The sequence below is a fragment of the Mercenaria mercenaria genome, chromosome 17 (genome assembly GCF_021730395.1).
Source record: "Mercenaria mercenaria strain notata chromosome 17, MADL_Memer_1, whole genome shotgun sequence".
In the NCBI taxonomy this organism is placed as follows: Eukaryota; Metazoa; Mollusca; class Bivalvia; order Venerida; family Veneridae; genus Mercenaria; species Mercenaria mercenaria.
The window spans coordinates 40,088,183-40,232,361 of NC_069377.1; the positions used below are offsets into that span (position 1 = coordinate 40,088,183).

The 144,179-nt window shown below is 35.1% G+C and overlaps 2 protein-coding genes across 5 annotated transcripts; both read right to left on the reverse strand.

Moving 5' to 3' along the window:
• Positions 1-15,861: 15,861 nt before the first annotated feature.
• On the reverse strand, positions 15,862-81,087 carry LOC123536267 (uncharacterized). Of its 4 annotated transcripts, XM_045319276.2 has the most exons (8): positions 80,899-81,087; positions 69,219-69,284; positions 59,120-59,306; positions 43,547-43,726; positions 23,041-23,367; positions 21,962-22,357; positions 21,273-21,471; positions 15,862-18,041 (listed from the first exon to the last, which is right to left on the reverse strand). In XM_045319276.2, exons 2-8 carry the CDS (start codon positions 69,240-69,242, stop codon positions 17,888-17,890), a joined length of 1,467 nt encoding a protein of 488 aa, XP_045175211.1. In that variant the 5' UTR covers positions 69,243-69,284; positions 80,899-81,087; the 3' UTR covers positions 15,862-17,887. The 4 variants fall into 4 exon arrangements, with proteins under 4 accessions (XP_045175211.1, XP_045175216.1, XP_045175215.1 ...); XM_045319281.2 differs by lacking the exons at positions 69,219-69,284; positions 80,899-81,087 and adding an exon at positions 55,126-55,334 and having other exon boundaries at positions 59,120-59,232; XM_045319280.2 differs by lacking the exons at positions 59,120-59,306; positions 69,219-69,284; positions 80,899-81,087 and adding exons at positions 55,126-55,334; positions 55,540-55,913.
• Positions 81,088-87,643: 6,556 nt separating this feature from the next.
• On the reverse strand, positions 87,644-123,547 carry LOC123535779 (uncharacterized). Its single transcript, XM_053527795.1, has 36 exons — positions 123,399-123,547; positions 120,687-120,829; positions 119,393-119,562; positions 118,803-118,963; positions 117,315-117,394; positions 113,101-113,183; positions 112,794-112,992; positions 112,438-112,517; positions 111,872-112,012; positions 111,180-111,282; positions 109,388-109,527; positions 108,891-109,001; positions 108,133-108,199; positions 107,363-107,463; positions 106,553-106,717; positions 106,080-106,202; positions 105,793-105,879; positions 105,092-105,149; positions 104,677-104,826; positions 103,968-104,047; positions 103,327-103,436; positions 102,786-102,890; positions 101,933-102,011; positions 98,944-99,058; positions 97,971-98,051; positions 93,945-94,030; positions 93,128-93,244; positions 92,625-92,786; positions 92,048-92,176; positions 91,697-91,830; positions 91,077-91,097; positions 90,639-90,773; positions 89,855-89,978; positions 88,973-89,069; positions 87,998-88,098; positions 87,644-87,661 (listed from the first exon to the last, which is right to left on the reverse strand). The coding sequence occupies exons 1-36, from the start codon at positions 123,437-123,439 to the stop codon at positions 87,644-87,646; spliced, it is 3,897 nt and encodes a 1,298-aa protein (XP_053383770.1). The 5' UTR covers positions 123,440-123,547.
• Between the last annotated feature and the right edge of the window lie 20,632 nt (positions 123,548-144,179).

A 144,179-nucleotide genomic window follows, 5' to 3' on the forward strand; every position in this document is an offset into this window, starting at 1 on the left:
AAAGTGGTATCAACACTTCAAAGACTTTAGGAATGGATACGTAAGACTAGATCATAAGGGTCGTTACATAGTGGGTAGCGGTGCTCATCTTAGAAAAATGGCCGAATTAAAAGAGGAACAAGAAAGGGAAGCAATCGCATCGAGATCTAAAATCTGTTTACAGATCACTACCCGATCACCTCGAACACTACCCAACCGCTTCCAGATCATCGCGATCCTTGTTCGTCCAGATTGCTCCCCGACCGCACTCGATCACTTCCAGATCGATATTTGACCGCTAAGCGACCATACTCGACTGCGACCGGAACACGATAAAAAGGGCACGCAGATCTCTCTTAGACTGGTAAGAACGCGAATGAATCGCATATACATATCTACAAATACAAGGATGCCGTGAAAAGGCAGAAAGACCTGCCCTGCTGCTGCATTTGTTTATGATAAAGCCGGAACATCATCGCCTCCAGTCCAAGCTCAGAAGGAAAGGAATGAAAACCAGCAGTCAGCTTCACCTCCATCTACTGACTCCTCTAACAAGCACACAAGGGATCAGGAGCAGCCTTGGTCCGCTGAGAAAGAGGTAAAATTTATTAATACATTTATTTAGTGATGTTTTTGTTTTACATTTAGCTGTGGGTCGAGGTTCCTGCAGATCAAAGTGGTTTCTGAGTTCAAAGTTGCCCAAGAGCTCAACGTCGGACGCACTTCCATTCACGCCAACATTGACCCAGATGTACTTTTTTGTACTCCGCGTTACATCGTATAGCGGAGTACCTTTGTCCGATCGTTATTACCTTTCAAAACCTGTTTTGACTGCTCGAGTGATACGAGATCAGATAAAAATAAGAAATTTGGCGGTAATAAATTAGTTCTAGCGATTCACTCTGTGCGGTGACATCGTTAAATTAAACTCAATGTTTAAAATAAAAGGAACGTTACTGTAACACGTACTTCGTTTACATAATAATTAGTAACCTCAGTGTTGAGAAAATGTAGCTTATCAAGAGTTAAAAGAGTTATTCTGACATATTGTTCATAAAAGATCTTTCAAAGATGAAGCCCAACATTCAGTGGTAAAAGACGTGATAAAGGGGCACAGGTTTCCAGACACTGGTTTTTCCTGGGCGAGTCGACCACGTTTTGGAAATCTTTTTTGAATATCATTTGAACTTGTAAAACATATTCGAAGAGTGTTTAGTATGTTTGATTAATTCGCATGTATCTACGGCTTGTCTGTTTAAATATGTCATCGCAAAATAAATGTGTCTCGCAAATCGCACAACAGTATCTGTTGTTGATTGTGTATAGTATATAGATAGGACATGGCCTGCGTCCACGAGTACCAAGGACCTGTATGGATGAAAAGAATCCTTTGTAATTATAAAACATTGAACTAGAGTCTTTCGGGTTCTTTATCCTCAGATGCTTGCCATCAAGTACCCCACAGTTATGAGGGAAGTTCCGCCTGTTTTGGAAATCATCAGCAATCTGCTGCCACTGCTCAGGGAACAGTGCAACAGGGATGACGACGGCTGGCAGCTCCTCTTCAGAGTTCTCTTGCAGTTTGAAACGAACTTGCTTATGGTGTTTTCACATACCAGGCACCAGTTGCGAGATGGCGAAGGCTGACAGCCAACTGCAATCCAGGACCTAGGGTTTCTCTAAAATAGGAAAAAGTAAAATACTCATAAATAACAGTCCCGCAGTCATTATGATACATGTATAACTATTTCATTAGGATGAAGTGGTTGTGAAAAAAATGTATTGGTAAAACATTTGGGCGGTGCCATGGGAAAACCAACATAGTGGCTTTGCATCCGCGCAGTCTGGTCAGGATCCATGCTGTTCGCTTTCAAAGCCTATTGTTAGAGAAACCGTTAGCGAACAGCATGGATCCTGACCAGACTGCGCGGATGCGCAGGCTGGTCTGGATCCATGCTGGTCGCAAAGCCACTATGTTGGTTTCCCATGGCACGGCTCATTTTACTATTTTTCTGTCAGTTGTGAGATAAGCTTGAAGAATGTCAGATAACTACATTCCGTTTTTCAATTTGATTTTTTTTTTTGGTTTTTTTTTTGCCTGAAATCCAACGACAAAGTACAATCGTTTGAAATAGAAAAGTCTTCAAATGACATCCTCTCTTAAACTGCTAGTATAATTTTGAAATAATTTCACAAAAATGGTCCTTACGTAACCCTCTACAAAGATTGTTCAGATTATTACATTTTGTCAAAATAATTGGCCACCACGAGGCGTGGTCACGTTTACAAATATGTATATAGTAGAAAATTTAAACAGATTCTCGCATGAAACTGCTGGCCCTATTTATCAATAATTTTACACAAATGTTCCTAGTGTTACCTTCAGGTAAGTTTGTTCATAATATTTTGATTGGTCAAAAACATGGTCGCAAGGGGTCATGGTCATTTTTCTCTATATGTATATATTGGAAACTTTGAAAGTCTTCTTGCTAGAAATAGCAGGCCTAATTTTAAATAATTTTACAAAAATGTTTCTTGGGTGACCCTTTACAAAGATTTTACAATTGATTCTGTTTCGTCAAGAAAACATGGCCACCAGGGTATGTGGTATTTTTCCTATATGTGTGTAGCGGAAACTGATTGATATTGTCTCTCAATATCCTATGACATCATTCCCCAACGTCTGATATTCTCAACTTTACAGTTTCAATCTAGTTGAAATGAAACTTAGTATATACCTCGTCAACATGAAGCGGACATGCGCATAATATCAATTAAGACTTCCATGTTATTTGAGTTATCTATCTTTTTTGGGCTTAACTATATTCCAACTACATCTAAATATCTGTACTGTAATCAGCCTGCCGTACAGTTTCCGTTTAACAGAAACTAATTTTGGTTCCTTTATTTTCATATTGATATATCATTTATTTTGTGGCTTTCCCCCCACAAACACAGGTTATGAATAAGCTTATACTTATAGCTGTGTTACAACCACATTTGTAATAAAAACCAGATTTGTAATAATTATAACATTTCTCGTTTTTATTACAAAGTGGTTGCAAAGGTTCAACCACATTTGTAATAACCAGATTTGTAATAAAAATCGCAAACTTTTTTTTTCGGGAGATGTGTTTTCCCATGTGATATTCAAGCTTATGCATGCGTTATTAAGCACGTGCAGATCGAATTAAACTGTCCTGGGTCATTTAAGAACTCCGAATGTTTTACCTGAAATCCTTGTTCATAGACCTATTTTACTTAAAAAAAAATATTACATTTCTCGTTTTTATTACAAAAGTGATTGCAAAGGGTCAACCAGATTTGTAATAACCAGATTTCTAATAAAAATGTTTTTTTCGGGATATATGTTTTACCACGCGTGATATTCAAGCTTATGCATGCGTTATTAAGCACGTGCAGGTTGAATAGAACTCTCCTGGGTCATTTAAGAACTCCAAATGTTTTACGTTAAATCCTTGTTCATGGACATAATTATGTTACTTTAAAAAATTATTACATTTCTCGTTTTTATTACAAAAGTGGTTGCAAAGGTTCAACCACATTTGTAATAACCAGATTTGTAATAAAAATCGCAAAGTTTTTTTCTCGAGATATGTTTTCCAGCTTATGCATGCGTTTTAAGCACGTGCAGGTCGAATTAAACTGTCCTGGGTCATTTAAGACTCCAAATGTTTTACCTGAAATTCTTGTTCATGGACCTATTTTACTTTAAAAAAATTATTACATTTTTCGTTTTTATTACAAAAGTGGTTGCAAAGGGTCAGCCACATTTGTAATAACCAGATTTGTAATTAAAATCGCAAACTTTTTTTTGGGGGGAGATGTGTTTTCCCACGTGATATTCAAGCTTATGCATGCGTTATTAAGCTCGTGCAGGTCGAATTAAACTGTCCTTTGTCATTTAAGAACTCCGATTGTTTTACCTGAAATCCTTGTTCATGGACCTATTTTACTTTAAGAAAATTATTACATTTCTCGTTTTTATTACAAAAGTGGTTGCAAAGGGTCAGCCACATTTGTAATAACCAGATTTGTAATAAAACTCGCAAACGGTTTTTTCGGGATATATGTTTTACCACGTGATATTCAAGCTTATGCATGAGTTATTAAGCACGTGCAGGTCGAATAGAACTCTCCTGGGTCATTTAAGAACTCCGAATGTTTTACCTGAAATCCTTGTTCATGGACCTATTTTACTTTAAAAAAAAATTATTACATTTCTCGTTTTTATTACAAAAGTGGTTGCAAAGGGTCAGCCACATTTCTAATAACCAGATTTGTAATAAAAATCGCAAACCTTTTTTTTCGGGAGATGTGTTTTCCCACGTGATATTCAAGCTTATGCATGCGTTATTAAGCACGTGCAGGTCGAATTAAACTGTCCTGGGTCATTTAAGACTTCAAACGTTTTACCTGAAATCCTTGTTCATTGACCTATTTTACTTTAAAAAATTATAACAATTTTCGTTTTTATTACAAAAGTGGTTGCAAAGGTTCAACAAGATTTGTAATAACTAGATTTGCAATAAAAATCGCAAACTTTTATTTTCGGGAGATGTGTTTTCCAACGTGATATTCAAACTTATGCATGCGTTATTAAGCACGTGCAGGTCGAATCGAACTCTCCTGGGTCATTTAAGAACTCCAAATGTTTTACGTTAAATCCTTGTTCATGGACATATGTTACTTTATTAAGCACGTGCAGGTCGAATTGAATTCTACTGGGTCATTTTAGAACTCCAAATGTTTTACCTGAAGTCCTTGTTCATCGTTTTTATTACAAAAGTGGTTGCAAAGGTTCAGCCACATTTGTAATAACCAGATTTGTAATAAAAATTGCAAACTTTTCTTTTCCGGAGATGTGTTTTCCCACTTGATAATCAAGCTTATGCATGCGTTATTAAGCACGTGCAGGTTTAATTGAACTCTCTTGGGTCATTTAAGAATTCCAAATGTATTACTTGAAATCGCTGTATAAATATTTGTCCTAAGACACTGAACTGGCATTTTTAAAGGTTTTAGCTTGATAGAAGATGTCGGAAAATAGTTATGAATCTATTCCAGAAATTCTTACGTATATTTATCTTTTCAAACAAATTTTACTTGCCAAAAGGCCTGTAAACAAAAGCCATTTCATATCAGCAGATTTTAGTAAATTCTTTATGTAAGCTAATTCGTAGCTATATATCACACATGCGAAAAATAATTTATGTATGGATTAATTCCTCAAAATTTCATAAATACCATCTACTTTTAATTCTAAATGACCCTAATCCCGTTGTAAACAGTTGTCGTCTTGGGGTATTCGAGATCATCTTTAGAACACGAACGCGCACACGCACACGCACAACCTGGCAGGCAGAAATATACATAAGAGCTTAACAATACTTTTATATGTAACAAAATCTAACTTGAAATGTGGCATTAATATGTAAAAAGAAAAAAAAAACTCATAACAGAGTTGTGGGGGATTTCATTTCTAGTGTAAAGTGTTATAGTAGAGATCCATTTTCAGTTATAACACTTTACACTAGTAATGATTTCCCCCACAACTCTGTTATGAGTTTTTTTTTCTTTTTACATATTTATGCCACATTTTAAGTTAGATTTTGTTACATATAAAAGTATTGTTAAGCTCTTATGTATATTTCTGTCTGCCAGGCTGTGCGTGTGCGTGTGCGCGTTCGTGTGCGTGTGTGTTAATGTTCGTGTGTATGTGTGTCTGTAACTATTTGTATCTGTCGCCTGCTTTGACTCAGCATGTGAATCGTGGAAGACGTTAGGTGTTGGGGGTCATTAGAGTCAAAGACACTGACATGACTGGTAGTAAAAGCTATGTTGTAACCCTGATTTTTTAGCATTGTGCCTTATTTCATGCCTGCTTACGGTACTACGATACTTGTTGTGTAATTTTGCGTTATTTGTGATGATGTGTCTTTAAAGGGTCTAAAAGATATAGACCTAATAAATTTAGCTAAATCTTAATAAGCTTGTTATTTGATTATTTCCTATATCAAATGATTCTGCTGAAATCCAATATTTGCCATTGGTGTTCGTGTCTATGTCCATGTTTCAGGTAAGCTGTAAGAGTATAGACTTAATGCAAAAACGACCTTTCACTAAAGATGATCTCGAATACCCCAAGACGACAACTGTTTACAACGGGATTAGGGTCATTTAGAATTAAAAGTAGATGGTATTTATGAAATTTTGAGGAATTAATCCCTACAGAAATTATTTTGCGCATGTGTGATATATAGCTACGAATTAGCTTACATAAAGAATTTACTAAAATCTGCTGATATGAAATGGCTTTTGTTTACAGGCCTTTTGGCAAGTAAAATTTGTTTGAAAAGGCAAATATACGTAAGAATTTCTGGAATAGATTCATAACTATTTTCCGATATCTTCTATCAAGCTAGAACCTTTAAAAATGCCAGTTCAGTGTCTTAGGACAAATATTTATACAGAGATTTCAAGTAATACATTTGGAATTCTTAAATGACCCAAGAGAGTTCAATTAAACCTACACGTGCTTAATAACGCATACATAAGCTTGAATATCACGTGGGAAAACACATCTCCGGAAACGAAAAGTTTGCGATTTTTATTACAAATCTGGTGATTACAAATGTGGCTGAACCTTTGCAACCACTTTTGTAATAAAAACGAGAAATGTAATAATTTTTAAAGTAACATAATAATGTCCATGAACAAGGATTTCAGGTAAAACATTTGGAGTTCTAAAATGACCCAGCAGAATTCAATTTGACCTGCACGTGCTTAATAACGCGTGCATAAGCTTGAATATCACGTGGGAAAACACATCTCCCGAAAAAAATGTTTGCGATTTTTATTACAAATCTGGTTATTACAAATGTGGTTAAACCTTTGCAACCACTTTTGTAATAAAAACGAGAAATGTAATATTTTTTTTAAAGTAAAATAGGTCCATGAACAAGGATTTCACGTAAAACATTCGGAGTTCTTAAATGACACAGGACAGTTGTATTCGACCTGCACGTGCTTAATAACGCATGCATAAGCTTGAATATCACGTGGGAAAACACATCTCCCGAAAAAAAAAAGTTTGCGATTTTTATAACAAATCTAGTTATTACAAATGTGGTTGAACCATTGCAACCACCTTTGTAATAAAAACGAAAAATGTTATAATTTTTAAAAGTAAAATATGTCGATGAACAAGGATTTCAGGTAAAACATTTGGAGTCTTAGATGACCCAGGACAGTTTAATTCGACCTGCACGTGCTTAATAACGCATGCATAAGCTTGAATATTACGTGGGAAAACACATCTCCCGAAAAAAAAAATGTTTGCGATTTTTATTACAAATCTGGTTATTACAAATGTGGCTGACCCTTTGCAACCACTTTTGTAACAAAAACGAGAAATGTAATAATTTTTTTAAAGTAAAATAGGTCCATGAACAAGGATTTCAGGTAAAACATTCGGAGTTCTTAAATGACTCAGGACAGTTTAATTCGACCTGCACGTGCTTAATAACGCATGCATCAGCTTGATTATCACGTGGGAAAACACATCTCCCGAAAAAAAAAGTTTGCAATTTTTATTACAAATCTTGTTATTACAAATGTGGTGGAACCTTTGCAACCACTTTTGTAATAAAAACGAGAAATGTAATATTTTTTAAAGTAACATATGTCCATGAACAAGGATGTAACGTAAAACATTTGGAGTTCTTAAATGACCCAGGAGAGTTCTATTCGACCTGCACGTGCATAATAACTCATGCATAAGCTTGAATATCACGCGAGAAAACATATATCCCGAAAAAAACGTTTGCGATTTTTATTACAAATCTAGTTATTACAAATGTGGCTGACCCTTTGCAACCACTTTTGTAATAAAAACGAGAAATGTAATCATTTTCTTAAAGTAAAATAGGTCGATGAACAAGGATTTAACGTAAAACATTCGGAGTTCTTAAATGACACAGGACAGTTTAATTCGACCTGCACGTGCTTAATAACGCATGTATAAGCTTGAATATCACGCGGGAAAACATATATCCCGAAAAAACCGTTTGCGATTTTTATTACAAATCTGGTTATTACAAATGTGGTTAAACCTTTGCAACCACTTTTGTAATAGAAACGAGAAATGTAATATTCTTTTAAAGTAACATATGTCCATGAACAAGGATTTAACGTAAAACATTTGGAGTTCTTAAATGACCCAGGAGAGTTCTATTCGACCTGCACGTGCTTAATAACTCATGCATAAGCTTGAATATCACGTGGGAAAACATATATCCCGAAAAAAAAGTTTGCGATTTTTATTACAAATCTAGTTATTACAAATGTGGCTGACCCTTTGCAACCACTTTTGTAATAAAAACGAGAAATGTAATAATTTTCTTTAAGTAAAATAGGTCCATGAACAAGGATTTCAGGTAAAACATTCGGAGTTCTTAAATGACACAGGACAGTTTAATTCGACCTGCACGTGCTTAATAACGCATGCATAAGCTTGAATATCACGTGGGAAAACACATCTCCCGAAAAAAAAAGTTTGCGATTTTTATTACAAATCTGGTTATTACAAATGTGGTTGAACCTTTGCAACCACTTTTGTAATAAAAACGAGAAATGTTATAATTATTACAAATCTGGTTTTTATTACAAATGTGGTTGTAGCTGTTTTTTTTCTTCTCCATGGAACTGGCCCCTGTAAGCATTTTTGACAAGCTGTAAGTAAAAGTATAGTATAGAAACTATGGAATAGTAAAGCTATGATGAAAGGCAAGGAAAAACTAACAAGAGCAAGAGTATATATGTATCTTATCCAAAAAACAAAAACAAACGAGTCTTGTGTATTTCAGTTACGCATAGTATAGAGATACTAACTGAACATCATCGTCATGATGAAATTATTCTAGCATTTTCTGCGTATGACAAACCTATTTGTTATTATTCAACAACTGGAGGCAAGGCTGAACAAGGGAATTCACCCTATTACTATTTTATAATACTTTGTATGATTTACTTCCCCTCAAGCACTATCCAACCCGACCCAACATCCGTAATAGCGTCTGCGCGGGCATCCGTTCCGTTTCCACACCTTGGTAAAAGTTTTTATGCATTTCGCTTTATCTTGAAATTGCATCAGACGTAAAATAGTTATTCCACCAGTATTAAATGAATTACCCCCTCTTTCAGGCTTGGAGTTTGGTGCACTTTCACTCTATATCTCTTTTATTACTTTTAATACTAAATGGATTTATTCAAACTTAAAATTGTTGTTCCACATCATCAACAACATTATATGACACAAGCCTAACTCTGGTATCAAAAGATCATGAATTATGCCCATTTTCACCTAGAATTTTAGTTTAATTTTAATGTATTTTCACTATATCTAATTTGTTTAATTTAAACTATAACTAATTGTTTCACATCATCACACACATCATATGACACAAGGGCCATAACTCTTGCACAAATATTATATGAATTATCCCCCCTTTTTACTTAAAAGGTCCGATTAAAGTTTTGATGCACTTTCGCTCTATCTCTGTTATTACTAAATTGATCTGATTCAAACTTGAAATAGATGTTCTCTATCATCACTCACATCGTAGAACACAAGGGCGCAAATCTTGTGCCAACTTTTTAAGAATTACGCCCCCTTTTATTTGATTTTAGGTTAATTTTTATAAATACCACTGTGTGTTTGTTTCTAAAGAAGGGATTTGATTTAATCTTAAAATAATTGTTCCACATTATCACCCACATCATATGACACAAGAACCATAACTCTTGCACCAATACTTCAGGAATTATGACCCCTTTTTCCTTAGACTTTTACTTAATTTTGATGATTTTTCACCATGTATCTGTATTTGGTGTTACTAAATGGATTTTATTCAAACTTAAAACTGTTGTTCCACATTATCACCCACATAATATGACACAATGCCCATAACGTTTGTACCAATATTTCATTAATTATGTCCCCTTTTACGTAGAATTTCAGGTTGTAAAGTTGTAGTGCATTTTTGCCCTATCTAAGTTATTACTGTATCTTAAAATAGTTGTTCCACATTATTAGTCACATATTACTCTTGCAAAAATATTCCACGAATTATGTCCCTTTGTTGTAGTTAGTAAATAGCTTGATATACTTTCACTCTTACATTGTAATTACTCAATCCATTTGACGCGAACTTAAACCATTGTCCGATATTGTCATCGACATTTGATCCATTAAACACTCCCGTGACAGCTCCAGCTTCCTCAGATGTGCCGTGTAGCAATATCCAGCATCGAAATAGTCGAGCGCGCTGTTTTCTGAGACAGCTTTTGTTTACCACCGGACCCATCGACCTTCTGTAAGCCGGCTGCAGATGTCATCTAGACATTATTTTATTGGCAACAGAACCACGGACCTTCTGCAAACCGGTTGCAAATGCCTTTCTAGATTTTTATTATTAGTTACAGGCAAAAATACGGACCTTCTGCAAGCCGGCCGCAGACGACTCCCTAGACACTACTTTACTGACCAAACAACCGACCTTTTGTAAACCGGCCACAGATGTCTCTCTAGATATTATAATAAAGGCAGAACCACCGACTTGCAAGCCTGCAGCAGAGGTCTCTTTGGATAATATTATACAGACAGCAGAACCGCCGACCTTCTTCAAGCTGGCCGTAGATGTTTCTTTTGACATGCCGCAGAAAAACTGACCCTCTGTAAGCCGGCCGCAAATGTCTCTCTTGACATTATTTTACAGCCAGCTGAACCACCGATCTTCTGAAAGCCTGTTGCAGATGACTCTCTTGACATTATTTTTAAGGCAACAGAACCATTGACCTTCTAAAAGCCAGTCGCAGATGTCTCTTTTGACATTATTTTACAGTCAGTCGAACCACCGACATTCTGAAAGCCTGCTGCAGATGTCTCTTTTGACATTATTTTAAAGGCAACAGAACCACCAACCTTATGAAAGCCGACCGCAGATATCTCTCTTTACATTATTTTAAAGGCAGACGAACCAATTACCTTCTGAAAGCCGACTGTAGATGTCTCCCCGGACATTATTTTACAAGCAGTCGAACCACCGACCGTCTGAAAGCCTGCTGCAGGTGTCTCCCTTGACATTTTTTACAGGCAGCAGAACTAACAACCTTCTGAAAGCCGGCTGCAGATGTCTCCCTTGACATTATTTTACAAGCAGTCGAACCACCGACCGTCTGAAAGCCTGCTGCAGATGTCTCCTTTGACATTTTTTTACAGGCAGCAGAACTAACAACCTTCTGAATGCCGGCTGCAGATGTCTCCCTTGACATTATTTTACAGGCAGCAGAACCAACAACCTTCTGAAAGCCGGCTGCAGATGTCTCCCTTGACATTATTTTACAGGCAGCAGAACCAGCAACCTTCTGAATGCCGGCTGCAGATGTCTCCGTTGACATTATTTTACAGGCAGCAGAACAACAGAACTTCAAGCCGGCTGCAGATGCTTCCCTTGACATGTTTTTACATACAGCAGAACAACAGACCTTCTTCAAGCCGGTGTAATAAAGTATTTCGACCCCCATAGAATAATGACCCCCGGTCATTATTCTATAGAAAAATTGACCCCCCCCCCCCCCGGTCATAGTATTATGACCTCCAGATCATAGTACTATGACTCCCCCACGTGAAGTAAACTGAACCTCACGAAGAATATTGACTCCCATAAAAAAACGACCCCCGGTCATTTGGTCAAATTTAGTGATAACTCATGTATCAAAGGCCTAATTGCATTTTATGCCCCCACTCGGGGGAGGGGGGCATATAGATTTGCCCTTGTCCGTCCGTCCGTCCTTCCGTTTCACCATTAGCCCCAGATACCATCACTTGACACAGAAATCAGAGCATTCCGCAACGGGAAAAGGGATTCTATTTCTAGACGCTGTATCTTGGTGTATACATTATTTTTTTTTCAGGAAAATAACAATTCACAATACGTTCACAAAACACACCAGTTCATGTCAATAATCCCTGCAAACTTCGGTATGAAGTAATTCTTCAGAAGAAAACTGCACAAGAAACTGCTAACATAGAACTTAGTATTAATAGAAGTTGCAATACTTAGCAGTGGCAGTAAAGTACGGTAGCGGCAACAATAAAAAGTAGTAGTAGCAGTAGTAGTAGTAGTAGTAGTAGTAGTAGTAGTAGTGGCAATGGTAGTGGCAGTTGCAGTAGTAGTAGCAGCAGCAGCAGCAGCAGAGGAATAAGTGACAGCAACAACAGAAGCAGGAGAAGAAGAGGTAGATGTACAAGACGTATTGGTGGAAGCAGGTATAGTAGTATCAGTAGTAGCAGTTGTAGTAGTAGTAGTAGAAGTAGTAGTAGTAGTAGTAGTAGAAGAAGAAGAAGTACATGTAGTAATAGCAATAGAAGTAGCGGCACCAGTAGTAGTACTAAATTCAAAATGTTAACTATTGACAATGGAGGGTATTAGAGTTGTAGATCTAGTAAAATTGTCCGTTAGGTTTGGTGGGGATCACTTTTTAATAGATATTATCGTCGAAAGTCTTTTTAGGAGCCGGTGTTTTACACGGAAGAGTAACTTTTTTAAATAGAATAATGTCCGGGAATCGATATTGTATGAGAGTTCGAATGTAGTAATTTCGGCAGTGAGTATTTTACATGGAAGGAGTCACTTTTTCTATAGAATAATAACAGGGGTCGTTATTCTATGAGATTCGAAGGGAGTCATCTTTAGGGAGCCAGTATTTTACTTGGAGGGGTCAGTTTTTCTATAGAATAATGACCGGGGGGTCGTTATTCTATAGAGTTTTCAAAGGGAGTCAGTTTTTTATAAGGGGAGTCAATATTTTACAGGAAAGGAGTCACATTTTCTATAGAATAATGACCGGGGGGTCGTTATTCTATGGGGGTCGAAATACTTCATTACATCGGCTGCAGATGTCTCCCTTGACATTTTATTCTACATACAGCAGAACCACAGACTTTTTTCGAGCCGGCTGCAGATGTCTCTCTTGACATTATTTACAGGCAGCAGAACCAACAACCTTCTGAAAGCCGGCTGCAAATGTCTCCCTTAACATTATTTTACAGACAGCAGAACCAGGTACTTTCTCAAAGCCCCCTTGACATTATTTTACAAGCAGCAGAACCACCACCCTTCTCAAAGCCGGCTGTAGATGTCTCCCTTGACATTATTTTACAGACAGCAGAACAACAGACCTTCTTCAAGCCGGCTGCAGATGTCCCCATTGACATTATTTTACAGGCAGTAAAAGCACAGACACCCTGCAAGCCGGGTTCTGATGTCTCTCTTGACGTTATTTAAAGGCAGCAAAACCACCAACCTTCTGAAAACCGGCTGCAGATGTCTCTCTTGACAGTATTCAAAAGGCAACAGAACCACAGACGTTATGACATCCGGTTGCAGATGTCTCTCTTGACATTATTTTACAGGCAGCAGAACAACATACCTTTTTCAAGCCGGCTGCATGTGTCTGTTTGGATTATTTTTATACTGGCAGCAGAACCACCGAACTTCTGAAAGCCAGCCGCAAATAACATTCTTGATGTTGTTGTATGTAGGCAACAGAACTATCATCCTTCTGAAAATCGGTCGAAGATGTCTCTCTTGACATTAATTTACAAGCAGACGAACTAAAGACCTTCTGAAAGCCGGTTGCAGATGTCTTGCAAGACATTATTTTACAGGCAGTCGAACCACTGACCTTCTGAAAGTCGGCCACAGATCTCTCTCCACTTGATAGTATTTTAAAGGCAAAAGAACCACCGACCTTCTGAAAGCCGGCTGCAGATGTCTCTCTTTACATTATTTTACAGACAGTCGAACAACCGACCTTCTGAAAGCCGGTGTAATGAAGTATATTTCGACCCCCATAGAATAACGACCCCCGGTCATTATTCTATAGAAAATGTGACTCCTTTCCTGTAAAATATTGACTCCCTTTATAAAAAGCTGACTCCCTTTGAAATCTCTATAGAATAACGACCCCCCTCCCCGGTCATTATTCTATAGAAAAACTAACCCCTCTAAGTAAAATACTGACTCCCTAAAGATGACTCCCTTCGAATCTCATAGAATAATGACCTTGGTTATTATTCTATAGAAAAAGTGACTCCTTCCATGTAAAATACTCACTGCCGAAATTACTACATTCGAACTCTCATGCAATATCGATTCCCGGCCATTATTCTATTCAAAAACGTTACTCTTTCCGTGTAAAAAACCGGCTTCTAAAAAGACTTTCGACGATAATATCTATTAAAAAGTGATCCCCACCAAACCTAACGGACAATTTTACTAGATCTACAACTCTAATACCCTCCATTACCAATAGTTAACATTTTGATTGTACTACTACTACTGGTGCCGCTACTTCTATTGCTATTACTACATGTACTTTTTCTTCTTCTACTACTACTACTTCTACTACTACTACTACTACTACTACAACTGCTACTACTGATACTACTATACCTGCTTCCACTACTACGTCTTGTACATCTACCTCTTCTTCTCCTGCTGCTGTTGTTGCTGTTACTTATTCCTCTGCTGCTGCTGCTGCTGCTGCTGCTGCTGTTGCTACTGCCACTTCCACTACCACTGCCACTGCTACTACTACTAATACTACTACTACTTCTACTTTCTATTGTTGCCGCTACCGTACTTTACTGCCACCGCTAAGTATTGCAACTTCTATTAATACTAAGTTCTGTGCTAGCAGTTTCTTGTGCAGTTTTCTTCTGAAGAATTACTTCATACCGAACTTTGCAGGGATTATTGACACTGGTGTGTTTTGTGAACGTATTGTGAATTGTTATTTTCCTGAAAGAAAAATGTATACACCAAGATACAGCGTCTTGAAATAGAATCCCTTTTCTCTGATTTTTTTGTCAAGTGGTGGTATCTGGGGCTAATAGTCAAACGGAAGGACGGACGGACGGACAAGGGCAAATCTATATGCCCACCTCCCCCGAGTGGGGTCATAAAATGCAGCAATTAGGCCTTTAGAGTTATCACTAAATTTGACCAAATGACCGGGGGTCGTTTTTTTATGGGAGTCAATATTCTTCGTGAGGTTCAGTTTACTTCACGTGGGGGAGTCATAGTACTATGATCTGGAGGTCATAATACTATGACTGGGGGTCACTTTTTCTATAGAATAATGACCGGGGGGTCATTATTCTATGGGGGTCGAAATACTTCATTACACCGGCTGCAAATAACATTCTTGATGTTATTGTATGTAGGCAACAGAACATCGACATCTGAAAATCGACCGCAGATGTCTCTCTTGACATTATTTTACAGGCAGTCGAACCATCGAACTTGTTTAGGCACACGCCACATATTATTGTTCAGGCAGAACTACCGATCTTCTGCCGCAGGATTTCTTCACATGAAATTGTTTTATACCTGGTGGGACTCGAACCTACAGTAGAGAGGTCACTAACTGACAGCACTAAAAGATGTAAACCTGAATAACTGTTTTATGTAAAACAATCCCCTAGAGGACGCAGTATAATGTGTGGTGTTGAATGGAAATACCTATTGTAACTGAAGGTTGTTTTATCATCAAATAAACAAACTACTTGAAAAATATCAGGAATGTGTTTGTATCCGTTTTCGGACAGAAAGATTAATTATGATTCACTTTATTTACGGATGTATACCCGGTTATATGAAACATACACTGTACATCGATAAATTGTTTACGTGCACCTGCATACATAATAAAATTGTGTTGTAAACAAAAACAAGTTTTTAAATATTTATTCATAACCAAATACTTCCCTGCCAACAAAAATTCAAAACAGAGTATCTTTAAAATAGTTTATTATCATAAATATGGTATTCAAACAATTCGATATAATTTTTATTCAGACAGTTAGGAAAATAGACATTTTGTTAAAACATACAAAAAACAAAAATTCATTTCAGTCAGTATTTCATTTTCTTTGAAGTTTCACTTTAAGACTTTCTTATTTTCATTATAATTACAAATTCAGTCATTTTTTATACTTCAAAATACAAGCCTTTGAAATTTCATTATGCCTTTCTTTCGGGACATTGTTAATCTTCATTCTGACCTTTAAAAGCAAGCCAATAAATGTACACTCTGAATACATAAAATGAAGTCTAGTTCAAGAACAATATCACTGCACTAACTTGTAAGTTGTCAGAGATCTTCGAAGTACTATTGATTTTATAGTGCATTTTCTATGATGTCCACATAGCTTCTGGGTTATAAAACTATTACGTTTTATATGGAGAGCTTCACAGAGTTTTAAGGGTAATACAGAACTTGTAAGTTTTCTTAACTGAGAAGTACAGACAAAATGTGTGTGTTTCTAAAGGTCCATAGAGCCTCTGAGGTATTCTGAAGCTGTAAGTTTTTTTCTCAGGAATGTGTAAGTTTTAAAAAGAGATCCAAACCGTTTCAATGCTACACAGAAAATGTAAGCTTTTTTGAAGTCCAGAAAGCTTCAAAGTTATACTGAACTTGGTTTTCTAGTAAGGTTCAATTTTACATTCATGTTTTCCACATTTGGACATAGTCAGTACATGAAGTTTGTAGTTTAAATACCAGAATTATTAAATATAACCCATACAGTAATGATGTATGTAACAAAATATTTACATATTTTGATCCTGCTGCTGTGTGTTGTTTGCCTATACTATATTGAAATCCCATCCATTTATCAAGAATCTGAATGGAACAGACCTAAACAAAAACAAATACATTTTTTACAAATAATTCATACGTCAACATTAAGGCGCTCTGCTTAATCTTTTAACGTTTTAAACCAACGTGGTAAATTTCATCAAGAAATTGATATTCCATGTGCACGATTTCTTATGTTTTTGCAGAAACGAATATAAATGCACTATAAAAGAACTGTGCCTCTTTAACCTTTAGCCTGCTGGCGGCGAGTGATTCTGCCTTTGCGACCAGCACAGACCAAGATCAGCCTGCAGGATGATCATGGTCTGCACTGTTCGCTATTCAGTCAGTAAATTTTCAGTGAACACACCTTTGAATAATAAGTGGTATGGCCCAAATTGAATGCTGGACCAGTCCATTTTAGAAATTTTGCAGGCTAAGGGTTAAAATGTATCAAAACATTATCAGACAACTTTTATGATGTTTGCATATTATAAACGTTGCATAAATGAATAAATTAAAACATTACAGCAGAGAACACGAGTCACCACATAATGTTCACAGCAGAAAATACGGAACATTGCATTTTATGACATTCCAGTTTCTAAACATTGGAAATCGCTGAAAAATGTTGCATAAAAATCTATAAACATATCACATATCAAAGTAAAAAGTGGTCATTGTATTCATGTAAAAATAAATCCGTCCGTATACTTCAATCTAATGTACATATGTATACAAATATGTAATTAAACACACAGAAAAAATGTTAGGTAACTCTGGAGGAGTCCTTATTTCAATGTGTATGGTAAATGTGTATGGTCTATCTAAATTCATTACAGTTTGATGATGGATGTGATGTAGGAGATGATGGAATGTACAAAGAATGTCTCTTCTTTACAAACCGTCACCGGCAAAAGCTCGCACTGAACAGTCCTGTCCAAATGAGCAACCCTATCTCCAATAGTTCATCTTGAGATCGTTTTCACTTTCTCTGCTAGTCACTGTCCAACACGCAGAATGCTTACAGTTTCATCAAATTCAGTACTATCTCACTCAAATAATATACAATCTGTCATTTTTCCAAAAATTTGTTGCATATTACACAAAACGGTAAATCCATTCCAACATAGCAAGCATCACAAATAAAACATCTCGTAGTTTTGAACATAATTATTCTCTAAACTGTTGGAGGGACACAGTTACTCTGTGTTAGGACAGGTTTTCTGGTGGTATTCCAGCCATGAGCTTTCTTTCCAAACTTAAAACACAGTTTCTTTGGATAGCCTTTGTCCTTTGGCAGATCATCAAAGTAACCCTCTTTTCTGGAATATCTGAAAGGTGTAAGATATATACAATTTATAAGCGTTGAAATTTATTCCAGGTACTACTTTCAGTGTGGGCTATATCTTTGAATTATTCAACATCAATACAAGATTTGGAGTGTGATATTATGTTCAAAGATACAGCACTGACTTATATACATACATGTGTGTCGTTTTTTGTTTCATCTAATAACACTTTATGTAGTGTGCTATACTAGGTTTTATCGAGTGTGGTTAGCTGGCTTTAATTATAACATTATAATTGGTGTAATGCAGAGTGGCCTTGCTTGGTGTTGTGTTATTTACATTATAATATACAGAATTTTGTGTCACTTTCATTTTGTAACATTTAAGACACTGGATGACTGCGTTACATGAATGTGTAGAGCGGCGTTACTTACAAACATTACACTAAAATATTTTGGAGTGCGATATTTCGTTTCGTGATGTAAAAGTATGGCGTTGCGGATCAACACATATTTGAAGGGTGGCAATACTTTAAACACTGTATACCCTCACAGGGTACGAAATTACAGAGCTCATTGTCAAAATTAATTTCCTTAAGGAGGTAGGTTACCTTCATATTTGTATGTGCGCATGTCCAACCGGAAGCTAACGTGACGATTTACGACGACGTTTACGACAAACTAAATGTGTTTGTATATTCATTCTTCTGAAAACAAATCATGAACCTGCCTCCGATCTGATGCTTTATGGTTTAATAATGCAGAAATAATGAATAAATTGCCGCAGAAACGCTTCAAAACAATGTTGCCTTAAAATGACGTCACTGACGTCATGACGTTACGTGTCAGTTACCGCGCAAAATTAGTAGCTTTTATTTTGAAAGTACGTAATTCTGTGCATTTTCTTTATTTGAACTATTTTCAAACAGCTATTATTTGCTGAAACATTTTTTATGAGTCTTTTGCTCTGAATAACAATCAATATTTTGCTTCTTTTATGTAGTTATATTGAAATGTTGTGCGGAATGTAAGAAAATGGATGATGGTAACCGATGTTATTTGGAATATAGTTGGATGAAAGGTTACTTGTTACGGCCATTTTCAAATAAAAAACTTGCAGTTTGATTTGTAATACCTATTTTTCAGTTTTCATTGATAATTTTTTAGTTATATACTAAAACTAAGCTCTAAAATTGTTCAAATTTCAGAAGAAAATTGTGATTTCTTGAATTGAATTGATGTTACCATGGAAACGAAGCCCGTGACCTATATATCTAAATGTAAAATTCAAAAGCGTTGACACTGGTCTATTTAAGGAACACAGCTTCGGCTTTTTATTTTCATTACAACAACATCCATGAGAATAATAGCACATGCTGAATGATTTTTCCATGAAAAATGCAAGACGAAGGGTACTGCTGTAAGTATTTTAAGCTGTGAAATTTGTTTGAATAAATACAAATAACACGAAAATATAACTTACGTTTGAAATAATATGTTTTGAAGCTACATTAACAAGAAATATAATTTTATTCAATATTTTTTATAAGAAATTGCGACAAAAAGCAAGATATAAGCTATTTTAAACATCTCTGTTGCCATGGTTACTTTAAGCTTTAAGAAAAATAGGGTACCATGTAAAGTGCTTGGTATTTTGCTAATAATATTACCCAAATATTCCATGTTGGTCATTAACAGAATGGCACTGAAGCCGTCGAAAACCCCGTTTTTATACATAGCTGTTTAAAAATGAGAGAAAATGCGTTACCATGGAAACACGAGCCCCGCGACATATACATTTTAAGCTTATATTAGAAAGCTAACGCGCATACTAGTAAAATTATCAATTATGCAGACTTCTACGGATATCAGTGAAACTAAAATACACTGAAAAGTGTTAAATATCCGTATTTTCCTTCTTCTTTCAATATAATATACCTTTGGAGGGTCATGTTCTTTAAACCTGGATAAAAACTGAACTTGAAGGGCCAGAGAAAAACGAAATTGAGATTGTAGCTGTTAAAACATCATATTACACAAATTACAAAAAATTGCTGCGGTTCAACTAATTTGAATTTACCCTGGTAACAAGGTAACCTACCTCCTTAATCGGCTAAAAGATTACCTCTTGATATGAACTATTAAAAATAAGTGTGTGTTAAAGGGAATGCCCCGTCAGTGAAGTTAAAGTGTTTTAATGACACTTAATAAGGTCAAGTGTGTAGAACTGATAAACATCCGGATAAATGTATTTACTGAGCCCTAAAGTAGGGAAGTGGTACGCTTAAAGACATTAGTAAGACCTAACAGTTTTGTTAGTTAAAAGCATGCCAAGTGTCCAACTTAAATGAGAGATTTTTACACCGGGTAAATAACGGAGACCATTACTGTAACCTAAAAAGCAGAATAAAATCAGATATATTAAGTATTGTTTATAGTTATTTAACCAAAGCTGCGTGTGTAATAACTGCAGTCGGACATCTTAGTGTAGGCCTTTAAATAGCAAACCTATCGAGTTACGCGTTTGTAAACAGATTGATGATTAAATCTTACGATAAAGTTACAGTTCACAAAACTATGCAGAAGGAAGTTTTATAGATCGGCGAATCAAATATCACATTACACAGGTTTCAATCTTGAACATTAAGATATAACTCTGAACTTTAGATAGACGACAACGGTCCTGTGTTTTAAAGCTCTTAATTTGAATAATACTAATCCGCGTCCTAAAAATGTATGGTCTGTTCCAATATGCTGCCAGGAAGTTTGTTTTATAAAGAATTCTAATATATGTAGGACAGACTAGTTGTTTTTTGTTGTTGTTTTTTTTGTGTTAATTTTTACTTTTGGTCTAAGGAGACTGTCTTCAAGTATAGTTACATAAGGGACCTAATGTTGCCTGGATCCGATAATAAACACATTCCTATCTTATTCGTTCAAGTGCTATTCAACTGTTGTATGTTACATATATACACTATTATATTAGGTACTTAAGTTTAAAAAAAATTTACAATGGACGTATTGTATCTATTACAAACCAGACAGCCATATAAAGTAATAAAGGAAGTATTTTCTCAAATATCTAAGGGGAACCAAAATACACACTGATCTGTCTCAAGTAATTTTATTGCATGTATACGTTCACGCGTGTTTAGATGTAAACTTTGTATTTATGGCTGTTTAGAGCCAAATTTGAGTAAAAAATTCAACAACAAATGAATGCAACCCATAACATAACGGTTACATTTAACTCATACAGTTATTAGTCCCATACCTTATAGATCGGCTCATTTTTTCGTAAGTCATTTTTGTCCGGTTGTTCTTCTTTTGACCCCACATAGACGCTGCAGTTTCTGATTGGACGACCCGGAAGATCCCTTCTTCCTCATTCTCCCATTTTATAACCTTACCGCAATATCTAGGATCGTTCAAAACATCTCTGATAAATTCCCACAAATGATAAACTTTGGACACTGAAAATAAAAAATAAAATGGTATAATATGTATACATTCAATATCAAGAATAAAAACTTATTGTCGAAATACACAATTTCTTCTTCTTTTTTTATAAAAGACAATTGTCTATAGATACGTTATTGACATACTTCTGTGTTACAAAAACTGTCTTGTAACACATGGAACGAAGTAATAATATTGACTAGAACATTCAAACTGGGTACTAAATTTATTAACTCCCTTTATTTGGTTTTATTAATTCCTTAAAAGTTGGGGGTGTTACGAAATTGTCATTCATAGAGCAGACAACCTTTCATTGTATGTTTCAGCTGCACGAACATTTCGTGTGTTGTCGTGGAAAAGTCAGAATATAACGATACTCTACATGTATACTGATCTTTGATTAACTTTTCAAAACAGAAGTGTAAGTTTCACAAACGCTCACCAGCAATACTTTTATCTTTGAATATTTCTCTAAATTTACTTGAAATGAAAAAAATAACACACCTTGACCCTTCTTTCTACCAGGGCGTTTTCTATCTGTTTTCTGCCCTGTTCCATTTTCATTGATATTTAGATTACTGCAGGCATCCGAATCTTTTGAATCTATACTCTCTGTACCACTGTCGTTTTCGTCATCTTGTGACATCACAGTCAACGGAATACAGTTTGCATTTATTGTTTCCACCGTGACACGTGGTTCAGACGACATATCACGTGCCGCGTCCCGAGACACTTGCTCACAACCAGTGTTCATTTCTTCTTCTTCGTTTTTTATTCTGTCATTAATATTTTGTTCATAAGATAAGTCATAGGCTGTACGGGAAGGCACTGGTATTGCTGGTGACGTCATATGTTCATTATGATTATAATCCATTTCCGGTTTGTATGTAATGGTTGGATCTGAAAGTCGAAACAAAACGAACATCTATCAATATGATTTTTTACAAAGGCAGAGAAATCAACAGTATATTTGAATTAATTTTATTTTGGTAAAAAATAAATAGCAATACAACAAATTCTCATATCACCTCAGTGTACAAAGTGGTTACCTGCATTGACACAATGAAGCAGTTAATTACTTTTTGCGCTGTTCAAAGTGCTAAAATGTCAATTATTGGTGTACTTTAAAGTCAAATGGCGAAAAGTAAAAATCGATTATTATAGAAAAGATAAGTCTTTTCGTAAGAATGACATAAATGTTTTACTAAAACGGTATGTGCGAGCAAGTTTTGGTATCTCCTTCCTTGACCTATATTAATTACACCAAGTAAATTCAATTTTGATATGCATGATGTTACTGGATTTTCGAAGCTTCCACAAATCTCATTATGGCATTTCATTGCACTATTTCATTCACTGATTTCTTAGCACCGTGTATCTATTTTGTAATTTTTTTTTTTATTGTATTTAATGTCATACCAACACAATTATAGGTCAATCTGTACCCCATTTAAAAGGTAGTTAGTGGCATGCAGAAGGCATTAACTAGGTACTCAAGTGCATCTGATGATATCGCATTCAACAGTGTGCCATTTTGTTCTGCCATAATCTGTTACTCACGATGCTAAATGTAAGGCTCTTACCTATTCCCAAACCTGGTTCCAATTTAATTCTTGGTAGCTGATAATATTGGGATTGCTCCTGTGTGATTCCTTGGCTAAGATTGATCGAGGTTCCTCCACTGTAATGCATATAGGTGTTTGGTGTTGAGTTGGCACTGCGGCTTAAGTCTAAACACCCGTTCTGTTGACCGTTCGGTACAGGTGAAATTGGGGATTGATTTTGTACCGGACGCATGGTGAGCGGTGGAGGTTGTGGGATGGGAGGGCTTTTGTAATAAGGCCCTGTACGTGAGAGGTCCAGAGATCCTTGACTGAGATCCATGTCTGAGGTATGATCGGTTCCTGATTCTGGAAATACACAGAATGTGAGCACGTTTAATAACAAAATTATTAACGGCGTTTAAGAACAGAAATAGACAGAATGAGCATGTTAAAAAACGCAAACAGACAGAATGCACACGTTAAAGAACGGAAACAGGAAAAATGTACATGCTAGACAGAATACACAGACTTTATACTGAAATAGACAGTATTAATATGCACGTTAAATGGGCAGAAACAGGCAGGAACAGTCAGACTTAAGTCTATGTAATTACAGTAACAGATATACTTAGTCTATGTAATTACAGTAATAGACAGACTTAGTCTATGTAATTACAGTAACAGACAGACTTAGTCTATGTAATTACAGTAATAGACAGACCTAGTCTATATACCAGTAATTACAGTAATAGACAGACTTAGTCTATGTAATTACAGTAATAGACAGACTTAGTCTAAGTAATTACAGTAACAGTCAGACTTAGTCTATGTAATTACAGTAATAGACAGACTTAATCTATGGAATTACAGTAACAGACAGACTTAGTCTATGTAATTACAGTAATAGACAGACTTAGTCTATGTAATTACAGTAATAGACAGACTTAGTCTATGTAATTACAGTAACAGACAGACTTAGTCTGTGTAATTACAGTAATAGACAGACTTAGTCTATATACCAGTAATTACAGTAATAGACAGACTTAGTCTAAGTAATTACAGTAATAGACAGACTTAGTCTATGTAATTACAGTAACAGACAGACTTAGTCTGTGTAATTACAGTAATAGACAGACTTAGTCTATATACCAGTAATTACAGTAATAGACAGACTTAGTCTAAGTAATTGCAGTAATAGACAGACTTAATCTGTGTAAAATGAAAGAAATAGATATACAATAATTATGCATTTCTTTTAATGTAAGTCTGTCAAGACCGTAATTTGCATTTTTAAAGTATAAATTATTATCAGTTTTGTTGGACTGCTCAGTTTATGAGTCCTATAGATTTGAGTCATGACTTGTTACATGTAGCCATTTAAAAAAGGAAGTATCTAAAACATATCATATAGAATTGCAATTAAACAGCAATAAAATTACTAAAATGAAAGCAATAAAATATGACCACATCCTTGTTTAGAAACTTATTCAAGTATACGGGAAACACAAATATTAAAGTGCAAAGTTTATCTGTAAACACGCGTCAGAAGCAAGTCATGCTGTAATTTACGTCCATAGGAAGAAAAATAATATGTAAATATAGAAATCAATGTGCACAAATGCTATACATTCCCCAACACATTTAACATGATGGTATTTTATTACACGTAATACAAACACAATTTGAAATAGTTTGCGCTACCGCAAAACACGTACAAATTTTCCAGTTTGGTCGTTATTATATTTTGTAGAAGTGTAAAAAAAAGTGAATACACTTACACGCTGTTGCAGTTATAACAGATTAGCCACCAAAAAAAAAAACAACAAAAACGTGTGTCCAGAGAAAACACTTGCTGTATGTTTTGCAAGTATCTGACAAAACCAGAAAAGATCCAACTATGTCTACTGGTCCTTATCCCTAATCAAATGGCCAAACCAGGAAGAGTTTTAATTTATACCGACCAAGAAATACCAATTTGAAAATAACGTTATCTGATTTGTTTGAAATTTGAAAAAAAAATCTCATACTTCCTGGTGTGAATTAATAACTACTTGAAAAATTGATACTGGTGTCTACGTTAATATTGCTATGAGATAAGGTTAGCAGAGTCTAAAGGACTGCGTATGCACCACCACACTATCGTCTGCATTATTCCTTAACAGACCAACACCGTCCGACCAACCGACTGACAGACAGACAAGAAAGGTTTGAAGGTCTATAATGATCACTGGCGTTCGATGCTTTCTAACTCTCAGGGGTTATGATTATAACGTATGGCAAAGAGATACACATGTTGTAGTTCGCGTAATATCATTTCATTTCTTGAAACTGAACAATTTGCTTTTAAAACAAAACAATACAGCTATATTTGTATTCGCTGAAATATGCACGCATAAAACGGTTTCATGAAATTGTTCATATTTAACATTACATATTGCATGTACTGCGCAAACCCTAAAAATCTTAATGGCTTCCTGGTCAGAGCTCATTATAACTGAAAACAATAAAATAGTGTGGTCGTTTCCTTACTGATGACTTCATATAATTCTTTGTAAAGTTTTCATCGTAGTTGAACTAAAACCAAAGAAACTTTATACGTTTTGTTAAAACTGTTCGATATTTCGGTAGCTTATCAATTACAAGAAAAAATGCTCACGTGAAAATACATTTAGGCAATTTTAAGGGTTTCTTAAAAAAGAACTTTAGCAATACAGGTTAACTACTTTTAGCAAATTATATGCGAAGAAAAGGGCGGTGGCTGAGTTTTCTCTTAAGATTCTTTTTTTTTTTCTTATTTCTTTTTTTTTGTTATTAATTTTCGTAATGCAGTATCTTTTCTTTTAAAGGAAATATGTATTTTCAACATTTAAGATACGTAAGTGCACCATAAAGGAATCATGCCGTCATTATGTTTATGAATTTTTCGTTACACTTGACGAAATCCCGTACTTCTTATTACGGTTTCTTTGTTAATAATGGGTCTGCCATTCTATTATGACCAAAATATTAAGTTTTTGTTAAATCCAGTTTTATATAATAAGTTTCTCTAATATTTGTCAAAAGATTTTATTTTAATGTAGAAAGTTTTATTGAATCCATTAATTTTGATTATTTCCCTTTATGACCCTGACTATATGGTAGTATGTACAGTATGGAAAGTAGTAATTTTCTAACCTTATATTTATGCATAACATATACTGGAACATCCATTTGAGCCGTGCCATGGGAAAACCAACATAGTGGCTTTGCGACCAGCATGGATCCAGACCAGCCTGCGCATCCGCGCAGTCTGGTCAGGATCCATGCTGTTCGCTTTTAAAGCCTATTGAAATTGGAGAAACTGTTAGCGAACAGCATGGATCCTGACCAGACTGCGCGGATGCACAGGCTGGTCTGGATCCATGCTGGTCGCAAAGCCACTATGTTGGTTTTCTCATGGCGCGGCTCATTTCATTATTTTAACATAAAATTCAAATCTGCAAAAAACTTAAAGTAACAGTTCCTAATGATCAAGTTTCTATATAATTAAAGTTAAAGGCCAGATTTTTTTTTCTCGATGACTGGTAATAAAATGGTGCATGAATTTAAACTTTGACAGTTATTAATAGTTAAGTAAAGTAACATCAGTGCAAATATTCTATAAAACTGTAAAATGACTTATTTGCCATCTTTAAACGCGGATGAATTCGAACCAAGGTCATTTTGTTTAATCATCTGAGAAACCATTACCATAATTTTTGTTAATGAAAATTTCAAGTCATTCATATTAAAACATCGGCTTCTATATGCATTGTATTTCGAAATAGTGCGTTACCTGCAAACGTGGTGGGTAGCCTGTTCTTTGCACAATAGGATTGTTCGGATATGAATAATTATATTCTTCAATAAATAAAACACAGATACGGAGATAAAGAAAAAATATTATGCGTTTGCACTGAATAAGATTGGCCATTATTATCATGTAAAGAAAATAAATAACCATAACAGTTTGCAATGCACGGTATTCAAACAAAAGCTTTCTGAAGAGTTTACTTCCTTGTTTAAGGGCGTATAAACCAAATACGTTCACACACGGTGAGTCATTACATATTAAATAAATTGTTGAACGAAAAAACAACTTGTTCAAAAGGGATTGGTTACATCACAATTATCGTGAATTAATTGATTTCTAACTTGTTTACATAAACAATAAAATTACAATTTTTGACAATCTATATAATACTTCCTCCCTTTCAGTCATTCTTGACTCTGCTTAATGAAACAATTTACATATTTATGCTGGTATAACAGGGGGATATGCGAATGAGACTCGAACCCATCACTTCTAGATTTAGCACCCGATTCCTTAATCACTAGACCACCAAAGAGTGGTGTATTACCTCCATAGCCTATGTCTGATATTTCTATCAAGGGAGCGTCTTCAGCAAAATGTAGAATTATGTCATCCTTTACAAAATACTTGCATTTATTAGTAATTATAGATAAACTTGGTGTATTTTTTTGTTGTTTATGTGAATATGTAAAAGGACCCTGAAAAAAAACTGAAGTCATGCATTAAAAACATGTAAAACAACAAGAATTTTGCTGTACTGTATGCCATACTCGTGAAAAATCGACTTAAATTTGATCGATGATTATAAACAAACTAAATATTTTTTAACCTTTACCCTGCAAAATTTATAAAATGGATTGGTTTATCATTCAATTTGGGCAGCACCACTTGTTTATCAAAGAGGTGTTCACTGAAAATTTACTGACTGAATAACGAACAGTGCATGCGTGCAGGCTGATCATGGTCTGCACTGGTCGCAAAGGCAGAATCACCTGCCGCTAGTAGGCTCAAGGTTTTAACTATGTTTTGAAAATAACAATTTTCTGACGCTTATTGATACTTTAAAAACAATCCAAAGAACGATACAGTTCTAATCTCCTTTATTCTATACTTATATCTATCATTATTTAACTTACAATTCCTTAAACAAATTTTAAAAGTGTCTGACCAGTTCAGTTATCGGCCATTCTGTTTGTTTGTTTAATGTATTTGATATCATGGTCCCCAAGCGATTTACTGTAATGTGATATGGTAATGTAGGTCAATGATCTAATTTTCAAATTTACTTCCGGTGTCATTTTTCAAATGAGTTGACTGAAATGTTGTTAAACTTGATAATTTGCCATTGACAGAAACAGACACTTTGATTGCCTTCCATCCATTAAAGGTTCGACGACATTAGTAGTAACTTTGCAGATTGTGCATTTTTGATAGCTCCTCTATATTTTTCATTTGATTATTTTTGCTGAATCAACATCCGTTTAAAAACTACACGTTTTATACCTAAAAGGCGTTGCATAGTTAAAATGTTTCATCGAGCCTTAGCAATCTGAGGTAAAATTAGCATGACTAAACCATTTTAATACATCTTCAAACAACACTTCAAAAACTCGCTCTCCGCACAACAGGGGTATTTAAAAACTACACCCACGCCGCCGGAATGCTGAATGCTCGAATGCATATCAGCAAAAACTCGGGTAACATCCGAGATTTAATTCTCCCTCACACACGTTTTAGTATAGCTCTGACGTCATCAACTGGCATTGGGCAGACGCCGTGGAATGTCTCGATTGTATTTATAAAAACACAGTATCAAGGTGTGACATTTGGAAAAACTAGTGTTAGCAAAGTAAGGAGATAAAAGACATCTTCTATGACTGTCCTAACGTGTTACCAGATTGCTGCAACGAATTAAAAAGGGGTTCGTCAGAAGTCAGAATCGAGGACCGAGGAAGAGGGCCGACTTCTAGCTTGCCGTATTTATATTATGCCTGTTTTTCAGCTTTGTGTAAAAATAGTGAGAAATTGAAGGCATTTTGAATATTTGAGTATTTAGTTATTCGCTAATGGAAGCATAGGTACCTTGAAAGAGTTTAAGTTTAATTAAGAGTTTAAATTCAACGCCAACGTTCTGCACCAATGTAATAGCGAAATATTTTGTTCGAAAAAACACAAACTCATTGTATAAAAACTGTTTTGTCTACAGATACGAAAATTTTAATGAGACTTTATCCATTTTGCATTTTTATTAAACATACTGACTAGACAAAATGTACATACTCTTTATACGCTGTCTCAAGTATCAGTTAGCAGAACTATACAGTGATAATTCCTAGATAAATTTAAAATGAAGTTAAATACGATTAGGACGTATTTGAAATTTAGTGCTATAAAAGATTAAGGTTGGTCTTCATACTTCTTACATAATATTCAAACTGAAATGATCATTTACTGGTTCTACACCTTGAGACACTTTCTCTCTGTGTATGATCAATTGTTGACAATGCAATATAAATAAACGCAATAGCTTGAAATGGGGGTGTCGCAGGTGGGAACGGGGAGGGGGGAGTTGTAAGGATGCTACAGAACAGCATCAAAAACACAAGGAAACTGAAAGAAGAAACATATATTCTTTCGTTTGCATGTGAGTAAGGGGTGGTGGGATGGGGAGCAGGAGGGTGTATTGCAAATTAAACCTATAGTGCAAACTTAATAATATTTCTTTTTCATGATATAGGCGACACAATCTTTTAAGCCCTTTAAGCCCCAACTCTGGTTTTTCTGAGTGGAACCCTAAACAAAATCTTAAGTGCATAACTTTACATGTAGACTAACATTCATATAAAGTATCATGACTCAAGATTAAGTACTTCTGAGATACGTACGGACAAACTGTTGGCGTTGGCTCCTGGCCAGGTCAAGGGCCCAAACTATTGTATTACTACGTGAAATCCCAAACAAAACCAAAATTTCACACAGAGCACTAGTATAATGTTTGACCACTCTTAAACAAAGTCCCTCTCATCCCCACCCTCACCCCCACAACCACACACCCCTACCCGCAAAAGAAGATCTGGAGACACAAAGATATAAGCCTCGTATAACATGAATAGAGGCCATACTGCTATTTTCTGAACGTTAAATCTTGACTTCTTTCAAATCAAAATTGCAAAGTTAACGACATTTGTATTGTTAATTGTACACTTCGAGGGTTCAACGCAATAAGGGCGTATCTACATATGATTATTATATGTAGATACGCCCTTATTGCGTTGAACCCTCGACTTGTCAACTAATCTGATCGACAAGACAGCGCTAATTAGAGAATACTAACGCCATAACATTTTGTTGTGGATTTTTTACACTTATCATATTTCAAGATTATTTTAAACGAGCGTAAAGTGACCCCAACTTTTATTTCATTTTTAGCAAATAAAGGCACGAAACTATTCAAATTATACCTTGATTCGAGGTTATAGGCTTTTTAAAAATAGAATCGAAGATAAAAAATACACATGATTCACAACAAAAAAAAAATCTGTATGTATTCTTTGTTTATTTTTTAGGTTTTGCCTATATCAATAGAACTGCATACTCATTTCCTTTTAAAAACCGCACATGCTATAAGTAAATACGATGCTTGATGCTTATGACGACACACCTGTATAATTATCATAAAATTGCAATATATGAAGATGTACGTGTAATACAACTCCGAGATTCAAATAAATTGCACACTAATTTAGCATCAAACAGTAAATAACAGCCGACTATTCGAATTTATTATCAAAGCTGTTTGAAGATTTTAAATTTATCAAAAATCATATAGATTAACCAAATTGAAAATATTCTTATTTTAGCACAAATATCAGCAGTATTATTAAGAACTAAAACTAAGAAATTTTCTGATGTTGCTTCAACGCCATTTTTCAACACTATTCCATGTAAGTAACGACGGTTCTTATTTTCCACAAGAATGTGCAGCGATAGAAAGTTTATAGGCCACTTCCATGCACGAGCCTTGCTTTTGAGTTAATCCATTAGCGATATTGTTAGACTATACGCCTACAAATCTTGAGGTCCGGGCGATCGACCCCCGAATAGAACCTTGGTATTTTCTCGTCTAGATTTACTTTAATGGCGGAAATGATGTTTGACTAACTGATTCAATGGACATAAGAGTCATTTTGAAGAGCTGGAGAGATATGAAGTAATATAAAGGGTAGTAAGTTAAAAGGCCACTAACAACAGCCTTGCTGTTAAGTGAGCACTAAGGCGCGGCTAGTATACATATATATCCGCCTACGGATCATGAGGTTCGGGGACAGGGGTTCGATCCCCGGTAAGGACTTCGGTATTTTCCTCCCAAGGTTTAGTTTATAATTAAGAAACCAAGGAATCAGCCCAGTCGGGTCCAATGGTTTGGAGATGACAGCTCGCCTGGAGATCAAACTCTCTATCGTTTTGTTTATAGTATTGGGTCTACTAAGCTGATATCATGGTCAATACAGAACTAAACAACCAACTTAAAGTTGAACACATGTACTAGAAACGTATTTCTTAAGAAAAAAAAAACCATTCAACTGCGTACAAACTATACATACTCATATTCACTTTTAACGGAAGAGTTAGTGTTTTGTTCTCAACAGGATATGATACAGCAAGACAAGCTATTTATTTACAAACTATATTTGAAACAATATAAATGATAAAACGGACTTCCAAGAATGATTGCTAGATCCTTGATATACCCACATTTCCCGGTAATCTCAGGCCAAAATGGGGTTTGAAGAAGGAGGCTCGCCTAAGGATCAAACCTTTGATCACTCATTTATAGTATTGTGGTATATCTACCGAGCAGCCAATATGACTAAGCAACCAACTTAACATATGTATTAGAAACGTGTGTACAAAATACACATACACATATTTATTTTTAAACTGAAGTGTTCGTTTTTTTACAACAGGACATGTCATACTGCATGTATGCAGCTATATATTTTAAAAACTATTTTTGGAGCCATGATGATAAAAACAGTTTTCCAAGAATGGCTGTTAGATCCTGGACATATCCACATTTCTTGGTAATCTCTAAAAGTACTTTATTCAGAAATCGCCTTTATTTTAAAATGAATCTATTTTATAAGATCACGATTAATTTTTTTTCTCACGGTACACTTAAGAATATTATCTTCATAAACAGATATTGTATAGTAACAAAGCAAACAAATAATATGATACGTTTAGTAACGGAGACTGACATATATATATATATATCTCTGGCAGAGAGAGGCCGTGACTATTTTCACTGACCGGTCTAAAAGTTTCTCATGTCATATTTTGTTTGATTAACTTTTCATTAGATAATATATCGTTGTCGATGTTGTGATACAAACTGCAGGCAGGCAGTTCGTGAACTTGTAACAGCAATCGGAAATAATAAAATTCCCCGTATGCAATTTCGGCGGTCTCCGGGGTGTGCGACGAGCAACATTGTCGAAAACACGTAATTACATGTAGAAATTATGACACCATCCTGTAACCTGTGCTGCAGAATTAGTACCCTTATAACTTACTCTGTTATACAGAAGTATAGAAATAGAAGATACAAGAGCTATTACATCGAAAACAAAAACACTGCCACATTAATGTGTATTTACAAGGAACATGATTGGATAAATCATATATTATTACGCTCATACTGTCTCGGTTGACAAGAAAAAGAGTATGAATTAAATTACCTCCTCCATGAGCCGGTGATATAGGTATAAGACTCAATACATAGTGATATTGGCTGGAGTAACTTCTCGGGTACGACTCTTTTGGACAGCTCGTTTCGGCACAACCGTGTGGATTGTCGTTTGTGCTTAATAGTCTTTCTTTTCTCCATTTGTTCAGATGGGCTTTCTTCATTCCTAATTATTTTTTTTACAATGTGCGCTTTGTTTCTTGTACCGCCGTGTCTTAATATTAAAATATGGTTTTCAGTTATTCAGCGCTTTGATTCTATGGATCAATGACTTTAATATCCTTCCTGTTATAAAATATAATCGTCTTAACAGATTTTAGAAAAGCTTACGTCTGTATAGCCGTTTATTTACAAAATTAAAAAAATACACTTTCACAAATATTTATGTCTATGTAAAACATGAAACATTGTCATTATTTAATGTCTATATTTAGATATCAAGCTATAAATAATACTTTGAAACGCTTTACAATAAAACGATAATCTCCACTTTTTCAGTATAAATGTCACACATTTTTAAACAACTTCCTCTTGGGCTTCTCAAATTAAAAACTGCTGACTTCTCTTCAGTCCTCCGGAGAAAAAACTATGTACATTACACTGTCTTCCGGTGTACTTAAAATAACTTTGTCGTTACGTACAGACGAAAAACTTCAGTGTTTGAAATATCCAACGAAATCCAACCCCGATTTGTGTTTATATATATAAATCTTTATTTTCACTAGTTATTTGATCACCAAACGTACAGCTGTTACCACTAGTTATCCGTATAACCTTCATTCAAAAACATGTATCCTATAAACGCGTAACAATATTCACATTTTCACGTCTATTAACCTTCCTTGTTTTGCCAATTTAACTACGATTTAATGGCGTCCCGGTGACATATAAGGCGATATTCACGATATAGTAACTGGGAGGTGTATATTTTTATCTGTCCTAACATGTACAAATTCAATGTTTATTCAGAGTGAGGGTTTAACCGTACAATCGGTTTTTAACTGTGGTCGATTTAATTTGTGTTGGGTATGGTATTGATTCAAATGTTTAAGACATAAACTTCTTATAAGATACTAGTAATTAAAACAAACTGTGTAACAAAACAAGTAACGTTCGCATTTATATTCAGTATATTTGTAACTTAACTGCCTTAAACCAAATTTATACCTAAGGCAGAAGTAAAATATCGGGTTTTCAACATATTAATTGAATTTAGTTCCGCCTAGTGATTTTACATTTAATAAATAGTTAAGATAAGTCGGGTGTGCGTATATATGTTGGCAACGTGACTGCTGTGATTATTTACAAGACAAAACAGGTCGATAAATCGGGCATTGGTTTAATAATATAGTCACCTGTATGACAGGAATCCCATTGTAATATTTCAATATACTTTAATTCTTTTTTTAGGCAGAATAATCTAGAACAAATGACGTCTGTAACATTAGTTACGCATTGATATGTGTTATATACATGAAACGAACCAACATTTATCATAAACTTAGTTTATTTGACAGTTTTCATTTCCTGTAACGTTTTCTGTCAATTTTAGTGTTTGAAATTATTTTTTGTCCAATGGCATTGCAGTACTTTTCAAATTTTCAGGAAATTTATTTTAGTAAATCAGCATTAACTTGCAGTCGTTTATTTATCAGGTTAGTCATGTGTAAAGAAGGGACAAGAAGTGTGTTATTGATTTTATTTGCTCTGACGTCATCCGAAAACAAAAATAATTTCAAACACTAAATAGGTTAGTGTTTATTAATGTGCATTTACAAAACTTAATCAGACTCGCGGCTGCGCCGCTCGTAGCTGATTAAACTTTGTAAATACACATTAATAAACACTAACCTATACTAAGTGCTTATTTTTCACTGATTTACATAAAAAAGTAGCTTTAAAGATACAGATTTGTGCAGACACTACTCGTTTTTAGCATGTTTGGACAGTACAAGCTTAAGACGATGCTCCATTTTCAGAAGCTTATCCTGGTTCTTCCTAAATTTTAGATAAAAAGAGTTCATCCTCTGCTAAGACTTGAATCCATGACCTTTCGTTTCGTGCCACTGAACTATAGAACATTCTTGGGTTTATTCGCGTGTATGAATGTTAAGCTCACATACAAGTGACTCTTATCTCAATGTTAGTATTTTTAGCTGGAGGAGCGGGAGCTCAAACTCATGACCCCTGGTTTCGAAGTCAGACAGCGTTACCACTGGACCACTTCGTCCGCTCTCTGGGTTGTGTGCACTTCCTAACTTTGTATCATAAGTCGGGGACCTCCGTGGCCGAGTGGTTAAGGTCGCTGCCTTCAAATTACTTGCCCCTCATCAATGTTGGTTCGAGCCTCACTCGGGACGTTGAATTCTTCATGTGAGGAAGCCATCCAGCTGGCTAACGGAAGGTCAGTGGTTCTACCCAGGTGCCCGCTCGTGATGAAATAATGCACGGAGGGGCACCTGGGGTCTTCCTCCACCATCAAAGCTGGAAAGTCGCCATATGACCTATGATTGTACCGGTGCGGCGTTAAACCCAACAAAATTAATTGTATCATAAGTCATGCACTAGTTATCCTCTATACAGATCGACAATATAGCCCGTGTATTAAACATTTTACACAGTAAAGAAGTATATCACCCGCATGATTATACAACTACACATTAAAGTTCAATGAAAACTGGGACCGACATGGCTAAAAACGGTTTGTTATCAGCTACATAAAATACTGCCCGATGAAAAAAGTTATGCTACATATGAAACAATAGATATTGTGTTTCGTGAAAATATATCAAGTCAACAATGTGTTTTAGTAATGTCTAAAATGGTGTAGACATCAATATTTTAAGGCTAGAGAAACACAGTCGAGCAGATGTAACGATGTTTTACTGACTTTGTTGGATCATTTTACATAAATTCCGTTTCATTACCGGAGTCTTAATTTAAATAAACATATTTCATATACCACGTGTATATTTTTATGAACCAAACATATTACATACATTCTTACAAACTATTAAATTTATTGGCTTGAAAACAAGCTTTAAAGGAAACATCTTTCAGCTTGAATTAACTATGATTGATGACTGCCTCCTGAATTCTGACTGGTATACACACTTGCAGTGTAAAATATGGACAATTTCGTGTTTCAACTATTTTATTTTTGTTTGTACTTTGTAAATACCATGTTTCATTTATATATGAACGTCATGTATTGTAAAAGGAACAGCTCTTCGTATACTGCGGAAGACGTAAAGGTGAATACTTTGATCTATTTCCACACGGGTTACGAGTCGGAAGCTCTCCCGCTGCAGCACTGTACTCCCGCAATAATATGCATGTAGTGAAAACAGTATAGAATCTTCATTTAATTCGTATTTGAAGGGCCTTAAGTTGAAACTACCTCGGGGGCAGACTTCAATTTTCAGCTTAATGTCTGACAAGCCATTGCTGATTACTCTAGAACTGCAGTTCGTGAAAAATGTAAAACTGATTTTCAAAAAAATGCATTTCATAGAAAATTCCGCACTCAAACGCGATGAAAAGAACAGCAAAAGCAAAGAAAAGGTAAAAATAATGTGTCACTGTTCATATGTCTATAGATTTACAAAAATAAATGATTAATGACAAGTTTTTATTAGATTACTGTTTTGCTAAAATAAAGATTATTTAGATAGCTTGGATTTATTTGAACCGATGATTATATCATTTGATAATACAAAATCCTGCTTATCTCATAATCCATAAATAGGTTGAATTGATACATTCTTATGTCTGGGGTAACCACTGTGAACTTCAACTCTTTTTATGGTACTTACTTTATCAAATTTATCACATTTATCTTTACCAAATTTGCCCATAAAAAAATATTAGTTTTACTTATACTAGCAAATGATGCAAGCTGCCAACGGCGACTAAAAACGTCATTTTAACGTTAAAATACTCAGGGTAAGTTACGCTTTACTATTTTAGATTTTGTTTAAATCTAATGTCATTTATTATGTCAACATTACATTAGGCCAGAGAACGCATCTTTACATATGATTAATATATATATATATATATATATATATATATATATATATATATATATATATGATAATGAATAAGTTCAAATTTGTATGGTCTGATGAAATCATCGTTTGCTGTAAAATTTGCTTGATATTACATATTTGATAAGAAACATGTATATATCTTATCCCATCAAGTCGTACAAGACCCATCCGGTTAGTGTTCAGCAGGTAGAGAGCAACATACTGTCAATTTTTTCCTAGACGAGGTGAATGTTCTATAATTTAAATTTTATAGAAGATTTTAACGGCGTTTTGATGTTGTTCAGGAGTGCCGCAAGGGATCTTCAGCTTACAAGTTGCCAGTTATTATAAGTTGCCAGTTATCTAGAAACACTGGTTACATTAAATAACATTATTTTACATTTAAGGAATACCTAAAGTCATATCAAATGATTTCTTAATTTAAAATATACACACATTTACCATTTAAAGTTGAATGGGGTACATTGTGAGTCATTTAATTTATGATATGATAAAACTGTTGAATGGGTCGATAGAATTGCATTGATAAAACTGTTTTTTTGGTATGACGTAAGCAGTGTTATCTTGTACCTTAAAAAACACTATTTCTAGAACATTTGAACATGTTTACAAATAATATTATTTACAAAATACATGTACCTGATTTAATATACACTTTGTAAGTAATATGTTTAAGCTTCCAACACAAGTAGACTTAACAAGATTCAGGAAAAAAACACATTTAATGAAAGATGAAAAAAAACACACATGAATACAGAAATGTTTGAATATTGCCATATTCTATATAAAACCACATCCTTAGATATGATAATTCTGGGATGGGTGCTGGACTAGGATGGGTGCCTCAAATGTGTAATATGAACCATTTAAAGGCACACGTGTAATATTATATATCAAAATTAAACGCTGAAGGGCTTCAATTTAAGCAGCATTCTGTTTTCGAATGTAATTAATTTACTTTTTCTTTGAGAAACAACAGAGTAACTGCTAAATAAAAATGAAATCACTTGTCTACCTTCGATAAGACTACTAAATTTACAAAAGTACATGAAAAATGACACCCAAAGCGGCACATAAGTTTAAATGACTAATGAAAATTTCGATCAAGATGTAAAGTATAGACCTGCTATTATTATATGTGTGTGTTTTCAAAAAAAAAAACAACCTTTTAATCCGCAATAATACTGACGTGCTTTAGCTATTTAGTATTTGTCTGTACCTGTAAATATCTAAGTTAGAGGTACTAAAACTTGAAATTCTAATGTAAAATTTCGAACAGGCTAAACGTTCTTTTCTCATCTTGGCAGAATAATATAAAAGTTATGAAAATAATGAAATTAATTAGGTGTAACAAATGTATCTGTATTTAGTTCTCTCAATCAACTGCTGGCCTTTGAATTGTTGAGGAATAACCTATGCTTTGAGAAGGGGTAAAATGGTATCATCCCTATTTACGGCTCATCCTACAATCTATCGACTGGTCGCCCAATTCGCCTTATCATATTCCTCTACTGACATTGTGAAAATTTAAAAGAGCAAGTTCATATTTGGTTAAGTTATACAATGCTGTGATATCAGAAGCAAAGTTAAAGATAATTGAGCCGTGCCACGAGAAAACCAACATAGTGGGTTTGCGACCAGCATGGATCCAGACCAGCCTGCGCATCCGCGCAGTCTGGTCTGGATCCATGCTGTTCGCTTTCAGAGCCTATAGTAATTAGAGAAACTGTTAGCGAACAGCATGGATCCTGACCAGACTGCGCGGATGCGCAGGCTGGTCTGGATCCATGCTGGTCGCAAACCCACTATGTTGGGTTTCTCATGACATGGCTCAATTAGTAAATTAAGATATATAAGTCATCTAATTCATTTATTATATATCATTAATTAGATAAAAAAAAATGTTATCTTAAATGCAACGCAATAGTTTTGTGGTTAACTGTACATATCTTATATATAGAGGCGGAAGTGAAATTATATTGATATATTTGACTACACTCGATTTCGAACCTGTGACAACCTTGTATTTCCTGGTTTGTTAAAATATCAACTGATAAGACACTTTGTGAAGCTATTAATAAAAGTAGCTTCCGGGACATGCCTTAACAATGACTTATCGGCGTATGATAAAACAGCTTTAGAGCTGGAGAAAAAAACATGATTTACACACATTGTTTAAAATGTTGACAAAATGTTAAGATCTTTTAGAAGCATTGAACAAAATAATAACACAATAAGAAACTAGACTAGAATGTGTCTGAAGGACACAGGGTGTGCCCTCCTCTGGTACATGTCACAAATACGGGGCAATAATTCAAAAGTTTGCAGTCTTTAAGGGGGTATAGCCTCAACAAACATTTTATACAAAGGATTCATTAGTCTAGGCCATATTCTTTTTTTTAGCTATTAGCATCATAAACAAAAGTCCACTATTTTGGCTATTTCAAGAGCCTTAACTCTGTAATTAGCGCTAAAATCTCAAGAAGAATGCTTAAGTCACATCATGATAAAGACTCATGCATCATGAATTTACATCAAATACCTTTTGAGCTAGGCACGTCATTAGGTGAAAATGTGCATTTTTTACTATTTCAGGGGCCATAACTTTGGAAATAGGGGGCGGAGGCAGACGAAAAATAGGAGATGCGCAAGTTCATATCATGATAAGGCCTCATGCAAGGTTTCATCAATTTATATGATAAAATTTAGAGCTAGGCGCTTTACAAGGTGAAAATGCGCATTTTTGACTATTTCAGGGGCCATAACTCTGGCACATCTTGAGCGGAACTCTATTAACTTTATTACTGAAAGGACGCCATGCCCCAAAGGACAAAGAATATTAACAACCCTGACTTCGAAACATGTTCATGGGCTTACTCCTAATCATGTTAGATTGCAACCAAATTAATAGGTAAGGGAAATGTGTAGACAAAATCCTCAAAAAGATCACGAGGACAAAATGTGTAACTGCACATGCAACAGGCCGTCAAACTTGTACATTTGCCTGTATTGATTATAGATCATTGATGCGTTTTTAATCTATTGGAAATCAAGTCTCGTGAGCTTCGGTTGTTCATTTAATTTCATTAGATGGCGCACGTGCAACATCCTTTTTTTTGTTACAAAGATACTCTATGGTCATTTCATTTATGGACATTGCCGAACACTTGCTTTGTTCAGTTGCTAGGTGTTTCAGCCAATGGCATTACATCTGTGCCTCTTCGGCAAAAGCGGCAACATATTGTGGATTTCACCTGGGCACTGCAGTAAGGGGTGTTTCAGTCCATTTTGTGTCATTGTGAAATATTGGAAATACGGATTAATACGATTGCTTCTTATATTTTTGTTTTGTAAATACTTGGATTTAGTAATACAATTTTAGCACTGTTGCTAATCATCAATTTAATTTTTTTCCGTTAGTCACATTCCTAGTCAATTCTAGGGACGTCTGGCACGAGCCTAAATCAATCCGTTACAGTAACATAGAGTTGCTTTTGGACTTGTTTTTCCTCCAGAAATCCACCAAGACTGCTCATATGTAGTGAAAACATCGATTGCCCTTACCGACTGACTGAGCTATCCATTTCAAAACACAGAAAAATTATAAGGAAACGCTGTAGGGGAGCGATACCCACGAAACCAGCTCGAAGCTATGCCCGAATACTTCGTTTTCAGATCAGACCATACTTCATTCAATATATACACCCTTTTTGCCTCTGCTGGGCTGATCATGATCTGCACTGTCCGCTTTTCAGTCAGTATATTTTCAGTGAACACCCCTTCGAATAATAAATGGTATTGCCCAAATTGAATCATGGACCAGTCAATTTTAGAAATTTAGCAGGTTAAGGGTTAAAAATAAAGGTTGTTGAACTTAACAAAAGTATTTCATTCGAAACATAACAATATCATACGTATAGAACTTTTATACTTATTCAAATTAACGTTCAATTTTTTTTATACATATTCAAATTTACGTTAACTGCGTTGCAGGTCATGCCTAATTTTACGTAAATAAACTAGAGGTAGTCGTTAGCATTTTATGCCGTATCTTCTAATATGACAACAAAATGTAAGTAAAACCTGCATAATTTATACAAGAAATAGCACAGCCTAGCTCATGGACATAAATTAGCTGTACAATTATTCTAGTCATGTATAAAACATATGATATTATCTGTGATATTCAGACATAAAACAGTACTGAAATGATGATATAGGATGCGATATCTTGGTGTAAGAAGCATATGCTGTTTAAACAGCATTTCAGATCTAGTATTTTCAACACGTCTTCAGTAATACTAATACCCTGTTTATAGAATTTAAATGTGCCAATTTTTAAAATAAAACGACTCGCATTTTAGCGAATATTTTGTTAGAATGCATGATATTAGTTACATCAAACGTGTCGAAATGAAAGATTTTGATTAGTATAAATAACTTGTAAATTCCAAGACAATATAATATGAGCCATGCCATGAGAAAACCAACATAGTGGCTTCCCCATGGCACGGCTCATATATTGAGTGTACGTTTAAAGTGCAGATAATGAATCCATTTATACATATAACTTTATGCTTTAGCACACTCTATATCTTATCGGCTGTTTCTTGTACATAAATAGCTATGAATCCATGATTGAACATATTATGATGTTTACGCAGTTACGTGACAGGTGCGAAACTGTCGACTTCATTCTAAAGGATAAAAATGATACTCGAATGATTTTATTTTAAAAAGCTGATCATAGTGTTCCACTGATCTCCGCATTCAAAACGAAAAACCAATATACCACAAGAATAAAATGTTTACGACATATAGCGTGAACAACATTTATTTTGCACGCGACCGCATGGTTCCCAAGATCCAATCAAATAATCCGTTTCAAAAATTTAGAACCGCCCACTACATTTTACCCCATATATAAACAGCCCACGCTTCAGGAGCGGTCTTTTTTCCTGCAAATTCCAAGAACGAGAGGTAGACAGTTAAATTTTTAAAAGTATACATTTAGAAAATAAAATGTACATGTTTAAAACTTGTATCAAGATCGACTGTTATTTTATTGTTACTTTCGGAAGATGTTCATTGTAGTATCTATCCGAAAAATAAATTTATTGAACGCTCTAGATCTAGCTCATTTAAACTAAGTCTTGCTTTACAGTATATATTTGAATACGCGTCATCAAGGTGACGTCATATAAATGAGCCGCGCCGTGAGAAGGGTTCTTTTGCGGCTGGATCGGGTCCGGGCCGGCCTTCGCGTCCGGGCGGTCTGGTCGGGCTCTATGCTGTTCAATTTCAAAGCCTGTAACAATTAGAGAAACCGTCAGCGAATAGAATGGGTCGTTGCGGGCCGCGGGGCCACTGTGTTGGTTTTTTCTTGGCGCGGCTCAAATAATAACTATAATAAAAACAAAAACATCAACAGAAAACATGGTAGCTTTACGATCTGAATTCCTCTAAACTGAATATTAATTTTTTGTTTTGCTTTTTTCCATAACTTAAACAAACTGAGCATGCCTCCACGAAAACGGGCCCGGACATCACAAAGAGCTCCACATACATCATCATCGGATGGAAACAAGGGTCCATCGGATCAAGCAACACCGAAATCTGGCCAGCCAAAGAGTCAACAAACACCACCGTCACCGCCGAATAGGAAACGTCAGCAGACACAGCCGGCACCGCCGAATAGGAGCGAAGGTCACGTGGACAGCCCGGACAATCAGGTGAACATATCCCATTATATACTTGTTCTAACGGCATATTAGATGCTCACGTCAGTAATATTGTCAAGGAAAAAATCTGGTTAGGCCAGTATGTTGACTTACAAACTCTCCTTCATAGCCAGAACAATCAGACCTCTCAAAAACAAACATTTCAATTATTAGACGGAGAATTAGTATTAGCTAAGAAAGAACAATCTGCTAAAATTTTGGAAAAAATCGAAATCTGGTCAGATGCCTTTCTAGTATATATGTATATTTACGGCTTAAAGCACCCCGGGGAAACCCTACAAATGCTCCAATATTTTTATAACATCCGTTTAGCTGCAAGTAAATACACAGGTTGGTGGGTGTACGACAAACAGTTCCGGCTCAAAAAGTCGCACAAGAATCACTGTTATATAGTTGTACGCTAATTTATTATAAACCTATATGAATTCTGTCAAAAATTCGGCTTGTATTTCACAATATGAACATGCAGAAAAAAATTCCGTATTGTACCTTTTGTAATGTACGAGTATGTTGCTGCACTACTTTCATTTAATATGCATGACCTGACACAGTTATATAAAAAGCGCACAAAAAAACTTCACTCACTATTTTAACATCGATAAACATTGAAGACTTCGTTCGATAACAAAAACTCAAACAAGAAGGTGGAGGTATACAATAAAAGGGTCATTACAACAGTAGCTAGATCTGGGATTTTGTATTCGGCTCTCGTGGATTTTGAAAGGACGGATCACACTAGGGCTCTTGCGCGCCTCGTGAGATGAGTTCTGATCTAGCAAAATCTACTCGAGCCGAATACAGCATCCCAGATCAAGCTAATATTATAATAACCATATTATACACCGTAGCTCTTTTTTTTAAAGCGCTTGTAACATTATTTGATAACTGTTCTGGTTCTAGAACCAAACTGCACAGTATTGTACAACGATGGAGACAGTAGCAGTGTTTCAAGTAAAACACGTTTTACAATGTAAGTAAAAGGAAGTAATGGTATATTAACCTTCTTTCTTGTATGCACTTTGACCCCTGTAATTGAAATACTGCTTTAGGAAACAATAACGTATCACTTAACTGACGACGCTTATGTACTCAGTGCCTTCTCTATACTTAATGTTTTTTTCTTTGTACTAACAGCGTCATATTGCCAACTGCAAAATCTACAGTCACTTACCGGAACCGTAATCTGACTCTGGACTGTGTGTTGCATTGTCAAGGTCAACGATTGTCCTGTCATTTTTCTCATCTTCCCATGTAGAAATTACTTCAATTTCTAGCATTACTTCCTCGGGACAATTTTCATCATGCGACGGCCACATGAAGTCGCCCTCTGGTAATACGTATACATCATTGCCTGAAAACACACCAAAAATAACATTATTATATCGTTACTAGATACGAAATAATATTGATGTAGTAAGTTTATTAAAGGTATAAGTCTCTCGTTTTCGTAAATTACCACAGGTCATTGCTGCAGGTGTTTGGCAGTAATTAGTGATCACATACTCTATAATCTAAAGTAAGCCAAAGACCTGTGAAAGAGTTTCCCAGACTTGTAATATTTTTGTCAACCCATTTTAAGCCAAATTGCTTTGGTTGTATCAATCTATAGTCTTCCTTCATGAATTTACGTCTGGATGTATCGAAGAAGAAAAAAACTTGATGCCTACATATAAACGCGTAATCTTGCGTTGTAAATATAAAATAAACAGAAACTATGAAAAAGGTTTCAAACGGCTGAAATACATTCAAAATGTTCGTACATGGTATTCTGTGATGATGACAGGCATACGGCAACATATTTATTGAATACACCTGCACCTAGTATCTTCTTTTAGTCGAATTTCGGTTATCACGGAATATAAATATTCAGTCTTTTGAATGTGAGTACCAAATTGCAGCTGAATATAGAATGCGCAGGCAACGTTTTTGTATTGCACTAATGATATATCGACGTACCAAAAATATAAGGTCGTAACTGTTACTTACGACCTTTTATGACCAATACTTTTCGGAATTTGCATTGAAAGGGTCATAACTTAAACATAAAATCATAATTGTGTGACCCTGTTTAAAACCCTGTTTGTTACTAATATAAGGTCCTATCTGTTATTTACCATTTAGGTGTCGGTAGGTTTTAGAAAACTGCACTGAAGAAAAAGGTCGTATCTGCTACTTTTAAGATTGCATATTATGTGATTTTGGATTCAACAATAATTTATTATACAGTAAATAGGTCGTTAGTAGCAGATAGACGGCTGTAAAAAAGCGTATATACAATTTCTGGAATAACATCAGCTTCTTAAGTCTATGTCAAATGGTACGTTTGAAGTATTTAAAAGCTTTCGCTGACATATCTGTTAAAGATGGGTTTTTTTTTTCAGTTTTCTCAAAAGTACTGTTTTTCACATACGACCTTTTATTTCTGGGACGCCTGTCTGTCACGAACATAAATAGTTTTGACAGTTAACTAATGTCTACTTTCAAACGAAGTTGCCGGGAACAAACATCTTTAACAATATTTGATATCAACATGAAGTTCAAAATGCATAAAAATAATCATTTTAAACAAAAAATGTTATGATCTACATTTATTTTTGATGTATAGATGAAACTTTAGCCTAACAGAAGAAAAACATTTCTTTAACATGCATCATATTTTGTCAGGAAGTCCCTAATACATACGATGATAAACTATGACCGTGCAAGGACTATGAAATTTTAAACGAAACGTTATGAATACTGAACATTTTCTCTCGCCTTATGTAATGTATAAAGAATGTCACCTGTTCGTACATGTGAACAAGGAAATGATAAATAAAATATAATCAGCAGATCAATATTCATTGCGGCTTTGGGATCCCATGTTCATTCAGCTTATCAAAAGCTGCTATCTAGGACAGTGTACACAAAATCATGGCCATATGCTACCTAATTATAATAGATTTATTAAAATTTCTTCCGCATTGACTACTTCCTTGTCTCAAATAGACCGAAGGGAAGTAACTGTTAGGTATACTTGGTAAAAATAGACGGTAATGAGTTGCCGGCTCTTGACAAAAAAATAAGGGAAATAACTGAATCAGTTTAACTGAGGATTGCCATATTCCTTGCCCTTTGAAATATTAAGGGAGCGAACCGCAATCTATTTGATCAGACCGGGTTTTCGAGTTTTTGCCCTTCGCCTACAATAAAATTTTGCAGCAAAGACATAAATCGGTCACCTACGCTTTTTGGATGTTAAGGTTCTTGTAAAGCCTTTTGAAACCACCCATCGGGTGAATTTTTGTTTTAGTTTTTTTACACCACATATACCTTGGTTTATCATAAAGAATATACCAAACTGTTTATAATAATAAGAAGAAACTTTCAATACAGGTTTAGTGCCCTATATCACATGTACTTCGAATGTTCACGTTCTATTTTGTAGAAGATATCAAACTTCTTTTCCATAAGTATTTTGTCAATACTTTTATGATTATGTGTGTCTAACATATTTCTCCAGGTACTTCGAGAGTTGAAAGTGTTGCAAACCATGTACATTTCAACGAAATGCAAATTGCAAAATGAAAGTGAAAGTAGATCTGTCGAAATGACAAAATCTGCAATATTTAAAAAAAAAATAAACAAGTTAACCAGTTTTCATTTCCCTGAGTGCCCAGGTAAGTATGTTAGGCACGCAATAAAAGCAAAATAAGAGAACTTGAAAAAGAAGTTTGAAAAAAGAAGTTGGATATTTTCTACAAAATAGAATGTGGACAGTCGAAGTACATGTGTTGTAAGACAAAATACATGACATTGTTACCGAAAGGTGACCCTTATAGAAAGTATTTTCTACCCCTTCTGAACAATTCCGTATATATATGATATGAATATTACGGGTCTGTCAGGTATAATTTCCAAAATGAAAATTTACCCGAGAGGTGGTCTCAAACGTTTTACATGATCATTAAATAAAACATATATACAAATGTATTGGCATTATACTCAACTATTGGATATCTTTGATTGATGACGACCGTTCGAAAATAACGTATTGTCTCTAGCTTTAACATACTTCAGTAAAACAAACACCATAGTACGCCATTTTTTCAACTAACTTCACATCTTTGATAAAAAATATTCTTTCTTTTCTCTTTAATAATGGCAAACGTTTAGTAATGAAACATTTTGGTCATGCGCGGGGGCTAAAAAGTAATAGAACCACCAGCTTTCCCGGGCTACTCAATCCACACAGTACTCATTGCCACACTGTCAGAAGTTATGTTCACTCGAAAAACAATCGCTAACATAAACCCGGCGCACTGTTATCGGCGCCGTGACCTCAGCAGAACAAGTACATTAATTTTGCATGGATTCATAATTGGGAATTTCTTTCAGAAATGTTGATAAATATTACGTTTTAAGTCATAATCCGTTGCCGTCCGTTTAGTGCAAACAGTATCACAATTTATGTCTAACATTTCAGACAGGAAACACAGTAATAAAGTGACTTTTGTTGAAATATGCTGTTTGGGAATGAAATGAAAATTTTACAAATTGACGTAAAATACTGTGGCTGGCTGAAATGGGTGCTTTTGTGCAGACACATTTTGGTAATGTAAGAAATAAACTAATGGTAAAGTTGTTCTGTATGTATTTGTATAATGTTTAACGCCTAGGTGAGCGAAGATATAAAGCACCTAGAAGTAATTTGAGTTAAAACGTAAGTGTCAGTAACATCTACCGTCATTTCCAAATTGACATTTTTTTCTCGATCAAACTGAAAATATTTTAGCCATAAGGTTATTATTTCTTATTCGTAAACAACACAAATTGTAAATTATTTAGTTCTGTAATGCAATGACTTTGGTTTTGTTTAAGCATTTAATGTCTGTTAAGTGTTCACTAGATTAGAACTTGTGCTTATGACGACATTATGATTATTTAAAGTTTGCAAGGCCGGATTTCTCAAACTTTGCTATTTTCTCCATAGACAGTTATCTACATGATGCTTTAGTTGTGGGCATTTTTTCTGGAGGATGATCCTTTGTTTTTATTCTCCTAGTAACCGAAATGCGTATAAGTCTTATTTGAATTTTTCATTTCGAATGTTTACTATAGTATTTCTCTTCCGAGCCTTTTCTCACAGATGTACCTTTGATAAAATAAAACTGTTAAACATTTCACTTTAGTAAACAATGAACACAAAATGATTTTTGGGGACCTCCGTGGACGGAAAGTTAAGGTCCCTGATTTGGAATCACTTGTCCCTTCTTCGGTGTTGTTTGGGGTGTAGGACTGCCATCCGATGGCTTCCGGATGGTTGATGGTTTTACCTACGTGTCCGCCCACGCTTAACTGGTTCATTAGACAGAAACAACAAGATTACTCAACAAAAAATAAAGTAAATCTATGTTCTTTAGATTTCAAAAAAAAGTAGATGGATTTTGTTATTATGGGGTAGTGAATAACATCCTTGTGTACATTTCATCTTTTTCTTCTCTCAAGTACGAAAGTACCACCTGTAAGATGTCACTTTGATAGGCATTTTGTAGAGAAGGTCGCAGTCAAGTTTAAAGGTAATTACTAAATAATTCCTACCTAGATTTATACTTTTTAATTTATTTCTAGGAATCCTTTACTTGGATGACAAGGTACTCTCTGTAAATAAAACTGGAAAGAAAGTACATCTAGCCTTACATATACGAGACACATGAAATATACGATACACTTAGGGGCGGGGGAAGGAGGGGCGGGGTATTGGGGTGGGGGTAATGTTAAATGATGGCTTTATGCACTTTTTTCATTTAATATGAAATTAATATTTAGATTTCAAGAATCAGATGCTGTATCAAAGGTTCCCGCTGGTAAATAAATTCAAAAGAGTAAAGTGTAAGCTTACAGTCCGTTTTCAAGACTTTGAAAAGAGCACATACTGAAATTTCTTTTGTCATTTAGGCCATACCAAATTGATATGTCGTTCGTCGGAACTACCGCATCAATAATTTCATTCCCGAGAAAAAAAAATAAAAATTACCCGCCCGCACGTACATAAAAATCTCCGAAAAAAAAATTTTTTTTTTCGATTACGCGGTCCGGAATAATAATGACAAAACAGGTTTTATCGTTGTTTTAATGCGTCAAAGTGATATTGATCGGATTTTATGCGTCCGTAATACATGTAGCTGATGATCCAAACTCAAAAAGTAAGGAATTATGGTGTTGTTCATCATTTGTTTTAAATCTGGAGTAGTCTGTGCTAGTGCCACACATGGCCTTCGATGTGCCGGTAGGTAATGAAATAGGCACATTCTACTTTTGTTCAATACAGTGAAAAGAACGAAGCCCGACTTGTAAGACGTGCACGGGGATGCAGTTAAAAATATTTGGAAATATTGTTCAGATATAAAGTTTTCAAACCATTTGTTATCAGTTGTTTATTTCAGCATGTTAGATCTAGAGCCCAAAGCTGAGGCCAACTACTATCTTAAAAAAATATTTGTTCACAGATCCTGACCGACCTATCACATTGTCTCGGCCCAAATCTTTTTGAACGTAACTTCTTTAGTACAGCAGTCACATATTCTGCCAAAACGCATTTAGTCAATTTAAAAATTGTTTAGCTTTTCAAATAAGTAGTGTTGATATGAAAATAATTTCTAACAAAATCTGTCCTTTTGTAACCCCAGTTTTGCCTGTTTGTACACATGACGCCAGGATATATTCAAAATTGGCTGTAAATTGATTGAACGAAATAAACTGAAAAGAAAACAGACTTCCCCAACTCTAAATTTCTAGTTCAGTCAAAGCACACAAACAACACTTTTAAGGATGGCGATATTGGGATCATTCTTAGTCCGTCTGTTATTATTTTTGCTTGAAATGAATTTCTACCACAAAAGCTTAAGCTAGCCTGATCATGATCTGTTAAGAAATTATTCCAAAGGGATTCGAGCAATGTCGAAGCATCTGTTTGCCCAACTCCGTTTGGTCTCACTGGTCAAGTGGTTTATTACTTCCCCTCACCTCTATGGGTTTGAGTTCCACTATGGGGCACACATTTGTTCATGTGTCAAAGCCATCTTACTGTGTTTCAGAAGAAATGTTATTCAACACAATCATGTGCCTGTTTTGTCTTAAATATTCCTCATCCTGTGCCATTAAATAGGCACGTCTTCAGATTAATGTAGAAAAATCAAAATTAAAAATAAGACACTCATTCCTTAGTAATTAAAATTACAAAATAAAAAAAGTAAAGTGATTCAGTGAGTTTTGGCAAGAATTTATTTGCAAAATCATTCATGTAGTCTTTAAAACATATAGAAAAGCTATATACTGTGTTACCCACACTGTAAATGTTTGATTTCTGTGTTATTTCTAAAGAAATGATAACTTTATATATAATCATAACTGCCTCCTCAAGGGTTCAAGCTGGGAAAAAAAATAAAAAAAGCCCGCTCGCTCCATGTAAAATCTACCCGCCTCTGAAAAGATGAAAATTGAGAAAAAAAAAATAAAATAAAAATTTCGCTCGCCCGCTCCTATTTTTTTGGAAAATTTTCCGAAGAACTATTAATCAATTTGGTATGGCCTTAGTATTAAAATTCAAAATCCAAGACTAGTCAAGAGTCTTAAACTCGTAAAAATCTGGATGAAAGAGTGAATACCAAAACCATATCAAAAATTAACCTTAAAGAAGTTATTCAAGATGATTTCAAAATATAAACAAACCTCTACAGTATTTTACCATCAATATATATTGTCCTCTCGAGAATGTACCCAAAGCCTGTGACATTATAGAAAAGAGGCCACAAAAGAAAAAAAATAAAGTTAAGTAAACAGTTATGAGATTTACTAGTATTTAAGCTGTTCGTTTGTGTCCGGGATTTCGAATGTTACTCGCATTTTTTTAAACAATAAAAGGAATCTTAATATTTGTTTACCTTCCGATCTACAAACAGATAACATTTCGACGCCCGGTGACTCCATTTTTTTATATCATTTGAAAGAGTTGTGTCTGTTGAACAAGAATTAGTAAATGAGATGACCATGATAATATGCACGAATCACTACAGTCATGTTTTGTGACTGCGAAATGATAAATCTTACACTGTAATAAATGGATTTCTGTTGAAGTATCATTGAAAACAATAAAGTAAAAAATAAAATTTCTATAACATTATTTTGTCATGTGATTTTTTTTTCAGTACACAATACACTTTCAAATGATACCAAAATTATATGAGCTTACCAGGCATCAATATTTGATATATTTCAATAGCACTGTTCTATAGAACCAGCTTATTTGTGGACCGGATACTTGATAAAAGGGACTCTGTTTGCAGCGAAGTGCCTCTGAATAGTTGAGAAATGTTTCACTGGCACACTTTTGAAACCTTGAAATGAAATTATCAATGTACCAACATTCTACATAGGCTGTTACAAACATGGGATACCAGTTTCAATTAAAAACAAAACTGTAGGGGTTTACTTACTGGGAGCAGCGAGTACAAGCTAAAACGCCAACACTTCAGTATTTACTCTAACGATCTTTACAAGGCCTAAGAGATTTCTTGAATGAAATTAATGCATTTTTAAATTTTGATGCAACTGAACTTTTGTCATTGCCTCACTTATGGACCATGGACCACTTATAAAATAACTATTTAATGTAAGTCATGAGAAAAGTGAGCCTGTTTCATATTGGTGAGCTTTTTAAAAATCGTATGTTTGTTGACAAAGTGCATAATTTGCTGGATAAGTAAGTGCCTGGTCTCCACTTTTTCCAAATATTTTACCCGGGATCATGTTTGTTTTTTTCGGTTCAAATAACTGTTTTTTTTTTTCAGAAACAGATCCTTTAATTAATCTTTCAGAATGTGAACTTTTACACAATTAACTTCACATATATCTACAATATGTAATGCCTACGTAACGATTGTATTTTTAGTTCCATTGCCTAAATTATTTAGTTTTTCTTTCACTTCTGATCACTGCTTTTATGTCGGTTTCAGTTTACTGAGTTGTTCGTTCTATATTAAGAGATAATGAATAATTTGGTATGGGATAATGGTTTATTTAAGCAACATAAAATGAGTTGCCTCAGCAGCCGTGACAGTAAAGGTACAGGTACAATTGTGGTATTTCTACTTTGTGCGTGTAGGTTCGATGCCAAAATATTTCAACCGCCTCGATAGCCTAGTGGTAGAGCGTCCGCTTCGAGTGCGGGAGGTCGTGGGTTCGATCCCCGGCCGCGTCATACCAAAAACGTGAAAAATGGTACCAGTAGCTCCCTTGCTTGGCGCTCAGCATTAAAAGGGAAACTGGCCTCTTCTCTCATACCCTCGTGGCGATGGATACCATCAGGAATGAGGTGTCGAGAGCGATTAATATAAGTTGTAGAACTTCCTTCACAATCGACCTAAAATAAATTATGTATAAACTAAAATATTTCAGTATTCTAAATCTATAACGTAGCGTTAAATGAACTGGAGAAGACCTTGTAGCCTATTGTCGTATTTTTTTCAAATAAGTATAAATTGTTTTATACAATGCACAATGTGTTGTAAACATGTGTAAATAAGATATGTCATAATTGTATCTAACGCTTGGCTAGAAAAATGTGCTTATTATTATAATAACTGTGGACTCTGACTCCAGGTATCCACTGATACAACTGTCGAAAACTACAGTCATCGCTGCATGATGAAAGATTATGAATTGTATTTGCACTGAAATGACACTTACTTGGCAAGAAAACGGAAGAAAACTAAAATTACAATATGACAGATTAAACAAATAGCATCGACCCCGCCGACCACATGTTTGACAGGTAACTATGCAACCAATACGCCATTCAAAGCAGTTAAAACAACGTACTTTCGTTTCAGTTGAACACACGAATGCCTATTTCATTTTTCTATAAATATAAATGACATTAAAAGACGTAGGACCACTTTCAGGTGATTGATTGTTTTATATTCAAATAAATTTCACCTTGTTTGAGCAGTTTCTAAAAGGGGAGCTTTTTATATACCTATACATTCACTGAAAACTTCAAAAATGACCCATGTCAGATGGAACAATTCCGATGACTAAACAAACAGGCTTGATTTTCAATGAATGTAGTATTAAAAATTTGACAATAGATATACAATGAGCAAATCCATTACAATTTTACAAGAAAGAACAAATATACAGATAAAATCAACACTCATGTAACCAGATGAAGTTATCACGGATATATTTATTCGCATAATTTATTCAACTATATTTTAAAAGACCTGTACACAAATAATCACTATTTTATCCAGGCATCTTTGAAAATAAAGTAGGCAAATTTATCAAGAAGCATTCATAACATTCTCAGTTACTAAAATTCAGAATGACCAATATAATTATGTTTAATGATTTTTGTCTGTTATTTTGTTTTGCTAGATTAAAGCTAAAGACTTTAATGACGAAGGAAGACCTAAGATGCCCCGAACATTACTGCACCTAAGTAAATCATCAGCCTTCTGGATAGCTTCCTCGCGTGACCAGTCTACATCTCGTGCGAGATTTTAAACCCTCGGCGCTGAAGGGCAAGAGATTCAAAATTAGCGACCTTAACCACTCCGCCATGGAGACCCTATAATGATTTGTGGAAAGAGGTTACTAAAAACGTTCGTCGGACATTAAATTTATAAATACGATAATATATTTGCGCTCTAAATATGAGACATCGATCAAAACGTTCGTCGGACATTTAATTTATAAATACGATCATACATTTGCGCTGTAAATATGAGACATCGATCAATAACTGAGATAAAGTGTTTGTCAAAGTATTTAACCTTTACTCTGCTAAATTTCTAAAATGGACTGGTCCATCATTCAATTTGGGCAATACCATTTATTATTCAAAGGGGTTTTTACTGAAAATTTACTTACTGAATAGCGAACAGTGCAGATCAAGGTCAGCTGAACTTGGTCTGCGCGTGTCGCAAAGGCAAAATCACTTGCTGCCAGCAAGCTAAAGGTTTAAAATCGGCCCTTTTATGACATAGGAATGGCCTTGTGTGCTGGGTTGGTCAGTAATATCGTCAGTTCTCATTTTCGACGTATTCTAGTGAATTCGATTATGTCATGAAATCCCGACACGTTATAGACAGAGTTTATGAAGTGAATTCTTCGTGAAAAAGAAACCGAAAGGGTGGGAAACAGAGCGTAGCGGTTTCTTTTTCTCGAAGAATTCTCTTCATGGACTCTATCTGACATAGCGTGAAATCTACGTTTGACCAATCAGAATTGCTGGGTCAGATAGTGTGTAGAGCTGTTCTTCGAAAATTATTGCTACAGTCACATTGGTCTTCAAGAACAAGAAGCCACATTTTTTGAAAATAACTTACTCTGACTGGTCAAAAAAAGTCGGTTGCACACTACATATAATGTACAGTTTAATAGACAAAAGCAGAAATCATAACAATTATTAGTCAGTATGGTGAAATTTAATATCACAGTGAATCATACAGTTTCACAAGGCTGGTACTACCTGCACTGTAACACTTCATTGATATAGGTATAAACACACTCACTGCCTACGGTAAAAAAAACCCAAAACATTATATAAACAATGAACTGATTAGTGAAACAGTATAAAGATATATTACCACACTATTTTATAATAAATCCTAGATTCTAGTATGTTTAAATTTGTTGAAATGTTGACATGTAATAAGAGAAAGATTTTATACAATTTGTGTACATATGTTGAAAACGCTTTAGTAGTACCTGAAAATTGTTTAAGAAATATGCAAATGTAGTTAGTGAGGATACCTATGTAAAAATCTGGATGCGGCTTGTTTGTTTATCATCCTCTATTAGTAATGACTAGACTACTTTGACACTGTATTTGCATTAGTGATTATGTTTATGGATGATAAACTGTAAAGTTTAAATCCTAAAATGAAATGTTCTGTTCTGTTCTGTTCTGTTCATGAAAACTTAATTGTTTTATTTATACTTTTTCAAATGTCACTGTTTGTTTCTCACAACAGTCTTGCACCACTGGATCTGAAAAAAAATACTTACTTAGAAGGCACTCCTGACGAAGTGATTTTTTTTCTCTAAAAAATGAGGCAATTTGTATACTAGAATAAAATATAAAATGTTAATACGTAAATGTTATGATGGGATGTAGATAACAGCTGCTGTAAACGGTCAGCTCTCAGCTATGTACACTACATTTGTATTAATAACTGAGTTTGAAAGCTGTTGTTCTTTTTTAACAATCACTGCGAAATACTGAACTGACACAAAATCAAATATCTTCTTCTTCTTCTTCCGTTAATGTACGGGGCTCACTCTGGAGCATTGTCGTACATGGTGACTGTACAAAGTAGGTGTGAGGCACGCGCAATTGATGTGCATTTAAAACTATTCACAATTTCTGTCAGGTGTGCTAGTATGTCACCAAACCCCTCTTGAAAGCCTCTAAGCTGGGTGCAGTGGCAAGGTGCTCTGGCATCTGGTTCCACAGGCGTACAGCTGAGGGAAAGAAGGAGTGTCTGAGGTAGTCTGTTCTACAGAATGGCACGATGAAACGGAGGGCGTGTCCTCTTGTAGTTGCCGATGTATGGTGCAGATTCTGTGGAATTGTGACGTCAATGTGCCCATGTACATATAAATATATATTGAATGCGACATGATTGTGTATTTAATGTGTTTGTTAACTTTTATCATTTTAGCATTTGCTGTAAGCAAGTAATCCATTTTTATTTTTATTTGTACTTTTTAAATGTTCTCTTCAATTCGACTGTCATTATGTTACTGTCTTGTTGCCATTATTATCATGATTGATGTGCAGGACTTCATCACAATTTCTGTTCTGATCTGTTGTGTAACTCAGTCAACCCCTTCTAAGCCCATAATCTTTCATTACCTCTATATTTCGTTTCACTCCATGAAACTAAAGAGGTCTTGTGGTAATTTTTATTTTACTGAAATATAAATATACAAGACAGTATTAATGACTTGCGGTTACGCAGTTTCGAGCGTTTACTAGTGTTAGAGAGGCTGATCAATTTGTTGCTATAAATAATATAATTTGAAATGATTTTATAAAAAAAGTAAAATTAATCATAGTTATAATACAGGACTTGTATAATGTTGAAAGTGCATAACAGCAAAAATATTCATACGTACCGTCTCGTCTGCTTGAATGAGCTGCATGTCTGGCGTGCTTTTGTGCGTTTAATTGCAATTATCCAGTTGCATATGTAATTTATATATACGAGAGAAAAAAATCGTCATTTGCGTACATGCAAATTGCAATCACATGTAATTTAGAAGCTATCGTATAGGTGAAAGTAACACGCAAAATACAAAAATTGCATTTTGGCGTATTATACCCTCCATAGTTGTGCAGTTTTTTATCCAAAGAAAATGTTAACATTTTGTTTACTGACAGATCACTGTATAAACTACAGCAGTTTAAACTGCATTAGTTATGAATAATATGCGTGCTATATCTATCTGCTCAACGGCCATTTTATCCTTAATCATTAGTACTTACTGCGCTACACTGTGTAGGAGTTTTAAATCGAGAATTCTATAAATAGTACCGAAACTAGTGGAAAATACGAACGTCCAATGAAATACTTTGTTATTGTTCTTTCGGAAACCCCCTTTATGTGTTTTACATACCTTGTTTCTATTTATAGATGTATCCGTAATAAAACATACTGTACTACATTTCCCCCAGACGACAGGGTATTTCATTTCCAAGGTCGCATATTTTGTCGATAGTAAACATTTCGTTGTAAAAGGAAAAAATACAGTATAACCAGTAAATAGATTTCGTTGAATGAAATTTAATATGATGATTTTCTCATAGTTCACGGCTACTAAACGCTAGCGCCACCACCAAATTGTGGTGATAAGGAAAAGAGCTGTTGACATTTCCGTGGTGCAGCTATCGCCCGTTTCTACTTGTAAACACGTGAGTAAAAGTTATATTTTATCTTATATTTTCATTGATAATTTTTTTTTCGAAAATCGGAGAATGTAGTTCCGTGTAACAACACTTTTACAACAGGTTGGCTGTGATTTCATTAAAATATTATGCAAATTGTGGTGCCAGGAGCTTTTCTCCCGAATTTGACAGTGGCATATTTTCATATTGGCCAGTATTCGAACACCATTCCGATGATAAGACACACTGTAAGAACATACCTGAGCATGCAAATGGTGTAGAATTGAATTACACGTATTCACATACACCAAAGAATCACGAAAAACACAGTAAAAAGTTAAAATACGACTGTTTTTGAAAGTGGTGGCGCTATACAGTAGTGGTGGCGCTGTTGTATATGATTATTGGCTGATATATTCAATTTTAATATATGAAAATGTCTGACTGCAAGCCACGGAAATTTCTACAATAATCGATGTTATCAACCTATCCCATACTACACCTAAATTACGTTACTCAACAAAATACATGTAGTAACCCCTACATGATCGCGAAATAATCTACATATATATGGATTCAGATTGTACATCTAGGCTCTATTGATCAATCATATTTAATCGATTGGAATTGAAAATGTACTGTACTCACTTTTCAGAAACAATTGTGAAAGTAAGGTCTTTTGTTTACAATGACATGCAAACGACGTATAAAAACAAAGGGAAGTAACTTTCAGAATCTTAATAAAACAAATAAATTCTACACTATTTTCAGATTATTTCCTGGACACAAATCTTTGTTTGAAATAAAAGTATTGCTACTATTTTTCATGACCTGAATTTAAAGTACACTTACGTTTGTATTTAGGTAGAATATTTAAAGGTTAGAAATAATTCTACATTAACATTTTAAACAAAGGAAAATATTTACTTTGACTACAAGAATCCCAAGGGTCTGTGAGCATTTTGTTCTTTTTTTTTTCTTGGATTGAGAATGTTCATAAAGGTAAATAAACTATGATCGTGTTTTTCTTTCTTTAATAACATAATTCCGTGCAGAAAAATTATCTGTTAGAGAATGTTGGTGTTTGTTTTGTTCCGGATGCGTCAGCAGTTCGTATTACTGAATGCCGTAACAGCGCCACCACTACTGTATAGCGCCATCACTAGAGTTATAGCGCCACCACTTTTAAAAATCCTGGTATATTTCTTCTAACCCGAGATTCTGTTATTCATGGTGTATGCATATATAGTTATTTATCATTTCTACACCATTTGCATGCGCATGTATGTTCTTACAGTGAATCCATTCATCGGAATGGAGTTCGAATACTGGCCAATATGAAAATGTGCCACTGTCAGATTCGGGAGAAAAGCTCCTGACACCAAAATTTGCATATTATTCTAATGAAATCACAGCCAACCTCTAGTAAAGTGTTGTTACACGGAACTACATTCTCCGATTTTTGAAAAAAGTTCTATCAATAAAAATATAAGATAAAATATAAATTTTACTCACGTGTTAACAAGTAGAAACGGGCGATAGCTGCACCACGGAAATGTCGATAGCTCTTTTCCTTATCACCACAATTTGGTGGTGGCGCTGGCGTTTAGTAGCCGTGTAGTTATGGAAATATTTAAGTTAAGATATAAAAACTACATGAGGCTATATATTAATTTGCATAATTATAATGTATAGCAATTTAACCGTTTTAGTGAACAGATCGAAAAAAAAGAAACACAAACTGTTTAGCATGTGACTTCGAGTACTTATGTCTAAAGCGGTTTAAAGATGCATAAATAATGCGTAATTCTATTAATATAAATGTTACGTTCTTTCAGCTGCCAGGCGTTAAAGAACCCATACGCTATGTACATCGTGTTTTTGATAATCAACAACAGAACTGTCATCTCTTAATATAATCATGGGACCGTCTTATAGCTATATAATTCAGTTCTGTTCACAAGTTTATTAGGTTAAAAGAGAGGTTCATATTTCTGTAGATCCCTTAAATTACTAAAATTATGGGTTTCAATGACAGGACACCCTGGATAATTTTATGACTTTCGACAGATCTAACACACAAGGGGTCAAAAGTATACATTTTGTAAAACAGAGATAAATTTCATTTTGCCAGAGAAGGGCGGTTTATGTTTCATGTAATATATTTGTCCGCTACACGGTGTAAGCAGAGCTTACGGTCCCGCCATCAAAGTACTAAGGCAAATATTTTTTTCGCATGTTCACAATCATGATGATCACAATCATACTACAAAAGTAATTGTAATAAGATATATTTACAGCTATATTTATAAATTTGATTTTAATGGGATTACTGTACATGTGAAGAACAACACAACAAACAAATATTTTAAATGTATGTCAGAATGCCAGTCTACCTGCAATCAAACGAGTGAGATGATATTTTGTACAAGTCAGAAGTCTAAATTGTAAAAATTGTCCAACTATCCCCTTATACAACAGCTGTACCCTAGACCACTCTAGTCTCTATAGATTTTAATGTCACATCCAAGAATCGGTTAAGTTTTGTCAAGTAAATATTTTGCAGAAACTGTGCAGATATTATACACAAAAATCTATACTCTTTTGACGACCCTGGGAATGTGCAAGTAACCAGAAAATTTACCCGGATTGAATTTCATTTAAAAGAACACAGGTTATTTAGCAAAAAGTCAAGTGTCACATCTAAATACAGGTCAGAACGAGCTTTTATATGATAAATCTATCCTTCCATAGCATCAAATGCGCGAACTGATAACAATGATAAATTTGACCAAAATAGTGTGTACTTACCGTTTACGTCGCTTTCAACAGCTTCCATATTTAGAAAATCCCTTTCCGTTAATAACTTTGTACCATCCTCTTCGGGAAGTCCCAAAATTGCATGTTCGACTGTTGTCATATCTTCAAAGAGCAATTGTTCATCAATTTCACATAAACCAAACCTGCCCGATGCACAGTCTTTAAGCACGTCCGATATCTGTATCACAAAATTGATAAAAAGTCATCTAGTTTCGTTTTCCATTACTAAAAACAGGCGTACTTTCGGTTTCACAAACCTTAAATTAAACACTGTCAGCTGTATTTGTTATTATTATTATTTGTTCTATTTTGTAAATATTTAAATATATATATATATTTAAATAATCCAAAGGAGAATTATTTATATTAAACATGCAATTGTTTTAAACTGCAAAGTAAGTATCGTCTGCTTAGGAAAGTAGTTCGTGCGGAATGACATTTTAGATACTTTTGTAAAATTGATATATCAAAATACCAGGAATTCTGGTACCCGTTTCAGTGACCTATTTTATCATATACAATATCTGGTTTTAGCTACAAATCCGGGTAAAACGCTGAAAACAAAAATACCATAAATTGGGTTATGTTTATCAAAATAGTTTTTAAATCTGTCCAATTTTTATGTGTAAACTAAAGCAGTCTGACATGTGTTAACTTGCGTGTGTAAGATATTTTCGCGCATCAAAATTAGGGTTTACCAGGTATCAAAATAGCAGACGTCTTGGTAGGAAATGGTGTCTGGCGAAAAATGGAAAATGATTTCTGCGCAAAATTCAGGACAACTTCTGTGTTATTTGCCGCCATAGAAAATGAAGTTAAGGCGAATCTTCACATTATTGATATGTCTGTTCAATATTCAAGTATGTCTACTGTTGAACAACAGATTACATACCTACTTCTGTATTGTCTCATATAAAATGTCATGGATTTCATAATGACATATGTTTTATGTCATGGAAGTCTGTCCATAGCTTAGAAATGGGTCTTTTATCAAAAACTCGTCTGTGATACATGAGACGGATGCGAAACAAGAAACAGAACCTGAAAACTTTGACTTCCAATGTACCAATGGGAATTCCCGAAATATTTAAGTTGTGTACAGATACTAGTAAAACATTATAACAGGTTTGTGAAAGAATTAGTTCGGGTATGAAAGGCCACCGACGTTAACTGAAAAACTCTCATTTATCTAGCGGGCTAATTTTCATTTTCAGTTAAGGAAATGTCCAAATACACTTATGTTCTAAGTCATAAATCTAACATAATATACGACATATATCCTTGACATGGAAAAAAAATCGTGTTTTTCTGCATGTGACCGGCATCCCTAGACGTAATACAGTCTTATGCGTAGATAGCATGTTTGAAGAAAGCCTTACATCTATTGATGTACAGAAAATAGCTCTTTGTTTACCTTGTATACCATCTCAACAAGTACTTGTAGATTTGTTTTGTATCTTATCTAAACATTTAAGTGCAACATAATGCATGTAGGCTATCCGATTACACACTAAGTTGTCAAAATCCCAAACTTAATCAAGTATTTTCGGTATACGGAGTCATACGGAGTCATTATTATTTTTTGTACGGTCGGGGGCGCCATGTTAGACGTTAATTTCTAAAAGAGTATTGCTTATTAGCTACATGACTGATGATCGACTGTCTCACAGACACAAAGACAAACATCTGCATTAAAATGACTGTGACAGAAGCAGTGACAATAGTTTACGATAAGCTTTAATGTGATATAATGTCTTTTTAAATACTGTCTAACAGGCACAGAGAGGCGTGGGACTGAAGCTGTTATGCTGACTGTTGAATACTGTCTTACAGACACAGAGAGGCGTGAGACTGTTAAATACTGTCTAACAGGCACAGAGAGGCGTGGGGCTGAAAACTGTTATGCTGACTGTTGAATACTGTCTTACAGACACAGAGAGGCGTGAGACTGTTAAATACTGTCTTACAGGCACAGAGAGGCGTGGTACTGATATGCTGACTGTTAAATACTGTCTTTAGGCACAGAGAGGCGTGGGACTGATACTGATATGCTGACTGTTAAATACTGTCTTGTAGGCGCTGACTTTTAAATACTGTCTTAACGGCACAGAGAGGCGTGGTACTGATATGCTGACTGTTAGATACTGTCTTTAGGCACAGAGAGGCGTGGTACTGATATGCTGACTGTTAAATACTGTCTTTAGGCACAGAGAGGCGTGGGACTGATACTGATATGCTGACTGTTAAATACTGTCTTGTAGGCGCTGACTTTTAAATACTGTCTTAACGGCACAAAGAGGCGTGGGCCTGATATGATAAATGTTAAATACTGTCTAACAGACTCAGAGAGGCGTTTGACTTATACTGATATGCTGACTGTTAAATACTGTACAGGCTTGGGACTGATATGCTGACTGTTAAATACTGTAGAGGCGTTGGACTGATATGTTGACTGTTAAATACTGTAGAGGCTTGGTACTGATATGCTGACTGTTAAATACTGAAGAGGCGTTGGACTGATATGTTGACTGTTAAATACTGTCTTGTAAACACAGAGAGGCTTGGGACTGATATGCTGACTATTAAATACTGTACAGGCTTGGGACTGATATGCTGACTGTTAAATACTGTAGAGGCGTGGGACTGATATGTTGACTGTTAAATACTGTCTTGTAAACACAGAGAGGCATGGGACTGATATGCTGACTGTTAAATACTGTAGAGGCGTGAGACTGATATGCTGACTGTTAAATACTGTAGAGGCGTGAGACTGATATGCTGACTGTTAAATACTGTAGAGGCGTGGGACTGATATGCTGACTGTAAAATACTGTCTTGTAGACACAGAGAGGCACGGGACTGATATGCTGACTGTTAAATAATGTAGAGGCGTGGGACTGATATGCTGACTGTAAAATACTGTAGAGGTATTGGACTGATATGTTGACTGTTAAATACTGTCTTGTAGGCACAGAGAGGCGTGGGACTGATACTGATATGCTGACTGTTAAATACTGTCTTGTAGGCGCTGACTGATAAATACTGTCTTACAGGCACAGAGAGGCGTTGGACTGATATGCTGACTGTTAAATACTGTCTTACAGACACAGCACAGAGAGGCGTTGGACTGGTATGCTGACTGTTAAATACTGTCGTGTAGGCACAGAGAGACATTGGACTGATACGCTGACTATTAAATACTGTCTTACAGGCACAGAGAGGCGTGGGACTGATACTGATATGCTGATTGTAAGACAGTATTTAACAGTTATCATATTAGGCCCGTGTCTGTCTGTGCCTGTAAGATAGTATTTAGCAGTCATCATATTAGACCCGTGTCTGTCTGTGTCTGTAAGATAGTATTCAACAGTCATAATATTAGACCCGTGGGTGTCTTTGCCTGTAAGACAGCATTCAACAGTCATTCAACAGTCATTATATTAGACCCATGTCTCTCTTTGCCTGTAACATTAGCTCCTCTTGCGTAGAAATACTAGTAGCTAAAGGTGACTTATTATTCTGCCCCTATGTCCTTGGTCCTTTAACATTCAGATTTTTTATTGTTTTTTCTTTTTATTCTTAATTTCAAAGTTTCCCGAACAGGAAACGTTACTTCCCGATCGGGAAACACTGGTATATATATTTGCATTGAATTGCATTCAGTCAGAATTTTGACCCCTTTTCCACTCCGAAAATTTCAGGTTTTTGTTCAGGCCCGTATGAAGCTTTTAACGATGCATACTACTGCGTAAACGTATATTTGGCCAGTATCATTTTAAGCAACATAAAATGTATAACAAGAACTATATATGTATGAGTATAAACTTTATATATGTCAAAAGTAAGTGTTGAGGCATCTGGAAATATTATTTTGTTTTAGCAGTCATCAAACAGGGCAATGTTAAAAAGTGTTTATTAGTAGTATTTGTGTAACTGAAGTATTCTATGAAAGACAATTAAGCAACTCACTATAAATCTATATTATGAGCTTCCCGATTGGGAAGTTAAGTGTCCGATTCAGGAAATTTTGAAATTAAGTTATTTCAATGTCAAATAAGATGTTATTAGGATGTTTAAAACAATTGGACGGTAGAAATTTTGACATATTTCTCAAGTTTACAATGATGTATTTCATTTAATTACACCATGTATATTCTTATGCACCAGTCCTTTTGAAAGAAACGAGTCAAAAATTATGATTTTACTTCAGGAACGGGAAGCAAGTGACTATATTTAGAATCAAGTTTCCCATTCAGGAAGTAGGGAAAACCCAGTGGTTTACTTCTTCCCTATTGGCATTATTACCGTTAACACTCAAGAGGTCACAATTTTGATATAGGTCAACTAGGGACAAACAGAACAATAAGTCAAATTATAGAAAAAACTTGTTAACAATCAAGAGGCCAAATTTTCTACTTGGTCCGTAAGAAACCTTGTCAGATTCTTAGTCTTTAAGAAATCAGTTTGAAACTGTGTAGCTAGATCAAACCATAGAAGCTTTTGTCAAAACGGGAAATAAACTCTGTAAGAAGATCCCTTAGAAGCATGGATCTCAACCAAGTCAATAACAGCAGGCTCGGTTTGTTTGAGTCTGTTCATTAGAGGTACTGAAATGTGCAACACCTGTCACTTCCCTCCGGCACCGGCGGCCTAAGCGGGTCCCTATTAACATAGACATTGAGTAGAATCCATGATCCCTAAGGACCAGACAATATAACAACATTGAAGCCACGTTTTCTATCTGATCTGTTTGAAACATTTAGGCCATGATCTGATATCATAAAATACATTACGAGGATTAATCACAGAAAAGCCCTGTTAACAGCCAAAAAGGCCTTATTTTGATATATATGAAACGTTAATGCTAAATCTGAGTCTGAGTTATTTGGGATTACGAAATGAGACACAAGTTAAAACCGTTGAAATATCTTGTTATTACCACGTGTATATTATATCCACCTGATCTATATGAACCTGGCCGGAAAGTTTGTTTTGGTAACACATAGGTCAAGTCTGAAACTGAACCATCTGGGCTCAAAAGGTAGGTCACTAGGTCAGTTAATAGAAAAACCTTGTTATCGAACTGGAGGCCATATTTTCTACTTGATCTAAATGAAACTCGGTTAGATTGTTGTCTTTGTAACACCCGGATTAATTTTGAAACTGCTTTATCTAGGATCGAAAACTAGGTCACTAGGCCAAATTATATAAAAATGCCTTATTTGACTCTATAACTCAATGTTGCTACTTAGTCTATGTGACCTGGTCATATTGTCGAAATATGAAACTGGGTTTTATGGGCTAAACTCTATGTCTCCAGGACAAATCATAGGAGGCCTTGTTAACATTTCTACCTGATATATTTGAAACATGGTCAGATTGATTGTCTTTATAACATCTAGGCTATGTAAGACACAGTCATCTTGAATCATAATCTTGTCATAGAAAGCCTAATTAATCGTCAAGTGATGATTTTTTTCTGCCTGACTTATGTGAAACCTGGAGAAAATGTTTGTCTTGATGATACTCGGCTTAAATGTTAAACTGAGACATCTAAGATACAAAAAGAAGGGCGCTAGGTAAAATCATAGAAAAAACCTTATTAACGTTCGAGAAGTCGGATATCTGTGAGACTTTATTTGTTTTTGCAAAATCAACGTTCCAGACTGGCTTTTCTGAGGTAAAACAGTAGGACATTTTGTCAAAAAAAAAACTTTCGTTAGAACGGTTGTCGTTCTGAAAGCTAGATTAACTTCAAGTTTTCAGAAATAGAATGAAAAAGTATAATGAGCGTTTCGTTCGCCATTGCACGTTTTTGAAAAACGATTTTCTTCTTACACATTTTCAGATGCTCACAAATGCAGGAAGAAGTCATAATTCAATGTGATTGTCTCGGTGAAATGCCTCTAATTTGTAAGCGTTCATACCATTTAAGTTTTTTTTCACAAATTTGGTAAAATGTATGCGCTCCTTTTTTAAAATAAACTTATTCCTATGTGCAATTTCACGTTTACGAGTAGTTCTGAATGAACCCCAGTGATATTATTATAGCATTCTTATGTATTCTTTCTTGTTTGACACTGTTTGCATGCTATATGCTTTTATGTTCAAGTTTAGAATACTACATTAAACTTTTATATAGCTAATTGCCATTTTGAAAATTTTACAATCGTGAATCTATTTATCCTTTAGTCCGTCCTCATTAAATCGAAAGACTAACACATTGATCAATTCGGTAAAGGTATTGAATTCTCAATATTCTTGTTTAATAATCGAATCAGCTTTGAGGTAAATGTTATGTATTTTATGCAAACAGATCGCATTTATGTACTCAGCAAATTACACGTTGCTTGCAGAATGTACCTCATTAATAGCATGAAAATACGTTTACTTTAAGGTAGTAGATGTGTAATAGAGTACCTCCTTTTTGAAGAGTATTCAATTCCTACCATAAACCCACATTTACTGCAATTCTCAGGGGGGCGTAGGTTCAAGCCCTACTGGGACCAAATTTTTTTTCCCCTTATTTTCGATTTTTTCTAGTAAGTTTTTACTTCTTTCAAGACTTATGATAGATTTATTGTACAAAAATGAAAAAAAAAAACATTTGCTAAGCGATTTCTTGCTGTTCAAAGTGAATTTACTACTTAAACAGAAGGGGTAGAGTTACACATCTGTAAAAATATTGAGTTACATGTGGTAAAAGTTCTCTATTTTGCTTCCATTCTTTAGATTACATATTGTGGAAGAAATTTAGGTAGGTTTTACATCTGTCCCAAGGTAATTTTTGAATGAAGTAAGCAAAATTCAAAACAGAAACAAGGATTCGACCTTATTTTTTCAACGTTGAAATAAGAATTCTGTATCATTAAATCCGTTTACTTGAGGAACACTATATAAAATGATATCCACATTTTTATTTTGTGTTTAATAATTGTTTAACAATAGTTTGATGATTCTTTTATTAAAATTAATGGTAAAATGAGTTCTCTGCAAACATTTTATATAGCGGCCATCACTTTGAAATTTTTCTCTACTTGAGCTAGAGGAGATACCACAAGTTATACAAAATTTAGAAAAAACGGCATGGTAAAAGTTGTTTAAAATTTGCAATACAGTGCAAAACACGGTCATCTTTAAGAATATACCATGCAAATGCCATTTTGTAAACATTGCTATTACACCTCTACTACCTTAATACATGTACAATAGCTTCTAAGTATGTACCACTAACTCATTGTTGAAATAAATGGAATGTTTATCTTGGCTTAAATCGACGCCAGTCTTAAAAAGGTGATTGGCTTCCAATACCAATATATTGATAGATTAATCGTGTATCTTCATACATAAAATCAACAAGCAGCTATGAAAATGTTTGAAAGCAAAGCCTTTTTAGATATTGTATCAATGATTTGTTCAATTTCTTATCATTAATGCTTGGTTCACGTATTCAATAAGTTTTCAATTTCGGTTCTTTTTTTTTCAAAACTGATTAAGACTTAGACTTAGAGCACTAAAGTTTTATTTTAATGCTTGGGATTTTAATGCTTGCAGACTCGTCTGTCGATTAGGTTTAAGAACCACTACCTGTTATAACTACTCGACATGGTGTAATGGTTGCCCGCTGGCCTATCACACAGGCAGCTGGGGCTCAATACTCCAACGGCGCTACATTTTTTTTTCATTAAACAATTGAGGTATATTTTACATTTCACGATTTTATTGTTATTTTGTGATTATTGTATTTAATTAGGTTTTTCAAAGTTGAAACCCTGCTTATTAAATTTGCGATGTCGTCGGGCGGATAGATGGATGGATGCGCGGCATCAACTTTTGCGTTCCGTTCAATAACTTAGTTTGGGTTGAGAAATGAAACTGAAACGATAGGTAGCTTATACTAAGACCAAGTTAGGGATTGAGATTGGGATCAGTGGAATTAAGGTCAAGGTCAATGTTACTTAACCTAGAGAAAAACACTTTTCGCTCAATAACAAGTTTCGATTGATGGATTAAAGTTTGAAATTAAACTTGATATATAAGTGGCGTTTAGAAAAACAAAGGCTGGGATTGCAAATGATGTCCTCGGGGTCAGATTCAACTTCAATATAATTGATTTGATATGCTTACTTAGAAATTTCCATCGTGGAGCAAGGGTTTAGAACGTTGTGACAAAGCTACATTTTGTGCTGTGGAACAGTTCAAATCCCACTGAGCGCCTAACACTTCTTGTGATAAAAAGTAATTTTAATGCCATTCAAAATCAAGTTCACAGTTACTAAAGGTAGATTTATTTGCTTGAATCGGCATCAAAATTTGGTGTCCGTCCAATAACTTTTTTTTGGGTTGAGATGGTGAAATGAAACTTGGCCTATAGGTTGCTTTTAGTGAGTCCAAAGTTGGGATTTCGCTTGTGGTCATTTGAGTCCAGTTCGTGTTAAAAGTAATAGAAAAAGTCCAGTTTCAGCTCAATAACTTAAGTTTCGATTGTGGATTGAAGTTAAACGTAACATACAAGAAGCATATAGATGATACATATAAGGTCAGTGGGATCAAGTCCAAGGTCAGCATAACTTATCTAATGTGCATACTTTGAAAATTCCACCTTGGCGCAGTGGTGCAAGGCCTTGAGCTATTGTACCTTTTAAAATGTAGTAATTCCATTAGGGCACAAATGATGGTGAATTATTTTGCAAAATGAATAACCAATGAGTGTGTGTACAAATTTATGTAGACACTTTTTCGTTTTAAACATGATATTAAGTAAAATATTTGATCAAATCTGAAAGCGCTATTTTTGGATGCATACATGGCGCTAAATATCACGTCGCTGTGACGTCAACATAATATCGTTGTGCTAATTGAAGCATTGCTAATCATATAAGAATAATTCATTAACTGGTACTTTATTCTGTATAAAATCGGCAGTATTTGTAAACTGATCAGTACTGAATCATGACTTGATAACGTTATTCAAATTTAACTATAAGACTGTCATAAAGTCAAAACTATCCCGTGGTGTTTTAGAATATCACAGGAGAGCTTAAAGATACCCCTTCTGTCATATAAAGGTAAATATTTGATGAGTTATAATTGGTTTTTGCCAAAAACAAATGCTTTAAAGCAATATTCCAAAAACAATTTAAAGTCTAGTTTGGTTTCATAAGTACCAATTTTCAGTACTACTGTAACCATGTGTATCTGTATTCTCGTGACTTCTAGGCTGGGCGAGACCATTTCATCTTATTTACATAGACAGTATCTTTCAATACTCGAGTTCGGAAAGATATTTAGAAACTAAACGATTTTTGAAAGAGCATTGAGTGAAACCAAGTAAAATGATAGCTTAGTTCGTTTATGAGCCGTGCCATGGGAAAACCAACACAGTGGCTTTGCGAACAGCATGGATCCAGACCAGCCTGCGCATCCGCGCAGTCTGGTCAGGATCCATGCTGTTCGCTAACAGTTTCTCCAATTCCATTAGGCTTTAAAAGCGAATAGCATGGAGCCTGACCAGACTGCGCGGATGCGCAGGCTGGTCTGGATCCATGCTGGTCGCATACCCACTATGTCGGTTTTCCCATGGCGCGGCTCAAATGTGTAACACCCCTCATGCCACCCCCCATGACAAGCTTAATGGAAAGTATATTACCATAGGGCTCCGTGATCTCGGGGCAAGAAATACTTACAACCCTAAATCTAGGTAGGAAGCTACATGTTGCGAGGGGTAATCAAGACTAACAGACTATTCCTCGTTGGTTTTCAACAGTTAACAAGTATACTACCTACACTTGTATTTTCAAGAGAGTTGGCAGATGAAACAGTTCAACTTAGCTCGTTTATCAACGTTATCAATGCTAACCGATATTCAATTTTTGTGAAGTCATTCCAGGTTATTCAGACATTGATTTTTGCATATTTTAAAGATAATTCTGTCACATTTATTTTACAATATATGTACATTCTGATTGCACTTTACCTTTTAACAGAAAGCCGACTATCATTACAACAATTTATCAGATATTTAAATTGTGTGTGAAACCTTGTTTATATTATATTCAAGTTTCTACATCTTGCATATAAAATCACTTACGATTTCAAATGAATGGATGTCCATGTTCGTCTACCATAAATGTCCCTCAGCTGCGTTCTTCATTACCTTGAAAACATTCAAAGAAAACATGTAAGCTTTGTTTAATGAATTCTTCACAATAAACAGTTTTTAGTCAACATATTTCATTAATAACATACACGTGCACCTTTTTTGATTCCGTAAAATTGAAATTGCACTGGTAAATATCACGGCCGTTCATATATGCTGCGAAAGAGCCGGGTTATCGTGCACCATCGACAAAACAAGATACAAATGTACTTTACTTTGTCTAGTTTTTTAAGGGTATTATTCGTTATGTTGAAAACTGTACTGTTTTAGAGTTCACATTTCTCTTAATGTCTTCCTTGTTTTGTTTGTCTTCTGTTTCAAGGCAGGATCCTTCTTTTCATTTTGTTTATTTAATATGTGATAAATAGCAAAAAATATATGAGCCGCGCCATGAGAAAACCAACACAGTGGCTTTGCGACCAGCATGGATCCAGACCAGCATGCGCATCCGCGCAGTCTGGTCAGGATCCATGCTGTTCGCTTTCAAAGTCTATTGCAATTACAGACACTGTTTGCGAACAGCATGGATCCTGACCATCGACAAAACAAGATACAAATGTACTTTAGTTTGTCTAGTTTTTTAAGGGTATTATTCGTTATGTTGAAAACTGTACTGTTTTAGAGCTCACATTTCTCTTAATGTCTTCCTTGTTTTGTTTGTCTTCTGTTTCAAGGCAGGATCCTTCTTTTCATTTTGTTTTTTTAATATGTGATAAATAGCAAAAAATATATGAGCCGCGCCATGAGAAAACCAACATAGTGACTTTGCGACCAGCATGGATCCAGACCAGCATGCGCATCCGCGCAGTCTGGTCTGGACCCATGCTGGTCGCAAAGCCAATATGTTGGGTTTCTCATGGCGCGGCTCATATATAGTTTCAGTGCTGTATTTGTTGGATATCTTTAGACGCTCACCTATATATGTGATTTAAATTCAACTCGTGGAATAAAATCAGTACGTATGATTTCATGATTTATTATCTGGAAGTTGCATGGTGCTAGAGCGCCATCTTCGTTTAGCACATATATCATTTATCATGTTGCTTGAGCACCACTGCCTTGATATCTGTTGAAGTGAGCCTCTATATCGATGTTTTAATGACGGCTATTAACGGGTCGTAATTCCTCCAATTAGATGCTAGAATTTGAGCATGAACGCACTTGTCTTTTGTCAGCTGAATACTAAATGCTTTTAAATTAGATCTTTAAGTCAGTTTTGTCAACAATAAAGGCATGTGTTTTGGGGTAAAAGAAAAAAAATATCATACACAGTGGCTATTATTTGGTGCTAATTGCCTTGGTGCTAACTGCCTTGGTGCTAATTGCCTTGATGCTAATTGTCTTGCCGATATGTTTTATAACTGATGCTGACCAGCTAAATAATTGATAGCTTACATTAACAACGGGCTTTCAGTCATATCCGACTGTTCTATTACGATTAACATTAAGCTTCAACAATGGACACTTAAGTCTGTTTGTTCCTGCTGGAAATTAGTACTCGACTTAAAGTATACATGAACACACTTTAAATTATACTACTCGTAAATTCTTTCTCAAAATATGTGTTTAACATTTGATAGATAGCATCTCTTGCGTCCGGAAATATGAGAACATAAGTAGCGCAAAATAATGTTCAAAAGCTGAAGGTGCATCTAAAAAACTGCACAAAATTGCTACCTCATGCATTCTAATCAATTGTCCCAGCGATAACTGTGCATAAGCACTGTGCAAAACTTATCTATAATTTGTTTGTATACCGTGTACCTGATAAATCATTGTGTCGTATTTTAAAGTTGTCAGTGAAGATTGTGTCTTCGGCCTATTTTCTATTTACACAACGTATACGTTGGACTTATCAGAAGACTTATAAAGGACAAGTGTATCTTTTTGTATACGAAACTGAATTTTGTAATGAATGTCAATATTATTGATTAAAATTTACAACACTTTTGTTTGCATTTTATGTGAGAATTTGTTAAAACGCACGTCTTCATAGAAAAGGAAGCATAATAATGAAAAAAACAGTCTTCGAAGATATTGAGTATCTTCAATACTGCAAGTTAAAGATCGATATGTTTTATAACAAAGAACACTTACAAATGTGCAAAGTATCATTTATCACATGTTAAATGTACGAAAAAAAAGACTAAAAAAGTGGTATCATGTATATTTTAAGGCACCCCGAATGTAACATGGAACAAAGTAACTGACGTATGACATGATTAACAAATATTTCTTAATACCAGATGTTGATAACTAAATCATTTTAGAGAAGAAAATTGTAGTAGCTTTCAATAAAAATGCTAGCAGTAAATAAATTTTCCTTTCAGTTTATTATACAGAATGCTCGAATGTCTTGAAAAATAAATGAGCAGCACCATGAGAAAACCAACATAGTGCGTTTGCGACCAGCATGGATCCAGACTAGCCTGTGCAGTCTGGTCAGGAACCATGCTGTTCGTTTTCAAAGCCTATTGCGATTAGAGAAACCGTTAGCGAACAGCATGGATCCTGATCAGACTGCGCGGATGCGCAGGCTGGTCTGGATCCATGCTGGTCGCAAATGCACTATGTTGGTTTTCTCATGGTGCGGCTCAAATGACGTCTACGACTTGCTAACTAACTTGAATTTTGCTTTTATTCCCCCTCCGTTCGTCCGTCTAAATTAATCCGCTGTAACTTTTAAAAGATTCAAAGGAGTTCTGTGAAACTTATAACAAATATAAAACATGCACAACAGAGTCAGTTTCGTACTCCGAAGTGAAATTCACAGGGCACGGACAGATTTCATGCACATTCATATAGAGTATTTCTTTTCTCTCATATAACTATTAAACAATTCAAGTGATTAAAAATAAACATAACACAAACATTGAGCATGGTAAAAGGTCTATCGCGAAGCCTAAACATATTCACTATGATATCCTGGCGTTCATATGGAGGCAAGTTTCTTCATAATGTAAAAGTTAAGGCAATTATACTATTTACAGAAACAATGCGCTGCTTCTATACAGTATTTCATTTTACAAGTATTAATATTTTCTGTGTCATGTAAGTCATTTTGGGAATACCTTTCTCAAACGAAATTCCTGTTAACTACTTTACTGACTGCAAGCATTTTCAAAATTTCAATAAAAACGAAGTCTGAAGGCACGTTCGTTTTAATTACAGGTGGTATCATTGATTGGTCACCCCTCTCCACCCTGAGACGCCTGATACAACCCTGAAAAAAATCTGACATTCTCAGGCGTTCCTTAGTATCCCCACCCTACAAAACCCCTGATACAACCCTTAAAAAATCTCAACTATCAAAACAGTACTTATTAGAAAGAATAAAGTCTGCTATAATGTCCGTTTGCCAAACAATGTGGAATAAGTACTGTTTTAATAGTTGAGATTTTTTTCAGGGTTGTATCAGGGTTCTTGTAGAGCGGGGATATTAAGGACATAATTTTTTCAGGGTTGTATCAGGCGTCTTAGGGTGGGGGTGACCAATCAATGATACTGCCACCTGTGGTTTTAATTACTTCTCTTAAATTCTGATATGGAATGGCTGTTTCATGCTTGTAGTTGTACATATCTACTTCTGTCATTTACAGGATGAGACTTTTCTTAAACCAAAAGTCAATGGCCATTTCTTATATCAAATACAGCTTTGGAAGTAACTCTACTTCAAAACAAGGTGACAAATAGGCAAAAGTATTCATTATTGTTTTTTTTTTTTTTTTTTTTTTTTTTTTTATTTGTATACGTGTAGTAGTAGTTTTGTAGCGAGGTATGCACAACACATTTTGCATATTTGAATGTTGACTATGACGATATTAAAATTCCGAAAATTCCAATTACCTGTCAGTCTAATACATACTACAGTCTAATACTGTGGTTTTAACAGTTCTCTAAAAGCTGATATGCAATGGCTGTTTCATGCTTGTAGTTGCACATATCTACTTCTCTCATTTACAGGACGAGACTTTTCTGAAACCAAAAGCCAATGGCCATTTTTTATATCAAATACAATTTTGGAAGTAACTTTACTTCAAAACAAGGTGACAAGTAGACATGTTTTTAAGTATTCATTATTATTTTTTTGTTTTGTTTTTGTATATGTGTAGTAGTTTTGTAGCGAGGTATGTACACATTATTGCATATTTGAATGTTGACTATGACGATATCAAAATACAGAAAGTTCTAATTACCTGTAAATCTAATACATTCTACAATCGCTTTAACTTTTACTTTCATTATGTTAATATCTTCATCTGATTTTTGCAAATTTACCATGTTTCCTTTCATTTACATGCAGCAAGTCGATTGAAATAATTTGCGGCATTCTAATCCGCGCGTAAAAATTCCTCTTTGCATACATGTACATGAGGTTTGTTTTTCATTTTCATGCATTGGTAAATGTATATAACTTTTAAATAAAAAGGCTTAACATACCTTTTCAAAATGATTAAATTACCTAAAAACACAAACTGATTTCGCCTATATGATCGTTTTGTATATATTCTCTATTTCGCCGTAAGCCTTGATATTGTGTAGTTTCGGCTAAAAAAGACTTATATTTTTTGTTCTGCATTTGTAGTCAGCGCACCCATTACATTCATATGCGTCTGTACAGTTGTATCTTTTTTGATAATGTCTCGAATTTTAAATTTCTAGTTAGGATAAAGAGTTTTCCATATAACAGTTAACGTATATTAACTTGGAAAATGATGCTCACTGAAGCCTTGCCAGCTTCATGCTACATTTACCTTTCATGCATGTTTATACCTTTTCCAAGAATACAGTATTCAAATATAGACATGCTTTTATAAATATTATTACTATTTTTTTCTTATTATGCACAATTTATAAAGGATTGCTTTTGTTAAGAATTCAATGTATAGATTCATATTTCAACCTGTCCTGACATGAATAAGGACAACACAAAGCATAGATAGTAACTCTAACTTGAATTGTATACAAGTTATTTTTTCTGTTAAAAACACAAATGTTACACATATACAGTCAGAACTTTTTTGTAGTTAAAATTATAATGTAAAAAAAAAACTTCATTTTTTTCAATTAATCTACTCGTAATGGCGATGAGACAGTGTTAATTTCTGAATTGCCGAAAGAAGTATTACTTTAATTATCTAACAGTGCAGATAACTTACTTGCAAGAAAATAAATCATCTTTGATTCTAAACCTATGCCTTTTGATATGATTTATTTTACATTATATTTAATCTGTACTTACTATCTAATGTAATATGCATATAAAATGTTCTAGTTGAAAATGAGAATTACTGTTGAAATAAATTGATTCATTTTGTAATTTATTTCCTTTAAAAGCCGTGCTTACAATGTCAGAAAGACCATGCATACAATGTCAAAAAGACCATGCTTACAATACCAAAAGACCATGCTTACAATACCAAAAGGCCATGCTTGCAATGTCAAAACGACTATGTTTTCAATGTCAACAGACCATGCAAACAATGTCAAAAAGAACATGCTTACAATGTCAATAGACAATGCTTACAACCATGCATACAATGCTAATAGATCATGCTTACAATATCAACAGACCATGCTTACATTGTCAGCAGACAAAGGCCAAACACTATATCATAAAGTACCTACATTTATTCACTGATGTGCTTTTCTATCTACTAATATAATTTGCAAAGGAGTATCTCAAATTTAGCAATGTCTGTTTTTATCCGACATTCGCCGATAAGACCAGGGTAGCAGAGGTAAATTATCGTGTGTAACAGTAAAAGGTGAGATGAAGTTTTCCAGTTAGTATTCTCTTTAGTGCATGCTACTTATTTTGTGGAAAAATGTATAGAATTGCATAACACTTACAATCTGTTTTCATAATCATCACCTGGTAAAAGTTCTAAACTATTTTAACGGTATTGTAAAACATCGAAATTGCTTCCTTTTCGTAAAAATTCTAGAATACTTTTGAATTGTTCTCTCAAGTAGCCTAGGAGTGTGTGTGTAATCAAACAGTGCGAGCTTCTAGTGGTTTCGGACACTGCCACCCTCACCCTAAGGCGGTGCCTCACCGTGTTCTTTTTTTAGGGTTCCTCTATGTTTCATTTTATCCATGTGTTTTTGTTTATGTTTCATCCACATAGTTATTACATATGAGTATTCATAAGATTAGTACAGTAAATAACAGACCAGAAGAGAACTGAACAAAAATTTCATTTTAGACTTGAGAATTGTGCACACAGGCACGGGTCCAGTGTATATTTTTTTGTTTGATTTAAAAATATGTTGTTTTTTTTCACACAAATATACTTTATATATGATAGTCAAATGAAAAAAAATCGATGACAAAAAATCCGGTCACGATACTGTGACCGGATTTTTTGTCATCGATTTTTTTTTCATTTGACTAACATATAAAAGGTTAATTGTGTGAAAAAGGGGATTTTTTATATTAAACAAAAAAATAAACACTGGACCCGTGCCTGTGATTGTGCATCTTATCCATGCAACATGGTGCTACCAAATTCAAAGTCAACATTACAATATTAAATAATACATAGGGATTCTATTTTGTGAAAGCTTCGTTTATCAAAACGTGGTTACTCTTATGGTATCTTTGCCCATGGTTTTACTGAGAAGGACTCAAAAATGTTAAAATTCCTTTCAGTTTCACTGTGATACATAATATTTGATTTTGCTTACACAGCAGAAAATCTCAAAGTTAAAATGTATAGTAAAAACTCGATATTTCAGGAACGTTTTTACAAAAAAAAGTTATTTGAATATACCATAACGAGAAAAAAATCTATGTGAAAAAAAATGTATATACATACAATCTATGCTGTGTTTTGTCTGTCATTCACCTGTTACAATTGTATTATACCCTCTTGGGTTAAGCATTGAAACTCTGTTGCATGTACATAGCGCCTTTGAAAACAGAAAATCTTATGTGCAATTATCTAATCCACAGTGAGTAACTATAATTACACAGACAATATTTAAATTAAATAGTTTTTCTTTCTGATTGTACTTCTACTGTTCTGGAACTAAAATACATAGTCTCCGGTCACACTCCGGAAAACTTTATTATTTGTCACAGCGAGGTGTATTTTTATGCATATACTTAAACTCTTTAGCATATTTCCGCCATCGATAATCCTTTTCAGAATATGTATTAATTTGTCAAGTTTTGATCATGGGTCATGTTGACATACATCAGATATATTATGATCGGCGTGAAGTTGGCAGTACAGCAGTAGCAGCAGTAGCAGCAGTTAACTGCTGCTACTGCCAGCAGTAGGAGCAGTTTTAACTGTATGCTGTAATGCCAGCATTAGGAGCAGTTACTCTACTGCTGCTACTGCCAGCCAGTTACATCAGTTCACTGTGCTACTGCAAATCAGTTACAACAGGTTAAATGTTAGTTCTATCACAAGTGAAGAGGAAGATGCTGTTTCTGCGAGCAGTTTTACACCAGTTACTGCTTCTATGCCAGCAGTTACAACAGTTAAATTGCTTGTACTCCACAGTGATGAAGTGCACGGCATGAGTTAATGTGTCAGTTTAAGTTAGCGATGCTTTACGCTTTTATAAAGGAACGGTATTATTATTTGGATAGTGTGTTGCATATACAATGCTACTGCCAGCAGTTACAATGGTTAACTGCTGCTTACTGCCAGCAGTTTACAAACGGTTAAATGCTTGTACTACACAAGTGAAGATGATCGAAAGCGAAGTGCTGCTACTGCCAGCATATACAGTTAACTGATGCTATTGCAGCAGTTAGAACTGTTAAATGCTTGTACTTACAGAAGAGAAGTGCTGCTATTGGCATGAGTTACTTTCAATTATAAAGTTATGATGCTTTATACGTTTTATTAATGGATAACGGTCTGTAATTTAGACAGTGTTGTGCATATTAAATATAGCAGTATAGATTTTTTTTGTGTATAATTAATTCTAGCAAACAAAAAGGATGAACCTTTAAATAGCTGTGATAGTATGGTGAGGTATAAGCATTGCTTAATTTTCCATCTGTATTTTATATCTATAAATTTTATTTATAACATTTAGTATTATGCAAAGCCATAACAGACGGAAGTGTTTCGGTGGCACAGAGTGACAAAGATGTTTTTTTTTTATTAATACGTGCGCCGTACTAGTACAAAAACATCATGCACATATTATTAAAAAAAACATTCTTCGTACGTATAAAGTAATACGTGCGCAGTACTAGTACAAAATACATTATCGCACATACTTTAAATAAACATCTTCGTAGTTAAAGTAATACGTGTGCGCACGTATGGTACAAAAAACATCATCGACACATACTATAAAAAACATCTTAGTAGTATATAGTTTTACGTGCGTACGTACTAGTATAATAAAACATCTTAGTACGTATTAAGTAATACGTGCGCACGTGTAAGGTTTTCGTGCGCACGTATTAGTTTATGCGTAGGTTAGATATTTTTTATAAAACTAGTACATGCGCACGTAAAATCTTTTACGTGGGACGTAATAACTTCATACGTACGAAGATGTTTTTTTTTATAGTATGGGCGATGATGTTTTTTTATAATATTAGTGCGCATCGTATTAGTTATTACATGGCACGTATTAATATAAAAAAACATCTATGTAACCTCTGTGCCACCGTAGAAGTGTAATGAGTATTTTTAGTTATTTTTTACAAGTAAGTACAAAATATTTTTTAAATGCACTATGTATGAGATGCATGCATGTGCAATTAGAATTAGTTATTATTTTGCCTAGTAAAAAAGTGTACTGTGTACTCTGACGAATTAGCTGGCGGAGACTTACAATAATGAAAATTATGCAGTTTTGTGTTAAGATAAAATTATTGTACATAAAGAAGAAAAAATCTCCCCCACATATAAGTGAAGAATGAATTTTAATCGCACATAAAAGGTTCCTAAAAAATGATTTGTCAGAGTACAGGTCCAACCCGCTAACGTGACAATACTACAGGCGACCACAAACCATTTTTTTAGACAGGAAGGGTACTTAATAAACACGCGAGAGACAATCTATAAATTGACTTTGATAATGTCAAATCAGTTTATAGTATAGTGTATTTACTCCGACTTTTGGCCTACCTGTGAGTAATTACCTCCCCGGGTTGCATCTTAAAGAAACTGAAAGTTAGGAAAATCTCGCGCTCTTTTCTTAAATCAGGAAGGGCTGGTTTGAATTAGGCCCGGGCACGTTTTCTGAATAAAATGAGTACATGTATTTTACAGGCATTTATATCAAATAGTTATTTTCAACGACCTAAAGAAGTAAAAAAATACAAACAACAGTAACAGTTTGAAGAAGTTTGCGTGTGCTGAAATCGAATTTATAACTGCTCCTGACTAAAAAATAAGAAATGGCGAGTTAGATCATGCAAAACAGCAAAGGGCAGTATCCATCATTGTATTCCTCCATGTACATTGTACAGATTAAAATTCATGACATTTATATAAGGGGACAGTGTTTGGGCACCCCAGCTCCGCCCCCAGGACTTGGACTTTTGGATCGGACCGTGGTGGCCGTTTTGTAGAGGGGGCGTCCCCCACCGGCACGGGTGGCCGCCCAGATCGGGAGGAAAAACTCTTGTTTGGGAGCGAAACGGGGTGAGGTGCGGCTGGTTGTTTCCAAGGGGAACTTTTGCTTTTTTGATGTGACTCGTGGCTGAATGCGGAACTTGAAGTGGTTTTCTTTCAGCACAAAAGGGGGGTTATTACACCAGAAATATATACGAAACTGGTTGAAATTGCTCTCGTTAGCTTGTTAACAAGAAACATTGTTATTTGCTGTCATTAACACATTTTATGCTTGCAGTAATGGAAGGAGCCTTTGTAAACATTTAATCATGGTAGTTACATATAAAAAAGTATGGATATACTGGTCTTATAAACCTTTTGACTGCTGCCAGTAGCACAGAAAGAAAACTTGCTTTCATTGGTCATTTGACTCATTTCACTGACTTGAAGGGTGACATGTTATCATAGACCACTCTGCTGGCAGAAACATAAAATGAGACTTTTAAACCATTTAATGCTGGTATTGTATTGTTTACAGGAGAATTTATGGGGGAATGGGGCAATTTTCTATAGGGCAAAAATTTATCTTACGGCAGAATTTCTTGAAAACTTTGTATACTGTCTGAGATTCAAAGTTAGAATAGAACGAAAATATGTATTTTAGATCATAGGTACTAGGCTTGATCCTGAATTTTCTTGCGTGAATATCGGTTTAAGGGCAGATAATTCATGATAGATTATAAAATCGCTTACAATGATCTTTTAAACGATACGCGAGAAGGGTAGGTTTTTTTTACGGCCTATTAGCAATCTGAAGGAATCTTGTAAATGATTTTAATAACACTATTTAATTGCTGGCAGTCTTACTATGTAGGACACTGACAAAATAAATCTTATGTCATATATCTCTGGTAATACAGATTGTTGAACTGTTATAAATTGCTGGCATGTAGTAGCTGATGTAGCCAAAAACCGATAATTGCTGTAACTGGTGGCAGTGAACTGCGACAGGCTATAAACTGCTGGTAACTGCTGGAGTAGGAGCAGTTATCTGCTGTAACTGCTGGCAGTAGGAGCAGTTAACTGTCTACTGCAGCCCAGTTACAGCAGTGAAATGCTCCCTACTGCTGCTACTGCTGCTTATCTGTACTGCAAATTCACGCCGATTATTTAATGTGATGCGTATTATCATGACTGTATTGAATAAACTATACCATGTATGTGCAATCTAATTATTCTATTTTTAGAGTTGTTTTATTATTATGTTTATATGTGTACTTTATACTTTCAGTATTGTAACATGTTTAATGCAGTAAAATGGTATTGTTATGTATTGTATTGATATAAATTGTTTTATAATTTTTCAATTTTCTGTTTTATCTGTGTTTACAAACTTTGTACTTACATTGTAAATAAACACTGTGTTTATCTATCATGCAATTGCACATTAAATCTGCATGCACTTGATTACAGCATGTATGACCTTAGTTTTCAAAATTTTTATCATCATTTTTATATTGCAACAACATCATTTATCATTTGCATAAAAGTTTTACTCTGAAGCCTGTTATTCTGAAATGAAAAGGTATTTTGATTGCCTTGTACTTATTCAAAGACTACTAGTTTGTTTACTTTTTTAAATGTCTTATTTTGTATATTCATGCACAAATTTATTTTATGCAATCTTTATGTACTGATACATTTTGTTTCTTTTTTATAACTTTTTGAGCATATCATTTCAGTAAACTGGGAGTAAATGTAGTGCAAACTAAACAGAAATAATTGCAAAATAAATCTTGTATGCATAACACTTGAAATTCTATTCAGTCACTTTTTTGTGAGTGATTAAAAAAACCTGAAGTTACTATTCCACTTACTGAATAAATTCAATATTGTTTGAATGATCTTAGCAAACGAAAAACAAAAAGTTCATACGGTGCATTGGATCATATAGCATCTTCAGAACATTAAAAAGCATGCTTTGTCCAAGAAAAGTTGGTAGAATGGAACAGGAATGTTTAAAATTCAGTGCTATTTCTGTTTATATGATAACAGAAAGTAAATGTACTCACATTGTACTGTATAATACCGCCAATATTGAATCAAAATCCGCATATAACTTGATTGCTAATACAATATAATTGTTCGGACAATTGACACAGGAAATACTACTTATACATAGCAAAATGATTTTATCTTAAATATCCAGTACAAAATGTATGCAACAATATCTTCTTTATCATTTTTAAACTGTCACGTGACTGGCAAAGTATGACTTCAAGGAAAAACTTAGATCTTCCTCAATGGGAAACGGTGACAATCATTTAGTTTCACATTCTCAAGGCTATACCCGTATTTAATAATTTGCAGGTCGATGTATTTTAAGATTGAATGACAAATTGCACATTTGGGTACCGAGTGCACATGCATTTAAATAACCACAGTTTAAACTGGAGTATAAAGCTACGTTATAACTCTCGCATTTCCATAAACCTTAAACCTATGCATGTCCTGTTATACTTAAAGTTTGTGATAACCAATTATATAGCAGTAGCAGAAAAGCAAGTCTTAATTGGTTCATTTGCAATGTTAATTGACGCAATGAAAGTAAACAATAGATGACTTAAGTATCAAATTCCTTGAAGTTTAATTTTAGAACATAGGCCGAATTACACAAACTATTGTTTTATTTTTCAAAAGGTATTACTATATTTCCCTTGACTAAAGTGTTGGTGTTTTATGAAGATTTGTTGTGCAACGTATTAGGTTCAAAGTCGTGATAATTAGGGGCCTCCGTAGCCGACTGGTTAAGACCGCTGACTTCATATTACTTGCCCCACAAAACAATGTGGGTTCGAAATCTTGTTTGGAGTGCAGAATTCTTCATGTGAGAAAACCGTCCAGCTAGCTTATGAAAGGCCGGTAGTTCTATACCCATATACCTGCGTATGCCTGAAGCAATGCATAGAGAGTCTTCTGGGTTTTTTTCCTCCAAAATAAAAACTAGAAAAATCGCAATATGACCTAAATGAGCCGCGCCATGAGAAAACCAACATAGGGCTTTGCGCCAGTATGGATCCAGACAGATTGCGAATCCGGCAGGTCTGGTCAGACCCATGCTGTTCACTAACGGTTTCTCTAATTTGCAATAGGTTTTGAAGCGAAACAGATGGATTGACCAGACTGCGCGTGTGCGCAGGCTGGTCTGGATCCATGCTGGTTGCAAACGGACTATGTTGGTTTTCTCATGGCGCAGCTCAAATTGTGTCGGTGCGACTCTAAACCAGCATAACACATATAAAACAAGAAACTTCAAACAAGACGGATTTCTTATATTAAAGTGTAACGGCGGTGCCTCCGTAAGCCGAAGTGGTTATGGTCGTTGACTTCAAAACACTTGGCCTATCGATGTGTTCGAGCCTCACTCGGGTGCGTTTTGAATTCCTCATGTGACGAAGCCATCAGTGGCTTACGAAGGTCGGTAGTTCTAGCTCAGGTGTCGCTCGTGACGAAATATTGCACGGAGGGGCACGGGGTCTTTCAACCACCAAAGTGGAAAAGTCGACCATATGACCTTGTCTGTGTCGGTCGTGACGTTAAACACCCCCACCCCCCCCCAAAATAAAATTAAAAAACTTGTAACATTTTACTGTAATGTTTTGCATGGTTTTTGAGGTTAGAGGTTGCTTTTGCAGTGATGGAAGCCTTAAATTTACAATGGAATGGCTATGAAAATGCTGCTATTTAGTTTGTGCAGAAACCTACTGATAACATTTAAATAAATATAGCCTGCCCGCTTAGCTCAGTAGGGAGAGATCGGATCTCGGGGTCGTGGGTTGTATCCCCGGGCGAGGCGTATGTTCTCCGTGAAGTTTTGATAAAAGATATTGTGTCTGATATCATTCGTCCTCCACCTTTGATTCCTATGGGTAGCGGAGAACAGGTTTGTACAGGCACAGAATCCAGGAACACTGGTTAGGTTTACTGCCCGCCAGTGAAATACTGTTGAAAAACGGCGTTAAACCCAAAACAAACAAACAAATGTTTGAGATCAAGTTAGTTTTAGACCAGTTGTGTACATTTTCTGTTCAGTATATTGAAATCATCAATGCACGGACACATATTTAATGATTTAGCGAGAAAATTATATTGTTTTAACTATGAACTATGCAAATCAGATTAAAGCTAACATCTTAAATAATTTAGTGAAATTTTGTGACTTTCGTTCTTCTTACGAATATACAAGTTTATCAAGCGTTTCTTCTTAGTGAAATAGTGACTTTCAATGCTTCGTTCTCAAACAAAATTTATCTAAAATATATAACACAAGTCTGAGTTATTTAGAGTTATGTTGGATGTGTGTTAGCGTATACGGTATATTTGAAAAGTGGAGTTTCTTCTAATTTTGATATGATTTCTAGTTGATAGATACCGAGATATCTAGCTTTTGAATCCATTTATATTCCAACTATAGTCCTAGTTGCACCACCAAGATCAAAAGAAGGTATTAATAATTTTTCAAACTTGCATTTATAATGAACTTCAGCTATCAGTTTCTTTGAATATATTAGTTTTTATATATATTCCAAAGGGTCTTTCATAACGGCAATCTTAAAGTGATATGTGGCCGTTGCCTCTAACTGAACTTAGTGACTGTTATCAATGTTCCTGTTCTTCGGCATCATGGAGTCAATTCAGGGTGGCTGTACGTGTTAGGAGCGTCTTAATTCCTCTCATAAACGGAGTCTTCGAAATAACAAAGCCTATAGTAACGAAAGACTTTATAAAAAAAAAACATCTGATAGTTTTAAACATAACTGCTTTTTTAGCAACAAAATGTGCGCGATTTTGAATGATATAATGCGTATTTTCCTTTAACGTTTGAAATGCTTCGGCAAATATGAAATTACGCATATTAATTATAGCTGTTGTAACCATACGGACTAAATGACAATATAGCGACTGCGATCCTGGTGTATGCGTGTGTAACATAAAAAAGTTCTTGCAGAAAACTAATCCGTGGAAATTGATGTCTTTCCTTAGATGATGCGCTAATTTTAGATTTATTCATTCTACATGGTCGGTTGCATATTTATTGAATGACACAGGGAATGGGAAATGCTGACCGAGTTTTCAACGTTTATATTACTATTTTATTATCCTGCACCATTCAACTGAAATCGAGCTAGACTAAATAACACTGTATTTATCAAAATAAATTAAATATTTAACAGTCTTATAAATTCTGTGAAATATCAACCTATTAATGGATCGTGATAATTTTAACGGTACTTTGTAAAATCTAAAAACAGGTACAGCAGGTGTATTATCCGATAAGTGGTGTTAATTTGTATATTGTAGTATTCTTAACTCTAACGAGCCCTCCTTTTTTTAAATGGTTTTAACTTATTATATTTTTGCAGGTCTTTTTTTATATCGTCTTAGTATTTATTTTTCTTTCATTCTTTTTCTATTTATGTGTTTATCTAATTTATTTTTCATGCCATGACATACATGTATACAAATAGATTCAATGTCTATTCTAATATGAGATCCTCTGAAAAATGTCAATAAGTACACTGTATCAGTGCACGAGAAAATCATGATACAAATAGTTTTACCTGTATTCCTTCTCCAGGTAAAAACAAGCTGGAAAAACAAGAGCTGTCACTAATGGTGACAAATGCCCCCGCAGCGCCTTGACCTTTGACCTGGTGACGTTTGACCTTTGATCCTGGTGACCCAAGTCAGTAGGGGTAGTTGTACTCAATAATTACTATCAGCATGTGAAGTTTTGAAAGTCCTGGGTGCAGTGGTTCGCGAAAGTAATAGTGCCTTCATGCAAAAGTTAACGTTGTGACGAACGAACGGATGGACAGTTGAAAACTAATATGCCTCCCTTCGGGGGCATAATAAAAAAAGTAGCTCGCTCTGTATTCGAACCAGCACCGTAAGCTTACAAAGCATACGTGTTAACCACCAGACCACGCCGCTACTTACATAGGTTTTGCGATATAAGATATTTGTCGTAAAATGTGTCCACCTGATTGCTTATTTCAAGTGCTCGCCCATATGGGATTACCCGGTGGCGAGGGTAAATAAACGCAAACACACACACCCTATTTCATTGTTATAGGTTGATCCGGAATTAGTAAATCAAGGCCACAGTTATCGTGTTTTGTTAATACTTCCCTTTTCAATAATAACGCTAAAAAACACAGAAATCGCCGTGAAACTTTGCTAACAAATCCGTTACCAAGGCTTTTCCATATGACCGACATCCCTAGAAGCGTGGTCATGATGATGATGATGTTATGTTTCACATAACTAGGAGGATTTTGACGATGGCTTTATGTTCCACTAATGTTGCTTTAGATGATTACGTTACTCATTTGGTGTTTTGGTTTGAAACTATCTTTCTAACATGGTAATAAAATTGATAATCACGTGTTCTGGTTTAAAGACTGAAGAAAACAGTAAACCTGTTGACATGTCCCACCCTGTCGTCTGTGTGCTTGTTGTACAATGTCATTTATTAAAAGCTGCATGTCCCAACGATATGCATGTTCGAAAAGAAAGTGTGTGCCGAAAAAATTACATGATTCTGGGGTGGTAAAGTGCTCGTCTGCCGGACGTCTGCAAATATGCCTTAGCAACATTTTGCAATACAACTTTGATAAATAATATAATGATTGGCGATGATATAGCGATGACGACGGTGATTGCTGATGAAAGTGGTGATGAACACGGCGTCTTATGGTGAGTGTTGATAATTGTGATGATCGTTAGAAAACTAAGGATGATTAGGTGGTGGTTGTGGATGTGTAGTGGGTGGGTGGTGCTCATGATGCGGTGCTATACTGTTGTTGATGCTGTCTGATGCTGATGGTTGTAATACCGACGAATAATATAATTGATGAATATAATGATGTTATTGTTGAATACGGTAGAGTGATAAAGTGGTGATCCAGTATGTTATTGTTGTTCTTAATTACAAACCTATCAAAACGAGCTGGATATCAAGCTTGTGAAGTGTACAAACTTCCGATGAGCTTGTATATATACGAGGAAACCTGCTCACATGCAAAACTTTTATCTGAAAGAGGTATAATTAAAAAATAAAAGATACATTTATGTACCTTGTCCTGTTAGATCATCATCTGATGAAAAGTATGAAAGCATTGGACCCATTAATTTTAGAGAAACCTACTTACATGCAAAACTTCTGTTTCGCGGACGTGGACGTGGACGTGGACGCCGGCGAAAGGGCGACAATAACAGCTCTACTATTTGAAACTTTCAAATAGTCAACTACGGCTAGAATACCTAACATTTTGACTAAAAATGGTATACCTGTATATTATGTTACTATATTTAATTCAAATATGTTGGATATTTCTAATGTTATAAACCTTATTTTAATTTGTGGTAGGGGACGGTCATTGCGAATGTTTAAAATTCGACAAAAATTATATCATAAAACTTTTAGACTTGCCATATAGATACGATATTTTAAACACTGAACGTGGCACTTTACTGTTCGCCAAATCATACAAAATAATGCCATACTCTGGATGTGACCAACTTCTTCAACATTTAAAAAACATTTAAGACTGCACAGAAATGGAATAAAAACAGATGGACTATATGCAGTATCACCGGACGGCAGATATATATTTTACGCGTTTTGTGACATGCCGGGTGGTGGTTGAACTATATTTCAGGCATTTCTTTCCGTAAATTGCATAACATATCGACAGGTTTAGAATTGTAAGGTCTCTGCAGATTCGACACAATACGATTGATACAGGAGGATAAGATATAAGAAACAGTGCGAATTTAAGTGTTATTACTTTTCTTATAGATGCCGCAGTTAACATTGGGTACATTGTTGGTTTGTTTGGTTTGGGGTTAGTTCAATTTTCAACAGTATTTCAGTTATGTAAAGGCGTGCAGTAAACCTAACCAATGTTCCTGATTCTGTACCAGTTCTCCACAAGTAACTTACAACTTCCCCACATGAATCAGAGTTGGAAGACGAATGATTTCAGACACAATGTCTTTATCAGTCCTCACGGAGAACATACACTTCGCCCGGTGATCGATCTCACGACTCCGCCATCCGTTATTTGTTCTTCTTATTGAGATAAGCGGGGGGTCTGCCTATTATTATTCACAATATATTTCATATTTCTGCAAATATATTGACTGGATGGCAGTGATTCTATTACTTAAACAAACTATTTCAAGTGAAGAATAATTCTTAATTCTTTATTTTTCCAAACTATTATCAACAAAGTCGGTGAAGTATAACTAAATAGCTGAATTATAAATACAATCAAATAGCAGCTATATCTATACAGCGAAACATTTTTGAACAGCTTATTTAAAATTTATCGAAAAACAGAACATTTAACTGCGAAACAGTGCATACAACAAATTCCATTTTAATATAATAATACTAAAACCAATAAGGTTAATCTTCAGTTGGAACATGTTATAACAGCAATTGATCGATGTGAATGTTACCTGTACCTGTTACTTCTTTATACTTCCTCTGTTCGACATTTCAGTACAGATCAAGCGACTATCACGGTATATTGAATGATGCCTTTCATCATGTTTAATAAAATTACTTTTTTTAACTGTGTGTATATCATAGCTTTACATAAACGATCTTCTTTGTTTCCTGCATAATATAATAATAAAACATACATGGCGTTATAATCTAAGTCACTAAGTCATTCATTGCACACTGTCCCGCTTACACTAGTACGAACTGTTGCGGGTCATTAAGACAGGCTTGTTGACATACCTCTACTGTTGCAGGTCCATCTGAAACATTGAGTACATCATACTTTGTTTTTTTTTTGAACAGTTGAGCAATACTTAGAACAGACATATATTGAAAGTGCAAAGCTGAAACAGCAAACAGTCCGTCCTCCTTCATGTTGTACTAAAATATAAACTGTTGAAGTACAAGTACGAGTAGCTGTCTAGAGGTGCCTTGTCTGAAGTATATCGTTTGACCTTTTTCATAGTACCACAGTACTAAGGAACCAATTGACATATTTTCCAAAAATAAAGTACACTTTTAAATGTATTTACATACTTGACCAATAAAGTATTTAATGTTTATATTATGATCTAAATTTAAAACGACTTACTTACGAAAGAAGTTATTAACTCGGCGTCAGTCTGCGATTCGATGCTCTTTTTCAACGCAAACCGAGCAGAGCATTTCTCATGCAAATGGAGCGGTTCACCACATGCTGAAAAAATAAGTATTAGTCATCAACATAGTTACAGCACTTTGTATTCTTTTTTCTCTATTCATTATTTCTACTACAGATTTATTTCAGGGACGAAAATTACCATTATAAAGAGTTAGATGCCTATTAGAAATGTTAACTTTTATTGATTTAATAAAGGTTTGTAATTACCCCTTACAGAGTAAGGTGAATATTTACTTTGATTTCAATGTAAATTCTAGTTTAACTTTTTAATTTTAAACATAGTGGGATATAATGAGCAACTGAACGAAAGACTATTGAGTACGCCGCGCCATGAGAAACAACATAGTGGATTTGCGACAGCATGGTTCCAGGACCAGCCTGCGCATCCGCGCAGTTGGTCAGGATCCATGCTGTTCGCTAATGTTTCTCTAATTGCCAATTGGCTTTGAAAACACGAACAGCATGGATCCTGACCAGACTGCGCGGAAGGTCAGGCTGGTCGGATCCATGCTTGGTCTCAAAGCCCAATGTTGGTTTTTCTCATGGCGTCGGACTCAATTTTTTAATCGTTTGTAGCTTTGAATTCATTATTCCCTATCTATCTTGGTTTGCACAACCACTGCGTTGAGATAGGCCAAGGGAGGTAATAATAATGTTAAATCGCATTTCTATTAAATTTCTACTAAAAACATAATTATGAATGCAAATCTTTAACAAATTTAATCCAAGAGTTCTCATATTCATATAATGCCCCTGGATTTATCAAATTTATACTTAACAAAATCACATTCTATTATGTGGCTTTAACAGCTTACATACTCTTTTTAATTAAAACCAGCATAGAATTACACAATAACAAGTACAGCTTTTTTTTAAAATTACAATTTGATCGACCAAGGCGACTCTTTACCTTTAGCACCAAGTACACCTCTAGGATTGGGATTCTTCTTTACAAAGTTTACTCTGAAGTCTACAGGAATATCCTTCGAGGAAGGGGGTTTATACTCCTAAAATGCAATTTTAGATTCAATTCAATTCAGTCATTTTGAACATCAATATAAATGTAGACATATTAAAATACAAAATTCAATCTTTCACTCAAGGTCGTATTGTACAGGATTACATGAGATACACTTGCCTCCCTTATTTGGATTAAACATGTTGGATTATTATAAATAACGTTGTAACATGTTTTTATACATATAGGCATTACTTATAAGAAAAGAAATACACACATTCTGATTCAGTGCGTATACGGTCCCTGCGTTTAACACAAAGGCATTTTTGTGTTTCACATGATTGTTGACATACCTCTACATAATCATACGTGTCTTTTGTTTGTATTGCGTGTGTTAGAGATTCTACTGACAGGGATGATTTGTTTACAGTGCTGCAAGTTTAGAACATAGTGAGAATAACATGTGGGGTCTGTTGCGTACCATTTATTGCTTAAATCCCCAATTTATTTGACTGTTCCAAGTCGAGTCCTACTATTTTCCTTTGATTGTCTTGTTCATGCTGCTAATTGTTTTAATTTGAATATTTATGTGTGTAAAAGTCAATATAAACTTAATATACACCCATACATACACTGCTGTATGTTCTCGTTTTAGTGACATTGCATTCTTGGAATGAACGTGGCTATGCTAACTGAATCTGGTTCATCATTAATGTATGAATAAACGACTGGCACAGGTTTTGCCTATACTTTTCTCATTTCAGAACGACAACGTACTTGGCATATTTTCCTAAGATGTATATGTACTTATCCCTCTCTGATAAATGGTCTTACCCAAGTGCTGTCTGTGACTAGTGCTCCTGTGTTTGGATCATATTTGCATTCCTCTGTCAGCCAGTATCCTAGACCCATAACAAACGCCCCTTCCACTTGACCAACATCTAAAGCCGGATTTGTACTGGAAAATAAAAGAACAATTATCTGCCTTGATTTTTACATCAGTGTAAAGCGGGATGTTTGCGACAGTGTGGTTTATGTCACTGACTTCCTCACATTTGTATCTTATTGCTTTGCGTTTGAGCTGCCTTTTTGACAGTTTGTTAAATTGATATATTATATTATCCTGTCCTGTCTTATAATTGTTGACCCGTTATATTATTTATTTTACCGTTCCCCCCGTTTTATATTATTCTTTATCCCGTTTTTTTGCAAGGCATCAAACAGCTTTCTGAATTCGTTTGCGACCTTAAACACTTGTTACGAAGTTCCCCGGCGGCCTAAACCACTCGACCATGGAGATCAATGGCGACCTTAACCACTTGGCTACGTAGATCCCCATCGACCTTAACCATGCGGCCACGGATGTCCAAAGCGACCTTCACCACTAGGCCGTGATGGTCCCCAGCGACCTCAACCGATTGGGCACGGAGGGCCACAATAACATATAAAACGGAAACAATCTTACTGTTATGATTTATTTTAAAGATAACATAAAGTATGTAGATATCATTTTTACAAGGGCTTTGGAATTATTATTATTATTAACTGAAGACGAACTGTGTTCATTCTGACATTTAGGAAATACAGTTTCGCCCCTCCCCCTCTACCCCGTTTTTACTTTCCGCCGCACATGTCAAATAATATATCTATTCTGGTAAGCTGGTGTTCCCCTGTGAGGACATCAAAATCAACCTCTGCAATAGTTGCTCCGTACGAGTAATACTGGAAAAGGCTTTTCTGGTCGGGGATTGTCCTAAATGATATATTTTACTATTAGTAAATCGCTTCTTGAAACATAGAATAATTGTAAATAAGATAATACTAAAAATAGCATGATGTAGAATTTAGAACGTAAGTTTGTAACAAAGAGTTTCTTATATAGGTATCCACTCGAATAGGGTATCCGATCCACAAACAGATAACACTTCGATGCCTGGTGACCCTATGTTTTTGGTATCATTTGTTTCTGCTGAACAAGACTTATTAAATAAAATGACCATTTTAATATGCTCGAATAACTACAGTCATGTTTTGACTGCGAAATGATAAATCTTACACTGTAATCACTGGATTTCTGCTGAAGTATCATTTAAAACTATAATGCAAGAAAGTCGAAATTCTATAACAAATTGTTGTTATATAATTTCTTTTTAAATTTCAGTAGACAATACACTTTAAAATGATACAGAACTTATACGAGCTTACAAGGTATCAATATTTGATATGTTATATAGAACTTGTCGACCGGATACCTTAACATTTTCTCTCAAAAATGAAATGAAGAAATGCAAGTCCTCTTGAAAATAAAAAAAAAAATCATTCTAACATACAAACACGGACAAAGATCCATGTTTAAAGACCGCAGATCTGTCATATTGAAAACATATAGCAGTGTATCTTTGGATTTGTACAATCATGAAAACATACATGTAAGTACATGGACACATACAAACAACTAACACAAATAAGCACCGCCATGTTACAGCTAGTGGCTAAAACACCGCTGGACAGTTACTAAATTTATTTCCAGTATTCTGTTAGAAGTCATAATAGTTGAATAAATTAATGAAGTGATACGTTTTTGATTTCAAAACAATTGTATTGGTGGATGATGTAAGTAATGAGGTGATCTAGGATCTTCTGTGAAACAGAAGTGTCTACTTTTACGACTTTATTTACATGTATCGAGCACTTAGGTCAATGCCTCCGTTGTAACACTCGTTGATGACCTTCAGCCATGTTGGGTCAGTGATCTTGGCTATTACAGGGGCCATCCTTTCTTTCAACGTTTGGCAACACTCAATCACGCCCTGAAAAAATATTAATCCAGCATTCAAAATAACTCATGATTATTGTTTCAGATAAAAAAACATTGAGTAAGGTAGAAGAGCCATTCTTTGAAAGCAAGATTTCTATATATTTTCGAAAGTTTCTCCCTGGAAATTTTACATATCTCTCAGAAAACTGATTTTGATTTTTAAAATGTTCTACGAATAGGAAATTATAAAATATAATTAAATCACATACAGCGCAGCAATTTTCTGTTGTTATACTTCCTCCAGTTGTTACACCATTGGCCGTTACCAGAGAGTTCGTCGGCAATACTTTAACCATGTCCATAGGAATACCAAATTCATATGCACATACTTGTGCAACCTGTAAGTTCAGCAAAAACGTTTATTTAATATCTTACAGTGCTTTATTGTGGTGAAATATTTACTCACGGATGTATTAAACTAAATAACTCTGATTATAGATATGCCACCAAGCTGGCATCCATGTGAACATTGTAAACTGATAAATCACGCTTCAACCCCTCTATCATACATCTATCCATGTGATTCAAACAACCTGCGTGTTAAATCCCTGTGTAATCTCAACACTGTCTTGGGAGTCAGCTACTGTATGGTTATGGTCAATACAGCAAACCGACACTTAACATTCTCCAGTACCACCAGCTATCAACGTTGTGAACATAAACATCATACTACTTGCCTTTCTGTTGAGTTCCTGTTAAACCAAGACATCATCATGATATATAGTTAATGTAACAAATAACAGCCCCCCATCTAAATCCTGCACCATATAATTGATTTATCAGTACCTTTGTATTGATACCCTGTCCAACCTCAACACCACCATGTGATATTGCCACTGTACCATCGTTCCAGTAAACGGACACCTGACAGCCGTATCTCGCGCCTCTCCAGTCTATACCAAACTTCAGTGGAACAAGAGAAACACCTTTTTTCTTCCATCTGTTGTTCTGTTTGTAAGTACATAAGGAATCCAGTTCGATCAATTTGTGCATAAGTTAACAATTCGTTACATTCTATTCTGATGCTTATTAATTGTTATAACATGCACAAAGAAGTACAATGTACAACATGAATTTTTTGTCTGCTTTGAAGACAAATTAATAACGACTTCATATCAAATATAACACTATGTTCTGTTCCCTTGGTTTTGGAAGAAACAATCTGAGTATAAGTATTGAGACAAGCTAACTTCATAAATTGCACACAATTCTTGGAATCGTGAAGCAAATACGCTCTGAATTGAATTTGTACTTTTTATCAGATATCTTGAAGTAGGGTGTTCATATACCTGATTATATGTGTTGACTTTCTGCACTCTGTCATTGTATTCAGCACTGGCTTGCAGCTGCGCTATCTGAGGTTTGAGCTCACAATTTGTCAACACCATCTGTGTCAGTGGGTCAGTCTGAAATATATGGAATTAGTAACAGCTAGTAACAGTTCTTGTTAAAATCACCTTTAAATATGTGTTTGATGCTACCAAAATAAGTACCAACAAAATAGTCCTTGTTAAAATTACTTATATTACCTATATTCATAATAAAGAAAGAATATTCTGGTCCATCTGGACAGCTTAGTAGGTAGAGCATGTCAGTCCCGGGTTCGGTCCCCGGGCTGGACAATGTTCTCTTTGACTGGTACTCCAACAATGAGTCATATAATGAGTTTTTACTAACTGTGAACAAGTAAGTTCAGGTAAAGAATTCAAGGACACTGGCTAAATGGATACGTGACTCATAAAATATTTATGACAGTGAAATATCGACCCAACAGGATTTTAATAAAAATATCACAATGACTTTCGCTTCGACTAGCTCATATATTTTGATAAATGAAGTCATTCTTACAAATCTAATATCTATACAGGTAAACATATTTGAACCGCGCCATGAGAAAACCAACACAGTGCATTTGCGACCAGCATGGATCCAGACCAGCCTGCGCATCCGCACAGTCTGGTCAGGATTTATGCTGTTCGCTAACGGTTTCTCTAATTGCAATAGGCTTTGAAAGCGAACAGGCTGGTCTGGATCCATGCTGGCCGCATATGCACTATGTTGATTTTCTCATGGCGCGGCACATATCTAGTTATCATTTTGTTACACCTGTGTATCTGTGTACATATTCAGTGATCGTATATCAAGTGGGTCTTTATTGAGGCTTTTGGCGACCTGGGCTCCATTATTGATTCATGATGAATTTTGCAGGTCGCGACCCTGAAAATAGTAATGAGCCGTGCTGAGAAGAGAAAACCAACCATAGTGGGTTTGCGACCAGATGGTCCAGACCAGCCTGCGCATCCGCGCAGTTGGTCAGGGGCTCCATGCTGTTCGCTTTTAAAAAAGCCATTGGATTGGAGAAAGGAAACTGAAAGCGAACATCATGGATCCGGACCCAGACTGCGCGGATTGCGCAGGTGGTTCTGGATCATGCTGGGTGCAAAGCCACTATGTTGGTTTTCTCATGGCACGGCTCAAATAGTGTGATGACGTGTGCCTATGAATTAATTAACTTGTATGATGATCAATATAAACTGAAAATGATATTCCAGACATTTTCCTCCAACCACTACTAATCTATAGTCTTTAGCTGGTTCAATGCATTTAATACATCCAGAGAAATAATTGCTAATAATGTATGTACAACGCATGTAGCACAGTTGCATAAACAACGCATGTAGCACAGTTGCACAAACAAACAATGATCTTTGATCAATTCAGTTAACCAAAATACTAAAAATGTTTTATTAGAACTGACATCACAAAGACTCAAAAACGCACTACATGAATATGTTAGTCCACGTGGAAGTCTTCACCAATGAAAAGTATTTAAACTGACGACGTTATGCTTTTTGTAAAACAGTTCAATACTGTATAATCTTACTGAAACGGACAAACAGTATTTTGCAAATGATCTGGTTATTTCTTACTAAGAGATCAGACAGCGGTGCACCCTTGCAAATATTGGAGCTATAAACGGAACACACGTAGCTCCGTTCCGTTTATAGCTCCCCGGTCTCGTTATGCAACATTGGCCACGTAGTTGTTAATTCATTTGAATAATTTAAGATATTGAGATTAAATTTTCTAAAAATATAGAATAGTCTGTATCCGCATTCTACGTTCAGTAATGTGTGTGACATTGACTCTAGGATTTAAATAGCTATCAGTATGCACATTTATATGGTGAAACATGAATACCCAGCTGCAAAGCTCGTCCATCGGCATCCATTTTTATATCGCTGAATAAAAAGTATACAGAGCTGGATTGCCAGGCTCGGCAATGGAAATTTAATCTTTCTGTCAGAATAATTTGTATATTTGATGTATTGATAACGTAACACGTAAGACAGATAGTGGCTTGACTCCCTTTTCATGCTTTCATTGCTATAATATTGTGAAGTGCTGTTATATAGGTTTGGATCATTTGTGGCTGATTTGGGTTCAGTATGGTCGATAAATGGATCCCAGCATCACACCATTTTGGAGTCATATACAATAGTTAAGGAACCAGACATTTGATGTAGAAGGTACTCGTTGTATAGCACTATGTATAAATTAGGACCATTCAGAAAACAAGTTCTATAAATAGCACGTCTGCTGAGGTTTATAAATAGGTAGTTGGATGACAGAGAGGCATTCGGTATCCAGCGAGTCGAAGAAAGAAACATCGAGGATTCACGAATAATTTTATCCCCAGTACCTTGATAAGGAGATATTGCAGTTTACCCTGTCAAGGCGGATAATAATTTTTAATAAAAAGACGTTTGAAGTTCTTAGACTAAAGAAGAGTTGCAGAATTTCAACCAGGTTCGAGCTTTAAGGCGGCGCATAGACGTTTTACCCTTATGATAGTGAATGCCTAGAGACATATAGCAAATACAGGTTGAGCAATCGGAAAAGCTGAGAAGAGATCCAGGGTTGGTAATCTACTGGATAGGAAGAGAGTTCCAGCTTATAACGGTTCAGCATTACTGGCGAAGTACAGCCATGGCATCGGGGATGATACTATATAGTTTTGAATACTACATATGAATAGCATATAGGACGCTGGCATCCAGGAGTAGGGTCAATCATATAAGTTTGAGGAGGACGGAGGCGAGCATTCTAATGCGACGGACTCGTATGTGTTGCTTCAAAGACATTGTTGACGGGAACATTCAACAAAAAGACCAGTCAGTATCGAGTCTCAAGCATATAGGAGTTTGAGCTAATCATTTTGATTGAAGATTGTAAGTTTGTTTGAATACATATAGTGATTTGCTGATCCTGAAATTGTTCTAGTCAATAATAGAAAAGCAATCATTTACGAATCATTGGTACACGAATCATTTGCAGGTAGCCAGCGAAAATTCTATATACGTGATATTGGTCTCACCAGCTCTACGTTTTAACCATAGGGACATTCTCTTTCGTTTGTCACCTAGTTTAAGACATAGTCACCTTAGGGATAGGACCCATTCATTGTTCAAGATACTTAAAAGGCACTTAGGCACTTCCTGGGTCATATAACTCGTATCCTGACATTTCAATAGATTAAAATGAATGTCGAGCTTGAATGCGGGAGAGTAGCAGTACCGGCACTGAGGGTCATGTCAATGGTGTCACATTGTCTCTAAGACATATTGTTTTTCGCCATTTACAGAGGAAATGACAGACGGTTAGAAATTTAAATTACCGTTGAAATATCGCGCCACCGTAGGTGCATCACCGCGTGTTCTTATAAAGAGGGTAACCGCGTCATTCCTGCGAAAGCACACATTCAGGACGTTTCTGCAGCGGCTTCTACACATACAAAACTAGAACTATGTCGATAGGATACCACTTTGTCACTTTTTTTCACAGAACAAAGGAACTGATATTCTCCTTTGAGACTTCATGAAATTTGTGTTAAATCTGGTAACTGTTTACAACATTTCACATATAAAGTCTAAAATCTATTGGAAGGGTCGTAACTTCACCAATCTTTGCCAGTCAATACTTCTGTGCAGTTTTGCAGCTTTGGGAGGCAGTTACTTTATTTCGTCAAAGGCTCAAATTCTGCAGCTACTGATCCGATACAAAAATAAAGTCGTCACTTAGACCTAATTAACATCTGTTTCTAATTTTGTGACCCTTTCACATAGTTCAGAAGATAGATGGCTGTCATAGTATGATCAAGTCTGTATTTGGATTAAATCAAGGACCACAACTGCCAGTCAAGATACAAAAGTTTAAACCCAGGTGTCTAACTTAATTTATCATTCTGGTAAAATTTGGTGATTATCAATCAAATGGTATCCATTTTCGGGACGTACGTAACTACGTACACTCGCTCTCTTACTCATTCGTAAGCACGGATAGAGAAGAGCAAATCTTTATACCTCCCTCTCTTCCCATGGGGGGGATGAAATCATCTGTCCAAATTACAACTGCCAAATACTAATGTTTTGTATTACTCTTCCATTACTGTTTTAGCATTTTAATCCATGTTTAGGGAGTCATATTTGGATTTGCACATGCTTGCGTCCGTATACAGCTCCTCTATAGCAAGAGCTATATACGGAAACGTGCTCCGAATATAGCTCCCAGGGGAGCTATATCCGAAGGGAGCCATATAGGGTGTGACAGTGCATTGTTTGTTTGTTTGTTTTGTTTTTTCACGTGAATATGTTGTATACCTTAGTAGAAGGTCGGACAGGAATGAAAATGCAATCGATTCTTTACCAGAACAAGAAGCGGCTTCGGGCAGCTGTGTTTGTGTTATTTATCAGGAGATCTGACATAATTTATTGTATCTACAGGTACTTTTGTTGAAACAGGAATCCGGGCAGCTATATTTGGTTGTATAAAAACCAAGAAGATCTGGTAGCAGTATGTGATTCGGTTGAATAACTTACCAGCAGTTAAGTAGGGATCCATTCGTAAAACGTACAGGAGATCCAGTACAAGTAAATTTTCATTTTTTTTTTTGGTAACTGGACAGTTTAACTTGCAATGAGATCAGGCGGTTGAATTTACATATAATTTTAATGTTTTACTAATCTGGAGATCGTGCAGTGGACATTGGTTTTACAGGTGGTTAGTTTGTGTAACTTACCAGAGGATCGGGAATCGGAATTGCGGGTAATCAGGTTGAATCATTTAACTTACCAGGAGATCTGGCAGCAGTATTTGCAGGTTTGTTTGTCTTCACAGCCTCGCAAGATATTGACCAATTCGGACAATAGTATGCTTTAAAAGGCAAAAAAGTTAAAGTTAACTTACGATGCAATTCTATTTGCAAGATGTCTGCACCTACTGCATGTAACTTCAATATATGAGCCGCGCCATGAGAAAACCAGCATAGTGCATATGCGACCAACATGGATTCAGACCAGCATGCGCATCCGCGCAGTCTGGTCAGTATCCATGCTGTTCGCTTTCAAAGCCTATTGCAATTAGATAAACCGTTAGCGAACAGCATGGATCCTGACCAGACTGCGCGGATGCGCAGGCTCGTCTGGACCCATGCTGGTCGCAAATGCACTATGTTGGTTTTCTCATGGCGCGGCTCAATTATAATTTGGCGAGATTAAACAGAAACATAATTATTCAACACTTGTCTTTAGAAATGAAGAAAGTTAAAATAGTGGGTCTAAGTAATATAACAGGAGTTTTAAGCGAGATGGTTTGGCTTTTACAGCGGCTGTAAATGGTTAAGCTGTGGACGCATTGGTCGAGAGGGCCAAGACGCTTTCGTACGGAGGTGAAGGAACTAGGTTCGATTCCCAGCCACTCCCATTGCAGTGTGTCTTGAGGCAAGGCACTTTATTACAATTGCCTCTGTCGACCAAGCAGTTAATGGGTACCAACAAACTGCTGGGGTAAGGTATAACTGGTTTTAACCGTTCTTAAAATGGGGTCGCTAATAGCTCTAGAGAGCATATGTTCATTGTTTCACAAAGCGGCGGTATATAAAAATTACCATATTACTTATTGTAAGTATATTCACAGATTGTTTATGCCTGCTTCAATTTAAAAATTCTTATAATTAACAAATAAAAAACACATTTTTAACTAATATGTTCGGAGCATTGTAAAAAAACTAAAAAAAGAAATGTGCATACAAAATGACAACACATACCATTGTCAGCCCAGACTGGCATTGCAGGTAGAGAATTGTCGTTGGCGCTATTTCCACAGTCGGCATAGTATGTTAACTTAATACCATTCAGCAGGCCGACCTCAGTCATGCCGACCTGAAAAATAACCAACCCCCAAAAAATAACTTGAAATACAATAACCCAAAGCTGAATAAATATGAAGACTTAATCAAGATTGTTATAAACTTTTCCCAATTTATAACTTTAAAATAAGAGAACAATTGAAAGTGCTGACTTCATAACATGCAGTTAATTCCAATTTAATATAGAAAAATATACTTTTTTAGTTTTTAAAACAACTGTAATGCTTCTAGACACTGGTAGTTTCTTTTTCTTCGATAAGATTTTAGGGGGAAAACATAAACACTCGCAATGTACAGGAACTGATAATTTACCAAGAACTTTTTTTTCAAAATGTAGCTTATATAGGTTGTGATTGATATATTAAAATGGTATTAGTATACCTACTGTGTTGCCTGATAACAACATAGCGCATTTCAAACATATGGGAAAATAGACCCATCGTGAAAATCACCACAAAAGCCGATAATAAGTTTGGCCAGGTAAATCTGCTGCCGGGACTGTTCGGTAGTTTTCGGCCTACTCCGTATTTTAGGCCGATGTAAACCCTTTTTCGCCAATGTACCGTTACATAATATTGCCAAGTCTAATTTATAGTGATTGCAAATAAATTGGGGCTAATCCAAACCTAAATTGTATTTGATGGATTAATCAGAATACCTGTATAACGGTATTCTCAACAAACACATTATTATAAAACTGAACAATCACTTTGCAAAAATAATTTCTACTATCTTACAATCAGATGGAAGCTCGATCTTATAATACTTTAAAATAGTTTTTAAATAGTTTTTGTTTTTGTATAATCAAATAACTGCACATTTATTGTTATGTCGTGAATTTTTTAAAGTAAGGTATCGAGCAAGCAATTAGTGTCAAGCCAGCTCAAAAATCGTAATTCATATTTTGAAAAGCTGAATTTCAATATAATACTGAAACTGCGATCTGCACAAGATCATAATTCAAAGATTAAAAATCGCGCAAGATCGGATATATTGAAATTCAAGTTTTTTTAAAATCTTAATAGATTATTCCCGGTATTATATTTCAAGCCTGCTTGAATTTTCAAAGCAATCGAATTTAAAACTGGGATTGAATTTGAAACAGCTGAATTTCGATCTTGCATTAATTTTATTTGCGAGCCCGATGACGTTTCGAAAATCTAGCACTGAATGTCGAACTAGTTTGAATATCAAATCTGAATATCAAGCAGGTATACAATTAAGAGCCAGTTTAAAGATTGCAATTTACTTTTTTTTTAAATGCCGATTGACTAGAAGTTCATGCTAGCTCAAAATATTTAGTTTAGTTTATACTTATTTGTTCTAGCTCGATTTTGATGAAAGCTTTAAGCTTATTGGAACCACTCTCAAGTTAACTTCCCGGAAAAACCAGTACTGATGTCATATGAGAAGTCATGGTCGTGATCCCAATGGGGCTCGAACCTACGACCCCTGGATTGAGCGGCCGACACATCATCCACTATACCACTGCTCCCCTAAAAATATTTGAATTTCGATCTTCCTGCTGGCTCTATTTTCAATTCTGCCTTGAAATTCGATGATTTTGTATATGAATTTCGTTTTCCGAGTTGGTGCGAAATTCAATGTAAGCAAAATTCAACGTCATCCTTTCGAAAATTTGAAAAATGCCACCTCACATTTCAACGTTTTGAAATTTTTAAGTCTTTAAATTTTTTCTTCTTACACCCTCGAATTTTGGTTCAAGCTCGAAATCAGTTCCTTAAGATTTTCATTTTCAACAGACTCGATGTTCAATGCAGGCTCGAATAAAACACTGAACATTTCAGTTTCGAGCTTCGAGCAAGATTCAAATTCGATGCAAACTCGAAATTCTTCTTTTTGAAATTCTAAATTTCGATTCTCAAGCTGTTTAGAATTGACTATTGGCTGTAAACAAAATCGTATTATGGAGCGTCCGCAAATTTATAAATCCTAACACGTGTGCAGTTAAGCGAATGAGAAGAAATCAGTCTTTGCCGTTAATAAAGGAGCTTAAATTCCGTAAGAATTGACATAAATATACGAGAATGTTCGAGTCTTTCCGATAACGAAAAAAACAAAACAACCTATACTCATCTGCAAAATGCTTAAAAAAGACCATTTGCTTCCTCACCTAGAAAATTGAAGTTAATATGAAACAAAAGCTAAATGAATATAAATTACTAAGTCATTTGCAATGGTCTTCAAGGGCAAATAAGAATTAAAAGCTAAATGAATATAGATTACTAAGTCGTTTGCAATGGTCTTCAAGGGCAAATAAGAATCTATTAATTGTTTGTTAAATAGAAGGAGTTTCAGTAAATTATCCATATTCTACTAGATATCTAATTGTAGTTAGACAGACATACTATACGCAAGAAAAGACCATTTTCTATTAAACTGATTTTGAAAATAAAATATTCATTTGAAAGACAATGCATTGAATATTATCACATCGTTTGCAAAGCTAAAATATCTATAATACTTTTCCCATAAATTTAAATAAAGTAAAGGGCTCCTAAAATATTTCACTCGTGCGAAAAATCGATGGGTCTAATTTTTCCATATGTCAAGCTGACTGAGTAAAGGCCAGAAAATCTTGATATGTTAAAAAGACTTCAATATACGCATTATCTCGAGAATATATTGACAAAAACCAAATTTTTGAAACATCGCTAGGTAAGTTAAAGTACGGAAGCTCCGAGGTGACAAGTCTGCGTATTTTAATCTAATGGCCACGAGATACTATCTCTTTCTCACGAGTCAGTATCTCGTGACCACGAGGTAAAAAGTAACACAGACTTGTCATATCGGGGTTTCTGTAATCATCAAAAATCCATTTTAACACAACATCAAATATTCTATAACATAGCATAAAATATCTTACCTCATAAACTGCCTTAAAAGGAAATCGTTTCCCAATCGCCTTCATATTGTCCCCGAGAGTAAGCCTTAATTTAACAGGTCTACGAAGAAACAAAAGGAAGAAGAGTGAAAAAAGCAATAGGCATACAATGATAAACGAGAAATCAAAATGAACAATGATAGACCTTTGATTAATCACAAGCAGATATAGTGAACAATGATATTCATGCATTACAACAAAGGAAACATAAAGTATGCCTGAAAAAAGTATGTCTGCAATGAAATACAACAAAGAAGCGTAAACAATATTATTTCTGCTACGAAGCCGAGACAGGAGAGTAAAAAAGTGATATGTTTGCATTACAACACGAGAGAGCATAGTGACAAATGTCAAGTCGGCAACGAAACGCAAAAAGTACAGTGGCAACTGACAGGTCTGCCGTGAAACGCGAGCAACAAAAGCGAACATTGATAGGTCTGCAATGAAACACAAAAAAGGATAGAAAATTAAAGGTTTTTCCATGCCACACAATGAAAATAGTGAAGGTCAGCCATGTATGCAATGTAACAAAAGAAAAAAGGAAGAAATTTATATAAAAATATTTTTTCTTTAAAAACTTAATCATCAGAATTTGTACAATGGCATATGCGTGCGAAATGATCCTTTCACATTTTGTTTAATAACAAATAGATTAAAGCTTTTTAGAGTACCGGACACAACTACATTTAATGTTATTCACACTGACTATTTGGTTCCAAGGAAGAATATAGTCAAAGGAATTCATTTTAGAAAGAAGAACGTACACTAGATTTCCTTTTAGGCAGAAAAGCTAACATGATATTTCTAAGGAAAGAAGGTTTGTGCTCGACCATACCTGTTTGTTAGATAAGCAGAGAGTCCACAAGCAGCGGCAATCCAACTGTTCCTGGATATTTTTCCTCCATACGCTCCACCCAGTCTCTTTACTTGCACACTAATACTGTAGTAATATTTTCAGAATAATTATACTTGTTTTCATATGTCTGCATGCACATGCATGTCTGCGTGTATTTGTGCTCTGTAAAGATTGATTTCCTTTTTACGAGCTTGGAAATGTCATATAGCGCCAAGAAACTTGAAAGAAGGGAAAATGGTCCATCGCTTAGTAACAAGCAAAATAAATTAACTTATATGAACACTCTTTTATATATTATTATCATTTATGCAGAGATAAGAGAGCTTGACTGCATCAGAAATTACTAAACGTTTTTGATTGTGTTTGCATACGATATACGGTGCCATGCACAACATGCCACGTAAGACTATCATAGAATTATATTCACAGCTACTGTCGAAGTACAGCAGTATGTAATTAACCTATGTTTCCTCATATCAGTGAAAATCAAGTTGAAATAATCTGTTTTTTAAAGTTTAACCTGTTCTTAGGCAGCTTTGTTACTTGTGCGATGGCAGACTGGCTCATATCTAGCCACTGTGTGGTCGTGTATACGTCCATTCCATCTTCTCTAGGGACACAGAGACTCGCCTGGAAACATTTGAATGTGCTGTATACATTAAAAGTAAATATTGCACTGAAAATTATATTCCATAAAAAAAAAAAAAAAGCAATCAATTTTTTTTTTAATTTGAAGATTTCTTTTATTTTGCTAATGACGCAGTCATTTGCACGCAGATTTACTAAATCGTCTTATTTTGCATGTATCGAACCCAGTTTAAACTTTGGTTGGTAAAACTGCTATAATAATTCTTAGATAACATATATAATCAATTTTAAGAAGAAACATACAAGGCAACATTTTACATATTCCTCGGTTGTGTACATAGACACGTATTTAGGGTCTATATCTAAATAATTTTTAGAACTTGATTGCGCCATATTTTTATTTTTTTCTTGTATGAACTTCAAGAGAATAGGTACGTCCTACTCGTTTTCATATCAGTACTTCTAGCAACAGTTTAGTGTTGTTTTTTTGTTTTTTTTTGTTTAAGGTAAAACATATTTCTACGCTACGTTTTCATGTAGCAGTCACAAGTTAAATTTCTTAAGCATTTTTACTTGTGTTTCCATGTGAAAATGATACTGTGTTCCCATGGAGATAGCTCCCTGAATCTTCTTGGGTGACTGAGCTATCACGGCTAAAATATAAAAAGTCAGATGGCATTCAAAAACCATACCGGTATATAATTAAAATGTATTCTTATTCATTTAAATTATGAAGGTTTTTACTGTAAGAAAATAAATGTCAGGTATGTATGTCTGATATTACCATTTCATTAACTAACATTTCCCAGGGTCATTGACCTTCCTTTTGTCTTTAGATATATCGAGGGTTCAACGCAATAAGGACGTATCTATGTATGATTATTATATGTAGATACACCCTTATAGCGTTGAACCCTCGTTATACCATTTTAACGGGATTTTGAAACAAACCCATGATATGTGAATGCATGTAATGAATTTCTTTTGTTTACAAAAAGGTTAATAATTTCTCTTAATTCTTCAGAAATGCAAAACATTTTATGTCTTAGTATATCTCTCAAGATTTATTTGGTACTCAACATATCTGAGCTGATTTGAATTTCAAATTGCCCCGCTAGTCAAATATGCGGGGAGTATAAATAGCTTCAGTGATAGCTCTTGTATTTGAAACTCTCTTACTGTTTTTTATCAACCCAACCCGTTTTTTGTTGACGTCATGTGACAGAATACCGGCATTCGTATACTTTCAAAGGATAATATGATATGATATAAGACCACTCACTGTCTGGATCACCGACAACCTTGTCATCACATTGTTTAGGGAAGAAGGATTTCTGTTTGATACCGTCTTCCAGAGTAAGGATTGGGGGCTGGACATTGCTGTATGTAACTTTAACAGCAAAAGCTGCCCCCAGTGCCGTACCATATGATTCTGTGTAAAAAAACAACAACAAAGTTTGCGCATAGAAACATTTGTGCATCACGCAAGATGTATGTGTGTACTACTTAAGGTAATTCATATAAAATGATTTTCTTCTTTGTTCAAAATTCGTTCGTGTTAATCTATATCTCTGTCCGAAATGAAGGAATTAATGCTCTTATCGTAATACTAGATTGTGTAGAAAACAGTTCATTTTAGACATATTTGTCACAGACAAAGCATTTGCATTTTGATAAAATGATAGACAGTAACATACCTGCTAAAACTATTGCCACTGGCTGACCACAGTAAGATACGGTTTCGCTGACAAGCACCTGAAAGTACGTTATTTTTGTCAGCTTTAATGTTCAAATTTCAATTAAAATAACTTTGATACTGGCTAATGGTAGATTGGCGGTTGTACTAAGGTGACCGCTCAGGCCTGAAATAATGTCCGAGGGCAAACTTGGGGTATTTCTTCACCTTGGAATTCTGGAAAGTTTGGAAAGTCGCCATATGATCTACATTGTATCAAATAGTCCAACTAAACAAACACAAGACTTACAAAAGATAGATAGTTCTGTCATTTTGTTTGAAATTTGGAGATGATTTAGAAAGAAATTTTCACGAGTTCTGTATAATATTATCTTTAAAAAAAAAACACCAGTGTAGCTTGTACAATATATAGAGAAGCTATCAACAGTAATTCTGATGAACAACAGAAGAAATTTACTTGCATAATATATCATATTGATAAATACCAAGTTTTTATAATCCTTCTTATTAACTGAGAAATTATGTTTTATTTGTATTTTCAGAATACTGTTTTACAGCGGTGTTTTTTTATTTGTTATAGTTTGTTTAGTTATACAGTTACTGCATGATTCCAAGTACAATCACGAATATTATATATTGTTCAAGACTACATTTATATTTCCACCAAGTTTTTTTTCCAAACTAATTCAGAAGTGTGTATACCTCTTCGGGAGAAAATGGTGGGAAAATCCAGTTGTTAACACCTGGTATGTCTTTGGCTGTTATGACTTTTACAACTCCGGAAATTTTCTAAAGAACAAAACAGAACATGGTACAAAAGAATACTTGTACGTGCATGCAAGTTAGATAGAAATACAAGACTTTGACTGAGATAAAATACATGGAAAGGATCTGGAAACACACATTGTATGGAAAGCAATTAAGGTACACGACCATACTTAAGTTCATATCTATATATTTTTATATGAATGCCATAAAAACATACGTACCAGTGCATCTGTAGCATCAATAGACTGTAAAGTGGCATTCCCAACTGTACTCAGTACAAAGGCTGCTTCAAGCTGGCCCGGGTACGCTGGTATATCATCCACATACACTGCCTCTCCACAAGCCTATATATAATATCATTTGTTTACATTCAAACTGATTTCAGCGAGTAAAATTCACTTAAGATTAGTTTTCAACTTCTTTCTTATATTCATGGAGTACTGATACAAACAAATATCATGTAATCCATCAGACGACAAAATACAAGATACATGTATCTTTTCTAAAATGAACCTAAAATAAAGTCACCAAAGTTCTGTATGGAGGCAAAACCAAGAAATTTAAATAATGTGGTGATAAAATAAGCATTAGACATTTCTTTCCTAAATTTTCAAAATTATTTTGTAAAATATGAACCTGCCTTCCCTCATAATTTTAGCAAATAAACTTTCCGAGAAGCAATAGAAAGGTATACCTGTGCGTTTGCCTCCAACTTCTTCAGGGGTTCTGTGACTGGCCATTCTATCTTGTTCGTGTCGTATGATTGCTGTCCTGACGAAACAGGTCTATCAATATATAGCTGGGAGGAGCCAGATCTAAATTTTATCCATGCTTGGTCTCCCACAATGTGCAACACAAACTGCAAATATATTTGGCGAGAATGAAATTCAGCTGTGAAATAAAGATATATTGAAAAGAAATAGCATAGAACTGAATTATCATATCATTAGCGTAGTGGGAGTTAAATAAAACCAGGCACTACACTTCGTCTATAGTATTGATCTAGATCTAATAACATTTTGACCATGACGCATGGTTTCAAGTTCGACGGCGTCGGCCATATTGACTTGGTCTATGACAGATAAAGAAAGAAGCAATGTCAATGTTTCAGCAGAAAAAGAGAGAGTATTACAGGGCATTGCATTTTATTATTTTAGATTCTATTTAACTCGTTTAATAAATTCACTATATAAAACTGGCAATACTGGCAAAGTAAAACAATGTGCACTTCAAACAGGATTTGTGTGTGTGTTCGGGTTTAACATCTTTTTCAACAATTCAAACAAGGTACATAATCAGACTGTAAAATCTAGTTACAAAGCAAAGTCTTCGGAAAAACTTTACCTGACACGTTCTTATTAAAAGAATTAAGACCAACTACTTCTGACAAGAGATGCAGAAGTGCCTTATAGAAAAGGAGGTAAGAGTTATAATATGAGGTAGAATAGAGGAAATATCTGAAAAGATATATGGACAAAAACCTAATAGAATACAGAGAACACACCTTATAAAACAAAGACAGTGCTAGACTTTTCCTGTACTCTGGACTTGACAATACTGGAGAACTGTCAGCAACGACTTCAGACTTTAAGGTCATCAACGCGGCTGAAATTCAAAGTAGAGTCTAATTAGATCTATTTAAAAATAAAGCATTTGAGCATAAGACAAGTAGTGATCAAGTCTTTTCTTATAAAATATCTAACAGGTAGAATCTAATTAGACCTTGTTGAAAGTGTAAGGCTAAGATGTCACAAAACTCTACACAGTTGACGTTACTCCATGGGTCTATGTGAGTTTATTTATTCATAAAAAAACCAAGGCCGCATTTAGGTCGTTTACCGTCTGATTGATTAACCACGGTTCAATGTTCATATGAGCACGAACTGAAGCATGAGAGCGTTAGCTCGAGAATAGAAATATCTAGGCCTAAGCATCTGAACGATGAATCGTGGTAAATCAGACTATTAATCACACGATGGTCATTGAAATAAAGGAATCTACTATGATTCTTCATTTATCCGAGTAGAATCTAGTTATAAAACGGACGCCATGTGGCAACATGACGTCATACTGATGTTTTCACAGGTCCTGTGCCAATCGTTGTTTATCGCAGAATATACACCGCTTTACCTCCGTTTTTGTTAGACTGACTCAAATCGAGTCATGTTAAAACTGTTAGTTTTTCAAAGAAAAATATGATGACAATCTTACACTGCTGATGTACAATGCATATAAACTCTGTTTCTACCAAAACAATTTTACCAAAATACACACTTTTAAGAACTGTTGCGTCTCCAAGATTCTTTCCATTCAAGTATGCCTCAGTTTTACTTGCTCGATTCTGCAATAAAATAATAGGCTAGCCTACTAATTCTTGCCAGTAGAAATAATAACAGCCTAGGGAAATAAACTATCAACACTGTAACTTTTGAAAAGGATTCTTGCCAAAGATTAAGTAGTTTATTTTTAGTATGAATGATCACAGGCAATAATTTAGTCGACTGTGACAGTGTATCAAACTGACAACCCTTGAACTCAAAGAACATTTATTACATCCTTAATGTTTTAAATATATAGATATCTAAGTTCAATATTACAAAATGATGATTGTTTCTAACGAATGATTTGACAATCATGTACAACGGCCTCCGTGGTCGAGTTGTCAAGGTCTCAAGGAATTTGAATCGTTTTTCTATCACTTCTGTGTGTTCCAAACTCCACTTGCGGTGTACGAATCTTTCAAGTTTATACACACATCACACGTTCAAACAAATGCAGACAAGCGGGTTGTGCCAAATGTAATTCCAGCATTAACTACAGCGTTCTCCAACTAATGACTTTATGTGTAGAAGCTACCAAGCTGGTTTTCGGAATGATGATCGTTCTACTCAGGTGTCTAAAATATAATCTGGAGGGACATCCATTATAGCTGAAAAGACGTCTTACGACGTACATTAATGGGTTTTTTTACCTAAACAAACAAGCAAATGTATACATTGTGCTTAAAATAGAAGTAAAAAACAAATACTTACGAAACTTGTCCCAATGCCACCATAGGCTAACACTGGGGTTTCTTTGACCAGGAATCCTTGTGTTTTATCAAGCTTCACTCTAAATCCGCCAGTGACGTAACAGTGGTCATTCTGAAGATGAATGTGATCAACATTACATGTATATACTTCAAATAACAAAATAGTGGTAAAACCACTATTTGACTGATAGCGTTTTGTTTTGGAAATCGTTTTAAAGTTAATTGAACATAAGCAGTACGGTTAAATATCAAAATATCCTTGAGATAAAATATATTTTAGAATCTAAAGCAAAAGTTGTTATGAAACAAAAATTCACATCGCTAAGTTTCAATCTCACACAGCCTTACAGTAAAATGTGTTCAATTTGTAGATGTTAAGATAAATATGCCACAAAAACTATTTGCTATGCACTGAGAAGTATGCACTCGCCTTTTCGAATTAATATTGCGCCTCTTAAGTCGAGGAATATCTCTCCTGCACCGCTCGAATTAAATTACCTGATTTCTTTGTGCCACTTTATAAAATTTGATATATTCGTCTTTATCAATAAGGTCCGTATAGCTCATAGCCAGAATTAATTTACCACTAATATCTGTACTGAGAAAATCCGTGATATCAATGGAGTCGCCCATAAAACCTGCAAATAATATAATTTTGATTGTCTTGTGTATCATTAATGGTTTCTATTAAATACCCTTCAAGAAAATCAAGCTTACTAAAACCATTGGTCACATAACATATCTTAAATTAACATTCAACGGATGCTGTTACGTAAATTACTGCTTTTTTAATGTTCGGTTTATAGTTAACAAGAGCGCCGCCAAGCGGGGCAATATACGCCCGAAGGGTTACATCAGAGGATGGGAGGAAAAGTTAAAGAACTTGACTGTTGAAGCCCAAAGGACAGGAACAACAAAAAGAAGAAATTCCAAAAAGAAATGTCCAAGTCCAAGAAAAAATCTTACTAGGTAAAGTTATGTCAAAATACATCTAAAAATTGGATGTACCATCCATGTTGTACCACAGAAAAGTGGTCTCAGATTTTCCCTACTGCCAATAATAAAAAAGTTTCAAAATAAGCTATTTATAGGCTATTTATAGGAACAAAAAAGGGAAGTAATTAAAAAAAATATTGTAAGAGAACAGAAAAGTATTTTGCCAAATAAAAAGAAGAGCACTGTTATGTAGAGCAATATACACAAAGCAAAGTCATATATGACCTTTGACCCCTAAGCGTGACCTTGACCTTGAAGCGAGTCATCCAAAACATGCGCTCTGCACGTCGCCTCAGTGTGGTGAATTGAAATCCTTCAAGCAGTTCAAGAGTTACAGAGCAGACACAGCAAAGTCATATATGACCTTTCACTCCTAAGTGTGACCTTGACCTTGAAGCTAGTCATCCGAAACATGCGCTCTGCACGTCGTCTCAGTGTGATGAACATTTGTGTCAAGTTTCTTTGAAATCCTTCAAGAATTCAAGAGTTACAGAGCGGACAAGAAACACACTCATATGACCTTTGACCCCTAAGTCTGACCTTGACCTTGAAATGAGACATCCAAAACATGCGCTCTGCACGTCGTCTCAGTGTGATGAACATTTGTGTCAAATTTCTTTGAAATCCTTCAAGCAGTTCAAGAGTTACAGGGCGGACATGAAACACACTCATATGACATTTGACCCCTAAGTGTGACCTTGACCTTGAAATGAGACATCCAAAACATGAGCTATGCACGTCGTCTTGGTGTGGTGAACATTTGTGTCAAGTTTCTTTGAAATCCTTCAAGGGGTTCAAGAGTTACAGAGCGGACACGAAATTGCTAACGGACGGACGGACGTACGCCCATACGATTCATGTATTAGGTGGTCATTCCATTGTTTGAAAACAATAGAATGATCATTTAAGGAACAAAAGAATTAAGTGGTTTCGGAATGAATACAAAGGATTTCTATTGTCCTAGGCCACACCTCCTACCACCTAAGGTACCAATCGGTGCTCGGACAGACAGACGGACACCGGGACCATAACATAATACGTCCCTTAGGGCGTATAAAAACCATTTCTTTTGAGAATCATCTTAAGAAACGGCTGCATTATAGATCACAAATACAAGAATATAAAAGAAGGTACAGGACTTCATGTTTACCACCTTCAAAACAAATATGTTAATAACATGTCCCATGCTCTTAAAAACTAAACATTTTAGTAAACTAGTGACAATAATTGCTTATATGTTTTTCATACATTTTAGTATGTCATACTATTAAAGGAACGTCTCTTGATGTTTTACCTGTCCATATTTGTGCCTTAAGTACTTGAAAAAGAACAAAGATGTCTGATTGAAACTCTCTGTGCACGTGCTTCATGACGAGGTTGCCTGCCCACGTTCCTCTCTGATGAAAAATAAAAACAGAAAACAAACGTATATCAAAACAAAAGCTGTAAGATGACACTACCTTAAGGGTTAAAAATGAAATAAAAACTGTTATTAATAGTTGAGGTAGTTACATGAAATTAAAATTAAGTTCGGAGACCAGTGCTCATATTCACACAGCTTCCTTGTTAAATTTTAACATTTTCTAAGGTGTCAATAGATTTTCAATTAAAATTACTGGGATGATCGATTTAAACATGTATTAAAATTCTATCTTAATACTGAATGAAATATAAGCGAAATAATCGCAAAAATGTTTTTTTTTTAAAAAAAAAATAGAAAACTATAAATTAAATCTTAAATTTTGATGTTTGTGTTTTTTCCTACAAAGATGCTTTATGAATATGAGATATGGATCAAATACCATCATCTGTCATTGTGTATCTTAGCACCAATTTGAAAAGGACCAACAGATGTCAAGCCCGCACACTGGGGCTGGTCTATGAACTCAGTTTGGTATGGTATTTAGCCTATGTAAGAAGTAGAACAGCCAAACGCTGGCACAATGTTATTTTTTCTAATACTAGCAGCTATTACCACGTACTCACATTACGAACTGGAAGGTTAGCAACGCGCTGTAACAATGCAGCACATTCTCCGAAATACTCCTCTGCTTGTGCCATCCTCGTAAAGATGTCAACTAAATGTGTCAAGGTCAGACCTGCTCCTAATACTATATCCGAGTCAAACTGAAACGATACACGAATAATTACCATTTCATTGCCTATCATACATTTTTGAAGAAATTACACAAAGCCTGATTTTTGAAACGGAATGAAATTTCTTGGGTTATTTTCATAGTTCCAACAATAATTGAAAAAGAAAAAAATCTGCTATTGGTTGCAGTCATCAAATTTGTAGATCCTCATTATACTCCTGCGGGTCTCATATCAGTTCAATAACTAGATCGTCGGAGGACAAAACTGATGAGAACATGCAAAATAAGTGCTTCTAAAATAAGTTTAACATGCTGATAAAAAAAAATAAAACACTTGAAGCGAGTTTTGTATTTTAATTTTTTAAAATATAAATCCTTTACAAAAAAAGTAATGCAACATTTATTTATTTACAAGTATTCTTAATCCTAAAAAATATGAGCCAAAAGCTTTCTTACTGATATGCCGTACATTTCCCTGAATCCTGTGAGGTCCATCACAACATCGAAATTATCTGGGCTCTGGTCACTGTACACACCTGTTCAAGTATATAATTCATACTTGTTACCTATCTGTTTGTACTCATGAACGACATAAAATAATAAGTTTGCTGAATATGCAAAAGCTAAACAAACATCTGCAAATGGGCATACTTATTAGATGGCTATCAAGTAGGATTACCTCTACTGTGTCAAACACTGGGGATCACACAGGAACTCAGGTGGTCTTGAGTTCTTTACCTTTGAAGCCAACACGAAGAATTTGTGTCATGTGGACTCAAACAGAATTAAGTATTTGGCATTATATATCTTACCATGTGCAGTATTCCCTAGCAGAAACCTTATTTTCTTGCCCTTGTTTGCTTCCAGTATAGCTGTCACGTCCTTTTCTGTCGTCGGTTTGAACCATTGTGTATCTGCAAACACCATGTGTGTCATAGGCCCGGATGCTTCCGGCGAACATGTGCCACTGCACGACTTTCCCGTACGAGAGCATATTTTGCCTTTCAAATCCTATAGAAGTAAAAAAAAAAATCATAATATCGAAAAAGTGAAGACACACTTGTAATTATTGCTTAAGTGTGAATTATTGATATATGAATTAGTTGTAAACACAAATACCTCAATATCTCCAACCCCTTCACTACATTTCTTGTTGTGAGGAATTGCCATATCCTTAAAGGCGGCGAGAATGGGCCTGAAACCTGAAACGAAAATTATACATACAGTGATATTTTTTTGTGAAAACAGCTTGGAAGAAAGTACAAAGATTGTTGCATCACCCAAACAAGCTTTGGAATCGTTCTTGAAAATATCACTTTAAAAGCTAAGCTAAAAAAATTTGAGGCAGTTTCTTTAACATACAGTCAAACCTGTGTTACAGACCACTGGTCAACATAGATCACCTAGTTCTCAAGGCCACTAGAATCTTATTCGATCTTTTACATTTGCATTATTATTTGAATGTTTCTCATTGCAGAGTTGGTGCAGCCGTTCGGCGCATGCGCGGAATTATTATCAAATGGAACGCACGGCAAAAATACTCATTTTTTTGCATGTCCGCATGCATTTAGTGTATAATGTGCATAATATATTGACTAAAGGTTAGGGTTAGAATCACCATGGTTACAAAATATATACATTTAAGGTATTTTTGTTCAAATTTAGTTAATCCGGTATATACCGGAGTCTGTAATATATCACGGGCGCACCAACTCTGTATTTAGTCACAGCCTTATTATTTAACATGTGAGGAAAGAGCGCTCGCAAATAGAGACCACTGTTTGACCGTTCGGAACCTCGGCCTAATTGTTCGAAATAACATCTAAACAAGAGTAAAAAGTATTATAGCCCAAAAAAGATCTCACGAAAAACAATTTATGCCTAAAACAAGATGCATGTTTTCAACAGATTTATAACAAAACACAAAATGCATGAGCTCAAAATACATGCATGAGGTAAAATTAGAAGACTTTCTGTAACAGTGGTAGAATGACCAATTCCAGATTGCAACTAGAACTGTCACAGGAGTGACTCATACCCCCACCATATGGTCTTGTCACAGAAGAATGGCAACCATAAGGAATCTTAAAAATATTTTGGAGTACTTCAACCTGGGCTTCCACATATAAGTAATACTAGCATAATACTAGTATAGTAATACTAGTAAATATATTAAATCTCTTATATTAGAGATACACTAAAAGTGAATACAAAAAAGTGCCTTACCGACCCATGTTACCACGGAAAAATGTTTTTACTTTTTACATAGGACTTATAATAAAAAAGTTAGAAAAATACCTAAAATACTGAAAATCTAAAAATAGGATTTCTAAAAATAGACTAATTCCTGGAATTTAAGGGGAAGAAACTCAGTACAAAGGTTAAAAAAAGGTTACTTCCCTTTGGCTCTAAGCCAATCAGAATGAGATATAGTGAAAATACATCAAAATTAACCTTAAATTCTAGGTAAAAGGGGACACAATTCAAGAAAAATAGTGTCAGAGTTATGCACCTTGTGTCACATGATGTGGGTGATGAGGTGGAACATCTATTTTAAGTCTGAATCAAATCCATTCAGTAGTAATTGAGATATAGTGAAAATACATCAAAATTAACCTTAAATTCTAAGTAAAAAGGGGCATAATTCATGAAAAATTGGTGTCAGAGTTATGCACCTTGTGTCACATGATGTTGGTGATGAGGTGGAACATCTATTTTAAGTTTGAATCAAATCCATTTTGTAATAATTGAGATATAGTGAAAAAACATCAAAATCAACCTTAAATTTAAAGTAAAAGGGGACATAATTCATAAAAAATTTATGTCAGAGTTAAGCACCTTATGTCACATCATCTGGGTGGTGAGGTGGAACAACTATTTTAAGTTTGAATCAAATCCATTTAGTAATAACTGAGATATAGTGAAAATACAACAAAATTAACCTTAAATTCTAAGTAAAAGGGGACATAATTCATGAAAACTTGGTGTCAGAGTTATGCACCTTGTGTCACATGATGTGGCACATGATGTGGGTGATGAGGTGGAACATCTATTTTAAGTTTGAATCAAATCCATTCAGTAGTAACTGAGATAAAGTGAAAATACATCAAAATCAACCTTAAATTCTAAGTAAAAAGGGGCATAATTCATAAAAAAATGGTGTCAGAGTTATGCACCTTATGTCACATGATGTGGGTGATGAGGTGGAACATCTATTTTAAGTTTGAATCAAATCCATTTAGTAATAACTGAGATATAGTGAAAATACAACAAAATTAACCTTAAATTCTAAGTAAAAGGGGACATAATTCATGAAAACTTGGTGTCAAGAGTTATGCACCTTGTGTCACATGATGTGGGTGATAAGGTGGAACATGTATTTTAAGTTTGAATCAAATCCATTTGGTAATAACTGAGATAAAAGTAATAACTGAGATATAGTGAAAATACAACAAAATTAACCTTAAATTCTAAGTAAAAGGGGACATAATTCATGAAAACTTGGTGTCAAGAGTTATGCACCTTGTGTCACATGATGTGGGTGATAAGGTGGAACATGTATTTTAAGTTTGAATCAAATCCATTTGGTAATAACTGAGATAATAGATTTCGGGACGGGACGGGACGGGACGCAACAAAACTGACTCCTATATACCCCCCTCAAACATGTTTGGTGGGGGTATAAAATATTTTGGAGTACTTCAACCTGGGCTTCCACATATAAGTAATACTAGCATAATACTAGTATAGTAATACTAGTAAATATATTAAATCTCTTATATTAGAGATACACTAAAAGTGAATACAAAAAAGTGCCTTACCGACCCATGTTACCACGGAAAAATGTTTTTACTTTTTACATAGGACTTATAATAAAAAAGTTAGAAAAATACCTAAAATACTGAAAATCTAAAAATAGGATTTCTAAAAATAGACTAATTCCTGGAATTTAAGGGGAAGAAACTCAGTACAAAGGTTAAAAAAAGGTTACTTCCCTTTGGCTCTAAGCCAATCAGAATGAGATATAGTGAAAATACATCAAAATTAACCTTAAATTCTAGGTAAAAGGGGACACAATTCAAGAAAAATAGTGTCAGAGTTATGCACCTTGTGTCACATGATGTGGGTGATGAGGTGGAACATCTATTTTAAGTCTGAATCAAATCCATTCAGTAGTAATTGAGATATAGTGAAAATACATCAAAATTAACCTTAAATTCTAAGTAAAAAGGGGCATAATTCATGAAAAATTGGTGTCAGAGTTATGCACCTTGTGTCACATGATGTTGGTGATGAGGTGGAACATCTATTTTAAGTTTGAATCAAATCCATTTTGTAATAATTGAGATATAGTGAAAAAACATCAAAATCAACCTTAAATTTAAAGTAAAAGGGGACATAATTCATAAAAAATTTATGTCAGAGTTAAGCACCTTATGTCACATCATCTGGGTGGTGAGGTGGAACAACTATTTTAAGTTTGAATCAAATCCATTTAGTAATAACTGAGATATAGTGAAAATACAACAAAATTAACCTTAAATTCTAAGTAAAAGGGGACATAATTCATGAAAACTTGGTGTCAGAGTTATGCACCTTGTGTCACATGATGTGGCACATGATGTGGGTGATGAGGTGGAACATCTATTTTAAGTTTGAATCAAATCCATTCAGTAGTAACTGAGATAAAGTGAAAATACATCAAAATCAACCTTAAATTCTAAGTAAAAAGGGGCATAATTCATAAAAAAATGGTGTCAGAGTTATGCACCTTATGTCACATGGTGTGGGTGATGAGGTGGAACATCTATTTTAAGTTTGAATCAAATCCATTTAGTAATAACTGAGATATAGTGAAAATACAACAAAATTAACCATAAATTCTAAGTAAAAGGGGACATAATTCATGAAAACTTGGTGTCAAGAGTTATGCACCTTGTGTCACATGATGTGGGTGATAAGGTGGAACATGTATTTTAAGTTTGAATCAAATCCATTTGGTAATAACTGAGATAAAAGTAATAACTGAGATATAGTGAAAATACAACAAAATTAACCTTAAATTCTAAGTAAAAGGGGACATAATTCATGAAAACTTGGTGTCAAGAGTTATGCACCTTGTGTCACATGATGTGGGTGATAAGGTGGAACATGTATTTTAAGTTTGAATCAAATCCATTTGGTAATAACTGAGATAATAGATTTCGGGACGCGACGGGACGGGACGGGACGGGACGCGACAAAACTGACTCCTATATACCCCCCTCAAACATGTTTGGTGGGGGTATAAAAAGTATAATTATTACTGAATCATACATTGTAGCCAAGGTTACCTGTACAACGGCAAATAACACCATCAAAGGAATCTTCCACTTGCTTCTTTGTTAAGCCAGTCCCATAGAATTCCGTCAGTCTGCAAGAAATAAGCAAACCCTACTATGTCATATCAATAGTGGTTGTTTGACAATCAACCAAACATGTTCACCTTACGAGCCCTGTGTTACGGTCGCTTACGCATAGCCTGCACGTTTAAAGCCAATCCCTTACAACTGCGTCAGGGAGTCGACTCTTTGGCTCAGTAGTTAGAGCATTGGACTAGCACCCGAGCGACCCGGTTTCGAATTCCACTGAAGGCAGTTGGGATTTTTCGTCATAAAATGATGTGCTGTTCGATTTGTTACGGCTAAAAGTCGTAAGATGGGGGCTTGTCCGTGATACGGACTTTATCTAGTGCCAAGAATGACACTTTCTATGCCAACATGGCCTACAAGTCATCATAAACGATGATTCGTTTGAAGAGGGGAAGTGTTACGGTCCTTTATGCATAGGCTGCACGTTTGAAACCAATCTCTAACAACTGCTTTGGCTCAGTGGTTAGAGCACTGGACTGTCCACCCGGGTTCGAATCCCGCCACAGGCAGTTGGGATTTTTCGCTATAAAATGCTATGTTCTTTTATTTGTTAAGACATGCTGGAACAATTAGTACAAGAAGTATTCAGACTTTACTTTCTAGACTTTCTAGACGGTTACATTCTTAATCAAGTAATTTCTTAAAGGACAGATATTCTTGAATTAGATCGCTAAAAGTGTACTGCTCTTACATATAATTTCCTGTATTGTACTAAAACGAGACGAGGGGGCGGGCACAATACCTTCTGATTTTCGATAGAGTTTTAATGAATACTCGCTGATTTTTACAGAAAAGTATCATCCGCCACATTGATTCAGTTCACTTCCACTATCTACTTACAAAATACAATCTGATATAGGAATTATCCATGAACGATCATTTTCCAGATGTATTCAAGGCACAAATTGGCACATACGTCGTTCGAAAGTAGTATCTAATTTGCAATAACCAGACTGTAGAAAGTTCTCAGCCTTGTCACTATGTCCATATTAGGCATTTGCTCTATAAGTATTGAATAACTACAGTTGTCACTTATTATTTGCCGCGGAGAACAAAATGTCTGTAAACTTTCAGCGCTATAGTTATTTGCATCATAAAGAATTACGGCCAACTGAATACTTTAAGGTTAAAAAGTCGAAATGAGCAGCACCATGAGAAAACCAACATAGTGCGTTTGCGACCAGCATGGATCCAGACCAGCATGCGCATCCGCGCAGTCTGGTCAGGATCCATGCTGTTCGCTAACGGTTTCTCTAATTGCAATATAGGCTTTGAAAGCGAACAGCATGGATCCTGACGAGACTGCGCGAATGCACAGGCTGGTCTGGATCCATGCTGGCCGTAAACGCACTATGTTGGTTTTCTCATGGTCGGTTCAACTTTGAATTTCAGACTTGGGCTAAATCTTACGCAAACATGTTCATGACTTGTCCCGGTGTACAATAACCACACTGCGAACCATTGTAATCGGCGATCTGTTTCTGTATGGGATGTAGACCATTACGTAGGTTCCCTATATGCTCCACTGTCCGAATCTCCCAGCCGTCACAGGAATAAAGCGGTACAAGGCACTGTAACGAGATAGATGTAAAGGGGAAACATGGTGGATAAATTAATTCTTCTTTTCAAAGGAATCGATCTCAGATGTGATTCAACAACTTTGAAGCGTCAGTCATAAGTAATATTAATCGAATCAATCCAGTTTTGACAAAATAATATTAAAATAATATAAATTGCTATACAATCCAATCAACATAAAGCTGGTCCCCTTAATGACTGATCACATCTTACATTGCTTTTATCTTTAGTGTTGCTGTGGTAGCATTATGTCTTGTTATAAAGCCATCATCTAGCTAGATGAACAGTGGGTGTGCCATGGGCATACACCTAAAAAAGCCTTTTTGGTACCTGGATTTGCATTGGCCAAATGATCTGAGCTATCAATGTGAATACAAGCACGATAAAACAAACAAAATACATAGAACTAAAATTGCCCTAACCGAGTTCACAGCGTAACTCAATCGATCTTCGGAGATAGGTTCGAACAGTTTTGCTTCCACAAGGCACGTTCCACATCCTCCCGCGAAGCACATATGTTTTGTACCAACTGAAATTCTCTGGTCCCGCAAGAACGTGTTCAGGGCAGTGCTGGGTCCATACTCCGTGCCAACTGATAAAACAAAAATGCAGTTTTAAGTGTTCATATAATCGTCTGTTACACAACAGCAGTCCATATCAGCCATCGCAAATAGTACCACGTGTGGTTTAACAGTATCAGCGAACGTCAGCTGTTACAGGCTTATCGCAAACATTACAACCAAGGGTATAGTAAATGTTCGGGTTCTGTTGGATTTTAAGCCACACCCACTCAATTATAGGTTATGTGACGACCTTCGTGGCAGATAAGCTCCCACATGTCCCTTCGGGCATTATCTCACTTGAAGGAATTCTGCCGTGAAAGGCAAGTCATTCAAAGTTAACGACCTTTAACTACACGGCAAAGGAGAGCTCCTTATTCTATCTGTATCAGAACCTGCGCGATTTCAAGGTAAAAAAAGTATAGTTGTAATAACTGTTGCTCAAAGTAATGTTTAGGTAATTACAGTAAAAAGTAAGTTTGTAACTGTAACACTTGCCGTTCGCCGACACAGTTACGAGAAAATTTTACTGCTGTTACATGTTGTTCTTGTGTAACAGATGGCGTTTTTACAGAGTGCAACATGTAACACATTGTTATTCAAATACCATTTAGTTACTGTATAATGCATACTTCTTAGTAATTTAAAATATTACATCATTTAGCAAAATGTTTCCATAATTCCTGATACAGATCTATGCAAAAAGTTACTTTATCGCAATCCTTGTACATGTGGATTATGTTAAGGCTGGGGATGTCAAGTAAGACACGTGGAAACCTGGAGTCTGATATTTACAAAACGTAAAATTACGATGAAAGTGATAGGATTCAATCCTCATCACACTATTCCCACCCGAAACAGGCACTACTTAATACATTACTCAAGCACACACGACACAGTACCATCTAAATCTTTTCTTTCATATACGTCAGTGGAGAATATACTCCCTTTAACCCTTTAGTCCAGCCCAAGCCTAAACATCTTCCTGCATGCAATTTTTAACTAATAGTTTTGTAGCAGTTATTTAAATTTTTTACATAACGGCTATTTCATAACAGCTGCTCCCCGACAACACATCGTCAATGCTTGTTGTTGAGCAGTAACATGTATATGTAGATAAATTTACCTTGACTGTAGAAAAATGGTCATATCTAACCTGTGTATTGTTTTCCGTTAACCGTTAGTGTTATATTTGACTTTGTGGGACCATGAGTTCGAAACTTGAAGAAGTGACCACAATGAGCGCAGGTAGCGGCCTGGACACCACTAGATGGAGCCGGTGTCGACACGGGAACATGGCTGAAACATTAAAAGTAACTAAAAAAAAGAGACTAATAATAATAAAGATACTAAAACGTTAGAGAAGCATTTAGAATAATGGACAAAACTGCAATAGCTTTTACAAATATATGTTTACAGTTTTCATATCTATGCCAGGGACGTTATTTCAAACTGTGTCTAAACAGTGATGCTGAAAGAGCTAGCTTTAAGTTAACTTATGTTGATATTCAAACTGGTAGATTCCGACTGTTCTCAGTATTTCATTGTCATTTTAATATCAGTATTTTTAATGTTTTAACTTTTGGATTTCTTTATCTGTAATAATTGTCAACATCAAAGAACAGTACAGTACTTTTTAGCACTTAGCGAAAAACTAGGATTTTTATACAACAGAAATTATTATTAAAATCTAATTCCCATATCTGGTCTCTCTAGATTTTTAAAATGATATGAGAAATTTACATATGTCATTAGAATATAATTATACTTCTTATACATGTCGCCATATTTATATGTATTGTTGTACTGCCACATGGGTCTAAGCCATTCGAAATAGATATAAATAAACTTGAAACTTTATCAGAATCGTGAGTTGGAGTATGCACCCGGGAGACCCATACATATTCCCATATATATTCTATGATTTTATCGACATCGGGGCTCAGAGGATCATTTTCTGTTGGTCAACCTGTCTTTAAACTACGAAAATACATTCGTTCATTGAAAAACAAAACAAACGAGCGTATTATCCCCGCATCTTATGTTATTATTATCTGTGGAAGAGAGATTAAAATACTAGGCTTTCAACTAAATTTCAAACTTGTGCATGAAAGCAGCTAAACAACTAAATTTCCTTCAAAGACTTGGTTAATTCTTAAATGAAAGCACCCGACTAGTAATTTTCAAATCTTTTATTAGGTCAAACTTCAGTTACTACCCACTTATATGGCATTTCTGGTAGCAGCTGAAACTTTTAAATGTTTACACAACTTATCTCCACAATATTTCCAATCTATAGTAACGGTTAAATCTTCTAATTATGATTTAACATATTCAAACATCCCAGAAACCCCACAAGTAAGGACAACAAGGTATGGCAAGAATTCATTCCGCTTTGAGGCTGTCCGAGTGTGGAACAGTCTGTCACAGTTGATCAGTACACAAAGTTGTCCTGGAAAGGTCCCAGCTGCATCGCTTCATCTGTTCCTGCTTGTTTTAGTCAAAATAACTCGACGGTCAGATTGTTTTATGTTTGTGACGGGCAATTTAACCGTCGCGAGTGGAGATATTGCCCATAAGAAAAATAACTCAATATTCCATAGGATCGCGTCGAATTAGTCGAACTACTGCTTGTTTTATTTTTACTTTGAATGTTTTTGCTAGCCGTGTAAAATTTCTATTGCAATGCTCTTTCGCATTTGCTTTTATTGTTGCTTTTATGTACACGCCTGTTTGTAGACTGCTTCCCCTGCTGTCAGACACTGATGCCCTTTGTGCTTTTTTTTCTATTTGCCATAGAGAAGCCTATCTGTTGTCAGCTGGACGAGTACACTGAATGGACATATTAGACATTCAAACGTAAGCAAGAGCCAAGTGATCTGAAGTGTTTTGATTGTTGTATTGTGATGTTTTAAACATACTTTTTTACGTTCAAGACGAAGATTCTAACAGGAAATGAATAGATAATGCCTTTTTGTTCAAATATAGTAAAGAGATATATATTTATTGATATGTTTATTATCCAGCACTTTCTATTCAGCTAACTCACACTGTAGTGTAATATATGTCCATTTATTTTTACTTAATTGCTTCACTTTTTTACAGGTCTGTGCTTATATGTGCTAAATATATCTGTTTGCTTTTAACCATATAACCATGTCATTCTTAATCGTTGTAACGCAAATGCTTTAATTATCCGCTTATCTTTCCTTTTAGCCGCTTTATTAGTGTTAATTTCAGTTTTCTTTTGTTTGTCGTGAAAGGTCATGAGCTAATGTTATTCGTTATACTATATATCCGACGTAAAATTAAGTTTCTTGTATCTTGTATGTTTGGCGGCACTGACTGATATCAAAGTACACATCCCCCATCGCCAGGAGGCACAAGTGTTCTCCTTGACGTTGGTATGTGATTGTCAATTTTTAATGAAAGGGGACATTAAAGTTTTATAATACCTGATACCGCAAATAACGACATACAAACAGACAGTTATAATAAAAAAAATATTAAGATAAATGCATGTATGAAATTAATGTTTATTCTCTAGTGTATATCTAGTGTTTAAATGTGAATTGTTTCTTTGACCACAACCTGAAATAACATTGAATACATCATACAATCCCGTATTCGTGAAGCGCATAAACCAACTACGAGTATTTGTTTAGTCAGTGCATATAGAGTCAGTGCATATAGTTTGTTACCTACACGGGTAATTTGAAATAATGGGATGTTTTCATAAGAGATATGTTACCATTTATAACCGCGGATAACCATGCTACCGTTTGACCTACATTTATAGTGCACATTCAGCAAAAGGAATTAAATGAATAGATAAAGAACATGGTATCAAATTGAAAGAAGAACATACCTTGCATTACACACAGGACATATTATAACAGCTGACGGCATCTTCACTAAAGAACTTTTTCTCCAATAAATCTGTCACATGTACTTTGTTTACATATAGTACAATGTACTTAATCAATTATCACATGATTAATCATGTGATCAGATGACAACCGGTGTAATGGTACTTGTTTATGGTGACCACTGTGAACTAACACGGCACAGAACGACTAAAATACACCTAGGATTAAACTTTCTAGCTGAAAACTGAATCAGATATTTAATTGGTAGCCACTTGATTTTATACAACCGATTTCGAATATGCTATAAAAATACCCAAATAAAGACAATCATTTGCAGCAAATTACGGGTGTCACTGTTACATTATGTGTGTTACCCGTAAGTTCCCACCAATAATGTATGTATGTATGTATGTATGTATGTATATATGTGTGTAGTTATGTATGTATGTATGTTTGTAGATATGTTTGTAGTTATGTATAAATGTATGCATGCATTTATGCGTGTATACTGTATCTTAAAGGGACTTCACACTCAAATTTAATGCATTTAAGATCTTAATTTAGATCGATCTTGTTTCATATACAGTTCCATCTCAAAATTTAACTACAGCGAATTGTCTCATATTTTTTCGCATAACTCTATGTCGGCTAGACCAGGATCACGCTGAAACGCATATATAATTTTTCCTGAAGAAACATGATTTTGCTGAAGCGATTGTATTTTGTCATTTGAAAGAGGACAAAGAGAAAGTAATTTATGTACCTTTTTGGGTTGGAGAACCAGGACGGGAGATATACAATACAATGCAATTAACTGTAGAACAGATAAAGCGTCGACAAAAGCAATAGCTGATGTACTTCAAAGGCATGTTCAACCAAACTTAAACCCCGTATTTAGCAGATACAAGTTTAAATGCGAGAAACAATGTGAACATTCAATAATATCATTCATAACAAAACTGAAAACTTTAGCCTTAGATTGTGCTTTTGTGGGATACATACAGAGATAAAAGATCGGCGACCAAATTGTTTTTTATATTTCCTCGGGAAAAATCAGGAAAAGCTTATAACCGATCATACGAGTATGCTAAAACAACTGAAAACAATGCTATCAACATCACCGAAGAAGTCACGTACTTCAAAGCAACAACAAGGAGCGGGCCGCTCTAATGCTTCAAGCAAGAGCGAGACAAAGATCTAGAGGACCTACTCGTCCAAAATACATCGAAGATCCAAAGACAGAAAACCTTCGACTACGGATTGTGTAAACTTTAGATACATACACAATAACAAAACTAAATGTTTAGCCAGTAGAAAATAGTATTACATTTCAAAAATGAAATGACTTTAGGCTAAAATGTGAATGAATTTTGCGATAGTGATACAGAAGAATTTTTAGTATTTTTAAAACAGAACACCAATCAAATTTATAATAGACACTTGGTCACAGGTAAACACCCCGCCTTTATCATAATATTAAGTACGGGATTAAATATTTTTAACTGTAAGAGGGAATGCCTGTTTGAATATAAAATGCATTATAAATAATTCTATTAGAAAAACACGGTGTCTTTGTCTTCATTAGCATATTATTCATTGTATGTGCGTATGCACTGTTCTTCATATCTGCGAAACCGATGTCAGATGGTAATTAAAAACCAACAACAAAAAAACAAAACGACAACAACAACAACAAAATAAGCAGCTGTTCGTGACATGCCGATTTATTATGGTATCGACCTGTCAGGGAATTCTGACGTTTAAATTTAAGAATAGCACATACACAGTTCAATTCATATGGCAACTTTAGAGAAGAGCGTTGGTGCCCCGGGGAATACTGAGGGATGTACAGTACCTAGGAAGAACAAGATTTAGCTGACACCAAAAGATTCCTTCTAGCGCATATGCAATGATTTGTCTTTTATGAAAATCTTATTTTAGCATCATATTACAGATGTTTAATATGACAATGATGAAAGTCTGTTAGTTTACCTTATGTCACATGATTAACACAAGTGAGCACCTGCATATTATATACACAAAAAAATTTCACATATTCATTTACTAACTGCGAGAAAGGGATCTAGACAGGTTAAAAAATGAAAAGAAGCACTTCGTACAGATATATCTGAAGCTATAAAACATCACGTAACCAGCGACTATTTCGTAACATGATTATTTGGCAGGAGTCAATTTTTAGATCATACATATTCATTATATCAATCTCTTTTCTACATTATTAAATATTCAATGCACGGGTAAGTTCTAAACGAATTATTGTTCCTTGTCAGCCTTCTGTTAATAACATGCATTTCACAATAGATTTACCTAAAGACGTACGAACACACATTGGCATAGAGGTTATTTGTAATGAATATGCATGAGTCTAAGATGGCGGCGCCCTACTGGTATTCGGATGCATTTGACAGTACCCTTGTATCTATTACTTGCTCAGTCAAGTGTGAAATGTTGACCTTAAGTGTTTCTTCTCAAGACGCTTTCGAATGTCGGCTAGATGTGGACAGTGTTGTTATATTTCTGGTCCTTTGGGATCATGGAGTCCATTCAATATTTTTGTGAAGAGTTCCTCCTAAGCTTTTGCTAGTGGTCGTGAGAAATGTTGCACATTCCATTACCTCGCAATCAAACCGAGTCTGCTATTATTTACCTTGGTTACCTCAAATGACGCACTAAGCAAGGGCTTGGATCCGCGTAGGTAAAGAGCAAATGATTCGCCCACCTGGTCACAGAAGATGACCACTCAGCCGCCGAAGGTCCTAACGTCTTAACTAAGCCTAAACAATTAACCTAAAGTCCAAAAAGTAAAAAGGCAAAGTGCATTAGATAATTTCTCTGTCTATCTAGAATTTAAAAAAAAACGAACAAGATTTTTATTCATATTTCAAATACCTTTCAAAAACATATAACTAAACAAGGATATATATCAAGCAGGAAAACTAATGTTCTATGAACGCAGCCTCCTGAACCAACAACCCCACAGCAGTTAATGTTTTGATGTAATTTACACAAAACTACAAGTAAAAACATATATACAACACGAACGCATCGAACAAAGAAAATGGGGCACCGCCTTTAAAAGTTCAGTGGCAAAAACAGCTCCGTTTTTTAGTTCAAACATGCAAAATTATGTACATTGCAAAACTCATTTAGCGATATTTTTCGGTCGACTGCTGTTTAGCCCTTATTATGCTGAACACGATTGATTCTGCCTTTGTGACCAGTGCAGATCAAGATCAGCCTGTACGTCCGTACAGTCTGATCATGATCTGCACTGTTCGCCATTCAGTCAGTATCATTTTGGTTTGCACCCCTTTAAACAGTTAATGGTATTGTCCAAACTGAAAGATGGGCAAGTTCATATTAGAAATTATGCAGGGTAAGTGTGAGAGATTAATCAAATATATCAAAAGCTCTTTTAGAAACACAGAATGCCGCATAGAATTTTCAATTTGTCTTTTCTCTTTCTTAAGACAAACATGTCGTAATGTGAAAAGCAAACAGAAATATATGAATTTTGATATGAACGCATTTTTTTCACCGGACAAGTTCGTCTGGCAAAGCATTTTTATTTCTGTTCAGCACGAATACATCATTCTAGACTGAGGTATCAAATAACGTGTTCCTTGCAATAAAATCAATGCATTTATTTTAATTTGTTTGAAACAATTTACCAACACATAATGCAATATAAACGTTGGTTTTCGTAGTTCATGATTTATTATCATGGCTTGAATATATATTCTACTTTACGTGATCCCAGTTAAACCACCAAAGAACAAATTGGAGTCATCTACATTTATGTAAAAAGTCTAGTAAAAGCCTAAAAGGCAATTAATTGGTATAATTTAGCATACAACAAGAAAAAATATGCTACCGTTACATTTTGTAAATCGCAGATAAATGTTCAGTGAGTGTCTGTTTCACTGTAAGAATTTTCATTCAAGTAATTCTTTGTATTTGTTTGGTTCACCTAAATGACACTCTCGAGGATGAGAGCGCAATGTATAATGTGACGCTTAATTCTACGTTCGCCCTCACCTCTCGCTATGATCTTACTGTTGCTACCATATGCCACTTTATCAGACAGCAAGGACACACTGTAATCAGCTTAATGTGTCTGAGAGAAAAAAAACATACTTGACATTATTATTGATGTAGGTTGATAAGATGATAGGCGTTTTCACAGTATAGTTGTCATTTGAGCCGCACCATGAAAAAAACAACATTGTGCGTTGTCATTTGAGCCGCACCATGAAAAAAACAACATTGTGCGTTTGCGACCAGCATGTATCCAGACCAGCCTGCGCATCCGCGCAGTCTGGTCAGGATCCATGGTGTTCGCTAACGGTTTCTCTAATTGCAATAGGCTTTGAAAGCGAACAGTATGGATCCTGACCAGACTGCGCGGATGGTCTGGATCCATGCTGGTCGCAAACGCACTATGTTGGTTTTCTCATGGCACGGCTCATTTCTCTTTCTTATCTGTCACATGCCATGGTAAAAAAAAGAGCCACTCGAAGCACGTCCTATTGATTCATACGTGATTTCTATTTGTTGGACAGTCCAATGTTGTAATATTTGAATGTCATGTGGACAACTGTTAAATGTCTCTCCTCAATGTAAGTGATTGTGATTTAATGTTGGAGGAGAGAATCGGTCCGTGGAGCAAAATGATATTTAGACGACAAAATATATTTTCTTTGACGTTAGACAACTATCATGAAACTCATTATAATTATCAGCATTTATGTAAGACAAACATGGAGACAAAATGTCCAGGTGATCCGGCAGATATACTGCATCTCACAGTTTCAAGAATAATGTTTGAAACAAATGTTTTTGTCCCTGCTACAAGAAAAAAAAACAACAGATAAACTGAAACAACTTCGAGAAAAAGTCTTGAAGCCAACATGAAATACTTGGTATCTTTTAAAGCAACAGTCTATAATAGGACCAAAGCAGTGTATCCAAATATATTTAAAAAAAAACAGACATAATTGCCCGACGAATACATTATATTCGAATCAACGTCATGTGCTTCTACTGGCTTTTAATACAATGACATACGTCAAATAAGAGTGGAGAGAAGTTTTTTGAAAAATATACAGGGAAAATGGTTGGGATGTTATCGACTTATATTAATAATGAAGAGTATTTTTCTCAGACATATTATGCTGATTGCAGTTAATACTCAGTAGCTTACTAATGTATGGTAAAATGTCATTAGCCGTAGTCTTCCCGCTTAGCTCAAAAGGGTTGCGAGTTCAGTCCTCGAACTGAGCGTACGTTCTCTGTGACGATTTGATAGAACACAATGTGTCTGAAATCATTCGTAGTGGAGAAGCTGGCAGTTAGCGGATAACAGGCTAATAATGTTACAAAATTCAGAGGCATACTGAAAATTCTACACATACATTTGTAAAAAGAATGAAAAAGAGAAGTGTTGAATAAGTTTTGATAATCTAAGCATAGACATTTTTATTTTGTGTGAAATACTTCATCGATACCGCATGCATAATTACGGCTTGTTAATTCATATCATTTTATACGTGCTTTTAATAGTAAATTATGCTGATAATAACAAATGCATCTTACAGTTCTGTTTAAATAGGAATACTTCAGAAAGTTTTAGCATTTTTACAGAAGTTCTCTTAAATTGTATTTATGTTTCAATGTAACTACATGACTTCAATATGTAATACGGCCAAACCTTTGTTAAAAACCACATCTTAACAGAAACTGCCTTACTGCAGAGACCGCTTGTTTTATTTCCTATTCCTATCCTTACAGGCAAACACATCTAAACAGTAAAACAACGTTCGTACAAGCGCTCTCTATTCTGCTACTATAATGGTATTTTTAATTGAACATTTACAATGCATCCAAACAGATATATTTGTACGAAAGTAAAATATATTTGTCCGTATGCCTGATACCTTTTTCAAATATAACAATTTCGTGTCGGGGTTCTTAAGCTTATCAAATGTTAACCAACATGAAACGCAATCACCGACATTTCCCTATATATACTAGTCAATAACAGAAATAAAATACTTTTTCAAAGTGATCTGCTAGACAAATTTGTCGTATTTTATAATCTCGTTTGATTCATTGCTCCAAGTTTCTATTACTTGTTTGTCTTGAAATGGAAAATATGTCAGATAAAATGAGGAACTCAACATGAAAATAGAAAATTTGCTTTTTTCATATATCAGTAAATAACTCTGATCACTTCTAAAACATATTTTGCGTTACTCGTATATTGTGTTTAGAAGGATATGTGATTGTGACTGTAAGGTAAATTGTCCAAAAAAACTGAAGAGAAATACATTACAAGATACGGGAGACAAGTGTATACTTTAAATTTGAATTTCTAATAACAATACACAACGGACGTCAACTATGTTTCTCTTATTTACACTTTTTGCTAAACCTATTGCATTTCTTCTTTCCATTTCTCTGTTTTGTACTCTTAAGTGGTAGAAATGTATAAAGAAATAAATTTAATACCAGTGATTAATATCCCATTTAGGGACTTTCTAAGATAAATTATTTTTCTGCTTAATTAATTGATTCAGATTCATTCATTTCATAAAAATCGTGTTTAGAGTGTTGTCACTCCCCTTTGCCTTACATCCATATATAACAACATGTTTTCTTAGACACATCGTTCATGGCTGTGCTAACGTTTGATCATATTTTAGGTCAATTTCCCCCTTTTAGACAGAGGTGTATGTTAATAAAAATAATGAAACATGCTATACATAGATAACGTATAACCTTTTTGCATTTTGTAAAAATTAGGTTTTATTGTAACTTTTGAATATTGTCCATATATGAAATATACAGTTCTTAAATTACTAGAATCATGTGTCATTAAACTTCGTTAACAGTTTGTCGTAAGAATGTATCAAAGCATTTCCTTCTTCTTTGCGTCATTATTATTATTATTATTCGAACTCGTGATAGTTTGAACCAACTCATTCCTGATTGTCAAACCTCAGTGACCAGAGGTAGTGTTGTTTGTTTCAGATACTGAAGTGAATACCCAATATAATGTTTCGTCTGCTCTTATAAATCAATTTTTTGTTTTTCTGCAATTTGTCAAACTGTGGTAAGATGTAGAGCTTCATTTAAAACCTATAATAAGTAAGTTTCTTCTGGCAGTAATTTCGTAAATATAGATTGATCTTTGAGTGTCGTGATAGGAATTGTAATTTAACAGTACAACCTTGTATTCTATCAAATTCTTAAAAGAACTTTGAAATCGCTCAGACTAGAAAAGCAATATTTTATGCATGTAATATTGAAAATTGATTTTTTTCCAACTTTAACGCGGCTATGTGCGGAACCATTCACAGCTTAATTCTTCCACTTTTTATCTGTGTCATTGACATCAGCATATAACACTGCAAAATATATATAATCCGGATGCGCAGGCTGGTCTGGATCCATGCTGGTCGCAAAACCACTATGTTGGTTTTCTCATGGCACGGCTCAAATGTTCTTTATTAACACATGTTGTGTTACACACCTGAAGAATACTCCTGAAGCTGTCTCAGATCTTTGAATGGAGCCTCTGTCTTACATTTCAATATCTTTTATTCGTGCTTAATCTTATAAGTTCAATGTCCTCGGACTACAGTGTGCAGTTTTTGTTGATGAATTTGAAAATTGGGTGTTAAGGAATGTAATAATCTCTTTAATAAATAAATAACGTATACAATATATTATAGACCTATTTTTATTTGCGTTGGGTCGGTATATTTTGGCATGACCCATATAAAAAGAAAATAAATATCGTGATAAAGTTTGTTGAATGCGAATATGAACTAAACTTGGACATCTACGTGGGTTGTATGGCCAAAAATGTTGTTTATTAACCTTTACCTGTTAAATTTCTAAAATGGACAAGTCTTTCACTCAATTTGGGCAATACCATTTATTATTTAGAGGGCAGTTTACTGAAAATTTACTAACAGAATAGCGAAGAGTGCAGACCATGATCAAACTGCACGGATGTGCAGCCTGATCTTGGTTTGCACTGGTCGCAAAGGCAGAATCACTTGCCGCCTGTAGGCTAAAGATAAGGTTTTAAGTTTGAAGGCGAAGGTCATATGAGGGTCAATGTCATTTATATATAGGTCTGTTTGTATGTTTTGCCACAAGGAGTGTCGATTGTCAGTGAGTATGAATTAATTCGTGTCATTAATGTGGACTGTAGGCAATCTGGTACGTGCGGACGGACGGACAAACGGACAGGCAGCTCAATCGCTATTTATCTCCATTTGCCAAGAGGGGGAGGGGGACATAAAATTAGTTAATGGGTTCAGTACCATATAAAATGTAATTTAGTTTAGATAGTATATATGTCCGCTCTAAAGGTCGTCTTGATGAGGTTAAAATTGATGCAAAGTTTATTAATATCTTCCCAGTGGTTAAGAATACATGGAATGGACACCACACCCTATAAACGACTGTATTCCCCCACTTCCTCTTGCGAGTGATCAAAACAATAAACTGACAGCTAAAAGTTGAAAAACAGCATTTTAAAGTGACTGATTTGCTTTGAAGGTATATATATTTACATTTTATTGGGAGCTAAACATGATTTGTTTCTGTATATAATGTGTTAGTCTGATGACAGGTAGAATTATAGTGAAAAAACTCGATTGATCACTTATTTTGTCCAGAAATTATACAATGTCGGCGTCAAAAGTACTTATTTTCTTGCTCGAAGAATGACTTACATGTAAATTGCACTGTTTCGTGGATAAAGAAACAATACTGGTTTAGTAAAATAAAATAAAATCATTGATAAATTCTCCAATTTGTTTATAACCGTAAATTAAAGAAGAGTCGGTGTTATTTCCTGACTGTATGGACGCTTGCTTAATTACTGTACAAGTGCTTGCGAGTTTGGTAAAAAGACTGTATGCCTGTTTGTGAGTGACTTCTTTATAAAATATCGGCGTTTCCTATGTCCTATGCTCCTGTAGTATTTCTTCATATTTAGAACCCGCAAACAATGTTTGAAGGAGGGTGGTATAAAGCAGTCACCATGCGGTCTGTCTGTTCGGTCTGTTTGTATATGTGTCCTCATATATTTTGTCATGCAATTACTTCGATGCTATTGCACCTACCTCTCTCAAAGTTTACATACAAACCTCGGTCATATGTAGTTAATGCCCATCTTATTATTTTCTTTTTTCTTTTTAAAATGACACTTAAAGGTGAAACATGGTCTGTTTTTCATGTCAGTGCCATAACATTAACGGATTTTGAAATAACTTGGCACAAATGTTCACTATAATGAGACCGTAATGCGACGATGTGTCGCATACAATACTATATTTTCTAGAATTTCAAACCATTGAAACAAATATAAAATCGCGACTGCAATTAATAAGGTGTGAAAATATTAAGAGTAAACAGGGTGATTTGGAGTGAAACGGCGCCAGATTGAACCCACTAATCCTTTGTGGATCGCTTGCTTGGCAGCGTCGCGCAGTAAACAGCTCTATTTTAGTTTTGTCTTTGGGAGATGCAGATATTGTCCTCTGTCGAGAGGTTGTTACTCTATAGAGGTTAAATTTCAGCTATGGGAAATTTTGATGATGCTGTTGTGAAGAGGTTTTTGCTGTACAGAGGGCCGCTCTGTAGAGGTTGCACTGTATTTGCCATAAACACATGGACTTTAATACGAAACTTGTCTCATTTTACTGAAAATACTTTCTGCGAATGAAATAAGTCCCCATTTTACAAGCAGAAGTTCCATTACAGGAAAAATGAGGGTTTATTACCTCACCTGAGCAAGGTTCAAGGTGAGCTTTTGTGATTACCCTGTGTCCGTCGTTGTCGTCCGTTGCCAACAATTTGACTGTTAACACTGAGAGGTCATACTTTTTGTCCAATCTTAATGAAACTTAGTCAGAATGTTACCCTCAATAGCATCTTGGACGAGTTTGATATTGGGTCATCTGAGCTCAAAAACTAGGTCACCAGGTCAAATCAAAGGAAAATGTTGTTAACAGTCTAAAGATCACAGTTTGGTCCAATCTAAATGTAACTTAGTCTGAGTATTACCCTCAATAAAATCTTGGACTAGTTCGACATTGGGTCATCTGGGTTCAAAAACTAGGTCACCAGGTCAAATCAAAGGAAAACCAAGTTAACACTCTAGAGACCACATTTATGACCATTTATTAATGAAACATTTTTCAAAATGTGTTTTTGGTGATATTTAGATCGAGTTCAAATCTGGGTCAGATGGGTCAAAAACTTGGACACCAAGTCAAATCAAAGGAAAAGCAAGTGAACACTCTAGAGGTCACATGTATGACAATATCGTAATGAGACCTAATATTAATCTTGATAATCTATAGGCGACTTTAAATCTGAGTCAAGTGGGGTCAAAAACTAGGTCACCAGATAAAATCAAAGGAAAAGCCTGTTAACTCTGTATCGGTCATAAATATGGCAACATGTCTAATACCTACCCACGACTACCCACTGTGATTTGATAATCATTTCTCATACATTTATACTTACAAAATAACATACAGCTTTCGATATAAATGTTGGAATTTGCCGATCATACTGAAACAAAGACGAGGTAAAACTTACGTCATTTTTGAGACAGAGAGTGTCTTGTGCAACTCACAGTCCTTCTGACAGCTGGCGGGCTCGACATGTTGCCAGTAGGCATCTAGTTTTTTTAATTTTTATAATTTTGTTGCAGACGGACAGACAGACGGGGGTCAACCTATAGCCCTCCCCTGTCTCATCTCATCGATATTTTGAAATCGTAAGGTAACATTTCTTCGTGTGATTTCCATAGAGAATCGACGATTAATTTCTTGCAAGACATAATAGGGACCCTGTGTATACATTCAGTTTCTAATTCGTATTTTATGATAGTATATGTGAGTAAAACCAACACTGAACACTTGCATGTAAACGACGCTGAAGCATTCAATTAATTGTATAATTAAGTAGGATAACAAGTCACAGACACTCCACCTCCACCCACAATGGATTAGTACAAGCATCGCATGGGGGTTCCACATTAAATGACATTATAAACATGATGACTGATAAAAGAAACAATTTTGTATGCATATTTTTTTATTTCATTTACGCCTTTTACTGACATAAATCGCCTATTGTACTCACAAGATGGAATACAGTATCGCTCGCAAATACGCATTCAGATCAAATATCAAAATTGGCAAGTAGGCATACAGTAAATGTTTTTCACCGACTAGATGAAAATTAATTTCATTCAAAAACGCAACAGAAACGAAACATTTTATTTACATATATTTATGAAGTATGCCTACTTATTACAGATAGCATCATGGATAATTGGATTACAAATCAATTTGGCGTGATATTCATCAGTTTCGTGACTTGGTCGAGTGAATTTTCATGCAATGAGTGTGATCAGGCAACATTTTTTAAAACATTACCTGTCAGTTTCATCTATTACATCACCAAATACACATATTTATGTTAGACTTATCGTTTAACTTAAATACACATACAGTGTTAAGTCAAATAATGAATTTGAAGACAATTTTTACCTTTTGCATGTCTGTTTATTGTTTTGATCACTCGCAAGAGGAAGTGGGGGAATACAATCGTTTATAGGGTGTGGACACTAATTCAAGCTTTTTGACTTTCAACCTCTAAGCGTGAACTTGACCATAGACCTAAGTTCCGCGATCATTTTTCTCGCCTTTTGTTGATATTATTGTAATATTTTCAAAGGTATTGTAAATTAAAAATCGCTCATAAACAATGAAGTCATAATATGATACCAATATGCGCACGTGTAGCTTAAGGCGATCACCTACCCGGGTAACATTTTTTTTTTGTCTACATAGCAGGGAAAGATAAGATTGTCCGGGTAGAAGACCACATTATTGCAATAATATGAACGGTAGACAAAAGATGATCTAACATGTATGCCTGAGTAAGGCATGTGTTGTCCCAGCCCTCGCGACAGCGTTAACAACAAACCTCGCTGACACTCGGTATTCCATCTCACGCTGTCCCTCGGGTTTGTCTTACGCAGGCAGTCATATATAATCCTTACAATAATGATAGATTATCTTCTTTCAATGTACAGGAATATCCGAAAGAAAGAAAAATTATCATATTTAACGGACAAATATTTGCCGATCACTGGAAACGATAATTATAATAGCCTAACACTCCTTATTCACGTTTCCATATAAAACAATCCTCTCTAAGAAACAACCACATTCAAAGACGCATTAAGATGTTTACATGTTTTGCTCAAAGTCATATGATAACAGATTAAGGTTTCATACGTGCTTTTGACAGTAAATCATGCTGATAATGACAAATGCATCTTGTTGTTCTGTAAGGAATTCTGCAAAATATTTCTGGAATTTTAACAGACGTTCTCTTAAACTGAATTTGTGTTTCAATGTAACTACATGGCTTCAATATATAATACAGCCATACATTTGTTAAAGACCACATCTTAACAGAAACTACCTAACTGCAAAGTCTGTGTCAGAATACGAGTATATGACCCAGGGAAGTGCCTAAGCCTTTAATATCTTGAACAATTACATTGGTACAATCGCTAAGGTGACTATGTCTTAGACTAGTCAAACGATATAGAATGTTCTTTGTTAAAACGTAGAGCTGGTGAGACCAATTATCTCATAAATAAATTTTCCTCTGGCTACCTTGCCTAAATGATTCGTGTACCAATGATTCGTAAATGATTTCAGTTATGAGCTAGATAATTTCAGGGATAAGGCAAATCACTAAATGTTTCAAACTAGCAATCTTGAATTATTTATAATTAGCTCAAACTCCTATAGGCTTGAGACTCTATACTTGACTGGTCCTTTTGTTGAAGTTCCCGTCAGACATCGTCTTTGAATCAACAACATACGAGTCCTATCGCATAGATGCTCGGCCTCTGTCCATTTAATTGAAGCTGCAACGCTGTATGATTGCCCTGACTCCTTGATGCTCAGCGCCTATATGCTATCATATGTAGCATTCAACTACTACATAGGTATATCCCCGATGCTGTACTTCGCCAATAACGCTGAACCGTCTATAAGCAGGAACTCTCCTACTCTCTCCGTAGATTACCAAACTCTGGGTTTCTGTCTCAACTTTCCGATGCTAAGCCTATATCTGCTATCGTCTATAGCATTGAACTACCGTTAAGGTAAAATTCCTATGTGCTGGCCCTATAGCTCGAAACCTTTTTGAAATCCTGCAACTCTTCTTTAGTCTATGAACTTCAAACGTCTTCTTTTTAGAAATAGGGTAGTTGCAATAACTTTCTTATCAAGGTTCTGGGATAAATTATTAATTGAATCCTCGTTGAGTCTTCTTCGATAGCTGGATACAGAATGATCTCTCTGTCATCCATCTACCTATTTTACCGTAGCAGACGTGAGCTTTGGTTGATGCTATTTATAGAACTTGTTTCTGATTGGTCCAAATTTGTACATAGTATTTCACAATGGGTACTTGCTTTAACAAAAAGTTGGTTCCCTTTAACTATTGTATACAACATAATGTATGGTGCTGGGATCCAGCTATCAATGTAATTATCCCAAATCGTCCATAAATGACCCAAATCCTATTATTTATCCAGCAATTCAAATATAATTATAGCAATGGTAGCATGAAAAGGGAGTCAAGCACTATCTGTACTTACAGACAAACACATCTAAACAGTAAAACAACGTTCGTACCTGTGCTCTTTCTTCTGCTATTATTGTATTTTTAGTTAAACCTTTACAATGTATCCAAATAACAAACAGTCATGTTTGTCTTATCCTTCTCCTCTGGCTTTTCATAACATGACATATGCCAGATAAGAAACAGAATAAACAAATTTGTTTGAAAATAATACCTAGGAAATATTTGTCACGCCTATATTGACTACGTCAATAAATGTCAACAATTATTTTGAAATTTACAGATAGTGTTGCTGTTTGTTGAACTGTTAAGAAATGGCGATACTACGAACATTATAAAGATAGTTAATATGTTATTGAAGGAGAAAATTAAAGTGTAGATGACAATGAGAATGACAATGACACTGAGAAAAAGGTATATCTCTATAAACCGGAATCGCCTTTCCCGTCGTCCATACCCGTGGCTCCTGGAGGGGAACCGGTACCCCACTGTTCGGACTGTCTCGGGCTGGGAAGTGAACCAGACGTTTGTACAAATTTACCTTCATAATGTAATATCGTAAATGTCTTGTCTTGTATACGCGCTTGTTAAAAGATTAAAACTAATTCCTTTCGTAAGGGATTGCTGTTTGTCTGATTTCTTTTCCAGATATAATAATTTCATCTCGGTATTCTTACCTTATCATAGGTTAACCAACATGAAAGGCAATAATCGACATTTCCCTATATACTAATCCATAATAGAAACAAAATATTACATCAAACTGATCTGCTAGAACAATTTCATAATCCCGTTTGATTAATTGTTCTCAGTTTCTATTACTTGTTTTGTCTTGAAATGGAAAGTCAGATAAAAGAGGCAACTCAATATGGAAATTAAAATGCTTTTTCTTACATCAGCAAATAACTTATCACTTCTAAGACATATTTCGCGATGCACGTATATTGTGTTTGGAAGGATATGTGATTATGACTGCAATGTAAATTGTCCAAAAAATAAGAAAAGAATAAAAAAAGGAATACATTAAAAGATACGGGAGACAAGGGCATACTTTGTATTTGGATTTTTTGTAACAGTTCGCAACGAAAGTCATCCATGTTTCTATTATAAACACTTTTTGCCAAACTGATATCGTCTTGACATATAAATAGAGGTACTACATAGAAGTGACTTTCAAAGTGAAATTATTTTTCTGCTGAAGTAATTGATTTCAGATTGATACTTTTTATCAGTATCGTGTTTAGAGCCCTTGTTTTTATCCCCTTTGATTATTTGTAAACACTTTATTTTGACTATCCGAAAACAGCTTCAATACATATTGAGTTGTTACTTTATTTTGCCATCCATACGTACTTCATTTTGTCATCCATACGTACTTCATTTTGCCATCCATACGTACTTCATTTTGCCATCCATACGTACTTCATTTTGTCATCCATACGTACTTCATTTTGTCATCCATACGTACTTCATTTTGCCATCCATACGTACAACATTTTATCATCTATACGTACTTCATTTTGCCATCCATACGTACTTCATTTTGCCATCCATACGTGCTTCATTTTGTCATCCATACGTACTTCATTTTGCCATCCATACGTACTTCATTTTGTCATCCATATGTACTTCATTTTGTCATCCATACGTACTTCATTTTGTCATCCATACGTACTTCATTTTGTCATCTATACGTACTTCATTTTGTCATCCATACGTACTTCATTTTGTCATCCATACGTACTTCATTTTGCCATCCATACGTGCTTCATTTTGCCATCCATACGTACTTCATTTTGCCATCCATACGTGCTTCATTTTGCCATCCATACGTACTTCATTTTGTCATCCATACGTGCTTCATTTTGCCATCCATACGTACTTCATTTTGCCATCCATACGTGCTTCATTTTGCCATCCATACGTACTTCATTTTGCCATCCATACGTGCTTCATTTTGCCATCCATACGTACTTCATTTTGCCATCCATACGTACTTCATTTTGTCATCCATACGTACTTCATTTTGTCATCTATACGTACTTCATTTTGTCATCCATACGTACTTCATTTTGTCATCCATACGTATATAACAAACATTTTTTTCTTAGACACATCGTTCACGGCTGTGTTAGCTTTTGATTATATTTTAGGTCAATTTCCTCCTTTTAGACAGGTTTGTTTGTAAATAAAAGTAATGAAACATGTAAAACCTAACGTATAACTGTTCTGCATTTTGCAATGTAGTTCTTGTTACTTTTGAATATTGTTCTTATTAAAAATACACTTGTTCAAATACTAGAAACATGTTGCATTGATCTACGTTGACAATTTGTCGTAAGGATATATTACAGCCACAACGAACTCGTTATAGTTCAACTAACAAATTCCTGATGGATCGGTCAAACATCAGTGGTTTATTTGTGGTGGTGTTTGTTTCTGATACTGATGTGAATGCCCTATGAAATGTTCTGTCTGCACTAACATATCTATTTTAAGTGAGATAGATTCTACAATTTGTCGTGCTATGGTAAGATGTAAGGCTACATTTAAAAGCCAGTAATAAGGAAGTTTCTTCTGGCGGTAATTTCGTAAATATAGACTGATCTTTGAGAGATGTGAGCAGGAGGTTTCGTGATAGAAACTGCAATTAACGTTCTATTCTATCAAAATCTTAGAAGAGCTATGATATCGCTCAGACTCGAAAAGTAATATTTTATTCATGGAATATTGTTAATTGATTTTTTCCAAAAACTTTACGCTGTTATAATGATATACGTGACTGTGACAGTTACTTCTATAATTGACATATTTCACTTGTTACACAGTGGTAAAATACTTTGAGGTTGTCTATCTTTGAATGGAGCTACTGTCTTACATATCAATATCTTATATTATTTATACATTCAATGTCTTCGAGCTAAATTACAGTGTGTAGTTTTAGTCGATTAATTGACAGAAAAGTACGTGTGAATGTATGGAATTACCAATTAAATAATTTATAAAATAATATTATACACCTATATTTTTGTTTGCCTTGGGTCTGTATTGAGAATGACCTGTATGAACAGAAAAAGAAATCCATGAACAGGTCTGCTATTATTTAGACAGACCTTCCTAGTGCATCATTAACATATACAAAATAAATCTTTCTGGCTGTAAATCTTACTATCAAGAATAAACAGAACAAAATCAGTTAATTGATCTAGTACCATCTATCACTCTGTAAAAGTAATTTAGTGTAAAAGTTCAATATATGTATCTGGTGTTAATTATATTCAATGTTTTATACTAGAGCCATCACAAAAGAAGATTAATAACTCTAGACACAGCCTTGACACAAGGAAATTTAAATGTTGTTGTCATAACATTTGGTCTTCAAGTGTGGCCTTGATCTTTGATGAGGTAACTAAGGGTGTACACTGTGCGAGTTGTCTTGATTTTGTTGATAGCTAATTCTAATTTAATGAAAGTCCATCCAGTGGTTGAAAAGATATTGAGCAGGCACAAATTTGAGCTACTTTGATGTTTTTACCTCTAAGTATGACCTTGACATTGGTCATTATGACGCCAGCCAGTTGTGCGCTCAGCACATTAATGGATGAGGTTATTTGATGTTACTTTATGAAAATCTTTTTAGGGGTTTAAGGTTTAGCAGTATATAAAAAAAACACAGAAATTTAAGTAAACGAACAAAATCTTTACAAACAACCTATCTGTCCAATACATTTTTACTGTTTTGTCCCGTATAATTGGATATTTAACACATTCTAAAGGAGTTATCCCCCTTTAAAAAAAGAATGCCATTTGTAAACAATTGTCAAAAACGATGTTTAACCTAGTTATGTAAAGTTTAAGTACTGGGACATCGTTGCAAATGTATAAAACTAAATACTTTTTAAAGGCGTTGAACTGTCCAGAAGTGGGGCCCCTTCATGCAGTCCCTTTCCGGAATTCAATACATATATGAGTAAATTGACAATGATTTTGTAGAATAATATAAATGTTTTGTATGTTGTTTAAATTTCATGTAAAACTATTCTTTTTTTTTAGTTCTCGTTATTTAGTTGTAATTGTCACTTGACACAAGCTAGTGACCTTACTGATTTTGCCTCCTGTAAAATGTGCTACCTGCTCTAATGAATCTATCCTTGTAAACAGAGAAATAGAAAAAGATTTTACAATTAACCATAATGATTTAAGATGTCGAACTACAATAAGAAAGTTCCATCTATCAGTAATTTTGTAAATCTAGATTGATCTCGAGTGTTGTGAGATCAAACTGTAATGTATTTCAATAAAATCCGATAAGAGAAATGAAAGTGCTCAGAGTTGAAAAGTAATATTTTCAGCGACTGCTTTAGTAATTGTTTACTACGAATATCATAGATTTGATTTTGTCATAAATTGACATCATATTGATTTTACTTACATTCGTAAGTTTCTTCCTACATAAATGGTTATAATGCCGCTAACCATGTTTATGCAAATTCATTTGCTGGGACAGCAGCCAAAATACCATGTAGACTTCATACCAATCATTGACAAATTTCGTGTCTAAGACATATTGAGCTGATAACCGCGGGTTTTCAATGAGACAGAGTATGGAATCAGTATTATATTATTATGTTGTTTGTTCGCTTGTCTTACCAACATGCAATGCGATATTCAAACTTTCTAATAAATTTGAAATTACTGAATAAAACATACGTGGCTAAAAGTTATTTTGCACACAAGAAATGATCGTAAAAAGATTTGTATAATTGCAAATCATATTATACAAGTTCACAGCTATTGGCTTTGTAAAAGTGTTCATTAAACTTAGAATGTGTTAGTAGTTTTCATCAAACACCTTAACTGTTCTGCTTTTGACATTGTAAAGGTGCCCATTGAAGAGGAAGTAAAAGGGATATATATTTGTGAAATTCTGATTTTTGTGACAGCATCTTCCCCTGTGAATACGGTAAGTAATATGTTTTAAGACTTCTTTGTATTTACATTTAGCATACACTCAAATGTATGTAAATATAGAAATGTAAAAAGGTCGGAAAGTACCAGTACATGCAGTTAGTTACCAGATCATTGTTCATAAAAAGTATTTACTGTATTGTATATTTTCATTAAAATATGTTATTGGGAACACTAAAGCCTTTAGACTTGGTGCTATTGCATTCCTTATTCCTTTGGGATCATGGAGCCCATAGAATGCTTCTGTACGTTGTAAGTACGCTTACGGTCGTGCTCCTTGTTTGAAGTCAACTAATGTCAAATCAGTTTAGCAGAAAAAAACTTATGACCATAATGTTTAGTGCCATTTTTCAAAGTATATTCTGAAGTTTCCAAAAAATGTGGTTTAATCAAATTTTCCATAAAAATTTTAACAAATTTTAGTTATTTTTAAACGTATTAAATTAGGTATCTTTAAACGGTTTCGATACCTAGGAAATGGTCAGTCCTTATTGACTTTCATTCATATAAATATAACAAGCATTATTTCCCAAACCTATTTACTTGATAACTGTTATTGTTTTGACATAGAAAACAAACCGCAATCTATAAAATAACTATGTGCAACTATGTCTGACATGTCTGATCATGAATGAGAAAAATTGAGCTAATTTTTTTTGATAGTTTGTAAGATCTTTTTCTCATATCAGATTTGTTTCTTGTTTCAAAATAAAGAAATAAATAAATAAATGAACGGTACGTTTGAAGTTATTAGTACTGTCTTGCAACAATCCATGTTGATGATGCAGCCTCTGGATTATTAAACATTCTTCCTACTCTGTTTGTTATTTCTATAATAAATACCACAACCACAATCACCATCATTTATCCTGACCTAGCTTCTGGATTTATTGACAATGGAGAACAGTTTAAAGACGCGGAAACAACAAATTTAATTGTTATTAGTAAATGACACGTCTCAAAAGCTAGTGTTGGTTCTGGTGTTGCTTCAGATATTGAAGTGAATGCCCTATGAATTGTTCTATCTGCTCTAATGAAGCTATATTTGTAAAGAGAGAAAGAGGTTTTTTCAATATTTTTCCGTTACAGCATCTTTTTGTTGTGGGCCTACTTTGCGATGCATGACCCTATGGCTGTGTTTGGGGTGCTCTGTGCTTCCAGAAAATCTACCCTTAGGCTTACCTTTTATCTTTAACTGTTATCCAAGATGTTTAAAGATGTCGAGCTACAAAATGGAAGTCCCGTCTGGCATTAATTTTGTAAATCTCGACTGAACTGAGCTGGCTTGATTTCTTGACTTTAAACTGTAATGTATTTTACCAAGATCCGATTACATGTATCAGCATGCCGAGATGAAAAGTAATATTTTCAGAGACTGTCTTTGTAATAGTTTTCCTGCAAATAACACAGATACATGGTTTGAATTTGTCAGAAATTGTCAAAAACATATTTAGCTAATAACAGAGTATGGAATCAGTAAACATATATAGCTGATAACAGAGTATGGAATCAGTAAACATATTTAGCTGATAACAGAGTATTGAATCAGTAAAACATTATTACGCTTTTAGTTTATCTTGTTACACTCTATGCCTTACTACGCTCGTCTTATGAAATCGTAATGCAATATTAAAACTATCTGGTGGAGGCTTACAGTTTTTCCTGCGTCATGGCTAGGCGGTAGTGAAAATGTTGTATAATTGCAAATCATGTTGCAAGTTCATAGCTACTAACATTGTTGAAGTGCTCTATTAACTAACAAAATATAAGTATTTTTCATCAAACATCTAAAATGTTGTTTACATTGTTACGGTGTCGATTGAAAAGATAAAGCATTGCGTTGCCCCGGTGAATACATTAAGTAATATTTTTGTTTTAAAACTTGTTCTTTTTTGACATTTGCATACATTTTAATGAATGTAATAATAAAGAAATGAAAAGAATGTCTGAAATCACAAGTACATGCAGTTTAAGGTACCAGATCATTGGTCATAAGAAATGTTTACTGTGTTGTATATTGCAATCAGAACATCAAAGCTTTAGGTGGTATTGCAGTCTTTAGTCCTTAGGGATCATGTAGTTCATGC

Coding starts and splice junctions, on each gene's coding strand:
- LOC123535779 (XM_053527795.1), bottom strand. CDS start 123,439: ATGCCGTCAGCTGTTATAATATGTCCTGTGTGTAATGCAAG. Junction 107,464..108,132: donor AGACGCAACAGTTCTTAAAA/GTGTGTATTTTG, acceptor TTTGAATTTCAG/CCGCGTTGATGACCTTAAAG. Junction 91,831..92,047: donor CAACAGAAAATTGCTGCGCT/GTATGTGATTTA, acceptor ATATTTTTTCAG/GGCGTGATTGAGTGTTGCCA.
- LOC123536267 (XM_045319276.2), bottom strand. CDS start 69,242: ATGGACATCCATTCATTTGAAATC. Junction 59,307..69,218: donor ACATCCATTCATTTGAAATC/GTAAGTGATTTT, acceptor TTTGTGATACAG/ATATCGGACGTGCTTAAAGA. Junction 23,368..43,546: donor AGAGTCAGATTACGGTTCCG/GTAAGTGACTGT, acceptor GTGTATTTCCAG/AATCAGGAACCGATCATACC.